The sequence below is a fragment of the Macaca fascicularis genome, chromosome 19 (assembly GCF_037993035.2).
Source record: "Macaca fascicularis isolate 582-1 chromosome 19, T2T-MFA8v1.1".
Lineage (NCBI taxonomy): Eukaryota > Metazoa > Chordata > Mammalia > Primates > Cercopithecidae > Macaca > Macaca fascicularis.
In genome coordinates this window covers 22754256-22890352 of record NC_088393.1, presented here as the reverse complement: position 1 = coordinate 22890352, position 136097 = coordinate 22754256, and the positions used below count along the sequence as shown (strand labels likewise).

At 40.2% G+C, this 136097-nt stretch overlaps 1 protein-coding gene, 1 long non-coding RNA gene and 1 pseudogene across 2 annotated transcripts; 1 reads left to right on the top strand and 2 right to left on the bottom strand.

Moving 5' to 3' along the window:
- Positions 1–53081: 53081 nt before the first annotated feature.
- Positions 53082–99181, bottom strand: LOC135968517 (uncharacterized; annotated as a pseudogene).
- LOC141409166 (uncharacterized) lies at positions 84868–86278 on the bottom strand. The gene is made up of 3 exons (XR_012428101.1): positions 85970–86278; positions 85017–85125; positions 84868–84924 (listed from the first exon to the last, which is right to left on the bottom strand). It is a non-coding gene; the product is annotated as an uncharacterized lncRNA (long non-coding RNA).
- Positions 99182–106986: 7805 nt separating the features above from the next.
- On the top strand, positions 106987–126404 carry LOC107128173 (uncharacterized). The gene is made up of 6 exons (XM_065535106.1): positions 106987–107101; positions 118508–118847; positions 121776–122027; positions 123381–123494; positions 123681–123789; positions 126318–126404. Exons 1-5 carry the CDS (start codon positions 106987–106989, stop codon positions 123682–123684), a joined length of 825 nt encoding a protein of 274 aa, XP_065391178.1. The 3' UTR covers positions 123685–123789; positions 126318–126404.
- The last annotated feature ends 9693 nt before the right edge of the window (positions 126405–136097 follow it).

Sequence of the window (136097 nt, the reverse complement as noted above, 5' to 3'; positions counted from 1 at the left end):
CCAAGCGCTTAGCAGATGTGACCTATTCTCCTGCCTTGGCTCTGCCCATAGAGGGCATTGTGATGCACTGTCAGGCCCTGCACCCAGGTTATGTGATTTCTGCCTGTGCCCTGACCACATTGGTTATTTTGACATATTGCACTGTCCAACATTCAAGTGATGTTACACTTCTGCCTGTGCCGTTCCTACAGGGGACATTATGAAATATCTCTGTGCCCGTCACCCATGTATGTTGACTCTCTTCTTCTGCATGGATTCTGCTCACAGGGGGATTGTGACATATCTGGGCTCAGCACTCAGCTGATGTGATACTTCTCTTTTTTTTTTTTTGAGATGGAGTCTCGCTCTGTCACCCAGGCTAGAGTGCAGTGGCACGATCTTGGCTCACTGCAACCTCCACCTCCTGGGTTCAAGCAATTCTTCTGTCTCAGCTTGCTGAGCAGTTGGGACTACAGGTGCCTGCCACCACACTTGGTATTTTGTATTTTTAGTACAGATGAGGCTTCACCTTGTTGGTCAGGCTGGCTTCGAACTCCTGATCTCAGGTGATCCACCCGCTTCAGCCTCCCAAAGTGCTGGGATTACGAGCATGAGCCACCGTGACCAGCCAATGCTCCCCTTTTTCCTATGATTTGCTCACACAAAAGATAGTGGCCCAGCACAAAGTTGATATGAGTCTCTTGCCTGGACCCTGTTCACAGGGGGCATTGTGAAATATCTCTGGGCCCATCAACTATTTTATGTAAGTCTTCTCTGTTACCTGAGCTTTACCTATGAAAGACATTGTGACATATCACTGGGCCCAGCACCCAGGTGCTATGGCTCTCCTGCCTGGTCCCTGCCCACAAGTGTCATTGATACATATCTTTGGTCCCAACATGTAGATGGTATGACTCTTTATTCTGGGACCTGTAAACAGTGGAGATTGTGACATATCACTAGGCCCAGCATTTACGTGATGTAACTCTCATCTCATGCCTAGGCCCTGCCCACTGGGGTGATTATGACATATATCTTGGTGCAACTCCTAGGTTATGTGATTCTCCCCTTTTCCATGATCCCTACTCATAGCATGCATTGTGACATATGTCAGGTTTTCTCACCTAGGTTATGTGACTTTCTTGTCTTTGCCCGTCCATCAGGGAGCATTGTGAAATATTGCTAGGTCCATTATCTGGGTGATGTGGCTCTCCTCACCTGCCTGTGCGCCACCTAAAGGGGACATAGTGACAAATCTTTGAACCAATTTTCTACATAATGTGCCTCTTCTGTGTCACAAGAGACATGCCTAAAACAGGGATTGTGGCATATCTCTGAACCCAGCACCCAAATGTTGTGACTCTCCTGCCTGAGCTGTGCTAGAGAAAATATTATAATATGTCACTAGGCCCTGCATACAAGTGATCTGATTCTCCAGCCTGGGCCTTGCCCATAGGGGAGATTGAGACATATTCCAGGTAAAAAATTCAGGTGATGTTACTCTCATTTCTTAGCCTTTCCCAGAGGTAACATTGTGAACTATAATGTGGTCCAGGACACAGATGAGATTTTTATTCTTGTATGCAATCCCAGACAACAGTTACTATTGTCACTATAACACATGGACAAAGACCACTGTTCAGGTCCTGAATCTTATATGTGAACACATCAACAGCTGGAATTGTGACTGTCATACGTATTTCTTGTCAGAAGTGGGATGGTGACTCATTTCTGGATTCAGCTCACAGGAATGGTGATGACTCTCATACCTGGACCAAGCCAATAAGAGAATGTTGAGTCTGGTAGCTAGGCTTAGGGGTCTGGGTCTTTTACTTGTAAGAAGGTAACAGATGATTATGACACTTACACATATGGTATAAAGCTCTTGGGGAATACAGAGTGTCATTACAGGTCCCAGTCCACAGGTGAGATTGTAACTCTCCTATACACACCTAGCCAACAGTTTCAATTGCCACCCTCACACATAGACTGAACCCATTGCTGAGGTCCTTCATCCACACATGAACCTATTCCACCATTGAAATTGTACTGTCATATGTGGATTCAGCCACAGGTGGATGGTGACAAATTTCTGAACCCAACTCACTTGCGCAATGAACCCAGCCAATAGAAAATATGTTGGCTCTTCAGTTTATGGCAAGAGGCAAGGCTTTGGGTTTCTAACTTGTATGAAGGTCACACAAAATTATCAAACTCACTCATATTGTATAAGACCCTCAGGTAGTACAAACAGTGTCATTACATAACTCAGCACAAAGTAGAGATTGTGACTCTCAAATGCACGCCCAGCCAAGAATAAGAATTGTGATCCACACACATAGACAGAACCCACTGGTGAAGTCTTGAATCTCACTCTCAGATGAGTCCACAGTTTGAATTTTTAATGTCATGTGTGGATCCAGCCACAGGTAAGAGGGTGACTCATATGTAAACCCAACTAAGAGGCACAGTCATGATTTTCATACTTGGACCCAGCCAATATGAGACATGTTGACTCTCATACCTGGACTTAGGAAAAGAGGTAAGATTGTGAGTTTATATAACACTAGTGTCTCAGAGGGGATTGTGACTCTCACCCAAACAATGTAAAGCCCTATGGAAGTAAAGAGAGTGTCATAAGAGGACCCAGAACACAACTGAACTTGTGATTCTTATATGCACTTCCAGCCCACAGTAAAAAGTGTAACTCTCCCACATGAATACAGACCACTGATGAACTTCTGAATTTTACATCTGGAGGCAGTTGAAAAGTGGAATTGTGATTCTTACTTGTGGATTTTGTCCACAAGTAGATGATCACTCTAGGATCAGGGTTCATCACACCAGTGAGGCTTTGATTCTGACACCAGGACACAGTCTGCAGGTGGGATTGGGACTCTCATGCATGGATTCAGTCCATCATTGAGATTGTGACTCATGTACTTGCATACAACTCACAGAAGGTGTTGACTCTTTTACCTGAAACTGGGACATGTGTGGAATTGTGCACCTTAGCCCTGGACCTTCCCACAGGTGTTGTTGTGACATATACTTTAGCCTAGCACCTGAGTCATTTTACTTCCCTGCCTGGGCCCAGCCTTCAGAGGGGATTGTGACAGATACCTGGGTCAAACACCTAAGTGATATGACTCTCATGCTTGAGCCCTACCCACAGAGGGTGTTGTAAAATGTCCCTGGGCCCAGCACTTAGATCATGTGACTCTTATTTTCTGCCAGAGCCCTGGCCACAGAGCCATTGTGAGATACCATTGAGTCCAGCACCTCAGTGATGTAACCATATGGCCTGGGCCCTCCCCACAGTAGGTATTGTGACATACCTCTGAACTCATTACCTAGGTGATGTAACTCTCCTCTTTTGCCTGCATTCTGTCTCCCCAAAATGGACTGTGACATACCACAGGTCTTAGCACTTAGGTGATATGATCCTCCTCTTCTGCCTGGGCCCTGGCCACAGGGGAAATTGAATCATTTTACTGAGTCCAGACTGCAGGTGATGTGACCCTCTATCCTAGGCCCTGCCCACGGGAGGTATTGTGATATATCTCTGTGGCCGTAATTTAGATGCTCTGACTCTTCCATTCTCTCTAGGTCATGCCAATTGAGGGGGATTGTGATATATTTTTGGACCAGCACAAAGGTAATTTGTGCAATCACAGGGATGACTCTCATACCTGGACCCAGCCAACAGGAGAAATGTTGACTCTCAGGCTTAGGGCAATGGGTAAGATCGTGGGCTTCTATCAGCACTAAGGTCTTACAGGAAATTTCAATTCTTATGCATACTGCATAAAGCCCTGGGGTGGTATGGATTGTGTCATAACAGGGCTCAGCACAAGTGGGATTGAGAGCCTTGTATGCACACGCAGCCAAGAGTAAGAATTGTCACCCTCTCACATAGACACAGCCCACTGTTGAGGCTCTGAATCTCACATTCAGGGGTATTCGGAAGTTGGAATTGTGATTCTCATAGGTGGATCGGATTCACAGGTAGGATGGTGACAGGTAGGATACAGTTGGGATTGTATCCTCAGACCAAAATGTATCACACCTATGAGGCAGTGACTGCCCCACTGAAACACTGTCCAGAGTTGAGGTTGGCTTTCTTAGGCACTGATCTAGTCCATGGTTAAAAATGCGATTCACATTGTTGAACACAACTCACAGGAGTACTTGACTCTCATACCTGAAGCTGGGACAAGTGCGAGATTGTCAATCTTATGTGTGGACCTTCCCGTGGGGTGATTGTTACATATATCTTTGCCAGAGAACTGATGAGTTTCACTCTCCTGCAGAAGCCCATTCTATAGTTGAGATTTTGACATCTATCTTGGCCAAGTACCTAGAGTATGTGATGCTCCTGCCTGGGCTCTGTGCTCAGGGGGGATTGTGACGTATCTCGGGCCATATATGTAGGTTATGTGCCTCTCCAATCCTGCCTAGGCTGTTCCCACAAAAGGCATTATGACATACCTGAACCCATCACCTATGTGATTTGACTCTTTTTTTCCTCTGGGCCTTCGGCCTTCCCCTTAGTGGGAATTGTGACATATCACGGGGTCCATCATTTCAGTGATATGTTTTTTGTGCTCTGCTTTGACCCTGCCTACAGGAGGATTGTGACACAAAAACTAGGCCCAGCATGTGGGTGATGTGATTCTCATTAGGAAATGAGAGTCCTAATGTGTTCTGCCATATAACTGGGTCAACCACCCGGGTGATGTGACTCCTGCCTACAGTAGCCATTTGTGATACATCTTCTTCCTGGGTCCTGTTTATGAGTAGAATTGTGACATATCTTTGGCCAAGCACCAAAGTGATGTGACTCTCCGATTTCTGTTCACAGAAGGTATTGTGGTATATATCTAGGCCGAGTTTAGAGGTGTGTGTAATGATAGCCCTCATACATGGACCCAGTCAATAGGGGAGATTTGGCTTCTGTTTTCTAGGCTTAGGGCAATGGGTAAGTTCTGGGTGAAGAAGCATGAGGTTCAGGGTGAAGAAATGTCACATAAGATTATGACACTCAAGCATATTCTCTAAAGCCCTTGTGTGGCATTTAGAGTTAGTTACAGGATCCAGTATCCACATGAAATTATTACTCTCATAGGCAAACCCAGCTGACAATAGGATTGTCACCCTCACACATGGACAAAGCCCACTGGTGAGGGCTTAAATCTCACAAGCATAGTCCACAATTGGATTTGTGACTTTCGTTTGTGTGCTGGGACAGTTGAAATGGTGACTTCTTTTTGATATGGAGGCAGCTTACAAGCACTGTGATGACTGTCATAAATATACCTGACCAATAAGAGAGATGTTGACACATACCTGGCAATAGAACAATGGGTATGATCATTGTTTCACACCAGCATGAAGATCTCAAAGCAGATTGTGACTATTACTCATACCATATAAAGCCCTTGGTTGGTACAGAGAGTATCATAACAGAACGCGCGACACAGGTGAAATTGTGACTTTCCTATGCACACTCAGCCAACAGTAAACATTGTCACCCTCCCACATGGAAACCATCCACTGTTGAGGCTGTGAACCTCACATGTGCAGGTAGTCGAAAGTTGGAATTGTGACTCATGAATACATCTGGTCTACAGGTAAGGTAGTGACTCAAAGACCAGGATTCAGCATGCTGTGAGGCTGTGACTCATACACTGAGAAACTTGTGTTTAGAATTGTGGCTCTCATGCAGGGATATAGCCCATTATTAAGACTGTGACTCAGGTACTTAGATCCAACTCACAGGAGGTCTTGACTTTCATACCTGGAGCCAGAAAACGTGTGAAAGTTTAAATTTTATTTCTGGACATTTTTGCTGGTGCGATTGTCACATATACCTTTGTCCAGCGCTTGAATTATTTGACCCTCCTGCCAGGGAAAAGCCCACAAATGGAATTGTGACATATACCTGAGCCCACCATGTAAGTTATTTTACTCTCCTGCATAGGTCTTCAGGGGAGATTGTGATATATCACTGGGCCCATCACCAAGGTTAAATGATTCTCTTCTTTTGCCTGGGCCTGCCAACACAGAGATTTATGCATATCAGTGGACCCATCACTTAAGTAATGTGACTCTACTTTTCTACATGGGCCCTGCCTCAGTGTGGGTTGTGACATATCACTGAGCCATGCACTCAAATGATATGATGCTCCTGCCGTGACCCTTCCAATATGAGGCATTGTGACATATCAATGGGCCCATCAACGAAGTATTATGACTTTCCTTTTCTGCTTGGGCCCTGTACACAGGTGGATTGTGACATATTATTGTCATGATACTGTGCCCTGCACACAGGTAATGTAACTATTCTGCCTGAACCCTGCCCACAGGAGGCATTGTGACATAGTGTTAGGCCCAGTTCCCAGGTTATGTGACTTTACTGCCATGACCCTGCCCAGAGAGTGGATATTGACATCTTTTTGGTCCAGCATTCAGGTGATCTGATTATCTTGCCTGTTCCCTTCTCACAGGTTAAATTTCAACCTATGTTTTCTTCCCGGCTCACAGGCATCATGACCATGCTCATATAGAAAACCAGCCACTAGGAGTGATTTTGACTCTGTTAGCTAGACTTTGAGTAGTGTGTAAAGTCTTCATCTCCTGCATTTAGAAGGATAATAGAAGTTGATAAAGTATAAGCATATTCTATAAATACTTTGAGTAATACAGACAGTATAATAAGGGCCAGCATAGAGTGAGATTGTGACACATATAGGCATACCAAGCCAACAATTAGGATCATCACTTCCAAAGAAGAAAGCAGCACATTGGTGAGGTCCTGAACCTCACATGCAGGTGCAGTCCACAGTTAAAATTTTGATTGTCACATGTAGATCTGAGAACAGGTTGAACAGTGACTGATTTCCAGATTCAGCTCAGAGGCATGGTGATGGCTTGCATCCCCGGATCTAGCCATAGGAGATCTGTTGACTCTCGTAGGTAGCCTTAAAGCAATGGGCAAGGTCCTGAGCTTTCTACTTGTATGAAGGTCACAGAAGATTACAAAACTCACGCATATTGTATGACTCCTTGAGTGGTACACAGAGTGTCATAACAGACCCCAGCACAAAGTTAAAATTGTGATTCTTACAGGTATACCCAGCCAACAGTGAGGATTGTCCCTCTCACACATGAACAGAGACCACTGGTGAGGTCCTGCACATGACACATGGATGGGGTTCCCTGTTGAAATTGTGTTGTTCAGACCCATCACTGGGTGCTGGGTTCATGGTATATGCATTTTGTAAAAATTTATAAAGCTGTTATTTTATAATATATGTGTTTTTATGTGTGTAAAATTAAAAACATAATTTTTGATTTTTCTATGTATCTCTTATATTTCTTCCACAATCAATTTTTGTCACATACTTTTCTGGAAAATAGATAATTTCATCTAACTTTTCAAATTTGATGTCAAGACATTTAAAAAATATATTATGTTTTTGAATCTTGAATGTATCTCTAAATATCCTCTTTTGTCTTTTGTAAAATTTTTATTCTCCTTGAAATAGTTTATCTACTTTATTATTACATTCAAAGAACAGCACTAATTTTACTCACATGTTGTTATCCCTCAGTAACAAATGAGTCAGAGAAGTTGAGAAACTTGCCCAAGGTTACACAGGTCTTCTGAGCCTGTTCTTCTAACTATTGAACACACGGTGTCATCCAGGAAGCACACATGCAATACTATTTCTACAGGTCCATAGAATCACATATACACATGCACATTTGTGTAAAGATAAAATGAACTTATACAGTGTTTACCTGCAGAAAAGGCACTGGTTGAAGGTCTAGAAGGTCACCTACAAGAAGCCTTCTCTGTTTTGATTGTTTTGTTGTTTTTGCAGAGATAAGGTCTTGCTATATTTTCTAGGCTGATCTCAGTCTCTTTGGCTCAAGCAATCCTCCTGCTTCAGACTCCCAAAGTGCTCTCTGTCATATTTTTATAAGACTTATTGGGTCAAGTGTGCTGACTCATGCCTGTAATAGCAACATTTTGGGAGGCCAAGGGGAAAAGATTGTTTGAGTTCAGGAGTTTAAGACAAGACTGGGCAACATAATGAGACCTCATCTCAACTAAAAATAGAAAAAAATTGCTGGGCACGATGACTCACGCCTGTAATCTCATCACTTTGGGAGGCTTTTTCTTCAATGATTAAAAACAAATCTTGGTGTCTGGCAGCCAGGCGCAGCCAGGTAAGGTGAGGGCAGGAGGCAGAATCTTGCAATCCATGGGTTGCGTTGGCTTTTTCACTTTTTTCTCCCCAACTACTCAGAAAATTTCTTCAGTGTTTGATCTTATGCATCTTTGAATCCAAACATCTCATTCTTTGCCTTATACATATTAAAAATGTATTCACATTTCATAAAATGTAATATATCAAAAAATATTCTAAACAAAAACATTCTCTTTATAGAACCAAGTAATGCACCATAATTCCTTACAATTTGTGTTAAGAATTACTAGTATAATGAAATCTTCTAACATGTAATAAGTACTTTTAGATGTTTAGCACTTGTGATATATTCAAAAGCCTTCTCAAAATTATCCTGGGACTCTAAAGAGTATGTATGGCCCAAACAGTTGTTTTCTTCCCAACACCAAGGAATGGCATACAAGGCTGTCTTCAAGTTGAGGACTGGTCGTAAAGACAAATTTTAAAAAAGAGAAAAAATGTCTGCAAACTTGTTTCTACACATTGGTCTTATATGCATTTCTCCATCAATTATATTAATTCTGAATGAACCACATTACCTGAAGTGATACAAACAATTGCTTCAAATTGTAGAATCCCCAGGAAACAGAAAGAAGCAAAAGCAAACTCTCCCAAAGAAAGTCATGTCTATTCCAGACCTTGATGTACCTTGCAAATTTTCCATTATGTGCAATGACTAGCAAGCAATCAAACAGGACAAAGTTCACAATAAGAAGATAAAGTGAAAGACACCAGAAAAAACATAACAGAAAAAAATGTGCAAAGACATCCATTATTAGAGTTATTGGACACAAAAAAATCAAAAACAACTATGCTTACCATAGCTAAAAAAGACAAATGAAAGTATCTGCAAGAAAGAAGAAGCTATATAAAGATTCTAAAAATAAGTTGTAAAATGAATAATACCATAACTAAAATAAAAACTAACCACATTTGAACTTATGTGTACAAGACAGAGCCAGTAAACTAGATGCTACAACAGTAGAAATTAAGACATATGCAACAAATATCAGTCTCAGAAAAATGTCTGGTAAGTATTCCAAGCATTCAAAATTTAAAACTGAAAAGCATAAGGTTGATAGTACTTAACCTTTCTCAAAAATAGAGTAGGTAAAAACACTGCACAACTCAATTCCTGAGTTAATATCAAAGCTTGACAGAGACAAAACAAGGACAACTATAAACAATCTCATTCATAAAGACAACTTTTTTTTGAGACTTTGTCTCGCTCTGTTGCCCAGGCTGGAGTGCAGTGGCCCAGTCTTGGATCACTGCAACCTCCACCTCCTGGGTTCAAGCGACTCTCCTGCCTCACCCTCCTGAGTAGCTGGGATTACAGGCACATGCCACCATGCCCAGCTAATTTTTGCATTTTTAGTAGAGACGGAGTTTTACGATGTTGGTCAGGCTGGTCTTGAACTCCTGACCTCATGAGCCGCCATTCTTGGCCTCCCACAGTGCTGAGATTACAAGCATGAATCACCACACCCAGCCAAGACAAAAATTTTTTAAACCAATTACAAATAAAGTGACTCTTTCTTTGTATAAAATGAATAAAACCATCAATAAGTTCATCTCAAGAGTACAGGATTAGTTGAACATTGTATAATCTATAGGTCTACATAAAATAGGCACAGAATAAGAGCTTGGTAATGTAATTAGAAATAAAATAATATTTTATTTTCTAAATATACAAGGTATTTGAAATAAAGTACAGCAAATGTACGTAATAAACTACTGAAAACTTGTCTTTTAATGTCATAAACATAATAATTATGCTGGTGTTCAAGATTTTTATTAAACATTGCATCCATGGTTTCAGCCAACAGGTTAAAATGAGAAATCATTATACAATTATACTGGCAAAGCAGAACTAGTCAATAAACTAATAGCTAAACTATTGGTTCTACCTAAGTAGATGGGATCCTTGCAAAGCAACTAACACAAAAATTGTTCACATATATCGAGGATTTGAAACTTCTAGGAGAGGCCTGGCAGGGTGGTTCATGCCTGTAATCCTAGCATTTTGGGAAGCCGAGGCGGCAGATCACGAGGTGGGGAGTTCGAGAACAGCCTGGCCAATATGGTGAGACCCTGTCTCTACTAATAATACGAAAATTCGCCGGGCATGGTGCCTTGGGAGGCTGAAGCAGAAGAATCGCTTGAACCTGGGAGGCAGAGTTTGAAGTAAGCCGAGATCACTCCACTGCATTCCAGCCTGAGTGACAGAGCAAGACTCTGTCTCAAAAACAGCAAAACAAAACAAAACAAAACTTCTAGGAGAAGATGAAGAATAATATTGTTATATTGTGGGAAAAAACTTCTTAGACATCGCACAATATAAAAATTAGGCATGGACTGGGAGTGGTGGCTTGTACCTGTAATCCTAGCATTCTTTGAGGCCCAGGCAGGCAGATTACTTCAAGTCGGGAGTTCCAGACTAGCCTGACCAACATGGTAAAACCCCCTCTCAATTAAAAACACAAAAATCAGCAGGGTGTGCTGTGCATGTCTGTTGTCCCAGCTATTCGGGAGGCTGAGGCATGAAGAGCGCTTGAACCCAGGAGGCAAAGATTGCAGTGAGCTGAGGTTGCGCCATTGCACTCCGCCCTGGGTGATAGAATGAGACTTTATCTAAAAAAAAAAAAAAAAGCATTAAAATATTTATGAATTAGACTATACCAATTTTAAGAATTTTTGATTATCAAAAACATAAAATATGTTTTAATAAAGATGGTGAAAAGGCAAACCATAACTGAGGGAAAATAGCTTAAAAACACATAGTACAAAAAATTAGTATTTAGAAAATATATATTACAGAATATGTATGAATAAACAATGAATGGAAAACATTAAAAGTAGGACAGATGGCAAGTCTTAAAGCACAAACTTATGAAAAATGCTAACTTCGTTAGTAACTATGAAATAAAACTATAAATAATATGTCTTTCTAATTAACCATTTTGTCAAAAAATTATGTCTAGCAATTCTAAGAGTTGGTAAAAGATAGGCAGTAGTAATAAGTGTAGACACATCAAATGAAAAATGGCAATCGAGAATGTCACTTTCAATGCTTTAGTATTTGGACTTTTGGTTTAAAAAATGTAGTAAAATAGAGCTTTTGGTAAGCTTTCTGTAGCTTAACATTATCATAATTAGGAAAAAACAACTTTAAAAATGTAAATAAACAAAAAGCCTACACCTCCCCACCCCCCCAAAAAAACTAAGATCCAGCAGTGCATACATATTGATCCTTGTTTTGGGAGAGTATGAAACAGACCATTGTGTGAACTTTATACAGTTATTTTGCCACACTGGCATACTAATAAAAACTATCTTTAATTTGAATGAACACGTCCACATCTTATAAATACTGCTTTGTACTACGAATAATAAATGTAAAAGTCCTTATACTCAAGAGGATCCTGATTCTCAACTAAACATATATGGCAACCCATTCCTCTGTTTCTTCCAAAATGAAGCCTGATTAAGGCTTAAATATGGAGTGAGAGGGACTCAATAACAGAACATGTGAAACAAAAAAAAATGAGATAGGGTGGTCATTTCTAAGAATCAGCAGTTGCCTGGGGTACCTCAATATAACGATATCTACTAGGAATCTTGCTGGGTAAAAATGAACATAAAAAGCTGAAAACACCATGACTTTGATTTGGTGGAACAGAGTCTCTGGAATTATACATAGTTGTGCTGAAAGTATTGAGCCAGAATGAAAGGGAATATTTACAAACACATTAGTATTGGTTCCATATCTTGTTACAGTAGCAGTACTCTTGTCTGTAATGTCAGCTTCCCCAAGCTACACATGCCATAGACAAACTAAGCAAGTGTCTAATATGTTGTTTGCAGTTAGTTTCTAAATTTAACAACTTGCAATAATTTTATGAATTTCATTAAACTCTGTTTCATGTATAAATCTCACTAAAAGGCACTATTCAGTAGCTATTTCCCTCAGTCTTTTCTGGGATTTTCTGTTGCTTGTTTCCAAACCAACCTTCTTTGAATCCTAGTCATTTCTAAAGCTCCCTATGTAATAATAGAAAGAGAGCAGAAATGAAGCCAAGTTACCCAAACAGTCCATGCCTAATATATTTGGTTCCCCAAATGAACCAAAAACCACACTAGCTAAACAACAGTGGTTTTAAAATTCAACCTCAATTCAACAGTAGTTGTCAAAACCATGTGCAAAAATTAGCAAAGTCACGATGTAGAAACCCTTAACCTGTTATTCAGAACAAATCATCAAATTCTTATTTTGGCATTTTTAGAAAAAATAAATACATTACATATGACAAAAGATACCCACTTACTTATAATAAAATATTTTGAAATATATATGGTTTTATTCTTATTCTTAAATACATATTATTTAGACAAGACTTTCAGTAAAAAATACTTACAGCTACCGTGTATGAATTAAAACAGTTGTGGGAAAATAGTATTTTTGGTTAATAATGAAGATCGAAGCTCCAATGATGTAAAGAATTTTTTCCTGGGCAAACAGCTAATTACCCAAATCAAGCTCAAATATGATTGATTTAAAAATTTTAATTTTCCCACTGTTGACAATGTTGATATAACAGCTAAATCTTAGTCTCAGAGCTGGTAGTATAGAATAAATCAAGATAAGTACTATTGAGGAAGGATGAGTAGTCAAGAAAGTGACTATGTCTTTGGGATGCAGCAAACATGGCCATTGTACAGTGGTTGCTTATTGCCAACCCAATAAACCCCAGCATTTGCATTGTATTCCAGCTTATTCAAGCAAAGCTCTCTCCAATAGGGAAACTCCCCTGTAAAGAGCATGAACATTTTGATTTTACCTTTCCTCAAACTGACTTTTTACTCGTTATAATAGTAAAAGCAAACCTGTGAATGGAGATTTAAGATGCTAGTGAGATCTGAAATATGAACAAGCATGTACAGCTACTGTGTCTGTGTATCAAGAGGGCCACCCAAAACATGCTTACTAATAACACTACTTTTCACCTCTTTATAAATAATTACATAAGACTCCCATAAAGTCCCTCATTCCAGTCTTCGTTTTCTCATTCCTGTAAACAACCCGCCCTGAATCCCTTCTCTCTCAAGGTGTACTGGGTATTCTGCACCTAACCTTAAAAATAGTCCTACTCCTTTGCAATAAATTACTCTATGCTGCATCTTCTTTTTTGTTTGTCTCTTGTTTAAATTTTTTTCAAACTAAGACAACAACTGAGGTTTCACAGAAGCCATTAACAGTATCAGGCTTTGTTTTGTATTTTTTATTGTTAACATTTTTTCTCTGATATGTCAATATTCACATTTTGAACACAGTCAACACTGCTAAATTGAAAATTTAAATGACCACAAAATAATTTATCATAAAATTTATTTATCTCTTTATTTATCATAATTTATCTCTCGTGTTTCACCTTCACTACACTTTCTATCTAATCAACTTTTAAAAAAATTTGACAGTCAAATACATATATCAAATTTAACATTCTGAACATTCAATTCTGAAATGATTTATATGGAAGAATGTTGTTATATTTACTTTTGACCAAATTTGGCTTTCCAAACTAAGGTAAAACTAAAACATGTTTTCAAAGTTTTAAGGAACTTAACCTTACTAGCACTGAGAGAAGTTAGCTAGTGTGCCTTAGGTAGATAGCAAGGGAAGGGTTTATGGAGAGCCCCCAACCCGCAGGTTAGTGCCTTATCCCCACATAACATAAAAAGCAGCTTGGAAAAAAAATAAGCTCCAGGCACTATTAAGGGAACTAGTACAGGGGGTTGCGCCTGGACTCATGCCCTCGGATGCACAAGTAGGAGAACCTAAAGCCCATTTAGATAAAAATTTGCACACACTTCTGGCTTACTTAGATAAGGGAACAAGGCCTGACATAGAAATGTCTTTGTTCTTTGTATAGTGGGCTCCCAGAAAAAAGTTTTTTTCTTTTTTTGTGGGCATGAACACAGTGGGTTTTGATGGGTTCCAGTGGACATGTTCTTTTCTTTTTTAACTGTGAGGAGTCTGGTCTTTATAAATTATTACTTGAGCCCTTGATTGGTCATGGGCAAAGGTCTTAGGCCAAGCTTTGGCTTCAGCTTCTAACAGGTTCTGGGCCAACCTGAGCAGCCTTTATGAATCGTTACTTCAGCCCCCGATTGGTCCCAGGCCAAGGCCCCAGGCCAAGCTGAGTCACACATTCTCTAAGACAGCCCACAAACTAAGCACAATTTTTTCCCATTCCAGTTTATAAAAACCATGGATCCCAGCCTTATAGTGGGCAAATTGAGGCCTCCCTCCCTCTCTGCTGGAATAGGGCTTTCTTCTCTTTGCATATTAAACTTTTGCTCCAACGTCACCCTTGTGTCCACACTCCTTAATCTTCTTGAATGTAGCACAAAGAATTCTGGGTATTATCTCAAACAACAGAGGTTGTTACATCTTGGTGCACTGGTAAAACTACAACATATTTTGGTGTGTTGGCCAGGGAGAAAGGAATTCATCAAAAGGGTGATAAGGAGTCAGGCTCCTTGTCCTCGATTGCTTTCTGAGGCTTCTTGTCCTAAGTTTTTTTTCTCTCAAAAACAACCTTGGAAACATTGACTCTGTTCTAATTCAGTTCCTTTCACGAAGGGCCTACCCATTGTTTGGAATTGAAAGGAGGTCTTAGGGCAACTGAAGGTTTCTGGCTGAGTCTACACCTCAGTGTTATCTAAAAGCCCTTGGACTGACTCCAGTCCCCAATAGCCAATGAGGGCGTTGGCGCAATAACTTCTAGTCTTTTTTTTCCATTTCATTTTATTCTTCTTTTTTTTTGTGGATATCATTTCTCCTATCCATTCTTTGTATGCAATGTTGTGAGCATTTTTACAGCCTATGGATATAATCAAGCTGACCAAAGTCAGTCAGTGTCTTGGTAATCAGATATGTAACTCAGAGTTATTTTTTGTAATTTCCTAGCAACAGGGAGATTTCAAAATCCCTTTAAATTTTTACTTAATAAGGGCCTTCCTGTCCCCCAGTAATAAACATTCATGCACTGTATGAAATAATATTTCGCCCTGAGTAAATATCTTTCTTTGCATTTGGTTTGTTTTTTCTCTCCATGTGAAAGCTCAGCACTGCCCAATGAATCTAAACAGTTCCTTTATGAGACAAGTTCATTTTTTTGTTCTGGAGCTTATGCTGTAGGAACAGCCTATCAAACCCCAATCCTCATTCTAACTTTTGCCTAAAAATATAAAGTTGGAGTTTTTACCTAGCATTTCTAATTTTACAGCATCCCTAGTGGAATGGGATTATTCTCCATGGGAAGCCTTGTCAATGCTCTGTCCAAAACTTACAGTTCCCCAATTATTTTCCCTTTTACCTCCCTTTATCAGTAATAAGGCCTCATGCCCTATTTGTAAACAGAAAAACTCAACTTTCAACAGATGGAAGAAAGCCATGCTAGCAAAACAAATCTTCAATTTTCGCAGATTTTTAAGGCACCTGTTCCTCATCAAACTACATTCGAATTTAAACAGAAAAGGAATTTTATGTTTGAAAGTAAATCGGTCCCATTCTCTGGGATTCTGATGTCTTCCTGGGGCCATAGCAAGGGAAGCCAAAAATGGTATTAGGGCATTCCCTCTATAAAAGTATAGTGCCCAAATCCAACAACTGCATAATCTCTCCTCAGCCACTGGAGTACCTTGAGAGCCTTTTGGGCTGAGTGGGCCTAGAAAACCAGCAGCATGGAAAGCTAGGTGAGAAGGTGAACATAACGTGTCCTGCCGACGAACTCCTCCGGACCCTTGGGTGAAGGTCATGCTTGCATATGTGGGTAACGTCTATGATGGTTGCTGGGACCCAGAGGAGTAAAAGGAAAGTTGAGAAGTGGTATGCCCTTTTTCTATTTCCTTCCACCATAGGCCACACTGAAAAGAGAAAGGGGACTGAGGAATGCCTTGTCTCCCCTATTTCTCTAGATAGGTAACAAACCATCTACAGTCTGCATTCCCCTCTAGTGCATTCTGAAACACTGGAACTTCTTTAACCCTGAAACTCGAAAGAAAAAATGGCTTATATTCTATTACACAAATCCATGACCATCTTAGAGACAGGAGGCCTGATTTTCTATAGGAAACATTAATTTCAACACTATCCAACAAATAGATCTTTCTTTGCTCAGTGAGAAAACCCAGATCTTTGTAAGCATCGTAAAATTAAATCTGCCCTCTTGGCAGCCATATCAGACAAGCCTACAAAATATAATTCCCAAATGTTGAGGTACAAACCCTTGGGGAACCCTCAAATGCAACTTCTGGGTGCCCTACCAGCCTCCCATATTTTGGACCCTCAATACCCATATATCATCAGCTCCTCTGGTAATGCCACTCAAGAAACCCACAACATCACTGTTTCCCCTACAGAAAAAGCCCAATAGACATGGTGTTACTAGGATTCAAGTTTCCTTCTCATTGCAGGACCTTAAAAAAATAAAATGAGCCCCAGGCAAGTTCTGTGATAACCCCGATACATATATAGAGTCTTTCCAAAATTTAACCGAAGTGTTTAATGTTACGTGGAGAGATGCTATGCTGCTTTTAAGCCAAACCCTAACTGTTAAGAAACAGGCAGGCTTACGGGCAGCAAAAAAAACTGAAAAACAAACAGTAGTTTTCCTATAGCCAGTCAGAAAAGAAACTCAGTCGAAAGGGGAAAATAAAGTGACAGAATCCCCATTTGCAATAAGAATAAAAACAAAGCCCCTTAAATATCCTAATTGGAGCCCTTGTGATCCTATAGAGAAGTGGAAAATAAAAGACTGTCTGATGTGCATATTAGAAAGCTTGCAAAGAACCATAATCAAGCATGTTAATTACTCTAACCTGTCCTTGTTAAATCAGAAACCAGATAAAATCCCAAGGACATTTTGAAAAGACTGAGAAAAACTTTAGGAAAACACACCTCCCTGTGTTCCAATTCAATAAAAAAGGTTTATTACTTAGGCAGACTCTAATATCAGAAGGAAGTTGCTAAAACAGGCCCTGTTCAAACATCTTTCTAGGTTTTCTTATCCTCAAGTTGAAACTTTGCAGTATTTAAATAACACTGTTCTCTGTGCCCCAACTGAGGAGGTCTCAGGAAGGCACTAAGGTTTTCCTCAATTTTTTAGCTGAAAGGAAATATAGGCTCTCAAAATTTAAAGCTCAGCTCTGTCAAAATGCAGTAAAGTAGATAGGTGTAGTCAGAAGGTACCAGAACACCAGGTAAGGAAAGAATTAAACTCACACCAGGTAAGGAAAGAATTAAACTCATTTTCTCCATTGCCTTTCCCAAAACTCTTAAACAGTTGGAGGGGTCTTAGACATTACTGGTTTTTGCAAACTCTGGGCACCTAGGAATGGTGAAATAGCTAATCTTTTCTACCATCATATTAAAAAAACCCTGAAGCACCTAAAACTCACTTGCTAACTTGGGAACCTAATACTAAAAAGCCTTTAACCAACTGAAGCCAGTCTTACTTAAAGCACCAACCCTCAGTTCTTTCATAACAAAGGAATTTAATCTCTATGTATCAAAAATGAAGTGAATGACCATGGGAGTTTTAACTAAGGCTCAAGGTCCAGCTAAACAACCAATGGGTTATCAAAGCAAGAAACTTGACTTGATGGATAGAAGATGGCCAGCCTGCCTCTGAGCAGTTTTAGTGGTGGCTTGTTGGTACCAAAGGCCATGAAGCTAACAATGGGAAATAACTGTTTGCATTCCCACATTGGACTGCTGTCCTCTAAGGGAAGCCTCTGGCTAATAATCACCTCTTCAAATATCAAGCTTTGTTGCTAAAGTTATCTGCATTCCAGTTGAAAACCTGCCCTTGCCTGAACTCAGACACTTTCTCCCAGAGGAAACTAAGAAGCCTAAACAGGATTGTAAACAGGTAGTGGTGTAAACTGGTAAAGGAAATAATAAGAATCACTGTTTATATACTCTGTAAAGTTTTGATTAATTAAAAAAACCTTTTTTCAAGTGCACTTGCCTAAATGAAAAGTGAATATCCAACCTATCAATATATTCAAAAAGCCTTTCTATTTTTATCTTTAAAAAACCTGTTTTCCTGGAAGAGGATTTTTTTTTCTCACTTAATTACTTTTCTCCACTTTTATTTGTCACTGTTGATGCAAGCATAGAAGGCCCTAAAATAACGTCTGGAGGCCTGGGACTCCTCAAGAAAACAAAAAAGCCACCACAAATTACATTTTAAAAGAAATTTGGCTTTTTATTTATTTATTTTTTTTTATGAAAGCCCTAGAATTAAAAGTAAATAAGTCCTCTCAAAATATGTCTTTTTCTTCTAGGTATGCTTGCTTATTAGGCCCTGGAAACCGTATTCCTAGCCCTGTTCTTTTTTTTTTTTTTTTAATTGGGGCAGAGTCTCACTCTGTCACCGAGGCTGGAATGCAATGGTGCAATCTTGGATAACTGCAACCTCTGCCTCCTGGGTTCAAGCAATTCTTCTGCCTCAACCTCCCAAGTAGCTGGGATTACAGGCATCTGCCACCATGCCCAGCTAATTTTTTTTTTTTTTTTGTATTTTTAGTAGAGATGGGGTTTCACCGTGTTTGCCAGGATGGTCTCGATCTCCTGACCTCGTGATCCACCCGCCTCGGCCTCCCAAAGTGCTGGGATTACAGGCAGAGCCACCATACCTGGCTCCTAGCCCTGTTCATAAAGGTCCTCAACCAGAGACCAATAATCCAATTAGAAAATTGGCAAACAAAAAATCTTATAGTTACTGATCTTCTTCTGTCAGTCTAGATGGTTATATACGTGTTTTATGTGATGTCTATAATAAAACCCTCTAATTAATTGGTCTACAAATAAGCACTTAGATAAAATATTAAGACAAAATTAAAGGCTCTAATGCCTCTTGGTTCATGTAACTTTAAGAAATAAAAACATTCTTGTAGAATACAAATATCTTACAAATGTAAATAGGTGGTCTAAATTATGCAGGTCAAATAGTAGGTTTACTAAATGTTTTAATGTTGTAAACTGCTTCTTTAGCCTTTAAGAACTGTCAACCTGCCAGTTTCACAATTAGTAAGGCCTGGTGACATATAAAACTAACCATGCCTCTAACTGTACTGGTAGAAGTCAGACTTTATCTGCTCCTAGCACATAATTAAAACAACTTACCAGATTTTACATTAATGTTAAAATTATGAAAAGCTACCATTATAACATGTAATTGAGACTACTAAAAATGTATTTGCAAGCAATGTGTGTAAAAACAGTAACATTTTTTAATAAAAAATTATAAGGTACAAAATTCTACATTTTTCCCTAGGAATAAAAGATTGTCTTAAATTAAATAAAGTGAAATTTTTAAGCAAATTTTTAAAATACCATATAAATTAATTTTGTGAAAGAAAACACTGTGTAAACATATTAGCTAAATTCAAAGGAATATCATATGATTTTTCTTTAAGGGTTTAAATGAAAGCACAACAAGGTTTTCTTAAGATGCTAATCTGCTCTATATCAAAAATTCTAGAAGATTATAAAAGATTTGTAAAAATCAGAAATCCATTCCAAGATGGCCGAATAGGAAAAACTCTGGTCTGCAGCTCCCAGCGTGATTGAGGCAGAAGACGGGTGATTTCTGCATTTCCAACTGAGGTACCTGGCTGATCTAATTGGGACTTGTTGGACAGTGGGAGCAGCCCATGGAGGGTAAGCCAAAGCAGGGCAGGGTGTCGCTTCACCCAGGAAGCACAAGGGGTTGGGGACTTTCCCTTTCCTAGCCAGGGGAAACCGGGACAGACTGTACATGGAAAAGCAGGACACTCCTGCACAAATACTGTGCTTTTCTCAAGGTCTTAGCAACCAGCAGACAATGAGATTCTCTCCCATGCCTGGCTCGGTGGGTCCCATGCCCACAAAGCCTTGCCCACTGCTAGCACAGGAGTCTGAGATCAAACGGCAAGCTGGCAGCCTGGTTGGGGGAGGTGTGTCCACCATTGCTGAGGCTTGAGTAGCTAAAGAAAGTGGCTGGGAAGCTCGAACCAGGCAGAGCCCACTGTAGCTCAGCAAGACCTACTGCCTCTATAGACTTCACATTTGTGGGCAGGGCATAGATAAACAAAAGGCAGCAGACAACTTCTGCAGACTTAAACATGCCTGCCTGATAGCTATGAAGAGAGCAGTGCTTCTCCAAGGATGGCATTTGAGCTCTGACAATGGACAGACTGCCTCCTCAAGTTGATCCCTGATACCCTTGTAGCCTAACTGGGAGACACTTCCCAGTAGCGGCTGACAGACATCTCATATAGGTGGGTGCTCCTCTGGGATGAAGCTTCCAGAGGAAGGATCGAGCAGCAATATTTGCTGTTCTGCCATAATTGCCATTCTGCAGCTTCCACTGGTGATACCCAGGCAAATAGGGTCTGGAGTGGATCTCCAGCAAATTCCAACAGACCTGCAACTGAAGGACCTGACTGTTAGAAAGAAAACTAACAAACAGAAAGGAATAGAAGAAACATGAACAAAAAGGACATATACACCAAAACCCCTTCTGTAGGTCACCAACATCAAAGACTAAAGGTAGATAAAACCACAAAGATGGGGAGAAACTAGAGCAGAAAAGCTGAAAATTCTAAAAACCAGGGCGCCTCTTCTCCTCCAAAGGATCACAGCTCCTCACCAGCAATGGAACAAAGCTGAATGGAGAATGACTCTGATGAGTTGATAGAAGTAGGCTTCAGAAGGTTGGTAATAACAAAGTTCTCAGAGCTAAAAGAGCATGCTCAAACCCATCACAAAGAAGCTGAAAACCTTGAAAAAAGACCTCAAGTGACCTGACGGAGCTGAAAACCATGGCATGAGAACTTCGTGATGCATGCACAAGCTTCAGTAGCTGATTCGATCAAGTGGAAGAAAGGGTATCACTGATTGAAGATCAAATTAATGAAATAAAGTGAGAAGACAAGGTTAGAGAAAAAAGACTAAAAAGAAACAAATAAAGCCTCCAAGAAATATGGGAGCACACAGATTCATAAAGCAAGTCATCAGAGACCTTCAAAGAGACTTAGACTCCCACACAATAATAATGGGAGACTTTAACACCCCACCGTCAACATCAGACAGATCAATGAGACAGAAAGTTAACAAGGATATCCATGACTTGAACTTAGCTCTGCATCAAGCGGACCTAATAGACATCTACAGAACTCTCCACCCCAAATCAACAGAATATACATTCTTCTCACGTTGCACTTATTCTAAAACTGACCACATAATTGGAAGTAAAGCACTCCTCAGTAAATGTAAAAGAACAGAAATCAAAACAAACTATCTCTCAGACCACAGTGCAATCAAATTAGAATTCAGGATTAAGAAACTCACTCAAAACCACAAGATATGGAAACTGAACAGCCTGCTCCTGAATGACTGCTGGGTAAATAACAAAATGAAGGCAGAAATAAAGATTTTATTTGAAACCAATGAGAACAAAGACACAACATACCAGAATCTCTGGGACATATTTAAAGCAGTATGTAGAGAGAAATTTGTAGCACTATACACCCACGGAGAAAGCAGGAAAGATCTAAAATTGACATCCTACAATCAAAATTAAAAGAACTAGAGAAGCAAGAGCAAGCAAATTCAAAAACTAGCAGAGGTGAGAAATAACTAAGGTCAGAGCAGAGCTGAAAGAGATGGAGACACAAAAAAACCTTCAAAAAATCAGTGAATCCAGGAGCTGTGTTTTGAAAAGATCAATAAAATTTATAGATCTATAAAGAAAAAAAGAGAGAAGAATCAAACAGATGCAATAAAAAATGATAAAGAGGATATCACCACCAATCCCACAGAAATAAAAACTACCATCAGAGAACACTATAAACACTTCTATGCAAATAAACTAGAAATCTAGAAGAAATGGATAAATTCCTGGACATATACACCCTCCCAAGACTAAACCAGGAAGAAGTTGAATCTCTGAGTAGACCAATAACACGTTCTGACTTTGAGGCAATAATAGCCTACCAACCAAAAAAAGTCCAGGACCAGATGGATGCACAGCTGAAATCTACCAGAGATACAAAGAGGAGATGGTACCATTCCTTCTGAAACTATTCCAATCAATAGAAAAAGAGGGAAGCCTCCCTAACTCATTTTATGAGGCCAGTATCATCCTGATACCAAAGCTTGGCAGAGACACACACACACACAAAGAGAATTTTAAAACAATAACCCTGATAAACATTGATGCAAAAATACTCAATAAAACACTGGCAAACCAAATCCAGCAGCACATCAAAAAGCTTATCCACCACAATCAAGCCGGCTTCATCCGTGGGATGCAAGGCTGGTTCAACATATGCAAATCAATAAACGCAATCCATCACATAAACACATAAACCACATGATTATCGACAAAAATGACAAAAACCACATGATTATCTCAATAGATTCAGCAAAGGCCTTCAAAAAAATTCAACACTGCTTCATGCTAAAAACTCTCAGTAAACTAGGTATTGATTGAATGTTTCTCAAAATAATAAGAGCCATTTATGACAAACCCACAGCCAATATCATACTGAATGGGCAAAAACTGGAAGCATTCCCTTTGAAAACTGACACAAGACAGGGATGCCCTCTCTCACCACTCCTATTCAACATAATGTTGAACGTTCTGGCCAGGTCAATCAGGAAAGAGAAAGAAATAAAGTGTATTCAATTAAGAAAAGAGGAAGTCAAATTGTCCCTGTTCACAGATGACACGATTGTATATTTAGAAAACCCCATCGTCCCAGCCCAAAATCTCCTTAAGCTGATAAGCAACTTCAGCAAAGTCTCAGGATACAAAATCAATGTGCAAAATCACAAGCATTCTTATACACCAATAACGAACAAACAGGAACCCAAATCATCAGTAAACTCCCATTCACAATTGCTACAAATAGAATAAAATACCCAGGAATACAACTGCCAAGGAATGTGAAGGACCTCTTCAAGGATAACTACAAACCACTGCTCAACAAAACAAAAGAGGACACAAACAAATGGAAGAACATTCCATGCTCATGGATAGGAAGAATCAATATTGTGAAAATGGCCATACTGCTCAAGGTAATTTATAGATTCAATGCCATCCCAATCAAGCTACCATTGACTTTCTTCAGAGAATTGAAAAAATCTACTTTAAAGTTCATATGGAACCAAAAAAAGAGCCCATATTGCCAAGACAATCCTAACTATTGGGGTCCGTGCCGGGGGTGGTGGAGAATGAACAGACACAAAAGACAAAGACAAACAGAGAACATGGCGGCCGCACTCAGAGCCTCTGCCTCACTTTATTTATATTCCATAAACCTCACGTCAGCAGAAAGAACACAATGCAAAACAAACTTTCTTTACCCAGATGTAACCTTTTACTCAGTTCCTTGTCTTTATGCTCTTCTTTATCTGCCCGCCTTCTTGGCGCCTACGGGAGTTCATTAAAAGTTCAATTGGAGAGACTGTCCTTGAGCCCTATCTATTCTTAGCATACTGTTTTCAAAGGCCCCTGCATTTCCCCCTTTTTGTTTTGCCTCAATCCTAAAATGGTAGCCCATATTTGTTTCTGTGTTTTTTTTGTTTTTGGAGGTGACAGAGGGAGCATCGAATCACCAAGAGAAGTAGACCCAATCCGAGTGTCCAAAGCAATATACTTTCAGAGATTGTAGAAATCCATGTTTTAACTCATTTTATGAGGCCAGTATCATCCTGATACTGGGTTCCATGGGTTAAAGGCAGCAAGGCGTTGACCCAGCTCCTGTAGGGTTGTGGTTCCGGACAACACATGTAATTGTTGTTGAAAAGCTTCGGAAATGTTCTGAGTGAGCTCTTGGATGTCTAAACTAATATTTTTATGGCCTATTAATAATTTTCGGATTTTGGTCCAATTCTGAGAGATATTAAAAGGCACAGGCGTTATACAAAATTGAGTGGAGTTCCAATCACATTGTAATGTTATCCGAGTACTGAGGACAGTGAGCTGATCTCCAAGCCATGTCAATGCTTGCTCCATGTTGTCTAATCTTTCAGCAAGTTGAGAATCAATGTTTCGTTGTTGAAGCCATAACCCGTGAGATTGTTCGTGCCATTGCTGCACAATTTCAGCATTTTGTATGTTTTGATGAAGAGCGAGCCCTGCTACAGCCGCAGTGGAGGCGATGGCGACAAGGCTCATCACCGAGGCAATTATAAGTCCAAGGGCACGGCGGGCTCGCTGGAGAGAAGTCCAAATATAAGTCTCAAGAGGTGATGCCCCCCACGGTCGCATAAGGTTAACAGGTAGCCAAATTTCTTTACGAGCCCTGAGGATATAAATATCTCTAGTAAAGTTGTGTCTCCAGGAATGATTGAGGCAAGACAAAAATGTACACGTATCTGTATAATTAACAATCTCCATATTATTATCTCATGTCAAATTCTCCGCTAATAATAGGTAGGGCTTATGGACACAAGCAATAATATATCAGGAGGTATTCCAATATAACTGAATATGAAAGGAGTTATTTGGGTTAGAAAGATTAAGGGACATATTCCCCACACAAAAGTGCTAATGGCATCGCCTGCAGCTAACAACTTCCAAAGATGACTCTGTACTTGTAAAGAGTGTCTAAGATGAGGCATAGGTGGCGACAGGCCTCCTTCACGCCATACCAAGGTTTCATTACCATCAGCGGCAATACTTTTATTTACCTGGTGCCATTTCAAAGGTATGTGACTAAATTTTGTTTGAAAATCACCGTGCACACTCCAATCAGTTATTTGCATCCCATTGTATTCTAATAAAATCTGGGGTTTAGTTTCCCGACATTGTTGCCACTCCAGCACCTCAATATTAGGGGGAACATCTGGGTTAGGACAAAAAGGTAAAGAACTAGGAATAGTCTCATTACTATATACAGTATGATTATACTGAAAGCTTCTAGTTACAATAATAACAGTATTAGCAGCCACATGACTATGATTATAGCAAACAGCCCAGGCTTCATGCGATTTTCGGAGACAATGAGGACTATTTTCCATGCATATTGCAAGTCCTTCCACTCCAAATTGGTATGTGTTGTTTATGATTCCCGTTTCCCATTCTGTGTTGTCCTTGTCTATATAGGGGGATGGCATCCAAGTAGTGTCATTGGTGAAAACCTTAATTTCCGCCTCTCCCCAGGCGACTCCCTGATACAAGGGTGGAAAGGGAATATAAGTCCAATATTCATACAAAGCCTCACTAAGGGAAATAAGTCCCCCGCCGAGGCACATCCAACAAAGGAAGAAATGCATGCTGAATCCAGCTTTCTTTTCAACAGGGTTTGAATCGTCTTGTAGGAAACCACTCAGGCCCGCTCCCCGTAAGGACAAGAGCATAGCCCCATCCCTGTTTTAGAACTTGCCCTTGAACATACTTACCTTCTTCATTAGGATACCAAACCCTTAAATTGTCAGCGGGGACTATCACCGAGGGAGGTGAGGAAAGATGGGTTACGGCAGCGGAGTTTTGCAATTGTCTCCATTGATTCAAAATATTTAAGGTAAAAAGAACCTTCAGAATCTGGTTTCTGGGGGACTCATTTCCCCCTTTTTGTTTTTGCAGTTGAGTTTTTAAGGTTAAATTTGCGCGCAATGATGGCTTGACCTTGACTGTTGCCCGGGATACCGGTGATATGTTGAATATTGTATTGCTGTAAGAAAACTTGCAATTTATGAGAGACATAGGCAGGGGCATTATCAGTTTTAAGTATAAGAGGAATGCCCAGGATGGCGAAACAAGCTAAGAGATGTGTAATAACAGAATCAGCTTTCTCAGATGGCAACGGAGTGGCCCACTGAAAATGAGAAAAGGTATTAATGGTATGATGAACATACTTTAATTGTCTAAAAGAAGGGACATGTGTGACATCCATTTGCCAAATCTGATTAATTTGAGTATCTCGTGGATTAACCCCAGAATGGAAGGATGGAATGCTCAAAGGAGCACAGGAAAGACAAGCTCGAATAAGAGAACGAGTTTGTTTACGAGTTAAATGAAACCGTCGTTGAAGGCCAGAACTATTAGTGTGATGTAGAGCATGTTCTTGTTCTGCAGCCTGCAGGTGGCCAATTAAAAGCGAATCAATTTGAGTATTACCATGAACTAATGGTCTAGGAAGTTGAGAATGAGAATGAAGATGAGTGATGAATAAAGGAGCTCGACGTTGGCTCAAAGTAGAGGATAACAAAGAAAAGAGTTTTTGAAGAGAAGAAGTATCACAAAGAGGTAAAGTGGCCTGAGAAATATAAGAAGTAACATAAACGGTGTGTTGAGAATCACTAACAATATTACAACTAGTAGTAGGGAAATCAAGTAAGACCATGAGAATAGCAAACAATTCTCCCTGTTGCACTAAGGGATAAGGATAAACTGTAACTCGAGATTGAACACTCCAATATCCAGCCTTACCATTGCTATTAGCATCAGTAAAAAAGGTAGGACCTTGAACAGGATATACAGAAATTGGTGAGAAAGGCAACACAGAATGTTGCCTAAAAAATGAAAAGATCAGAGACTTAGGATATTGGGTAGAAAATTGTCCAACAAAGGAAGCGCAAGCAACTTGCCAAGAATCAGAAGTTGCAAGCAGATAAGTGATCTGACTATGAGTGAATTGAGAAATAATTAAGGAAGGATCTCCTCCCCAAAGTTGTCGACAACGATGTCGTCCTTTGATGATCAGTTCAGCTAAACGTTCGATATAAGTAGTCAAGCCTTTAGATGTTTTATTGGACAAAAAGATCCATTCTAGCGGCCGATTGGTTTGATGAATCATTCCTGTAGGAGAATGTAAAGTATGAAATAAACAAAGGGAAAGGGGAACGTCGGGAAGGATATAATGTAAATGGGCCTTTTGAAGTTGCTCTTCTACAAGCTGGAGTTCCTGTAAAGCCAAAGGAGTTAAATGACGTGAGCTGTCCAAGTGACTGTCTCCTTCTAGAATAGAAAAAAGATGCTGTAACTGATATGTTGGCATTCCTAAAACAGGACACATCCAATTAATGTCTCCTAAAAGCTTTTGAAAATCATTTAATGTTTTTAAATGATCACGTCAAATTTGAACTTTTGGGGGTCGAATATTTCATGCTTTCAAGGTATAACCTAAATATTGAATAGGAAAATCTACTTGAATTTTTTCTGGGGCAATATTAAGTGAGTAGAAAGAAAGCTGAGTTTGTAATGATGCAAAAGCATCTTGCTGCTTTTCTCTGGTGGGTGCAGCAAGAAGAATGTCACCTATATAATGATATAAAAGAACAGAAGGATGACGCTTTTGAACAGGATCCAAGGCCCGATGGACAAATTTTTGACACAAGGTAGGGCTGTTTAACATACCTTGAGGTAAAACTTTCCATTGGTATTGAGAAAGTGGCTGAGAATTATTAAAAACAGGTACAGAGAAGGCAAAACGCTCACAATCCTTTTGATCTAAAGGAATAGAAAAAAAAACAATCCTTTAAATCAATAACCATGAGCCCCCAATCTTGAGGAATTATAGAAGGATTAGGAAGGCCAGGTTGTAAGGATCCCATGGGTTGAATACATGCATTAATAGCACGAAGATCTGTTAATAATCTCCATTTACCGTTCTTTTTCTTTATCACAAAAACAGGGGAGTTCCATGGAGAAGTACTAGGCTCTAGATGACCTAAGGATAATTGTTCCTGAACTAAGTTTTCCAAGGCCTCAAGCTTCTCACGTGTTAAAGGCCACTGTTCAACCCATACAGGAATATTAGTTTTCCACTTTAAGGGAAGGGCTTGAGGCTGCTGAACAGTGGCTACATGTTTAAAGACTTTTTAAGGGGATTGTAGCCCATGTGGAACATCATATTCTTGGCAGAATTAGAAACATGAGGAATAGAAACAAAAGCTCCAAATTGTTGCAATAAATCTCGCCCCCATAAATTTAGGGCAATAGGAACAATATAAAATTGAACTTGGGCCATTTGACCATCCGGCCCTCGACAACTCAAGGATTGAGAACTTTGATACACCTCTGAGGCAGCATTGTAAAGGCCATTGGTCGGAGGCAATAATGGAAACGTTAGCTCCTGTATCAACCAAGCCCTGAAAAATTTGTCCTCTACTTCGAGAGGAAACAAGGGTTTTTGTTGGGTTACTAAAGTTTCCCAAAAAATATGTTTACCCGTGCTTCCAAAACCTCCAGTTCTTTCTTGCCTCCGTGAAGGAAACTGAAAATAGGGTAGTAAAAGGAGTTGTGCAATCCGTTGCCCCTCTTTAAGGGATATGGGTTTATGAGCCTATGCCGTAATTTGAATTTCCCCTTTATAATCAGAATCTATAACACCCAAATGAATTTGTAAACCCTTTAGAATACTACTACTATGTCTTATAAGCAATCCAACAGTATGTGGAGGTAATGGCCCAAAAACACCTGTAGGCAATTTAACAACTCCCATTTCTGGGGTGAGTTCGACGGTCTGCAAAATTGACACATCAGCAGCGGTGCTACCAGAAGTAGCAGAGAAAAGTTGAGTTAGTGAAAATTGGGGGTTAACATTGACTGATTGGCCTGCTGATGCTGGACCCCCGAGCTGATTGGAAATTGCAAATGAAGAGGGCTTGTATTGTTGCTGGGGCCCCAAGCTGAAGGGCCCCTCTGCAAGGTTCCCGATCCGGAGGTTAGAGGGTTACCATATTTGTCCACTTTAGAGTGACATTGATTAGTCCAGTGTCGCCCTTTGCCGCAACAACGACAGGGCTCAGTGGGAAGCCTTTTAGATCCTATTTTGGGGGAGTCATTCTTACTAGATAACTTACGACAATCCTTTTTAAAATGACCAGTCTTTCCACATTGAAAGCAAACCCCCTTTTTTCCCATGAGTGCCTTAGATAGAGCTCCAGCAAACAATTGTGTGTTATAGGCAGCCCCTCCCACTCCGGCACAGGCTCTAATAAAATCTTCTATTTGTAAGTTTCCAGCAGCCTTTAGAGGGCGCAACAACCTTTGACATTCTTGATTAGCATTCTCGAAAGCTAATGTGGTTATCAGGATTTTGCCTGCTGCCCCATTACCCACAGTCTTCATTACAGCATCTTGGAGCCGAGCAACAAAATCAGGATAAGGTTCATTAGCACCCTGCAAAATCTTAACGAAAGACAAAGCAGTTTTTCCCAATGGTTCTACTTTACACCAAGCTTTTAAAAAAAAGTCCTTTAACTTGTGATAATGCTATGTCATCGAGCCCAGATTGAGCCGCTACGGTAGCAAACTGACCAGTACCTGTTCATTGCTCCTCTGTTGGTCCTGGAGGATTTTTAGCGGCATTGCAGCGGGCCTGTTCTTTGGCATCTTCCAGCCACCAACTGCGTAACTGGAGCCACTGAGAGCGGTCCAAAACAGCCTTCCCCAAAGTCTCCCAATCAAGAGGCAAAAACAAATTCTCAGAGGAGAAAGAATCTAAAAGCCCCATGACAAAAGGAGATTGAGGGCCATAATTAGCAACAGCTGCCTTCATTTCTTTAAGGAACTTAAATTGAAGGACATTATACTGCACATTCACACCTCCTTGAGGAAATTGATCATTAAGGCCAAAAGGTTGCCTAGTAATGGGAAACAATTGTAGTGGACCCTCATCCTCTTGAGAATCCAATACCTCAATTACAGCTTTAGCAGTAGAAGCAGGGACACTAAAAACTGTGCCTGAACGAGGCAGCATTTCCACCGGCGGTGGTGGTGGTGGAAAACTATCCTCCTCCTCTGCCTTGGGTGCTGATGGGGGTGGATGAGCCATGGGAAAAGTAAAAACAGGAGTGGGTGGAGGAGAAGGGTAAGGGGGAGATAACTGCAATTTTAAAATTTGTTGTAACAATTGAACAACGGGCTGAAGCTCCTTTTGAATTCCTGATTCCCTTTCCTGAGACACATCATTATACAAAGAACCTTCCCCATCAGTTACAGGATTATCTAAAGGAGAGGAAATGGCTATTGGAGACTTCAAAGATTCCTCATCTCCACCTTCCCGTTTTTCAGAGTCTGTCTCTAAGAGCTCCAAAGCCTGAGTAATAGAGGCACAGAGGGCCCACAAAGGTGCCGACATTACATCGCCACGCTGATGCGCTTGACGAAGGGTCTTAACAACCTGTTGCCAAACTCGTTTATTTAATTGCACTTTAGTTTGATATTGAAACCAATAGCAATGTTGTTCCACATGAGCAAAAAATTTCCATAAAGTTCTCTCTTTGGTATCAACTCCAATTGAAAGGAAAAGCCCTTGTAATAATCTTAAATATTCTGAGGCCAAGGAACTGGAATTCCCCATAATGAAAGCTTAAGAAGGTTCCCCTTAACAATATCCGGGCTTTACCCGGTCCTAGGGGGTTCCCCTTCTTGTTCTCCCCTACTCACCCGTGCGAACCCTGCTCGCTGCGCCACTTATTGGGGTCTGTGCCGGGGGTGGTGGAGAATGAACAGACACAAAAGACAAAGACAAACAGAGAACATGGCGGCCGCACTCAGAGCCTCTGCCTCACTTTATTTATATTCCATAAACCTCACGTCAGCAGAAAGAACACAATGCAAAACAAACTTTCTTTACCCAGATGTAACCTTTTACTCAGTTCCTTGTCTTTATGCTCTTCTTTATCTGCCCGCCTTCTTGGCGCCTATGGGAGTTCATTAAAAGTTCAATTGGAGAGACTGTCCTTGAGCCCTATCTATTCTTAGCATACTGTTTTCAAAGGCCCCTGCACCTAACCAAAAAGAAGAAAGCTGGAGGTATCACGCTACCTGACTTCAAACTATACTACAAGGCTACAATAACCGAAACAGCATGGCACTGGTACCAAACAGATATATAGACCAATGGAGCAGAACAGAGGCCTCAGAAATAACACCACACATCTACAATCATCTGATCTTTGACAAACCTGACAAAAACAAGAAATGGGGAAAGGATTCCTTCTTTAATAAATTGTGTTGGGAAAACTGGCTAGCCACATGTAGAAAGCTGAAAGCAGATCCCTTCCTTACACCTTACATAAAAATTAACTCAAGGTGAATTAAGGACTTAAATGTTAGACCTAAAACCATAAAAACCCTAGAAGAAAACCTTGGCAATACCATTCAGGACATAGGCATGGTCAAGGACTTCATGACTAAAACACCAAAAGCAATGGCAGCAAAAGCCAAAATGGAAAAATGGGATCTAATAAACTAAAGAGCTTCTGCATGGCAAAAGAAACTATCATCAGAGTGAAAAGGCAACCTACAGAATGGGAGAAAATGTTGGCAATCTACCCATCTGACAAAGGGCTAATATCCAGAATCTTCAAAGAACTCTAACAAATTTACAAGAAAAAAAACAACCCCATCAAAAAGTGAGCAGAGGATATGAACAGACATTTCTCAAAAGAAGATATTTATGCAGCCAACAGACACATGAAAAAATGCTCATCATCACTTGTCATCAAAGAAATGCAAATCAAAACCACAATGAGATACCATCTCATGCCAACTAGAATGGTGATCATTAAAAAGTCAGGAAACAACAAATGCTGCAGAGGATGTGGAGAAATAGAAATACTTTTACACTGTTGGTGGGAGTGTAAATTAGTTCAACCATTGTGGAAGACATTGTGGTGTTTCCCCAAGGATCTAGAACTAGAAATACCATTTGACCCAGCAATCCCATTACTGGGTTTGTACTCAAAGGATTATAAATCATGCTAATATAAAGACACACGCACACACATGTTTATTGTGGCATTATTCACAATAACAAAGACTGGGAACCAACCTAAATGTCCATCAATGATAGACTGGATTAATAAAATATGGCACATATATACCATGGAATACTATCCAGCCATAAAAAAGGATGAGTTCATGTTCTTTGCAGGGACATGGATGAAGCTGGAAACTATCATTCTCAGCAAACTAGCACAAACACAGAAAACCAAACTCCACATGTTCTCACTCATAGGTGGGACCTGAACAATGAGAACACTTGGACACAGGGTGGGGAACATCACACACTGAGGCCTGTTGGGGGGTGGGGCCCTGGGGAAGAGAGAGCATTAGGAGAAATACCTAATGTAAATGACGAGTTGGCAGGTGCAGCAAACCAACATGTCACATGTACACCTATGTATCAAACCTGCATGTTGTGCACATGTACCCTAAAGTATAATAATAATAATAATAATAAAGATGTGTAAAAATCTCACTTCGTGGTCAAACTGGTTAAGATTAAATATAATTGTCTATAATTTCATTAAAATTGGGGTTAACATTAATAGTAAACTAATACAAGGGTAAAATTTGGCTTTCTCTTTTTAACAGGATTTTTATGTAATAGTAAGGGCTAATAAAAGGTTTTTGCTTTTTCAAATTTTTAATTCTTCATGTTGGAAAAACAAATAACTTGTGGTAATCTGAAATTCTATTCCATAAGATTAACTGTTTTAGACCTCTAACATCTTTAACAAGCTCCCCAAAGTCAAACTTCAGTCTCAAGGTTGTCTTTTCTGATTACTGACTTTTTGCTGCTACAAAGAGTCCCTAAAGCATTAAAAAGAAAGGCAAACAGAATTACTTAATATGTTTAGGAACATGGGATTGTCAAAATGATGTCTTTTTTTTTTCAGTTTATATTTGAGTGTATAATATTAACATTTGTTCCAAAACCATAGGGGTGTCCAAGGTTCTAATGTCTAAATATGTGCTTCAATCAAAATTAACGTTGTTATGTTGGGTCATTGTAAACTGCAGATAACCAAATTTTTTTGTCAATCATGTTTCTCACTGTAACCCTGGACATTTTGTCATTGGCAGACAATTTTCTTGTTTTAATCCTCTTAAGAAATGGCTTCTAATCAGCTGTGGAACTTTAACAGGTGCTCTCAAATGCGGGCTTCTGATAAGAGATAAAAGTACAGAACTCATAAAAAGCGAAAATGTTTATGGATATCAAGCAGAACAAAGTTAATAGAATAGATTTAGTTAATAGAAAACTAAAGCAATGTTTTTAACTGTCACTTAAAACATTGCTAATTCTAATTTTGTTTTTCAGAGTCAGAACTCTCTCAAAAGTTTTAAACAATTGAGCAAGGTGTACTGCTGTAAACATACTTTGGACCCTGTCTGTTTCTCTTTGCCTGGTTCTGCTAAAAATCAAAAACTAGTTCTAAGTATTCTTAACTTACAATATAGTTATTTGCAGCAGTGAAACAAAAATCAATTTTCTTTTCTTTCCTTTTTTTTTTTTTTTTTTTTGAGACATAGTCTCGCTCTGTCTGTGGCTGGCATGCAGTGGCAAAATCTCAGCTCACTGCAACCTTGTCTCCTGGGTTCAAGTGAGTCTCCTGCTTCAGTCTTCTGAGTAGCTGGGACTACAGGCGTGCAACACCACGGCCAGCTAATTGTTATATTTTTAGTATAGATGGTGTTTCACCATGTTGGCCAGGATGGTCTGAATCTCTTGACTTCCTGATTATCCCACCTCAGTCTCCGAGAGTGCTGGGATGACAGGCATGAGCCACCACGCCCAGCTAAAAAATCCATTTTCTTACACAATGAAACACAATAGAAAAATGCTAGTTGTTTTACCAAGGCTTTAACTGGAAGGGTGTGTTTTCCTTTAAGAAATCAAGTTTAAGTTGCAAAGCCAGTAACAGTCTCTTGGGAAAGCTGGTCTCATACCTTGTCTACACAGTCCTCATACAGAGTTCCTGGCCTGTGGTGAGTAAAACATGTCACTTTCTAACAGACTCAGAAACACTATGCTCTTGGAACCTCAAAAAATACAGAAGGTTACCCAACTCAGGTATTTATCCATGGCTTGGCCCAGGTTTAAAAAGTCCTATCTAAGATTTCTTTTGGAACAGAGTTTCACCAAAGCCTATCAAAAAGGCCTATGTAGAGGTAGTTATTCTTGCTGTACTATGATCAAATAGTCAGGCCAAGTATAATGCTAAAGTCTATTTTGCAAACAATTCAGTCTATTCTGAGTTGTTTTTAACAAAACAAAATCTTAAAAAAAAAAAAATTATCTTTCAAATCTTACCATACATTTCTTATGAACTTCTAGTCTCATTCATTGTTTTAAAGTTTTTGATGATATTTTAAACTAACCCTGCTTATTTCTATAAGCCAACCAGTGATCTCTGCCTGCAACTCAGAAAAAATAGAAAGGGATGGGTAATGTGAAAATCTAAATCAATATTCTAGTTCTAATCAATTATTCTGCAAATCCTGCTGGGTGATGAAAATAAATAAGGTGCCAATAACCCAGAGGCTTCTTTTATCAGAAAGTAAGATAAAAGGAGCTAACCAAAGCCAAGCCTTATGCACCCAAATCTTAGCAAACATAAGTATAGCTACCAGTTATCGGGGTGTGTCAGCAGTCTCAACATTTTTAGGCTTTTCCTACCCTCCTTGTTTCATTTCAATGTATGTCCTCTGGTAAATCAGATTGTTTCTTTTTCCCTAAAAACTACCAAGCTCCAAGTGGTAATGCAAATGGAATGACGCATAAACACATGTTTCTTCTGAGACACTTAAACCAGCCCTAGAAGAAATTCTAACTGTTGTTTTCTACACAGCACCACTCTCCACCGAGGCATAGCCAAAGATATCAATGCCTATTCTCCCTAACAGCAGTTAGGGTCTCCACTCCTGAGAGGGGACTGAGAGGGATTAGCTAGCTAGCCTAAGGTAGACAGCAAGGGAAGGGTCCCTGGAGAACCCCTAACCCATGAGTCAGTGCCTCATAATCACATACCCACCAAGTCAGGCATAATGGCACACACCTGCAATCCCAGTGACTCAGGAAGCATGAGAATTGCTTGACCCTCGGAGGTGGAGGTTGCAGTGAACTGAGATCACACCATTGCACTCCACCCTGGGTAACAGAGTGAAAGTCAGTCTCAAGAAAAAAAAATCACCTTTTATCAATATTTTAATTGTTTTATGTCTGAATACTTAAGCATCAAGGACAGGACATTGAATGATGATAAGGGATATTTAAATTTATAAAGTAAAAAATGATCATCAGAGTCTAATAATTGATGAATACAACAAATAATTCTTCATAGAATTATTCTGGGTATGTTTGACAAACAAGAAGGTGGCATAGGACCTTCTTGTCCTACTCATGTGAAGAGTTCTTCTCTCTCACTTTAGTCTCAATTCCCTACCTTAGAGCTAGCACATACTCACATACAAAGAATAAGAAAAGTTAACTTATTTTCTTAGAAGGTTGTGATTCACATTTTATTCTATTACATCTTTTCTGCATTGCTGTTATAATACTGTTGAAATGCACCCTCTTTCACCAGAATACTTTTCTGAATCTGAATAGACTGACACTGGAGAAGATTAGCTCAACACACTCACTTGAACGATCCCTTTGCTTTTCAGGCAGTAAAAATGCCTTCGAGGAGTGAAAATAAAGTGACTGCGGATTAAGCAGAGAGTCATAAACGGAAAAACATTTGTCAATTGTTTGAAGATTACATTGCATGGTCTACAACTTAAAATATAAAATGGGGTTCCAAGATGGCCGAATAGGAACAGCTCCAGCCTCCAGCTCCTAGCGTGAGTGACACAGAAGACAGGTGATTTCTGCATTTCCAACTGAGGTACTGGGTTCATCTCACTGGGGCGTGTTGGACAGTGGGTGCAGGACAGTGGGTGCAGCCCACCAAGCGAGAGCCAAAGCAGGGTGAGGCATCGTCTCACCCAGGAAGGGCAAGGGGGAAGGGAATTTCCTTCCTGGCCAAAGGAAACTGTGACACACAACACCTGGAAAATCAGGTCACTCCCACCCTAATACTACACTTTACCAAGAGTCTTAGCAAATGGCACACCAGGAGATTATATCCTGTGCTTGGTTCAGAGGGTCCCACGCCCACAGAACCTCCCTCATTGCTAGCACAGCAGTCTGAGATCTAACTGCAAAGTGGCAGCGAGGCTGGGGGAGGGGTACCCGCCATTGCTGAGGCTTGCGTAGGTAAACAAAGCAGCCTGGGAGCTCGAACTGGGTGGAGCCCACTGCATCTCAAGGAGACCTGCCTGCCTCTGTAGACTCTACCTCTGGGGACAGGTCATAGCCAAACAAAAGGCAGCAGAAACATCTGAAGATTTAAATGTCCCTGTCTGACAGCTTTGAAGAGAGTAGTGGTTCTCCCAGCATGGAGTATGAGATCTGAGAACAGACAGACTGCCTCCTCAAGTGGGTCCCTGACCCCCAAGTAGCCTAATTGGGAGACAACCCCCACCACAGGCAGACAGACACCTGACACCTCACATGGCCAGGTACCCCCTAAGATGAAGCTTCCAGAGGAACAATCAGGCAGCAACATTTACTGCTCAGCAATATTCACTCTTCTGCAGTCTCCGCTGCTGATACCCAGGCAAACAGGGTCTGGAGTGGAGCTCCACCAAACTCCAAGAGACCTGCAGCTGAGGGTCCTGAATGTTAGAAGGAAAACTAACAAACAGAAAGGACATCCACACCAAAACCCCATCTGCACATCACCATCATCAAAGACCAAAGGTAGATAAAACCACAAAGATGGGGAAAAAACAGAGCAGAAAAGCTGGAAACTCTGAAAATCATGAGTGCTTCTCCCCCTCCAAAGGAATGCAGCTCCTCGCCAGCAACAGAACAAAGCTGGATGGAGAATGACTTTGACGAGTTGAGAGAAGAAGGCTTCAGACAATCAAACTTCTCCGAGCTACAGGACGAAGTTTCAACCCATCTGAAAGAAGCTAAAAACCTGGAAAAAAGATTTGATGAATGGCTAACTAGAATAACCAATGTAGAGAACTCCTTAAATGATCAGATAGAGCTAAAAGCCATGTCACAAATGCACAAGCTTCAGTATGTGACAAATGCACAAGCTTCAGTAACCGATTCTATTGACTGGAAGAAATGGTATCGGTGATTGAGGATCAAATGAATGAAATGAAACGAGAAGTGTAGAGAAAAAAGAGTAAAAGGAAATGAGCAAAGCCTCCAAGAAATATGAGACTATGTGAAAAGACCAAATCTACGTCTGATTGGTGTACCTGAAAGTGACGGGGAGAATGGAACCAAGTTGGAAAACACTGCAGGATATTATCCACGAGAACTTCCCCAACCTAGTAAAGCAGGCCAACATTCAAATTCAGGAAATACAGAGAACACCACAAAGATACTCCTCGAGAAGAGCAACTCCAGACACATAATTGTCAGATTCACCAAAGTCTAAATGAAGGAAAAAATGTTAAGAGCAGCCAGAGAGAAAGGTCAGGTTACCCACAAAGGGAAGCCCATCAGACTAACAGCAGATCTCTCAGCAGAAACTCTCCAAGCCAGAAGAGAGTGGGGGCCAATATTCAACATTCTTAAAGAAAAGAATTTTCAACCCAGAATTTCATAACCAGCCAAACTAAGTTTCATAAGTGAAGGAGAAATAAAATCCTTTACAGACAAGCAAATGCTGAGAGATTTTGTCACCACCAGGCCTGCCCTACAAGAGATCCTGAAGGAAGCACTAAACATGGAAAAGAACAACAGGTACCAACCACTGCAAAAACATGCCAAAATGTAAAGACCATTGATGCTAGGAAGAAACTGCATCACCTAATGAGCAAAATAACCAGCTAATATCATAATGACAGGATCAAGTTAACACATAACAATATTAACATTAAATGTAAATGGGATAAATGCTTCAATTAAAATACACAGACTGGCAAATTAGATAAAGAGTCAAGACCCTCAGTTTGCTGTACTCAGGAACCCATGTCACCTGCAGAGACACACATAGGTTCAAAATAAAGGGATAGAGGAAGATCTACCAAGCAAATGGAAAACAAAAAAAAGGCAGGGGTTGCAATCCTAGTCTCTGATAAAACAGACTTTAAACCAACAAAGATCAAAAGAGACAAAGAAGGCCATTACATAATGGTAAAGGGATCAATTCAACAAGAAGAGCGAATTATCCTAAATATATATGCACCCAATACAGGAGCACCCAGATTCATAAAGCAAGTCCTTAGAGACTTACAAAGAGACTTAGACTCCCACACAATAATAATGGGAGAATTTAACATCCCACTGTCAACATTAGACAGATCAATGAGACAGAAAGTTAACAAGGATATCCAAGAATTGAACTCAGCTCTGCACCAAGTGGACCTAATAGACATCTACAGAACTCTCCACCCCAAATCAACAGAATATACACTCTTCTCAGCACCATATCACACTTATTCCAAAATTGACCACATAGTTGGAAGTAAAGCACTCCTCAGCAAATGGAAAAGAACAGAAATTATAACAAACTGTCTCTCAGACCACAGTGCAATCAAACTAGAACTCAGGATTAAGAAATTCAAAAAAAACCACTCAACTACATGGAAACTGAACAACCTGCTCCTGAATGACTACTGGGTACATAACGAAATGAAGGCAGAAATAAAGATGTTCTTTGAAACCAATGAGAACAAAGATACAACATACCAGAATCTCTGGGACACATTTAAAGCAGTGTGTAGAGGGAAATTTATAGCACAAATTCCCATAAGAGAAAGCTGGAAAGATCTAAAATTGACACACTAACACCACAATTAAAAGAATTAGAGAAGCAAGAGCAAACACATTCCAAAGCTAGCAGAAGGCAAGAAATAACTAAGATCAGAGCAGAACTGAAGGAGATAGAGACATAAAAATCCTTCAAAAAAAATCATTGAATCCAGGAGCTGGTTTTTTGAAAAGATCAACAAAATTGATAGACCACTAGCAAGACTAATAAGAAAGAAAAGAGAGAAGAATCAAATAGATGCAATAAAAAATGATAAAGGGGATATCACCACCAATCCCATGGAAATACAAACTACCATCAGACAATACTATAAACACGCCTAAGCAAACAAACTAGAAAACCTAGAAGAAATGGATAAATTCCTGGACACATACACTCTCCCAAGACTAAACCAGGAAGAAGTTGAATCCCTGAAAAGACCAATAACAGGCTCTGAAATTGAGGCAGTAATTAATAGCCTACCAATCAAAAAAAGTCCAGGACCAGACGGATTCACAGCCAAATTCTACCAGAGGTACAAAATGGTACCATTCCTTCTGAAACTATTCCAATCAATAGAAAAAGAGGGAATCCTCCCTAACTCATTTTATGAGGCCAACATCATCCTGATACCAAAGCCTGGCAGAGGCACAACAAAAAAAGAGAATTTTAGACCAATACCCCTGATGAACATCGATACAAAAATCCTCAATAAAATACTGGCAAACCGAACCCAGCAGCACATCAGAAGTCTTATCCACCATGATCAAGTGGGCTTCATCCATCCCTGAAATGTAAGGCTAGTTCAATATATGCAAATCAGTAAACGTAATCCAGCATATAAACAGAACCAAAGACAAAAACCACATGATTATCTCAATAGATGCAGAAAAGGCCTTTGACAAAATTCAACAGCCCTTCATGCTAAAAACTCTCAATAAATTTGACATTGATGTAACGTATTTCAAAATAATAAGAGCTATTTATGACAAACCTACAGCCAATATCATACTCAATGGGCAAAAACTGGAAGCATTCCCTTTGAAAACTGGCACAAGACAGGGATGCCCTCTCAGCACTCCTATTCAACATAGTGTTGGAAGTTCTGGCCAGGGCAATCAGCCAGGAGAAAAAAAAAAGGAGTATTCAGTTAGGAAAAGAGGAAGTCAAATTGTCCCTGTTTGCAGATGACATGATCGTATATTTAGAAAACCCCATCGTCTCAGCCCAAAATCTCCTTAAGCTGATAAGCAACTTCAGCAGAGTATCAGGATACAAAATCAATGTGCAAAAATTGCAAGCTTTCTTACAGACTAGTATCAGAGAAACAGAGCCAAGTCATGAGTGAACTCCCATTCACAATTGCTTCAAATAGAATAAAATACCTACGAATCCAATTTACAAGGGATGTGAAAGACCTCTTCAAGGAGAACTACAAACCACTGCTCAATGAAATAAAAGAAGACACAAACAAATGGAAGAATATTCCATGCTCATGTATCAATATCATGAAAATGGCCATACTGCCCAAGGTAATTTATAGATTCAATGCCATCCCCATTAAGCTACAAATGATTTTCTTCACAGAATTGGAAAAAACTACTTTAAAGTTCATATGGAACCAAAAAAGAGCCCGTATTGCCAAGACAATCCTAAGCCAACAGAACAAAGCTGGAAGCATCACAATACCTAACTTCAAACTATACTACAAGGCTACAGTAACCAAAACAGCATGGTGCTGCTACCAAAACAGAGACATAGAACAGTGGAACAGAACAGAACCCTCAGAAATAATACCACACATCTACAACCATCTGATCTTTGACAAACCTGACAAAAACAAGAAATAGGGAAAGGATTCCCTATTTAATAAATGGTGCTGGGAAAACTGGCTAGCCATAAGTAGAAAGCTGATACTGGATCCCTTCCTTATGCCTTATACAAAAATTAATTCAAGATGGACTGGAGACTTAAATGTTAGACCTAAAACCATAAAAAGCCTAGAAGAAAACCTAGGTAATACCATTCAGGACATAGGCATGGGCAAGGACTTCATGTCTAAAACACCAAAAGCAATGGCAACAAAAGCCACAATTGACAAATGGGATCTAATTAAAGAGCTTCTGCACAGCAAAAAAAAAAAAAAAAAAAAAAAAACAAAAAAAACAAAAAAAAAAACAACTACCATCAGAGTGAACAGGCAACCTACAGAATAGGAGAAAAATTTTGCAATCTACTCATCTGACAAAGGGATAATATCCAGAACCTACAAAGAATTCAAACAAATTTACAAGAAAAAAACAAACAACCCCATAAAAAAGTGGGCAAAGGATATGAGCAGACACTTCTCAAAAGAAGACATTTATGCAGCCAACAGACACATGAAAAAATGCTCATCATCCCTAGCCGTCAGAGAAAAGGAAATCAAAATCACAAAGAGATACCATCTCACACCAGTTAGAATGACAATCATTAAAAAGTCAGGAAACAACAGGTGCTGGAGAGGATGTGGAGAAATAGGAACACTTTTTCACTGTCGGTGGGACTGTAAACTAGTTCAACCATTGGGGAAGACAGTGTGGTGATTCCTCAAGGATCTAGAACTAGAAATACCATTTGACCCAGCCATCCCATTACTGGGTATATACACAAAGGATTATAAATCATGCTGCTATAAAGACACCTGCACACGTATGTTTATTGCAGCACTATTCACAATGGCAAGACATGGAACCAACACAAATGTCCATCAATGACAGACTGGATTAAGAAAATGTGGCACATATACACTATGGAATACTATGTAGCCATAAAAAAGAATGAGTTCATTCATTTGTAGAGACATGGATGCAGTTGGAAACCATCATTCTCAGCAAACTATCACAAGAACAGAAAACCAAACACTGCATGTTCTCACTCATAGATGGGAATTGAACAATGAGAACATTTGGACACAGGAAGGGGAACATCACACACCAGGGCCTGTCGTGGGGTGGGGAGAGGGGGGAGGGATAGCATTAGGAGACATACCTAATGTAAATGATGAGTTAATGGGTGCAGCACACCAACATGGCACATGTATACATATATAACAAATCTGCACGTTGTGCACATGTACCCTAGAACATAAAGTATAATTAAAAAAGAAAAAATAATAAAATATAAAATGCATAACATAAATACTGCGCAATAGAATAAAAATGATGGAGTTGACCACAAAGGACAGCCAATGCTGTATTATAGCAATACAGAAAAATATATATCTACTGTCAGAAGAAGGTAACTTGAAGGATTTGAGAGATGTTCTCTAAGAATCTAAAAATATTTTCAGTTTTAGATTCTGTAATAAACGTTTCTTAAGCATTTTTAATTTTCAAAAAAATCTGAGTGCATTCCTTGTCAGCTTAGTTTTCCTGAAGAATTTAAATATAAGAGAGTAAAATAATACCTATTAAAAATAACTTTTCTGGTAATAGAGAAGTTTAATTTTTAGATTAAAAAAGTAAAATTTTACAAAATTATATGCAGACCAATTTAATCAGAAGCTACTTTGTTACAACTGTGAGAAATGACACAAAGATTCAACTTTTATGTCAGCTGGGAGAGAAAATGATTACTAAGGGCTAGAAAATTGGTTTCACTAATCAATGTTGATTTTTATTGTTATTTTGTCTCAAATTATGTTAATAACAAAGTAATGGCCTTGATCCAAAACAATTTTTAAAAACTTATATAGTATAAAATTAAAATGTTTCTAGAAATAAAAAAAGAGATATATAAATAAATAAGAAAAGAAAAAAAGTGGATTACTCACAATAGCTAAGGTATGAAATCAACCTAAGTGTCCATCAACAGGTGAATGAATTTTAAAAAGTGATATATTTACACAAGGGAATGCTATTTATTTCTTAAAAAGAAAGAAGTCTTGGAGGTGGGCTCAGCAGTCTGTGCCTTAGCAAGCCTTGCAGATATTCTGATGCAACCAAAGTTTGAGGGACACTGCAAAGGATAGTGTCCATATGATTGCTGGGTCACCCCACCTATCCTGAAAGTGAGGAACATCCCGAGTGAGACCAGTTAGCATATTGTAGCTCTTTCTCCAGCCACAACCAGAAAGTCTTTGCTTCCCCTTTGCCTTCCACCACGATGGGAAGTTTCCTGAAGCCTCTGTAGCTGTGCAAAACTAGAAAAAGATGCACACCCAAAAGCCTCATTTGAAACTTCCAGACAGAAACCAAGCATTTGGAAAGTCTCTTTGGACAGTTTTAAACACAATTGCAGAAAAGAAAGCAACCTTACTCAGTGAGATGATGATGAGAATGAAGACTTTTATGATGATCTACTTCCACTTAATAGTGACTTTACAATCCTTAACACTGCACTCAGCTACCAAGCCAATGAATAAGATTGTGCATCACAGTTGAAATCTGTTCTCCACTCCTTTTGTAGTTGTTCTGAATTGGGTACCAGAAGTCAATTGTCTCATTATTAACATAGCTTCTAAACTGATTCATTTTTGTGACACATAATGACTGTTAGTTGAGTTCTAGTTGTATGTTAAAAAATGCTGATAAAAAATATTTCTACAGAGACGACAGTCAATTAAAATTAACTGTGAGTTATGCTAGGAGCTATACTTAATTCACTTAGACTATTTGGTCATTTTAAAAATATATTTCAAAGAAGAAAAATTGTTTTAAAAAGTCTTTTTATTTTCAACAACATTGATGAACCTGGAAGACATTAGGTTAAGTGAAATAAGCCAGCACACACACAAAATAATAAAAAATTATCTCATTTCTATGTAGAGTATTAAAAAATTCAAACTCACTCCAGGTGTGAAGTGGCGGCCTTGTGTGTGATCTTTCTGCCCTCCCCAAGTTTGTATTTTCGACATTAAAGTCTACTTCTTAACTAAAAGTTTTAAATTGGAAAATAAAAAAAACTCAAACTCATAAAAGCAAAGAGTAGAATGATGATTGCCTGAAGCTGGAGGTGGAGGAGATGTTGGTCAAAAGTAATGAGTCTTTGCTACATCTCTTACCTTAACAAATAAGTTATTCTTCTCTTTTTTTAAATCACCAGGGAATTGAATTATTTCCTGAAGAATTACAACTGAAAGAATAACATATTTATTAAAGCAATGAAGGTTGTATACTGAAATTTCAGAGGCTTTGCAAAATAATATATATTCTGCTCAAATCACCATTTCCTTTTTTTTTTTTTTCTGATTAAGAGGACTTTTTCATGGTCTTTCAGGGATTATATTTTCGTTCACCTTCTATCTGCCTTCTCTTTCTTCAGCCAATTGATTAAAAAAGAGATGCAGAGAAGACACATTTTCTTCTCATCCACACATCACTTTCACTTGCTATTAGTCAAGGTGATTTGAGCTGAGAATAGCAGTTTTCTATCATGAAAGCAACTTCTCAGAAATAAACAACACTCGGAAACAAAACTATAAATCTTTCAACAAAAGCTAACGTATTTTAAGCAAAATAAGCATATGCAGCAATAATAAAATGCTTGTGGTAGAATGGATTTATTTTATTTCTATTGAGTTCAGATAAGATTTTACCAAAAGCTAGCAAATATAGAGCAGAAAAAAGAATACTTCTGAAACAAGAATATTGTAAATGAAGGTAATTTGTCAATAGAAATAAGAATATGACCTCATGTTAATAGTCTCATCTACAGTTGTACAACACCAAATGCTATTTTTTATTATAAACTGTATTTCATATAAGTATTCAATTTATATCATCCTCTTTCACTATTTCAATGCCTTCTCCACTTTTTATCAGTAGAAAACAGGTCAGCTGCTTCCAAGAAAGCAGGCAATGCTCTTCTTACTTTTATGATGACGAAGAGCACTTGTTTCGGTGATAAACCTGGTTGATTTTTTGTATTTAGTAGACAATGGTTTCACCTTGTTGGCCAGGTTGGTCTCAAACTCCTGGATCCATCCTCTTCAGCCTCCCAAAGGACTGAGATGACAGGCGTGAGCCACCACACTTGGCCCAGATTTATTCTTTTAGTCTGAAGTTGTCTTGGCTATTTGAACTCTTTAATTCTTTTGTATATATATATTTAGAATAGTTTTTCTAATTCTATAAAAAAGCGTCATGGATAGTCTTGATAAAAACAGCACTTAATCTGTAGGTTGCTTTAGGCAGAATGACCATTTTAACTATATTATTTGAATCCATGAGCATCCAGTATTTTTCTATTTATTTGCATTCTCTCTCATTTCTTTCAGCATTGCAGTTCTTTGTAGAGATATTTTACCCCCTTGACTTAATGTATTTCTAGGTAATTTTTTTGTGTGTGGCTATTGTAAATAGAGCTCTTTTTTTAATGTTGTTCTCAGTTTATTATTGGCGTATAAAATTCTATGTATTTGTGTTGATTTTGTATTCTGAGATTTTTTTGAAGTCTTTAGGCTTAGGAGTCTTTTGGTGAAATCCTTAAAGTATTCTAGGTAGAGAAATATATCATCAATAAAGATAATTTGACTTCCTTTGCTATTTGGATTCCTTTTATTTTTCTGGCTAGGACTCCATTACTATGTTCAGTAGGACTGTTTAGGATGGATATTCTCATCTTATTTTTATTCTTATGGAGAATGCATCTACTTTTTGCTTTTTTAGTATGTTTGCTAAGGATTTGTCATAGATGACTCTCATTCTTTTGAGGTATGTCTCATCAATCTCTAGTGTGTTGAGAATATTTTTGAGTCAATATTGGATTTTCTTGAATGCTTTCTCTGCCCCTACTGTGTTAATTAAATATTTTTTCTTTTAATTATCTTTACATGGTGAATCACACTTACTGACTTGCATATGATGAAACATCTTTGTATTTATGGAATAAAGCTCACATGATAGTAGCAAAATAACTTTGATTTGCTTTTGAATTCAGTTTGCTAGTATTTCATGGAGGATTATTGTTCCAATGTTCACCCAGAATATTGACCTGTAGTTTCCTTCGTTATGTTTTCACTAGATTTTAGTTTCACATAATTCATTGATTTCATGCCATTAGGTTGAAAGGCCACCTTGATTTTTTGGAATACTCAGTAGGATTAGGACCAGCTTATCTTTGTATATGTAGTAAAATATGGCTGTGGTTTCATATGATCCAGGGCTTTTTATGGTTAGTAGTTTTATTATTACTTATTCAACGTCATTACACATTTTACATTTTTGCTCTGTTAAAGACTTCTGTTATTTTCTGTCAATATTGGGAAGTTTTGTATATCCAGGAGTTTATCTATTTTCTCTAAATTTTCTACTTTGCATGCATGTTCACAGAAGTCTCTGAAGATATTTTTAAATCTATGTATAATCAGATGTGATTTCTCATCTCTAACATTTAAATAAATGCCGAATAAGAGTTTAACAAAATTCGACATTTCTTCATAAATTTCTGAAAAAAGGAGGTATAGGACAAATGAACCTCAAGCCAATAATTGCCACATATAACACACACATACACACAAAAAGCACAGCTAATAACATACTAAACAGGGAAATCTTGTAAGCTTTTACTCTAAGAGCAGACAAAAATGCCCACTTTCTTCAGTCTTATTAAACATAGTACTAACTATCCAAGAAAGAAAAATTAGAAAATAAAAATCAAAGCACTGAGATTAGAAAAATGTTAAATTATTCCGGTGTAATTTTTATTTCTATATATAATTTTAAGTAAATGAAAGCCTAAGACATTACTAAAAATTAGTAGGACTAATAAATGTATTAAACTTGCAGAATACAAAAGCAACATACAAGTGTCAGTAGAATTTCTATACATTGACAACTATCATTAAATGAAATTAAAGAAATTAAACACAATTGGAAAAATATTAATCATAAAATGGCGTTACTAATATTGTTAAACATCTGTATTATACAAAATGATGTACGGCTATAATGCAACCTCTACCGAAATACCAGTGACATAATTAACAAATTTTTAAAAATACATCTAAAATTTATAGGGTACCACAAAAGGCCCTGAATAGCCAAAGTAATCAAGCAATAGAAAAAGTGAAGGTATCTGACTTTGAGATATACTAAAAAGCTATAGTAAAAAAAAAAAAAAAAAAAAAAAGTGTGTGGTACCTGAATTAAAACACACAAGCGAGTAGAGAAGAAAAAGGAAACCAGAAATATATTGATGTATTTACAGCCATCTGATTTTTAAATAATGGTGGCAATTTCTTAGGGAAAAGGCAGCATGTTCAATAAATGGTGTTGAGAAACTTTATATCCACATATACAAGAATATAATAAGACCCTCAACTAATACCATATATAAATAAATTAGATACTTAAATAAAATAAAAACACAAAATAAATCAGATACTTAAAATAAAAACACAAAATAAATTAGATACTTAAATATAAGATCTAAAACTCTGAAACTACTATAAACAACATAGATTGAAAGCCCTGTAACACTGGTTGGGCAGTGACTTTTAAAATTTGACTTCAAATCCCAAGGAGCAAATTGAAAACATAGATGAATCAGATTATTTTAAATTTAAAAACTGCTGCACGGAATATAATACAATCAACAGGATGAGGAAACCAAAAAATGGAAGAAAATGTTTGCAAATCATAAATGTGATAAGGGATTAATATCAAAACTATATAACAAAATCAAATGACTATACAACAAAAAACAAATAACTATTAAAAATGAGAAAAAGGCTTAAATATTTTTCAGAAAAAGACACACATATGGCCAACAGATATATTAAAAACATGCTCAACGTCAATTATTATCAGGGAAAGGCAAGCAAAAAAAAGAACTATGAGATACCAACTCACTTCTGTTAGAAGGACTCTAAGAAGAAAAAGTGTTGGTAGAATTCTGAAGAGAAGAAAATGCTTGCACACTATTTGTTTGAATGTAAGTGAGGACAGCCATTATGAAAAACAAAATAGTTTTCTTAAAAAACTTAAAAATCAAACTACCATATAACAATTGCACCACTGTATATCCAAAACAAATGAAATTAGAATGAAGAAACATTTGCACTTCTAGGTTGTTTGCAGCACTCTTCACGTGTAAAATATATAAAATCAACAGTTCAACATCTAATGAGTAAATAAAGGCAATGTGGTAGATATACACAATGGAATAATATTCATCTTTAAACAACAAAAATTCTATTATTTTCAATCACATGGATTACCCTGGAGGACATTATATTAGTTGAAATAAGGGAAGCACAGAAAGATTAATGTCTCATGATTTCACTTACACATGGATTCTAAAAAAGTTAATCTCATCGATGTAGAGTAAACTGGTGACCACCAAATGCCAAGGTATTTAGAAGAAATGGGGGGATTGAAAGATGCCTGTCAAATAATACATAATTATACTTGGATAAAAGAAATAATTTCAAGAGACTTATTGTACAGCATGATGACTATAGTTCATAATGTATTTGTATTTTTGAAAAATGTTTAAAATTTCATGTTGTCTAACCATAAAAATGTTAACAATATAAGATAAAGTATTAATTACCTAGTTCTAAGCATTTGACAATGTATATATATACTTCAAAATGTTGTTTAATGAAATACACATTTTATTTGTCAAGTTAAGAATAACAATGTTTCAAATACTGTCTGTCTCTTTGCTGTTTTCTCATTTGTCAGTCATAACCACAGGAACTTTGATGTTTAACAGTATGTTCTGAACCCAGCACAGTACATGGGAGAAGTCAAAGACTTTAGGACTTTTATTTTAAGCTTGGGGCACCTGAAGTTATTGGTGCTTATGGGAATAGTATGAAAGACACGAAAACGGCAGGCTTGCTTATGCTCACATGATTGGCCACTGTGTGATCACAGTAAACTGGTTTGCATGCAAACTAACAGGAAATGTTTTAATCCAAAAGCTGCCATTATCTCCAAACGTTTTCAGAGAAAATCATCTAGGAGATCACTACAGTTAGGTGACTAAGAATATAAACTGTAGACTAAACTTCAACCACTAAAACATTTCTTTAAAAAATGAGTGATAAATTTCTCCAAATTGTAGTATCAATATAGAAAATAAGTATTATTCCAAATTTACAGCAGTTATTTTATTGTTTTGCAGTCTTTAACATTCACACTTTAAATAGAGGATTTTGCACGGAAATGTAAGTTGTTCTGTAAGTACATCCTAAATAACTAAATTTAAAATTGCTCACTATTAATTCTCTTAAAAATTTAATTTTTATATGTATGTTCTAGCAAATTACATATTTGCCACACTTTGTATAAAAGCCTGACATTTTTCTTTTAGAAAGAAACACCATGATGATTTAATCCTCTCTTCGGAAGACAATGTATGTCTTTTATGTTAATTAGCCAATCTTAAAGTTATATTTATAAGCAAACTTTCCAGTCAAAACCAATTTTTCAGTGCATTAAAAAATACCAATGTCCTCCTTAAAACCTACAACATACCGTGTGAAACCACATGGCAGGAAAACAACAGTGAGAAAACTGTAGTCGTAACACAGAAAAAGAAGGTCTGTGATGCATATACGTTTTGAATGCACATAAAAGGATAAAACTTAGATAATTAGGACATGAATGAAGCATTTCTCTTTAAATTCAGCAAGATTCAGCTTTGCAGCCTGGAAAAAATGTTCTCACATGAAGAATAAATGTTATTTCTTTGCAATTGGTATCTTCCATCTCTGACTTGAAGTTACAAACTAACTTTAGCAGGAATATTTATGACTGATTATGGAGCATCTGTTATACACTGAACACCATCATGTTTGTTTACTACATTTATATATAAAAGCATCCACATGACTTATGAAGCTTCCCTAGTACTTACTGAAACAAATTGACTCAATAAATAAAATTTACTTATGTCACTTATAAAAAGTTAAGGGAATAATTAAAGAAAAGTAAGCTTATATAGGGTTCTAGAAGCTAATGGAATGTTTTAACTAAATAAAATGTAATAATACACAAATTGTGGAATTACTTCTAAAAATAATTTTGTGTGCATGATGAAATTTTATAAAAATTATTCTTATAACTACAAATGAGCTCAGATAATAAATACTTCATAAACTATAAAAAAAAAAAAAACAGGAAACAAACAGATTATGGGTCTAGGCCGGGCATGGTGGCTCACACCTGTAATCCCAGCACTTTGGGAGGCTGAGATGGCTGGATCACCTGAGGTCAGGAGTTCAAGACAAACCTGGCCAACATGGTGAAACCCCATCTCTATGCAAAATGCAAAAATTAGCCAGGCGTGGTGGCACATGCCTGTAATCCAAGTTAGTCGGGAGGCTGAGGCAGGAGAATCATTTGATCCCAGGAGGCGGAGGTTGCAGTGAGCCAAGACCATGCTATCGCACTCGAGCCTGGGCAACAAGAAGGAAACTTGGTCTCAGAAAAAAAAAAAAAAAAAAAGATTATGGGTCTAGAATGAGTATCATGCAAGTAAAAACAGAAAATTTGCATGGAAAGATTCTAAATCATAAGCTATAAGATAGTGTAATAAACTGAATACAAAGCAGAGTATACATTTGCTTTTAGCATTTTTGAGGATTTTTGTTTTCTAGTAAATTAGACATCTTGTTAAAATGCTTTGCTTTGTTTCAATATTGCCCTTTTCTTCTGAAAACAGTTACAAACTTAAACACCCTTGCTCCTTAAACCTAAGTTATATCTTTAGACTAATAGATGTGTATGTTTAACTGTATGTAAGTCAAAACTAAAACTCCATTATGTGCTCTCAGGCAGAGGCCACATGTTCAAAAAATACATAATAAAGTTTCGAAAATTATTCAGGACTCAGAAATATATTGATTTTATTTATGTTTATATATAATTTTTATGATACCATAAAAACAACCATGTAGTCAATAACAATTTAACTGTACAATTTAGAGTAACTAAGACTGTAGAATTGAATTGTTTGTAATACAAAGCATAAAAGCCAGAGGTTATAGGTACCTTATCACAATGTGATTATTATACATTGTATGACTGTACCAAAATATACCATATATGACATAAATATATACACATATTATGTACACACAAAAACTAAGAAAAATAAATTTAAATATAAAAAAAATTAACCCACAGGAACCATATTCTTTCACTTATTTGCAGTTTAAAGCCACTGAAAAAGAAGAATACTAGAAATGTTAGTCTATTATGTTACCAAATAGTGTATTGTTACCATCTTTTAAATACACCCTTGAGTAAGGTGGAATAGGTTAAAATTAGTGGCATAATAACACTTTGCTGAATGTATAACAGTGTTTAACATGTCATCAATGTTCAATTAAAAAATTAACACACAATTTAAAACTTTAAAACTGTAGTTTTATCACATAAAAGTACAATTAGTAAAATGACATACTAATTATTTTGATTTAATTTTAACTATAAGTAATGGCCGGGTGCGGTGGCTCAAGCCTGTAATCCCAGCACTTTGGGAGGCCGAGACGGGCGGATCACGAGGTCAGGAGATCGAGACCATCCTGGCTAACCCGGTGAAACCCCGTCTCTACTAAAAAATACAAAAAACTAGCCGGGCGAGGTGGCGGGCGCCTGTAGTCTCAGCTACTCGGGAGGCTGAGGCAGGAGAATGGCGTAAACCCGGGAGGCGGAGCTTGCAGTGAGCTGAGATCCGGCCACTGCACTCCAGCCTGGTCCACAGAGTGAGACTCCGTCTCAAAAAAAAAAAAAAAAAAAAAACTATAGGAACGATTTTCTCTCATAATAATGTATTAGAATATTACTTAGGGCTGGGTGCAGTGGCTAACACCTATAATCACAGCACTTTGGGAAGCCAAAGCAGGCAGATCACTTGAGGTCAAAAGTTCAAGACCAGCCTGGTCAACATGGTGAAACCTTCCTTTACTAAAACACAAAAATTAGTTGGATGTGGTCATGGGCACGTGTAATCTCAGCTACTTGGGAGGCAGAGACAGGAGCATAGCTTGAACCTGGGAGGAGGAGCTTATAATGAGCCGAGATTATGCCACTGCACTCCAGCCTGGGCCAACAGAACGAGATTCCCTCTCAAAAAAAAAAAAAAAAAAGAATATTACTCTGAACGCCTACCTCATACATCACTCAATTCTATAAGTTAACCACAAATAGCTTTTCAACGTAGATTTTCATCATGAATCTTACATTTTAATGTCCTCAGCCATCCATAAGAAAGGTAATAAATAATGACCACCTAATAAAAGTCTCCCAAATCTTTCATGCAGAAAGAATTGATCAGAGGCTTTTACATGTGAAAACAACAGAAACGAAGAAATAGCATGAAGTAATTAAAGAGTTGAATTCCATCAGTATTCAGTTTCCAAATAAGCTTTTTTTTTTTTTTTTTTTTTTGTCTTTTGAGACAGAGTCTCGCTCTGTCACCCAGGCTGCAATGCAGTGGCAACATCTCAGCTCACTGCAACTTCTGGCTCCCAGGTTCAAGTGATTCTCATGCCTCAGCCTCCCAAGTAGCTGGGACTACAGGTGTGCACTACCATGCTTCGCTAATATTTGTATTTCTTTTTAGTAGACATGGGATTTCACCATGTTGGCCAGGCTGGTCTTCAACTCAGGTGATCTGCCCACCTCAGCATCCCAAAGTGTTGGCCTTACAGGTGTAAGCCACTGTGTCTGGCAAAAAAAAAATCTACAGTTTCAGGACAAAAGTATACTTTAAATGAGATTATAACTCTTCAAAGATCTACTTCTTTTAAAGTTACTTACAAATAATTTTTCTTTTCACCAACTTTAGTTTTGAATTTTTTCCTATACTCAGCAATCTGAGTAAGTGTAATGTCTGTAGTTTGAGAGACAGGTATTTCTACTGTGGATTCTCTTTACTTAATTTTGGATTAAATTTTTAAAATATTTACTGTATCTGCAAAAATATATTTTAGTATAAACTTTTGTGTTTTATAATCTGTAGTTTTTTTAAAAATGTTTTTCCAAATTCATTAAATTTGCAGGGTTATTCTTCAATATAAATTCCCTGATGTTGAGCAAAGTTGGAACAACTACCTCAGGGTTTTCCTGTAGTACAAAATGTGTACAATAAAACCTGTGATACAAGTAAAGGTACTACAATCCTCTTTATATTTGTAATGTGTTTCCTCAAAATAAATATTCTTCTGTAATTTAAGGGCTTATATTTTCTGAAAGATCTATTGACACCAATTGCATTTTTAACGCTTTTATTTAGTATGAACTCTCTGATATTGACTAAGATGTGAGAAGATATTAATGATTTTTTTTTTCCAGACAGAGTTTCCCTCTGTTGCCCAGGCTAGTATAAATGCTTTCCTTTGCAAAAAGGCATGAGCATTGGTTAAATGTTTTGCCACATTGTTCACACTAGTTTTCTCCAATATGAGTTATCTTACCTACAATCAAGTGTGACAGCCATTTAAAGGCTTTGTCACATTCTTCACATTTCTAGGATTTCTCACCAGTATGATTTCTTTTATACTCAGAAAAGTTTCAGGTGTTGCCAAAAGCATTGTCACATCTTTCAGGTTTGTAGTTTCTCTCTAGTATGAATTAGCCTGTGTCTGTTAAGAATTGAGGATCTGTTAGAGGCTTTCCCGCATTCTTCACATGTGTATGGTTTCTGTCCAGTATGAGTTGTCTTATATGTGGTAAGCCTTAAGGACTGGTTAAAGGCTTTGCCACATTCCACACAATTGTAGGAATTCCCTCCAGTATGAATTACCTTATGTTTAGTAAGGATTGAGGAAGAGTTAAAAAATCTGCCACGTTCTTCACATTTGTAGGGTTTCCCTTCTGTATAAATTCCCTTATGTTCAGTAAGGGTTGAGAACTAATTGAAAGCTTTGCCACATTTTTCACATTTGTAGGGTTTTTCCTCCCGTATGAATTCTCTTATGAGTAGTAAGGTGTGAGGATTGGTTGAACTCTTTACCACATTCTTCACATTTGTAGAATTTCTTTCCAGTATGAATTTTGTTATGTTTATTGAAGACTGAGACCCAGCTAAAGGCTTTGCCACATTCTTCACATTTGTAGGGTTTCTCTCCAGCATGAATTCTCTTGTGTTCACTAAGGCTTGAGGGCCAGCTGAAGGCTTTTCCACATTCTTCACATTTGTAGGGTTTCTCTCCAGTATGAATTACCTTATGTTTAGTAAGGGTTGAGAAATTACCATAGGCTTTGCCACATTCTTCACATTTGTAGGGTTTCTCTCCAGTATGAATTGTCTTGTGTGCAGTAAGGGTTGAGGCCTTACTAAAGGCTTTGCCACATTCTTCACATTTGTAGGGTTTCTCTCCAGTATGAATTATCTTATGTTTAGTAAGGGCTGAGAAGTTAACATAGGCTGTGCCACATTCTTCACATTTGTAGGGTTTCTCTCCAGTATGAATTCTCTTATATTCACTAAGTCTTCAGGACCAGATGAAGGCTTTGCCACATTCTTCACATTTGTAGGGTTTCTCTCCAGCATGAATTCTCTTATGTTCAATAAGGCTTGAGGGACAGCTGAAGGCTTTTCCACATTCTTCACATTTGTAGGGTTTCTCTCTAGTATGAATTCTCTTATGTTCCGTAAGGTTTGAGCACCGGTAGAAAGCTTTGCCACATTCTGCACATTTGTAGGGTTTCTCTCCAGTATGAATTCTCTTATGTTCACTAAGTCTTGAGGACCGGTTGAAACCTTTGCCACATTCTTCACATTTGTAGGGTTTCTCTGCAGCATGAATTCTCTTATGTTCAATAAGGTTTGAGGGCCAGCTGAAGGCTTTTCCACATTCTTCACATTTGTAGGGTTTCTCTCCAGTATGAATTCTCTTATGTACCGTCAGGTTTGCGGACCGGTTGAAAGCTTTGCCACATTCTTCACATTTGTAGGGTTTCTCTCCAGCATGAATTCTCTTATGTTCAATAAGGCTTGAGGGACAGCTGAAGGCTTTTCTACATTCTTCACATTTGTAGGGTTTCTCTCCAGTATGAATTACCTTATGTTTAGTAAGGGTTGAGAAGTTACCATAGGCTTTGCCACATTCTTCACATTTGTAGGGTTTCTCTCCAGTATGAATTCTCTTATGTTCCGTAAGTTTTGAGGACCCGTAGAAAGCTTTGCCACATTCTTCACATTTGTAGGGTTTCTCTCCAGTATGAATTCTCTTATGTTCACTAAGTTTTGAGGACCGGTTGAAACCTTTGCCACATTCTTCACATTTGTAGGGTTTCTCTCCAGCATGACTTCTCTTATGTTCAATAAGGCTTGAGGGCCAGCTGAAGGCTTTTCCACATTCTTCACATTTGTAGGGTTTCTCTCCAGTATGAATTACCTTATGTTTAGTAAGGGTTGAGAAGTTACCATAGGCTTTGCCACATTCTTCACATTTGTAGGGTTTCTCTCCAGTATGAATTCTCTTATGTACCGTAAGACTTGAGGACCGGTTGAAAGCTTTACCACATTCTTCACATTTGTAGGGTTTCTCTCCAGTATGAATTCTCTTATGTGTCACAAGATCTGAGGACCAGTTGAAAGCTTTGCCACATTGTTCACATTTGTAGGGTTTCTCTCCAGCATGAATTACCTTATGCTTGGTAAGGGTAGAGGCCTTACTAAAGGCTTTGCCACATTCTTCACATTTGTAAGGTTTCTCTCCAGTATGAATTCTCTTATAATAAGCAAGGGTTGAGGAGCAGTTAAAGGCTTTGCCATCTTCTTCACATTTGTAGGAATTTTCTCTGGTATAAATTCTTTTATGTCGACATAGGTGTGAACGCATGCAAAATGATCTGACATATTCCTTACATTTCAAAAGCTTCTTTCTAGTATGCCTTATCTTATGTCTTTTTGAATTTGAACATCTATGAAAGACGTTTACATATTTGCCACATTGAAATACTTTGCTCTGTGTAGTTGTCAAACTCTGGTTAAGCTTATTATAACCTTTTTTGTGCACCTTACACTCATCCACATTGGTACAACCAATTTTTAACTGTAAATTCTCAGGTCCACATTTTTCACATCTTCTCAATATCACTTTTCGGAGAGAATCTTCTATGCCCTGCTCTGGACAAAGGTGTTGAGCAAAATGAGAACATATAACTGAAAAGAAATAAAAATAACAAATTAGTCCACTTATTAGACTCAGATAAATACAGTTTCCAAATCTAACCTATAAAATTATTCAAACTACATAAGTAAGATTACATTGCAATATGACACAGGCCCTAATTCTTCACAGACATATAAATGTAATGAAAACATACAGACCAAAATACATATGTGGATAATTTATACATGAGTTAAGTGTGTACAGTGTCTGAATTAAACCCAATGCAAAGAACCACATAGAAAAAAAGAAAAGTTTGTTACATTTACCCATTACAACTCTTTCTGCTCCTCAGTATTACGTAGTCCCTTCAGAAGTAAATTGTAACTTCTGGCTTTTCTTTAAAGGAAAGTAAAATATTGGCATGTACAATTTAATTTCTGTCTTCTACTGGCCTTTCCACACACTGGTTTCTGTCTCCCATGACATAAATTGCTGAAATAAATGATGGTATACTTTCATTTTGAGTCTGCTGAGACCAAAGGTAAATACACTGCAGCAGAGCACTGCAGTGCTGCAGAGACAGAACAGGTGTACCAGGTAATTACTTTTCAGGAGAAACATAATCTCTTTAAACTAAAAGCATAAAATTTCAGACAACACAAATCTGAAGAACATGTTTGACAGACCCACACTATCTCTAGTCAAGACCATTGCTTTCTGACTATGCCAGGACAAAGCTACATTAATAAATTTTGTGACAGGTAACCTTTCTAAATGTCCAAATCTCAAAGATTACATAAAATCTATACAAAATTGGGCAACATAATCCCACCAAAAATATTATTAAAATTTCAGAAAGAAACCACTAAAAATTTATATACTAATTTTAAAAATGGAATAATAATGCGTGAAACAGGAACACAAAAGACTATAAAAAGTTAGAAAAATGAGCATAAGAACAAAAATATCTAAATTGTGGTGATAAAAATACAAAAATAAATTATTGAAAGATTCTAAAATCAAGAAAAACTATGTAAAAATAAAAAAGCTCAAAAAGCAAATTACGATACACACAAATACATTTATAACAAAAACGTATTTATAATCACAATTTCAATAGTTACAGACAAAAAGAGAATTTTGGGAGCTGCAAGATAAAAGTGATTTGCAAACAGTCTTATGACATGGTTAGACGAATTGCTAACAGGAGGAACCAGTTTAGAGAAGAACATAAATGACCTGATGGAGATGAAAAACACAGCATGAGAACTTCGTGAAGCATGCACAAGTATCAATAGCTGAATCGATAAAGCAGAAGAAAGGAGATCAGAGATTGAAGATCAACTGAATGAAATAAAGCAAGAAGACAAGATTAGAGAAAAAAGAATAAAAAGAAATGAACAAAGCCTCCAAGAAATATGGGACTATGTGAAAAGACCAAATCTACGTTTGATTAGGGTACCTGAAAGTGACAGGGAGAATGGAATCAAGTTGGAAAACACTCTTCAAAATATCATCCAGGAGAATGTCCCCAACCTAGCAAGACAGGCCAACATTCAAATTCAGGAAATACAGAGAACACCACAAAGATACTCCTTGAGAAGAGCAACCCCAAGGCACATAATTGCCAGATTCACCAAGGTTGAAATGAAAAAAATGTTGAGGGCAGCCAGAGAGAAAGGTCGGGTTATCCACAAATGGAAGCCCATCAGACTAACAGTGGATCTCTCTGTAGAAACCCTACAAGCCAGAAGAGAGTGGGGAGCCAATATTCAGCATTCTTAAAGAAAGGAATTTTCAACCCAGAATTTCATATCCAGTCAAACTAAGTTTCATAAGTGAAGGAGAAATAAAATCCTTTACAGACAAGCAAAGGCTGAGAGACTTTGTCACCACCAGGCCTGCCTTACAACAACTCCTGAAGGAAGCACTAAACACACAAAGGAACAACTGGTACCAGCCCCTGCAAAAACATACCAAATTGTAAAGACCATCGATACTATGAAGAAACTGCATCAACTAATGGGCAAAATAACCAGCTAGCATCATAATGACATAACAATATTAACCTTAAATACAAGGGCTAAATGCTCCAATTAAAAGACACAGACTGGCAAATTGAATAAAGAGTCAAGATCCATCTAAGTGCTGTATTTCAGTCTATATGTGCAAAGACACATATAGACTCAAAAGAAATGGATGGAGGAATATTTACCAAGCAAATGGAAAGAAAAAAAAGAAAAAAATCTGGGGTTGCAATCCCAGTCTCTGATAAAACAGACGTTAAACCAATAAAGATCAAAAGAGACAAAGATGGGCATTACATAATGGTAAAGGGGTCAATGCAACAACAAGAGATAACTATCCTAAATATATATGCACCCAATACAGGAGCACCTAGAATCATAAAGCAAGTTCTTAGGGACCTACAAAGAGACATAGATTCCCACACTATAACAGTGGGAGACTTTAACATCCCACTGTCAATATTAGCCTGATCAATGAGACAGAAAACTAACAAGGATATTCAGGAGGTGAACTCAACTCTGGACCAAGCAGACCTAATAGACATCTACAGAACTCTTTGCCACAAATCAACAGAATACACATTCTTCTCAGCACCACATCGCACTTATTCTAAAACTGACCACATAATTGGAAGCAAAACACTCCTCAGCAAATGTAAAAGAATGGAAATCATAACAGTCTCTCAGACCACTGCAATCAAATTAGAACTCAGGATTAAGAAACTCACTAAAAATCGCACAACTACATGGAAACTGAACAACCTGCTCCTGAATGACTACAGGGTCAATAATTAAATGAAAGTAGAACTTAAAAAGTTCTTTGAAACCAATGAGAACAAAGACACAAAATACCAGAATCTCTGGGACTATGACAAAGCAATGTCTAGAGGAAAATTTACAGCACTAAATGCCCACAAGAGAAAGCAAGAAAGATCTAAAATAGACATGCTAAAATCACAATTAAAAGAACTAGAGAAGCAAGAACAAACAAATTCAAACCCTAGCAGAAGATAACAAATAACTAAGAGCAGAACAGAAGGAGAGAGCGACAAAAAAAAAAAAAAAAAAAAACCCTCAAAAAATAAAAATAAAATAAATCCTGAAGAGGCCAATAACAAGTTCTGAAACTGAGGCAGTAATTATTAGCCTACCAATAGAAAATGTCCAGAACCTGATGGATTCACAGCTGAACTCTGCCAGAGGTACAAAGACGAGCTGACCTATTCTTTCTGAAACTATTCCAAACAATAGAAAAAGAGGGAAGCCTCCCTAACTCATTTTATGAGGCCAGCATCATCCTGATACAAAAACCTGGCAGAGACACAACAACAGCAAAAAAATTTCAAGCCAATATCCCTGATGAACATGGATGTAAAAATCCTCAATAAAATACTGGCAAACTGAATACAGCAGCACATCAAAAAGCTTATCTACCATGATCAAGTTGGCTTCATCCCTGAGATGCAAGGGTGGTTCAACATAGGCAAATCAATAAACATAATCCATCACATAAACAGAACCAATGACAAAAACCACATGATTATCTCAATAGATGCAGAAAAGGCCTTCGATAAATTTCAACACCCCATTCGTCCTAAAAACTCAATAAACTAGGTATTGATGGAACGTATCTCAAAATAATAAGGGCTATTTATGACAAACCCACAGACAATATCATACCGAATGGGCAAAAACCAGAAGCATTCCCTTTGAAAACCTGCACAAGACAAGGAGGTGAGGAGGATTAATTTAACTTGGAAGTGCTATGTCCGGTGAACGATTTAATGTACTATGTACTGTAAATGAACAATAGGTTAGTTGATATTCGGGTTGTGATGCTTGAGCTTTCAGTCTTGTTGTTATGTGTTACAGTTGATTGATCTATTAGAGTGCTTGCTTGTAAGCATGTTGTGGGACTGTGTTTAGTAAGTATGTAAGAATATGTGCTATGTACAGTTAAACATATATAGTACTATATAGTATTCATGTTGGCTAACAGTAATGCACGATTTACATAAAAGTTTATTGAAATGTTTAATACTTAAGTTGCATTTAAAGCTTGCATACCATAAAAGACAGAAAGTAGTTCAAGTTAGAATGCCAGTTTTGGGTGTTGGTGGTGAAGTTAAGTACTTTCTTTCTGAGTTGCCCTAGGGAGAAGTTTTCCATTTTCAGTTTACAAGACTGGTGTATTTATTTATACTACGGGGGCAGGTTCATTTGAGCAGGTTGTTTTCAATTAGGGAGGCAAGTGGTATTAAGACTAGAATTGTGGTGAAATGTATTACGGATGCTACTTGTCCAATAGTCATAAAGGGTTGGCTTATTGGTTGACTTCCGATTCAGGTAAGAGTTAGAATTGTGATTAGGAGGCAAAACAGGAACTGGCTGAGTGGGCAGAATGCCATACTTTGTTGTTTGGATTTGTGGAGAGTGGGTATGAATAATAAGATAAGGATTGATAGGAGAAGTGCTAACACCCCTCCTAGTTTATTAGGAATGGATCGTAGAATTGCATATGCGAATAAGAAGTATCATTCTGGTTTAATGTGTGGAGGCGTGCTTAGGGGGTTGGCGGGGATGTAGTTGTTTGGATCGCTTAGAAGGTCAGGCGTGAATAATACTAATGTTATTAAGGTTGTGAAAAAGAGGGCTAGGCCTAGGATGTCCTTAATTGTGTAGTAGGGGTGGAAGTCGATTTTATCGGAGTGAGAGGAAATTCCGCAGGGATTATTTGATTCTGTTTCGTGTAGAAATAATAGGTGTAGAGTAGTCAAGGCTGTGATAATGAAAGGTAGGATAAAGTGAAGGGTAAAGAATCGTGTGAGGGTGGGGTTTTCAATAGAATATCCACCTCAAACTCATTGGACGAGATTGGTTCCAATGTATGGGATTGCTGATAGTAGGTTTGTAATTACGGTGGTGCCTCAGAATGATATTTGGCCTCATGGGAGTACATAGCCCACGAAGGCTGTTGCTATGGTTATGAGTAGAAGTGTGATGCCAGTGTTTCAAGTTTCTGTGAGAAGAAAGGAGCCGTAGTAGAGGCCTCGGCCTACATGTAGAAAAAGGCAGATGAAGAGTATGGAGGTACAGTTGGCGTGTGGAGGTAGCGAAGGATTCAGCCGTTATTTACCTCTCGGACGATGTGTGCGACTGAGGAGAAGGCGGAGGAAGTGTCTGGTGAGTAGTGTATTGCTAGGAATAGTCCTGTAATAATTTGTAGAATTAGGCCGGTTGCAAGAAGTGAGCCGAAGTTTCATCATATAGAAATGTTAGGTGGGGTGGGTAGGTCAATGAAGGTGTGGTTAATTATTTTTAGGATTGGGTGGGATTTGCGTATTGGGGTCATTAATGTTTTTGTAGTTGAAGTACAACGATGGTTTTTCATATCATTGGTCATGGTTGGAGTCCACGTGAGAACAATGACATATATTTTATTTTTGTTAAACGTATCATTAGTTATGGGGTTTGTGGGGTTTTCTTCTAAACCCTCTCCTATTTATGGAGGGTTGGCATTAATCGTTAGTGGTATAGTTGGTTGTGTGATTATTTTGAATTGTGGGGGAGCGTATATGGGTTTAATGATGTTTTTAGTTTATTTGGGGGGTATGATAGTTGTTTTTGCGTATACTATGGCGATGGCTATTAAGGAGTATCCTGAAACATGGGGATCGGGGCTTGAGGTTTTTGTGAGTTTTCTGGTAGGATTAGCGATGGAGGTGGGTTTAATTTTATGAGTTAGAGATTTTGATGATTTAGTGGTGGTGGTTAACTTTAATAGTATGGAGGATTGGGTGATTTTTGAGGGTGAGGGGTCGGGGTTAGTTCGAGGGGATTCTATTGGTGCAGGTGCTTTGTATGACTATGGACGTTGATTGGTAGTGGTTACTGGTTGAACGTTGTTTGTTGGTGTATACATTATTATTGAGATTACTCGGGGTAATAGATTATGTTATTAGGAATAAAGTTAGAATGAGGGGAATAAGAAAGGAGAGGGAGTAAAGTTTGATTATGCCTTTTTGGGTGGTTGTGATGGTGGAGATGGTAGTGTGGATATGTGAAATTGTTTTGGTTATAGATTTTTCCAGTCAGGTTAAGTCTAGTAAGAGGAAGGATAGGTTTTGGCTTTTAAGTAGATTTTGGTAGGAGGTTATATGGTGAATTGTGATAGGGTAATATCCTAATATGTTGGAGAATTTAAATGTGTGTGATGGCATGTTTATTTTAAGTTTGTTGGTTATAAGGGCAAGGTCTAGGGCTACTAGAAAGCCCAGGGTGGTTAGATACAGGGCTGAGAGTTTTAGATGGTGAGGTATTGTTGGTTGGGGGAGTGAAGTAGGGGAGATATTGTTGGTGATAAGAAATCCTGCTAGTATATTGCCAATAGTGAGGCGTTTGATTGGTTTTAATAAGGTGGGGTCGTTGTCGTTAATATAGATTGAGGTTGGGAAGCGGGGTTGTCCTGTTAGGGTTATAAAGATAGTTCGGGTGCTGTAAGCTAGTTAGGGATGGGCAATGAGAGTGATAGATAGGGCTCAGGCGTTGGTATACGACATGTTTGCGGTTTTGATGATGAGGTCTTTGGAGTAGAAGCCTGTGAGGTAGGGTATGCCTGCAAGTGCTAAGTTGCCAATAAATAGGGAGGTTGAAGTAAGGGGTATTGTTTTAAATAACCCTCCTATTTTTCGAATGTCTTGTTCATTGTTTAGGTTATGAATAATGGATCCAGAGCAGATGAATAATATAGCTTTGAAGAAGGCATGGGTGCAGATATGTAGAAACGCTAGGTATGGTTGGTTGATGCCGATAGTAACTATTATGAGGCCCAGTTGGCTTGAGGTGGAAAAGGCTACGATTTTTTTAATATCGTTTTGTGTTAGGGCGCAAACTGCTATGAATATGGTGGTAATGGCTCCTAGGCACAATGTAAGGCTTTGGATTAATGTATTATTTTCTATTAGAGGGTGGAACGGATGAGCAGGAATACTCCGGCGACAACTATCGTGCTGGAGTGGAGTAGAGCTGAGACTGGTGTTGGGCCTTCTATGGTGGAAGGTAGTCAAGAGTGAAGACCAAATTGGGCTGATTTTCCTGTTGCTGCCAGGAGAATACCTATTAGTGGGAGAAGACTTGGGTTGGGGTTTAGGATAAACATTTGTTGAAAGTCTCATGAGTTGTAATGTAGGATGAACCATGTTATGCTTAGGATAAAGCCGATATCGCCAATACGGTTGTATAACATTGCCTGAGTGGCTGCTGTTTTGGTTTCTATTCGAGCGTACCATCAGCTAATTAATAAGAAGGATATAATTCCTATGCCTTCTCAGCCAATGAAAAGTTGAAAGAGGTTGTTGGCAGTGATTAAAATTAGTATGGTGATGAGAAATGTGAGAAGGTACTTAAAGAATTGATTAATGTTTGGGTCTGAACTTATATATCATAGTGAGAATTCTATAATAGATCAAGTAATGAATAGTGCAATTGGGATAAATATTATGGAGAAGTAATCAGATTTGAAGCTTAATGTTAATTCTAATGTTTGGATTGTTATTCAATGTCAGTTTGAGATAATTGCTTCTTGGTCCAGGAGAATATACAAGATTATGGGGAGATGGCTAATGGTGAAAGAATATATCATAGTTGTTTTTACGTAGTATGGGTATAGGTGCTTTTTGTTGGGATTAATAAAGGTAATAGCAATTGGTAGAATTAGAGTGGTTAGGATTGTTATGGTAATGGAGGTGTACATGGTTGTTACTTTTATTTGGAGTTGCACCGATGTTTTTGGTTCCTAAGGCCAATGGATAACTGTAATCCTTTAAAAGTTGGGAAAGCCGTATTTATTAAAAACGGAGACATGGGTTAGCAGCCCTTGCTAGCTTTCTCGGTAAATAAGAAGTGGCAGGCCTCTATGGTTAGATCCACAATCTAATGTTTTGGCTAAACTATATTTACAGGAGGTGAAAACTAGAATAACATTAGGGTTAAGGGACAGGAGTATAATAGGGGAAAGGTGTATGAATATTAGTATGTTTTCTCGTGTAAAGGAAGGTTTTATATTAGTAGTGTGATATGTAAGTATTCCTCGTTGTGTTGTGGTAAATATATAGAGGGAGTAGAGGGCTGTAATTAGCATATTAAGTCCTGTAAGCGTAATGGTGATGTATGATCAGGAGAATGAGGTTATTATTACAAGGAGTTCTCCTACTAGGTTAATAGTAGGGGGTAGGGCGATGTTGGTAAGGTTTGCTGCAAATCATCAAAACGTTATTAATGGAAATAGTATTTGGAGTCCTCGGGAAAGTAGTAAAATGCGGCTGTGGGTTCGTTCATAGTTGAGTTTGCTAGGCAAAATAATATGGATGAGGTGAGTCCGTGGGTGATTATAAGAACAGTTGCACCAATGAAGCTTCAGGGGGTTTGAATGAGGGAGGCTATGATTACTAGGGCTATGTGGCTTATGGAGGAGTATGCGATGAGTGATTTTAGGTCTGTCTGTCAAAGACGGGTAGAGCTTGTTATGATTATGCCCCATAGGGATAGTATAAGGAAGGGGTAGGTTATATGTTCTGTTGTAGGGTTAAGGATAGAGATGAGTCGTATCATGCCGTAGCCACCTAGTTTTAGGAGTACTGCAGCAAGGACTATTGATCCAGCAATGGGGGCTTCAACATGGGCTTTGGGGAGTCATAAGTGTAAGCCGTACAGGGGTATTTTTACTATGAAGGCTATTATGCATGCTAGTCAGGTAAGATTGTGGGATCAAGTGGTTGTTAGTTTTTGAGCCATGAGCGTGAGTAGCATGATGTTTAGTGAACCCAAACTATTATAGGTATAGATTAACATAATGAGTAGGGGGAGAGAGCCAGTTAGTGTATAGAATAGGAAATATGTGCCTGCGTTAAGGCGTTCTGCTTGGCTGCCTCATCGGATGATGATGATTAGGGTAGGAATGAGACTGGTTTCGAAAGGAATATAAAATATGAATAGTTCTGTGGCTATGAATGTTAGAATTAGAGAGATTTGTAGGAAAATTAACATGGAGAGAGAGAATTTTTTCGTGAGGGGGATTCATTATGTAAGTGATATTGGCTTGCTGTAATCATAAGGGGCAGGAGTCAGGCAGTTAATATTAGGAGAGGTGTCGTTAGAGGGTCGGAAGATAAATGGATTGAGTAGTTGAGGAGATTGTTGCTGGTTTGGTTGAAAAATAATAAGGGGATAATACTGATAGTTAGGCTATGTACGGTAAGGTTAATTCAGATTATGCTATTTTTGGAAAATCACGTTGTTGGTAGTAGTATAATTGTGGGGATAACTATTTTTAACAATGAAGTAAATTTAGGTTGTGGATATAGTCTAGACCATATGTGTTAGAGATTGAGATTAGTAGGGCAAGACCGACTGCTGCTTCGCAAGCAGCAAATACTAGTAAGGCGATGGGTATAATGTTAGCTAGTAAGGAGTGCATGTTTAAAGCTATAAGAGTACTTATAATAAACAGTGATGATAATATTCCTTCTAGGCATAATAGGGAGGATATTAGATGTGAGCGATAGGTTAACATACCTAGGAGTGAGATTATAAATGCTAGTGTAACACTTATATAGATGAAAGGCATTTGGTTAGTATGGTTATCATAATCTAATGAGTCGAAATCATTTGTTTTGTTTAAACTACTTACCAATTCAGTTCAATCCAGTCCTTTTTGAGTTCATTCGTAGGCTAGGCTTAGGGTTAGGACAATAATTAGTGTAACTGATGATTTAAGCATGGTTGGAAGATCTGTTGTTTGGAGAGCTCATGGTAGGGGTAGGAGTAGGGCAATTTCTAGGTCAAATAGTAGGAAGGTAATGGCGACTAAGAAAAATTTTATGGAGAAGGGAATGCGGGCAGGGTTTAGTAGGTCAAAGCCACATTCGTAAGGATCAGTTTTTACTGCATAAGAGTTCAGCTGGGGTAGTCAGAATATGATAATTATTAGTAGGAGGGTCAGAAGGGTATTAATTGTCAGTGCTAATGCTAGGTTAATTACTCTTTTTCGAATAGTATCGAAACTAGTTGATTGGAAGTCAACTGTACTAATTATACTAAAAGAGTAGGATCCTCATCAGTAGATAGAGATATAAAGGAATAATCAGACCACATCTACAAAGTGTCAATATCAAGCAGCGGCTTCGAATCCAAAATGGTGGTTTGATGTGAAGTGGTATAATAGTTGACAGATAAGGCAGGTAATAAGGAATGTAGATCCGATGATGACGTGAAGTCCATGGAAGCCTGTGGTGATAAAGAATGCTGAGCCATAGATACCATCGGAAATAGTGAAGGGCGCTTCAAAGTACTCTGAAATTTGTAGTAGGGTGAAGTAGATGCCTAGTAGGATTGTAATGAGTAAAGCTTGGATTGTTTGTTTTCGATTACTTTCTATTAGGCTGTGGTGGGCCCAGGTAATTGTAACTCCTGATGCAAGTAGTACAGAGGTGTTTAAAAGGGGCATTTCTAGGGGATTTAGGGGAGTAATTCCTGTTGGTGGTCAGCGTCCTCCTAGGTGTGGGGTGGGAGCAAGGCTCGAGTGGTAGAATGCTCAGAAGAAACCGGTGAAGAAGAGGATTTCTGAGATGATAAAAAGGACTATTCCATAACGAAGGCTTTTTTGGACAGGTATTGTATGGTGGCCTTGGTAGGTGCTTTCTCGAATAATGTCACGCCATCATTGGTATATGGTTAACACGTTGGTTAGTAGGCCTAGCATTTGTAGAGTGGTGGAGTAAAAGTGAAATCATATAATTAAGCCTGATGTTGTTAACAGGGCTGAGAGCGCCCCTGTTAGTGGTCAGGGGCTAGGTTTAACTATGTGATAGGCATGAGATTGGTGGGTCATTAAGTGTTATCACGTAGATAAAGGATGATTAATAGTGTGAAGACATAGGCTTGGATTAGGGCCACTGCGATTTCTAGAATGGTCAATAGTACTAGAAGTGCATAGATTAGTGAGGTGATAGGGAGGTTGATGGTTGATAATGTTAGTGCAGCACTTCCTATTAGGTGCATTAGTAGATGGCCAGCTGTGATACTGGCAGTTAAGCGTACGGCTAGGGCAACTGGTTGCATAAATAGACTGATTGTTTCAATAATTACTAGTATAGGAATAAGGGGAGTGGGTGTGCCTTGTGGTAGGAAGTGGGCCAGAGAGCATTTACTTTTGAAGTGAAGGCCTATGATTACTGTCCCTGCTCATAGGGGAATTGCTATGGCTAGGTTTATAGATAGTTGGGTGGTAAGTGTAAATGAGTAGGGTAGAAGTCCGAGAAGATTGGTTATTGAGATAAAAATAATTAAAGATGTTAGTATTAGGGACCAGGTTTGTCCTTTGGTATTATGGGATATTATTATTTGTTTTAGGGTTAGTTGGATTAGGTTTTGTTGGATGGTAATTAGTCGATTATTAATAAGGTGTTTGGAGGTTGGAAATAGTAGCACGGGGAGTAAAATGATGAGTACTGCATCAGGTTGGCCTAGGATTGTTGGAGAGGTAAATGGGGCAAATAGATTTTCGTTCATTTCAATTGTCAGGGGTTATTGTAGGTTTGTGTATTGGGATTCTTTTGTAGGGGAGGTGGGTAGTAGTTTGTGTTTAGTAGTTTTAATTGTAAAATAAGAAATAGTGTGGGGAGTATAGTTATGATGATAGTAAACCATATGGATGTATCTAGTTGAGGCATTTCACTGCAGACAGGGTATTTCTCTCGATCTTTAACTTAAAAGGTTAATGCTAGGATAGCTGTACAGTGTATTATAAGAATATTTTGCAGAGAGTTATGGAGTGAGATGTGGGGGGGGGGTCTATAGGGTAAATACAGGCCCTATCTCAAAAATTTTTAGTGGAATCAATTCTGTGACAATGGGTATGAAGCTGTGGTTAGCACCGCAGATTTCTGAGCATTGTCCGTAGTATACACCTGGTCGTGTAGCGGTGAATGTGGTTTGATTCAGGCGTCCAGGAACTGCATCTGTTTTTAGGCCTAGAGTAGGAATTGTTCATGAGTGTAGGACGTCTTGAGATGTGATTATTATTCAGACAGGGGCTTCAATTGGGAGAACTACTACTCGGTTATCAACTTCTAGAAGTCGAAGGTCTCTTGGGTTTAAGAACAATGGGGGGAGAATATAAGAGTTAAAGATTAATCCTCCGTAATCTGTGTATTCGTAGGTTCAGTATCATTGGTGTCCAATTGATTTAATAGTAAAAGAGGGGTTGTTGATCTCGTCTGTTAGATATAGGATGTGCAGGGATGGAAGAGCAATTAAGATTAAAATGATTGCGGGTAAGATGGTTCAAATGGTTTCTATTTCTTGGGCGTCCGTGATATTGGTGTTGGTTAGTTTTGTTGTGAGAGCTGAAGACAGGGCATATAGGACGAGAAAGCTAATTAAGGATATAATTATAAAAGTGTGGTCATAAAAAGCAATTAATTCTTCTATGATAGGGGATATAGCATCTTGTAGGCCTAGTTGAACTGAGTGAGCCATATAAGATATATAGGGTTTAACCTATGATTTAGCTTTGACAAAGCTATGAAATAGTTTTTCTAATGTCTTATTGAAAAAGTTGTGGAGGTCACAGGGCTGGCTTGAAACCAGTTTAGGAGGTTCAATTCTTTCCTTTTTTGTTTAGTTTAATGTAGGTTGGTTCTTCAAATGTATGGTAGGGTGGAGGGCAACCATGCAGTCACTCTAGGTTGGTAGAGGGCTCTTCAATTAATGAGACTTTACGTTTTGAGGCGAAGGCTTCTCAGGTTATGTAGATTATTAGTATTACTGCTACTAGGGAAATGAAGGAGCCTATGGATGAGATATTTCATCTGGTATAGGCATTGGGGTAGTCAGAGTAGCGTCAGGGTATTCCGGATAAGGCGAGGAAATATTGTGGGAAGAAGGTTAAATTTACACCTACAAATATGATGGTGAAGTGGGCTTTGGCATAAGTTTGGTCTAGAGTATAGCCTGAAAATAAGGGGAATCAATGAATGAAGCCTCCTATGATAGCAAATACAGCTCCTATTGATAGTACATAGTGAAAGTGTGCAACAACATAGTACGTATCGTGTAGTACAATGTCTAATGATGAGTTTGCTAACACGATACCGGTTAAGCCCCCTATGGTAAAGAGAAAAATAAAGCCTAGAGCTCAAAGTATTGCAGGAGATCATTTGATATTGCCTCCGTGAAGCGTGGCAAGTCAGCTGAAGACTTTAATGCCAGTGGGAATTGCAATAATTATAGTGGCGGAAGTGAAGTAGGCTCGTGTGTCTACCTATTCCTACTGCAAATATATGATGGGCTCATACAATAAAGCCTAAAAACCCGATTGACATTATAACTCAAACTATACCTATGTAGCCAAATGGCTCTTTTTTTCTGGAGTAATATGTCACAATATGAGAGATTATCCCAAATCCAGGTAGAATGAGGATATAGACTTCGGGGTGGCCGAAAAATCAGAATAGATGTTGATACAAGATAGGATCCCCCCCTCCGGCAGGATCAAAGAAAGTGGTATTTAGATTACGGTCTGTTAGTAATATAGTAATGCCGGCAGCTAGTACTGGTAGAGAGAGGAGTAAAAGGATGGCTGTGATTAACACTGACCAGATGAATAAGGGGGTTTGATATTGAGATATTGCAGGGGCTTTTATGTTGATAATAGTGGTAATGAAGTTTATAGCCCCTAGGATGGAGGAGATGCCTGCTAGGTGAAGTGAGAAGATAGTTAGATCTACGGAAGCTCCTGGGTGGGAGAAATTTCCTGCTAAAGGAGGATAAACTCTTCAACCTGTCCCAGCACTGGCTTCTACTGCCGCAGATGCCAGTAACAGTAGAAAGGAAGGGGGGAGAAGTCAAAAACTCATATTGTTTAGGCGGAGGAAAGCCATGTCAGGGGCACCAATTATTAGTGGTACTAATCAGTTTCCGAAACCTCCGATTATGATGGGTATAACTATAAAGAAAATTATGACAAACGCATGGGCTGTAACGATAACATTGTAGATATGGTCGTTGCCTAATAGGCTGCCTGGTTGACCCAGTTCAGCTCGAACAAGAAGGCTTCGAGCTGTGCCTATGATCCCAGCCCATGTGCCGAACAGTAGGTAAAGGGTTCCAATATCTTTGTGGTTTGTTGAGAACAGCCAACGGTAGGCGAACATAGGTGGGGGAGGGGGTTAGAATGCCTGAGTAAGCATTAGGCTGTAAACCTAAAGACAGAGATTACAGTTCTCTTTTTACCAGCTCCGAGGTGATTTTCATGTTGAATTGCAAATTCAAGGGAGCAGTTAATTTCTGCCGGGGCTTCTCCCACCTTTTTTCCCTGCGGCGGGAGAAGTAGATTAAAGCCAGTGGTTAGAGTATTTAGCTGTTAACTAAAATTTTATGGATTTGAGTCCCATTAATCTAGTAAGGGCTTAGCTTAATTAAAGTAATTGATTTGCATTCATTTGATGTGGAATAGAATCTGCAGTCCTTATATATTTCAGAAATTAAGCGTGGTTAAATTTACTGAGGGCTTTGAAGGTCCTTGGTCTTACTTCACCTAAATTTCTAGAGGATGACTAGGGTTAGTGGAGAAATTGGTAAGAGGAGGGTGGTGAGGATAATGAGTAGGGGGATGAGGAGTATGGGTTTTGTATTTTTGAATTGTCATTTTATTTTTGTATTGTTGGATGTAGGGAGTATTGTTATGGAGGTGGTATAAATTAGGCGTATATAAAAGTATAAGTTGAGTAGGGTTATGGTAATTATAATGGAGGGGATGATGAAGTTATTGCTTTTTGTAAGTTCTTGAATGGTAATTCATTTGGGTAGGAAACAGATTAGTGGGGGTAAGCCTCCCATGGATAGGAGGGTGGTTGATATTAATGGTATTAGTCAGGTTAGTTTGTTTCAAGTGCAGGATAGTATAAGAGTTGTGGTATTTGAGTTTAGGTTGAGAGTTAGGAATGCGGTAGTTGTCATAATAGTGTATATGGTTAGGTAATAGATTGTGATATTTGGGTTGTAGGTTAGTGTTATTATTCAGCCTGTGTGAGTAATTGAAGAATATGCCATGATTTTGCGTAGTTGTGTTTGGTTAAGGCCTCCTCAGCTGCCTATTATAACAGATAGAGTAGAGAGGGTCAGGAGAATATCTGTATTGGTTGAAGAATGTATTTGGTATATAATTGAGATGGGAGCTAGTTTTTGTCATGTGAGGAGGAGCAGGCCAGAAATTAAAGATGTCCCTTGGGTGACTTCTGGGATTCAAAAGTGGAAGGGGGCTATTCCTAATTTTATGGCTAGGGCTGTTGTTATGGCTAGAGATGAAAGTTGGTTGATGTTGTCTGTTGTGGTTCAGCATCTGGAGAGTAGGTTGTTGGAGATAATTGCTATTATGAGGATTATAGATGCGGTGGATTGTATTAGGAAATATTTAATAGCGGCTTCTGTAGAACGGGGGTTTGTTTTTTTGATTAGAATTGGGATGAAAGCTAGTATATTTATTTCTAGGCCTGCTCAGGCGAGGAATCAGTGTGAGCTTAGCGTTGTAATGAGAGTGCCTGTGATTATGGTGAGGTAGACAATAAGTTGGGCTAGTGGGTTAATTAGTAAGGGAAGGGTATAACCAACATTTTCGGGGTATGGGCCCAATAGCTTATTTAGCTGACCTTACTTAGGATGGAGTGTGGTAGGTAGCATGGAGAAAGTTGGGTTCTCAGGGGTAGGTTCGATACCTATAATCCTAGAAATAAGAGGATTAGGGCCTCTATCATTTACTCTGTCAAAGTAACTCTTTTGTCAGACATATTTCTAGGTTTGCGGAGGAATACTGGAGATTGCAACAGGTGTTGAGATATGTCATATGAGAAGAGCTAGTGTAAGTGGGAGGAAATTTTTTTCATAGTAAGTGTATAAGTTGATCATGGCGGAATCGAGGATATGCTGTTCGGATTCATAAAAATAATGAGGTTAGGGCCGGGCGCGGTGGCTCAAGCCTGTAATCCCAGCACTTTGGGAGGCCGAGATGGGCGGATCACGAGGTCAGGAGATCGAGACCATCCTGGCTAACACGGTGAAACCCCGTCTCTACTAAGAAATACAAAAAATAGCCGGGCGAGGTGGCAGCGCCTGTAGTCCCAGCTACTCGGGAGGCTGAGGCCGGAGAATGGCGTGAACCCGGGAGGCGGAGCTTGCAGTGAGCTGAGATCCGGCCACTGCACTCCAGCCTGGGCTACAGAGCAAGACTCCGTCTCAAAAAAAAAATAATAATAATGAGGTTAGAAGAAGTGTTTTGGTGGTAAAGCACGTTGTAAATAGTTCTGGGGAATTAATAGAGTATAATGTGCCTAGAAAGATTGTGGTTATTAGGGCATTTATTATAATGATATTTATGTACTCAGCCATGAAGAACAGGGTAAATGGGCCTGTGGCATATTCAATGTTAAAGCCTGAGACTAGTTCCGATTTGCCTTCTATGAGGTCGAAAGGAGCTCGGTTTGTTTCAGCTAATGTGGAGGTGAATCATTTTATGGCTAGGGGTCATGATGGTAGGAGGAGTCAGAGGTGTTCTTGTGTTGTGATAAGTATGAGAAGATTAAATGAGCCGCTTATTAGTAAGACTGATAAGAGAATAATAGCAAGAGTGACTTCATATGAGATTGTTTGGGCGACAACTCATAGTGCTCCGATTAGTGCATAGTTTGAGTTTGATGCCCATAAAATGGAGTAGACAGTTAGACTAGATGTGGCTAGAATAAATAAAAGTCCTAGATTGAAGTTAATTAGTGGATGGGGTATGGGAAGGGGAGTTCATAGGAGAAGAGCAATGGAAAAGGCCAAGGCTGGTGCGGTAATGTAGAGAATGGTGGTAGATGTTGAAGGTTTTAAGGGTTCTTCCATGAATAGTTTTATGGCGTCAGCGAAAGGTTGTAGCAACCCGTAGGGGCCAATGGTGTTTGGTCCTTTGCGTAGTTGTATGTGGCCCAGTAATTTTCGTTCAATGAGTGTGAGGAATGCTATGGCGGCCACTACGGATATAATAAGGAGTAGGAGATTTGTTGTTGACATGGTGTTAAGAAGAGGAGTTGAACCTCTGATTGTAAAGTTTTAAGTTTTATGCAATTGCCGGGCTCTGCCATCTTAACAAACCGTGTTTTGGGGTTGGGTTGGTGTTATTTTGTTAGATTGAGATTAGGTCATCTATGGAATGAGGGCACTTTATGAAGTGGGCCTTATTTCTCTTGTCCTTTCGTACAGGGAGAAATATAGAATAGATAGAAACCAACCTGGATTACTCCGGTCTGAACTCAGATCACGTAGGACTTTAATCGTTGAACAAACAAACCCTTGATAGCTGCTGCACCATTAGGATGTCCTGATCCAAAATCGAGGTCGTAAACCCTATTGTCGATATGGACTCTGGAATAGGATTGTGCTGTTTTCCCTAGGGTAACTTGTTCCGTTGGTCAAGTCATTGGGTCAATTACAGGTGCTGGTTTGCTTTGGCTTGTGTAGCCTTAGCGTAGGCTGTTCGGAGGTTTAGTTATGCTCCGAGGTCACCCCAACCAAAATTTTTAATGCAGGTGTGGTGGTGTAAGGGTCCATGGATTTGTATAGTTTTGATTGCATTAATAAATTAAAGCTCCATAGGGTCTTCTCGTCTTATTGTTTCATGTCCGCCTCTGCACGGACAGGTCAATTTCACTGGTTGAAAGTAAGAGACAGTTGAACCCTCGTGATGCCATTCATGCGAGTCCCCATTTAAGGAACAAGTGATTATGCTACCTTTGCACGGTCAGGGTACCACGGCCGTTGAGTACGTGTCACCGGGCAGGCAGTGCCTCTAATACTGGTAATGCTAGAGGTGATGTTTTTGGTAAACAGGCGGGGTTAAGTTTGCTGAGTTCCTTTTACTTTTTTTAACCTTTCCTTAAAGCATGCCTGTGTCGGGTTAACAGTGTAATACTGACTTGTTTCTGTTTGTTAGTGTTAGGCTGTTAAGCATCGGTGAAGTTTTTCAGTCTGATTTAGGCTTATGCGGCGGAGAAAATGTTCATGTTACTTATATTAGCATTGTTGCTTCTATGAAATGATAGATTAATCCAATGTGGAATAAGGAGTTTAGTGGTGTGTTTGGAATTTTTATATAATTGATGTTGAGCTTGAACGCTTTCTTAATTGATGGCTGCTTTTGGGCCAACTATGGAGGTCAGATTTTTTACTCTCTATACAAGGTTTTTTCCTGATGTCTGAAGAGCTGTCCCTCTTTAGACTAACAATTAAGTTTACAGGGGGATTGGGTAGTTCTACAGGTAAACTTAAGGTTGAACTAAAATTCTATCTTGGATAACCAGCTATCACCAGGCTTGGTAGGCTTGTCACCTCTACCCATAAATCTTTTGTTGTTCTAACTATTGAAGTTTAGGGCTAAGCATAGTGGGGTCTCTAATCCCAGTTTGAGTCTTAGCTATTGTGTGTTCAGAAATTTTAAAGCCACTTTCGTAGTTTATTTTACATCAGCTAAGGTTTTACAATTTAGATGGAGTTTAGCTTTATTTGACTAGATCTAAAACACCCTTTACGCCAGTTTTTATTAGCTTGGGTTAATCATATGGCCCTGGTGGCTGGCACGAAATTGACCAACCCTAGATTGTAGCATAACTTAGTTAAACTTTCATTTATTGCTAAAGGTTTGTCACTGCTGTCTCCCGTGGGGGTGTGGCTGAGCAAAGTGTCTTGAGCTGCATTGTGCGTGCTTGATACTTACTCCATATGATCGTAGTGATTTATCGGGTGTCTTCACTGGGGCAGGGATGCTTGCATGTGTAATCTTGCTAAGAGCTAATAGAAAGGCCAAGACCAAACCTATTTGCTCATGGGGTGTGCAAGTCCGTCTAGACATTTTCAGTGTCTTGCTTTAGGTGAATTAAGCTACATAAGCACGGAGAGAAGTATAGTTGTGAGGTGCTGTCTTTCGGGTTGTGACACTGAGGGCCCATATTTAGTAGTGAACAAGTGCATGAGAGCAAGGAAGTAGGAAAGAGAAGGAGTGGGATGAAGTTAAGAGGGGTAAAGTGAAGTAATTTTGTGTTAGTTGAGGAAATGGCAGTTGAAGTTGTGCACACCTAAAAGATGAAAACGCGATCTCTGGCTAGGTGTGTGAAAGCTTTTGTTTTTGGGGTTTGGCAAGAGTAAATTTTTGGAGAAGAAGTCAGAGATGGGGGTGGGGGGCTTTGTTGATAGTTTCCTGCGTTATTTGCAGTGTGATTGAAAATGGATTACATGGTAATTATTGGTATGTCCTACAAGCATGAATTAAATAACACCTTGTAAAACTTATGTGGGGCTAGGATATTGAACGTAGGTGCGATTAATAATGGCATGGACTAGGAATCAAAGACAGGTTCTGCGGGACGTGTTGTGGTGGGACCAGCTTTCTGCGATGGGGTCGCGTGCAGAGCAGAGATAAAAGATACCAAATGCATGGAGAGCTCCCGTGACTGGTTAATAGGGTGATAGACCCATGATCCATCGAGATGTCTTATTTAAGGGGAACGTGTGGGCGATCTTAGTTATATGGCACTGAGGTAAAGAACCAGATGCCGGATACAGTTCATTATAGCTACCCCCACGATTTATGGGCCCGGAGCGAGGAGAGTAGCACTCTTGTGCGGGATATTGATTTCATGGAGGATGGTGAACAAGGGACACCTAAGTGAGGGGGGTATCCGTGGTGAGGAGGATTAATTTAACTTGGATGTTAAATTAAATCTCACCACTCCCATTCAGCATAGTATTAGAAGTTCTCATGAGGGCAATCAGGCAAGAAAAAGAAATAATGGGTATTCAAATAGGAAAAGAGGAAGCCAAATTCTCTCTGTTTGCAAATGACATGATTGTATATTTAGAAAACCCCATTGTCTCAGCCCAAAATCTCTTTAAGCTGATAAGCAACTTCAGCAAACTCTCAGGATATAAAATCAATGTGCAAAAATCACAAGCATTCCTATACACCAATAATAGAGAGAGAGCCTGAGTCAAATAGAGAGTCAAATCATGACTGAGCTCCCATTCACAATTGCTACAAAGAGAATAAAATACCTAGAAATACAACCACCAAGGGATGTGAGGGACCTCTTCAGGGACAACTACAAACCACTGCTCAAGAAAGTAAGAGAGGACACAAACAAATGGAAGACCATTCCGTGCTCATGGATAGGAAGAACTGATATCGTGAAAATGGCCATACTGCCCAAAGTGATTTCTAGATTCAATGCTATCCCCATCAAGCTACCACTAACTTTCTTCACAGATTTTGAAAAAACTGAATTTAATATGGAACCAGAAAAAAAGTTCATATAGCCAAGACAATCCTAAACAAAAAGAACAAAGCTGGAGGCATCATGCTACCTGACTTCAAACTATATTACAAGGCTACAGTAACCAAAACAGTATGGTACTGGTATCAAAACAGATATACAGATCAATGGAACAGAACAGAGGCCTCAGAAATAACATCACACATCTACAACCATCTGATCTTTGACAAACCTGAAAAAAACAAGCAATGGGGAAAGAATTCCCTATTTAATAAATCGTGTTGAAAAAACTGGCTAGCCATATTCAGAAACCTGAAACTGGACCCCTTCCTTATACCTTATAGAAAAATTAACTCAAGATGGATTACAGACTTAAATGTAACACCTCAAACCATAAAAACCCTAAAAGAAAACCTAGACAACGCCATTCAGGACACAGGCATGGGCAAAGACTTCATAACTAAAACACCAAAAGCAATGGCAACAAAAGCCAAATTGACAAATGGGACCTAATTAAACTAAAGAGCTTCTGCACAGCAAAAGAAACTATCAGAGTGAACAGGCAACCTACAGAATGGGAGAAAAATTTTCCAATATATCCATCTGACAAAGGGCTAATATCCAGGATCTATAAAGAACTTAAACAAATTTACAAGGAAAAAAAAAAAGGCTGGGCGCGGTGGCTCAAGCCTGTAATCCCAGCACTTTGGGAGGCCGAGACGGGTGGATCACGAGGTCAGGAGATCGAGACCATCCTGGATAACACGGTGAAACCCCGTCTCTACTAAGAAATACAAAAAAAAAAAAAAAAACTAGCCGGGCGAGGTGGCGGGCGCCTGTAGTCCCAGCTACTCGGGAGGCTGAGGCCGGAGAATGGCGTGAACCCGGGAGGCGGAGCTTGAAGTGAGCTGAGATCCGGCCACTGCACTCCAGCCTGGGCTACAGAGCGAGACTCCGTCTCAAAAAAAAAAAAAAAAAAAAATCAAAAAGTGGGCAAAGGATATGAACAGATACTTCTCAAAAAAAGATATTTATGTGGCCAACAAACATATGAAAAAAAGCTCATCATCACGGGTCATTAGAGAAATGCAAATGAAAACCACAATGAGATACCATTTCATCCCAGTTAGAATGGTGATCATTAAAAAGTCAGGAAATAACAGATGCTCGAGAAGTTGTGGAGAAGTACGAATGCTTTTACACTGTTGGTTGGAGTGTAAATTAGTTCAGCGATTGTGGAAGACAATGTGGCAATTCCTCAAGGATCCAGAACTAGAAATACCATTTGACTCAGCAATTCTATTACTGGGTACCCAAAAAATTATAAATCATTCTACTATAAAGACACATGCACACATACGTTTATTGCAGCACTATTCACAATAGCAAAGATTTGGAACCCACCCAAATGCCCATTAGTAATAGACTGGATAAAGAAAATGTGGCACATACACACCACGTAACAGTATGCAGCCATAAAAAAGGATGAGTTCATGTCCTTTGCAGAGACATGGATAAAGCTGGAAACCATCATTCTCAGCAAACTAACACAAGAACAGAAAACCAAACACAGCATGTTCTCACTCATAAGTGGGAGTTGAACAACGACAACACAGGGACACAGGAAGGGGAACATCACACACCGGGGCCTGTGGTGCGGTGGGAGGCTAGTGGATGAATAACATTAGGAAAAATACCTAATGTAGATAACAGGTTGATAGGTACAGCAAACCACCAGAGCACGTGCATACCTATGTAACAAACCTGTACGCTCTGCACATGTACCCCAGAATTTAAAGTATAATTTTAAAAAAATCAAAACAGAATATTAATAAGGAAACAGACTACTTAAAGGTGGTATAAAACAAATATTTCTGACAGAGGTATAGAGAGCACTCCTCAACATCAGGTTACACACCCTTCTCAATAGCTCATACAACATATTTCTTGATAGACAACCTCTTAGGCCAAAAAAGAAGTCTTACCAAATTTTTTAAAACTGAAATTTTATGAATTATTTTCTATGACTAAACTCAAATGCAAGTATACAACAATAATAGACAGAAACTGGAAAAAAAAAAAAAAAACAAATGTGAGGCATGGTGGCTCACGTCTGTTATCCCAGCACTTTGGGAGGCCGAGGCAGGTGGATCATGAGGTCAGGAGATCAAGACCATTCTGACCAACATAGTGAAACCCTGTCTCTACTAAAATGTGAAAAACTAGCCAGGCTTGGTGGCACACACCTGTAGTTCCAGCTACTCAGGAGGCTGAGGCAAAGGAATCGCTTGAACCCAGGAGGCAGAGGTTGCAGTGAGCCGAGATCGTGCCACTGCACTCCAGCCTGGAGATAGAGCAAGACTCCGTCTCAAAAAAAAAAAAAAAAAAAAAACCATATATATATATATATACACACACACATGGGAATTTAACAAAACACTCGAGCACGCTCTTATGTAAAGGTTGTAATAGTTAATATTGTAAAGATGTTCATCCTGGTCAATCCTGGTCAATGTAATCTACAAATTTAATGAAATGTTTTTCAAATTTCTCATTGTATTTTTGAAGAAACAGAAACAGCAACCCAAAACTATATCGAACCCCAAAGGCAATAAAGTTCCCATCAATCTTAAAATAATAATAATAATAAAGGAATGCTGCAGGCATTAAAGTTCCTGATTTCAAAAGACATTACAAAGCTACATAATTAAAACAATCTGGTATAAGGATGAAAATTAAACTAATGAAATAGAATGCAACCCATATATATATATACTTTAACATGTATGGTCATATGAGGAGTCATTTACATAGCAATAATTATTACTGTAAGCTAACAGGTAAAGGCAATGCAAATTTCCGTCACCAAATCATTCAGTAAATACAATTTGAAATATAAAAATACTGGAATATCACTCAGTTTTCAAAAAGCAGAAAACAGTCTACCAATTATAAAGATAAATCTTGATAACGTTATGCAAAATGAAATGTCAGCCACAAAAAGACAAAGATTGTAAGAGATAGACAGATAGAAAGCATTTACACTCTTAGAAGCAGACAAAAAGAAAAAGGTGCCCTATTTGCTTAACCCCCAACAGCAAGAAAGTTTGTCAGTCATCCATGACAAAAATGTCTTAATGAGAGAACCAGGCATCATGGTTAGTATCTGTAATGACAGCTACATGGTACAGTAAGGTTGGAGAATTGCTTCAGGCCAAAATATTACGACCAACCTGGGTTATGCAGTGAGACCCCATCTCGGAAATAAGTGCCTTTAAGAGAGCTTTGAGATCCAGGGAGGGAATTGTGAAACTTTGCTGAGCCCAAGATTGAGGAGCACCCTTTTCAGAAGGCAAGCTTTCATTTAGGTGGCAAACTACAGGACCCCTGCTCTTGACTACAGACCAGAAAATGTCCCACCCAACTCCATCCCACTGAGAATTTTGAACTTACTCTGTAAGCATCCCAAACTTCTCCCAGCCACAGTCTGTGAGAGGTCTTGGTCTTCCAGAAGCCTGGAGAGATACCCATTTAGAGCCAAGCTGGCAGGCCTGCAGACCTTGGTCCCAATAACAGTTCCATGACTCAGTTCCAGCTTCCTAAGCCACAGTTCATCGCCAGTTCTGCCTATGTAGAAACCCACAGTGACCTCAGAAATCCTCTCTGGTACTCAGTACAAGCCATACTAATCCACATCCTAATATAAAGCCCACCATATGCAGACCTGACTGCAGAAACCTGCCCTAGCATCTATCCTACTGAGCAAAGTCCTGAAGGATATTTACTGTGTCCAAAAGTAAAATGGGAATTACAACTACCCAAGTCCTTTATGATAAGCCGACCCTAGTGCAGAGCCAGCAGCCTTGTGACCAAGCTACAACCCCGCTCTACTACAAACGCAGAGGGCATTCTATCACCCTGGGGGCCCAAGAAAGGAAGATTTTTACCCTCTGAAACCAGTTTATCAAAACTTTGAGGTGTTTGCTCCTTCAAATTGAGACACCAACGCAAAAGTATATTGTGCCCATCGTCAAAGCTTCTATTTTAACACAGCACTTGATGTATGTGGAAGAAAAATTAGTCAAAAAATTTTTAAAGTCAATGAAATTGAAGGCAAGTAAAACATTGCTGCTTGTAGATCATGCAATGTTCTCTATAAAAAAACCATAAACAGTACATTAAAACCTTTTAAAACAAATAAATACACTCAGTAAATTAGCAAAATATAAAATTAACATACAAGTTATGATTCCATACACTTAAACTATCTGATAAAATAGAGGAAGAAAACAATCTTATTTAAAATAGCACTAAAATAATAAATATCTGAGGACAAATTTAACCGAGGAACTGAAAAACTTTTCAAGTGAAAGATTTATCAATGAAAAATAAGAAAACACAAATAAATTTAAATACATTTTCTCTATCGATTCAAAGAATAAACGCTAAAACACCATATTATCCAAAGTGATCTCTAGATTCAATACACTTTCTATCAATATTCCAGTGGTTTTTTTTCACAGTAATGAAAAATACAATCATAAAATTTACATGAAACTACAAGAAACTGTGAATAGCCAAAGCAATCTTGAAGAAAAAGAAAAAAGCAGAAGGACATCATACTTTATAATTTCAAACTATATTTCAAGACTATAATAAAAACAGGATGAAATGTGCAGAAAAATGAACAAAAAACACCCAATAATACAGAAATCACTACTCTCACACATTTCAGAGATGATGGAAAAAGAGAACTTAAAAGATAGTCTAACGTGGAGTGTCTTAAAATTATGCAAACATCTGTGTGTCCACAAAAACAAAAACGAAAAAACTCAGATTGCACACTCTCTTGTATGCCATGAACAGTACTTTGGCTGTCACTGTAAACTTGAAGGAAGATTACTGAAGGGAAAGAAGAATTCTTAGATATTTTAAAAGCAAAAGAGAGAAGATGCCCCTGTGTGAGAGAAAATTTAAAAATAAAAATAAAAATTAGGCTTTCCAGAAACTATTTCTTTTGGAACACTGCTTCCCATATCACTTTAGGGACTTGCTTTCTTCTTCACTTTGGACCTATCATCCACATTGTCTGTTGTATTCACTCTCACCTACCTGAGGGTTCTCCTGCCATCTCATGTCTCTTCATATTCCAGGGCTCTTTTCCTTGCTCCAGAAAAATGATCAGGTCTGGCTTAGGGACAGCAATACCTGTTTTATTAAAAATAAGTAACATGCCTCTTGCTCATATTCTCCAATTAACAACTTAATAATGTGCTCAGTAAAGAGGATTTAACACAATATTCTAATACATTTATCCCAAAATACTAAATTACAACAGAAATTTCTAAATATTTAGAAAATACTCTAATTTTGTGGGTTCTTACTTTTATCACCTGGTACTACTGAATTAAAAATTGGTGGTGGTAATTAGATTTTAAAGTGTGAGCAATAATATTTTATGCCAGTAAAATTTTGAAATTACCATTAATCTAAAGTGAAGGACAGAGAGGAGCTCAAGAATGTGGTAAGTTCAGGTCAAGATGAAACATCTTGAAATTTTTTTCTCGGCCGGGCGCGGTGGCTCAAACCTGTAATCCCAGCACTTTGGAGGCCGAGGCGGGCGGATCACAAGGTCAGGAGATCGAGACCACAGTGAAACCCCGTCTCTACTAAAAATACAAAAAAAATTAGCCGGGCGCGGTGGCGGGCGCCTGTAGTCCCAGCTACTCGGGAGGCTGAGGCAGGAGAATGGCGTAAACCCGGGAAGCGGAGCTTGCAGTGAGCTGAGATCCAGCCACTGCACTCCAGCCTGGTCGACAGAGCGAGACTCCGTCTCAAAAAAAAAAAAAAAAAAAAAAAAAAAAAAAAAGAAATTTTTTTCTCTATGGAAAACTCCCTGTGATTTTCTTAAAAACAGAAATCTGAAGCATAAATTACCAAAAAGAAATTATACAAAAGAGCAATACTGTTGGGAGCCGAAAGCCTGAGGGCTGTGACCAACTCAGCATTCCACTGGACTTGAATGAATCAAAAGGCAAATTGTTTGTCATGAATGCAGAATGTGGGCAAACTTGCTTCTGCTCATGCCGCCAGAAGGTACACTGAGGACAGTCACTCCCTGGTGCCATGCTCCTTGAGGTTAACTACTGGAACATCTGGAGAGTACTGTTCAAAGAATACAGTCACTAAGTCAAGCAGCTGACCACAACCTCCCCCTTCTCCCTATCTCCTTTACTCAATAAATATGAAGAGCTATAGTAGTTCATGGCCCTTGTTCACTAGAGGCAAGGAGTCCCCTGGTGCCGTCTTTGTCTTTATTCCTGCATTCAACCTCCTTTGTTCAGGCCAGTAAAGTCAGCAGCAAAATGAAACCTATAGCGTATACTAGGAATTGCGTATTAAAGTTATTCTCACCCAGGAAGACCAGGTTTCTGTAGTTCTCTAACATCACATTCCTATATAAATTCTGCTGTGCAGTGTCCAGGCATTGCCACTCCTCCACAGAGAATTCTATGGCCACATCCCGAAATGTCAATGATCCCTGGAAAACACACACAAACACACTTATTTACCAAGTGGTCATGGGCATAATTTTTAATTTGACTCAACGTAAAATGGAGAGAGTAAACAGAGCTGGTTCTGACTTCTAAGAGTGACTGAAATAATTCAATAAAATAGTTTTCCACTAGAAATATTCTCTAATGTATTCTCTAACTCTGAGAAAACAAAGTGTTATAAGATCCATAACACCAGTGTATATAGTGTATTTTTCTGGACAATAAAGTATAAAATTGAGGGCATAAACACTAACATGTACAATTTTGAGTGCTACATTTACATCATACAGAATTAATCGTGTGCCGGGCATGGTAGCTCATGCCTGTAATCCCAGCACTTTGGGAGGCAGAGGCGGGCAGATCACCTGAGGTCGGGAGTTTGAGACCAGTCTGACCAACATGGAGAAACCCCGTCCCTACTAAAAACACAAAATTAGCTGGGCATGGTGCTTTGTGCTTGTAATTCTAGCTACTTGGGAGGCTGAGGCAGGAAAATCGTTAGAATCCAGGAGGCGGAGGTTGCGGTGAGCTGAGATCGCACCATTGCCCTCCAGCCTGGACAACAAGAGTGAAACACTATCTCAAAAAAAAAAAAAAAAAGAATTAATTGTGTGTATTTTTCAGATGGACATACTTTTGTATATTATTCAGATGGAATAGACATGTTGAGTTAGAAGCTATCACTCAAATTTTTATGTGTACAATAAGCTGGAGATCCTGTTATTGCAGATTTTTTTTTTTTTTTTTTTCAGAAGATCAGGGATAAAGTCTGAGTTGCTGAATTTTTAACAAGCTCATCAGTATGCCAATGTTTTTGGCCCAAAAAGACTATTTTGTCAAATATCCAGTAATTGAATGACCCTGGGTTTTTCTGGTTTGTAAATAAAGATGAGAGCCTTCATTTTCCAAAAACAGACAAATGCAAAGGAAACCTAAGAAAGAAGGGCAGCTGCCAGATTAAATGTGGTGGTTTGTTCACATCAGCTGCATAAAGATACTTAACAATGAAGAGAAAAATAATTAATTCTATAGTAAAACATGTATCAGAGAGCTTATCAACTAAGTGATTTATTAACATCAACTACACTAGAACAAACTTTTATAATGTCCTGATGCACCCAGAAGGACACAGCATTACTGCTGAGATACTGCCCCCTGAAAGGTAAATTATAGTCTGAATTTAACCATAGGGAAACATTAGTTTTATGGAAAGTTCAAGATACAGGTATCTCCCATGTTCTGTAATTTTTAATAGTGATTTTAAATAGTCTTTCTTTAGCACTGTAAAGAGCAGTTATCTCCTATCAAATTTTTTATAATTTTCTGGGTAATAAATACCATACTGCTTCAATGGGTATTTTCTTTTTTTTTTTTTTTTTTGAGACGGAGTCTCGCTCTGTCGCCGAGGCTGGAGTGCAGTGGCGCGATCTCGGCTCACTGCAAGCTCCGCCTCCTGGGTTTACGCCATTCTCCTGCCTCAGCCTCCTGAGTAGCTGGGACTACAGGCGCCCGCCACCGCGCCCGGCTAGTTTTTTGTATTTTTAGTAGAGACGGGGTTTCACCGTGGTCTTGATCTCCTGACCTTGTGATCCACCCGCCTCGGCCTCCCAAAGTGCTGGGATTACAGGCGTGAGCCACCGCGCCCGGCAATGGGTATTTTCTTAATCCTATACTGCATAGACATAATAAAGAACACAGATGAAACCTCAACATTACATGTTCTCTGTCTTCACTAAAAACCCCAGGTTTTCCCCAACAGGAATTTGGAGTATCTACACCTTCCCATGTTCAACAGCCACAAAGGGACACTTTTAATATTGCAGATTATAAATTCATAGTGAGATTTCTGCATGGCATATAAGAAGCCATAATGTAGAGAAGGCTCTGGTATATAGAAAAATATATTTTCAGAGACTTTGATTATTGTAAGAATTTTTTAAAGTAGTTAAGACAAACTCATTAGGGAGGAAAAACACAAGTAGAGAAGTACAGGTTTGCAAGTAATGAACTTGTTTCCTGGAGGAAGCAGAGTGGACACAGATCTTGATCTGAGACATATTTAGCTGAAAAAAAAAAAAAAAAAAGGCCATTTTTTCCTCTTTCTCCTCCTTCTCTAGGATTATTTCTCAGATAAAATTCTCTGGGCAAATTATACCTGCATCTTGAGAACATGCCTTTAAAAGTGTCAGCACCACAGGTCTACCTGCTGTCACCACATCCACAGGCAGAAGAACCAAGACAGAGAAACTCCACCCATTTCTGTCCTTTATAGGAGAAGAGATTGAGAAACAATGAGTAGCTCCACAGAGATAAAAATACACTTTTATTTTGTCCTCAGGAGCCATCCCCTGACACAGGCACCAGCAATTTCCACTACAGTACTGGAAATATGGGCCACGCTGTCCTGTCCCTACCAAATCCAAACAGAACGGGTTCTTGAACCCCCTTTAATGCAAAGATGGAACTTAACTCTCATGAATGTATTTTGAATTCCTCATACTTGATTCTGACCTCACCTTTGAGTCACATGAACCACTTAATTAAAATAACATGGTGGCTTCCACCAGAACAATAAACAGAATCCATGGACAGGGCACAAGTAAAGAGAGTTCTGCAAAATGGCCAGGTGACACTCATTAGAAGCCTGGGCTGATAACCCAGCACTCTTGTCACAACACAAATACTTCTGGTACAAATGAAGACAATCATTCTTCATTCTAAAGTATTACACTCTTTGCTGACTCTAAAGTTTACAGAGAAAACAGAAGGTAGCAATTTCTGAGTAAGTCTGCATTTGGAAAACAACATGTGCACATGTACTAATGCAATGTTTATTCAGCAGGTACTATGTGCTCAATAGGATGTTACAGAGCACTGTGATAGCACATTATGTGGTTTAATCCTAATAACACCCTGTGAGTCGATACTACGTGTTCAATAATTCCAAGGCTTTAAAGGACCCAGCATTATTATGTCTATTTCTGTTGATCTGTCATTGATTTTTTCAAAAAATGCAAAGAATAAAAGGTAAATATAGACAGATGAAAGAGATACAGATGGAAAGAGTTTAATGCAATTTAGATAAATTTTTATTGTGTTTATACTTACTTTCTTGGGACTTGTGAATCAACTACTAGATCTGCAAGAACAGAAAACAAGTTGCTAAATAATGTTTCTGCAAGCACTGGTTTTAATAAAAAATTTGAAAAGTAAGATCCTATAATACATATTTTATGTTTCCCATTTATCTGTTGGGTTGCAGAAAATGTTGAGCAGCAGCTCTAAAAAGGCAACAGGATTCATGACCCAAAACTCTGATCTCTTCTAATCAGTTCTGTGAGGCAAGACGCCAGGGTAGAGCCAAACATAAATAAGGACTCTAAAAAGGGTGAATATGCACAGGGCTGGGGCAGAGTGTACAGCCGATGTACAATTAAGTTCTCTGTGCCACTGGGGGGTATTGTCAGTTCATTTTTTTAAAGCTTACTTAAGTAAACCTAAGTCTGAGTTTGTATAATTTTAATCTTTTTTGCCACTGCCCTGCAAATTTTATATTATATGCTAATAAGCAATTTTTAAAAATCCCTTAAGGTTATCTAGAATAACTTTTTTAGAAGAAAAGTAAGTATTCTGGCCAGGTGCGGTGGCTCACGCCTAGAATCCCAGCACTTTGGGAGGCTGAGGTGGGTGGACCACAAGGTCAGGAAATCGAGACCATCCTGACTAACACGGTGAAACCTGTCTCTACTAAAAATACAAAAAAAAAAAAAAAAAATTAGCTGGGCGTGGTGGCAGGCGCCTGTGGTCCCAGCGACTCAGAAACCTGAGGCAGGAGAATAGCATGAACCCGGGAGGAGGAGCTTGCCGTGAGCCAATATCGCGCCACTGGACTCCAGCCTGGGTGACAGAGCGAGACTCTGTCTCAAATAAAAAAAAAGTAAAGTATTCTTAGCAGGCTAAAATAAATACAAATAATAATGACGACTCTTCTAAGTTCAGGTGTAGACATCAGAAGCCACAGTATAAAGAAAGTGGCCCAAATAAAGCCCCAATTTTTTGCTATTTAAATTTTAAAGTAATAGCTCTCTACTTCCCGAGCATTGGGCTTGAGCACTCCTGTTTCCCTCTCCTGGTGGCTAGTGTATTCTCTTGACCCCTACCATCTGCCACTGAGGCACGGCCCACAGCACAGGGCTCACAGTTGGAAACTCACATCTTAGTTGAATCCCAATTGCCACAGCAGCACTCTGGTGCCACATCAGAGAGTGAAGCCTGAGCAGCAGGAGGAGAGTCTGCAGACCTCCTGGGTAGAATTGCACCTTCACAATAATAGAAAAAGGAGCAGTGTTTCAGCCTGAGTTTTTATTTATAATGGTGACATGAAAAAATACTGCTGGGTTTTAGCATGACTCCAGATAGAGATAGCTCTCAGAGTTCTCACTGTGACAGCCCACATCTTTCACAGATACCATTGGATACTAATAGGGTTTCTGAAACAGACACGCAATGCATTCGAGAGAAAAACAGCTCTTGTTCTGAGAAAAATTATATTGAGAGAAAAAAGTTAAAATGTCTTAAGAAAAAACTGAGATTGGATATAAAATTGATCAAGTCAGCCAGAAAACACCTCCCTAAGAAGAATTTCTCTCCAAACACCCGAAGTGCATAGCTACTCTCAGCAAGAGAAACATGAGCATTATTGAATAAAGGGGGCATATTCTCAGCAGAATTTTTTTTTTTTTTTTTTTTGAGATGGAGTTTCATTCTTGTTGCCCAGGTTGGAGTGCAATGGTGTGATCTTGGCTCACCTCAACCTTTGCCTCCTGGGTTCAAGTGATTCTCCTGTCTGAGCCTCACAAATAGCTGGGACTACAGGCATGTGCCACCACACCCAGCTAATTTTTTATTTTTGGTAGAGACAAGTTTTCACTATGTTGTCCAGGCTGGTCTCAAACTCCTGACCTCAGGTGATTCACCCACCTTGGCCTCCCAAAGTCCTGGGATTAGAGGCATGAGCCACCATGCCCAGTTCTCAGCAGAATTTTAAAAGATTTATCTTCCATCTCTGCTGCTCTCTTATTTCCTAACCATTGAATGTGAGATCTATATTGGAATATATCTGACAGCTTCCACCAGCACTATTTTATAAAACATTGAAATCTGTGTTAATATAGTAGAATATATTAGAGCTTGCAACATAGCTAACTGGAGAGCTATTATGGTTTTTGGGTAGCCATATCACCTGTGTTTATTTGTTCCGTAATAGCAGCATACTAATTCGGTAAAATATGACACTAAAATTATGCTTACCTATAATTATTACTATTGGATAAATTAATAAGCATGTCAGACTAATATCTACTGTAACAATTTAATGGTAAATTTCTTTGGATATCAGATATACATATATGACTAATTTTATGTACTTGTCATAAGGTATGTACGATTTTAAAAAATTATCTGAACTATAATTCAGTTAAAACACTGTATTTCAAAAGTATGAATAACAATATTAAAATAACTAAGGAATTCAAAGTAAACATTGTGGCCTTATATTCATACTATTGTAGAAAATACTGTTTAATTTACATGAATGCAAGTTGTCTACAAACACTACACATAACTGCACTAACTGTACTGAAGTAACCCAAGTACAACAGACTCCACTGTTCAGTTTATACACTGAACTCTTCTGGCTTTTGCAGTGTAAGTATGTCAGCCTGCAAATAATCATCTTGGATAATCAGGTTTCTGCCAAAGAACTTACTCAGTATCTTTTAGTCTATATTATTCTGTATTGCTAAATTTATTCTGATCTTCGTGCTCAACTTTTTAATGCTCTTGAAATGAAGTTTACTCTGAACAAATCTGTGTCTAGTTTAAAGACTAAAGATAAAAAAAAAATAATCTTTTGCCAAGACAAAAAGAAAGCAATGAATCTCAGGTCCCAAATAAAGACAATTCTGAGTCAAAAAGAATGACAAAAGGTTTGTTTCATTGTTAATATGATTTACATATATTTCAAAAAGCAGAAGAAATATATACACATAATCTAAACCTTTTTTTAAAAATCAGCAAGTTATCCTCCCTTATTTTCACATATGAGAATAAAGCCTCTTGTTGCAAATTTATATTTTCTCTTAAAACAGCCAGGTCTCTGGACAAGTTCTTGAACTCTTGGACATCTGAATTTTGCACACTGTGTGCACTTGAAAGGACGTTTATGGGGGGGAAAGCAGAAGAGAGAAAGGTGTTATAAAAAAATCCATGGGTCCACATGAATAAAGCAAGTTCTTAGAGACCTATGAAGAGACTTAGAATCTGACACAGTAATAATCAGAGACTACATCTCACAGGCACTAACGGACAGATCACTGAAGAAAAAAATTAACAACAATATTAGGACCTGAACTCAACACTTGACCAAATAGTCCTAATAGACATCTACAGAACTCTTCATCTAAAAATACCATAATACACATTCTTCTCATTACCACGTGCCACATACTCTAAAATTGACCACACAATCAGAAATAAAACCATTCTCAGCAAATTCAAAAATCCCAAAATGATGCAAACCACACACAGACTAGAGCTTAAGAAAAATATAATTCAATACCAATAAAACAACTGGAAACCATACAATTAAATAAAAATTAAATGGCCTACACTTGAATAACCTTTTGGTAAATAATGAAATTAAAGCAGAAACCAAGAAGTCTTTTGAAACAAATAAGAACAAAAATACAACATACCAGAATCCCTGCAATACAGCTAAGGCAGTATTACAAGAAAAATTTATAGCATTAAATCCTCACATCAAAAAGTTAGATCTCAGTTTAACAACCTGACAACATAAAAAAAAGACTGAGAGCAACAAAAGCAAATCAGCCGCTAAGCTAGCAAAAGACAAGAAATAACCAAAATCAGATCTGAACTGAAGGAGATTTAGACATGAAAAACTACAAAATATCAAGAAATCCAGGCATTCAATCTATTTTTTTAAAAAAAGGTAAATAAACTACTAGCTAGATTAATGAAGATACAAATAAACACAATCAGAAATGAGAAAAAGATACATTACCACTGACCCCACAAAAATATACTGAAGTCTATGAATATACTATGCACGTAAGCAAATATAAATTAAAAAATATATATATATACTGAAGTCTGTATGAACATACTATGCACATAAAAAAACAAAACAAAACTCTAGAAGAAATGAAAAAATTCTGGAACAAATACATCCTCCCAAGACTGAATACACACAAAAACATCAAAGCCCTAAATAGATAGATAAGCTCAAAAAACTGAAAGAGTAATAAATAACCTACCGATCAAATGAAGCTCAGGACCAGACATATTCACAGCTGAATTCTACCAGATGTACAAATAGAAGCTGATATTATTTCTACTAAAACAATTTCAAAAGATTAAATTATTTCTACTAAAACAAAATCAAAAAATTAAAAAGAAGAAACTCCTCTCCAACTCATTGTGTAAGAACAGCATCATTCTGATACCAAAACCTAACAGAAAAAACAAAAACAAAAAAAAAGGCAACTTCAGGCCAATATCCTTGATGAACATTGATGCCAAAATCTTCAACAAACGGCTGGGCCTGGTGGCTCACACCTGTAATCCCAGCACTTTGGGAGGCCAAGATGGGCTGATTACCTGAGGTCAATAGTTCAAGACCAGCCTGGCCAACACGATTAAACCCCATCACTTCTAAAAACACAAAAAAATTAGCCGCGTATGGTACCACACGACTGTAAGCCCAGCTACTCAAGAGGCTGAGACAGGGGAATCACTTGAACCTGGGAGGCAGAAGTTGCAGTGAGCCAAGATCACACCACTGCACTCCAGCCTGGGTGACACAGCAAGACTCCATCTCAAAAAAAGAAAAAAAAAAAGAAATCGTCAACAAACTACTGGCAAACCAAATCCAGCAGCTTATCAAAAAGCTAACCCGCTGTGATAAACTACGGTTTATTTTGGGGATTCAAGGTTTGTTCAACATACACAAATCAATAAATGTGATTCATCACATAAACAGAATTAAAGAGAGAAACCACAAGACTATCTCAATAGATGCACAAAAGGCTTTCAATAAAATTTAACATTTTTCACGTTAAAAACCCTCAACAAACTAGGCATTGAAGGTACATACGTCAAAATAGTAAGTTATCTATGACAAACTCACAGCCAACATACTGAATGGACAAAACCTGGAAGCATTCCTTTTTGATAACTGGCACAAGACAAGGACGTCTTCTCTCAACACTCCTATTCAACATAAAATTGGAAGTCTTAGCCACAGCAATCAGGAAAAAGATAAAAATAAAAGGCATCCAAACAAAAAGAGAGAAAGTCAAACTATCCCTATTTGCAAACAACATGATTCTACATCTGGAAACCCATATACTCTAAGCAGAAAAGCTCTTTAAACTCACAACTTGAGTAAAGTCTCAGGATACAAAAGAAATGTACAAAAATTAGTAGCAACCCTATATATCAAAAACATCTAGGCCAAATCTGAATGGAAAACACAACCCCATTCACAACTGCCACAGAAAAGAATAACATATCTAGAAATACAGATAACCAGAAAGGGAAAAGATCTCTATGACAAGAATTACAAAACAATGCTTAAAGAAGCCAGAGATGATACAAACAAATGGAAAACCACTTTATGCTCATGAATAAAAAAGATCACTATCATAAAACGGTCATACTGCTGAAATACATTTACAGATGTAATGCTAATTTAATCAAACCACCAAAATATTTTTTAACAGAACTAAAAAAACAATTTTAAAATTCACACGGAACCAAAAAAGAGCCTGAATAGCCAAGGCAATCGTAAGCAAAAACCACAAAGTTGGAGGCATTACATTACCTGACTTCAAACTATACAACAGGGCTACAGTAAACCAAGCAACATGGTACTGGTACAAAAACAAACTCATAGACCAATGCAACAGAATAGGGAGCCCAGAAATAATGACACACACCTAAAACCATCTGATCTTCAACAAAGGTGACAACAGGAATGTGGGAAGAACTTCCTATTTAATAAATGGTACTGGAACAACTAGCTACCACTATGTAGCAGATTGAAATTGGATCCTTTTATAACACCATATAAAAAAATCAACTCAAGGTAAATGAAAGACTTAAATGTTAATCTGAAAAATTATGTATATAAAAAAAGAAACCCTGGAAGGTAAGAAGTGCCATTCTAGACATAGAAACTGGCAAAGATAATGAAGATATCAAAAGTAATTGCAACAAAAGCAAAAATTGACAAATGGGACCTAATTAAACTAATGATCTTTTTCACAGCGAAGGAAAGTATCAACACAGTAAAGTGACAACCTACAGAATAATAGAAAATACTTGCAAACTATGCTTCTGACAAAGGTCTGCTATCCAGAATTCATTAGGAACTAAAACAAGTTTACAAGAAAAACCTCACTTAAAAGATAAAAACATTAAGAAGATGCTTGTCTTCAAAAGAAGACAAACATGTGGCTAACAAGCATATAAAAAAATGCTCATCACTAATCATTACAGAAATGCAAAAGAAAACCACAACAAGAAATCATCTCAAACCAGTGAGAATGGCCATTATCATAATTCAACCATTGTGAAAAGCAGTGTGGTGATTCCTCACTAAACTAAAAACAAAATTACCATTTGACCCAGTAACCTCACAATTGGGTATATACCTAAAAATATACAGATTATTCTATCACAAAGACACATGCACAATCACGTTCATTGCAGCACTATTCACAATAGCAAAGACATGGAATCAGCCTAAATGCCTATCACTGGTAGACTGGATAAACAAAATATGGTATGGTTATATGATGGCACATGCCTGTAATCCAGCACTTTGGGGGCCGAGCCAGGTGGATTGCCTGAGCTCAGGAGTTTGAGACCAGCATGGACAACATGGCAAAATTCCATCTATAAAAAAAAAAAAAAAAAAAAAAAAAAAAATACAAAAAGAAAAATTAGCTAGGCATGGTGGCACAAGCCTTTATTCTTAGCTACTTGGGGAGCTTAGGTAGAAGCGGATAGCTTGAGCCTGAGAAGTTGAGGTTTTAGTGAGCCAAGACCACACCACTGCACTCCAGCCTGAGAAAAAGAGTGAGACCCTGTCTCCAAATATAACAAAACACAAAAAACTTAATAAAAACAAAATATGGGCCAGGTGCAATGGCTCACACTTGTAATCCCAACACTTTGGGAGGCCAAGGCGACGGATCATCGGAAGTCAGGAGTTTGAGACCAGCCTGGCCTACATGGTAAAAACCCATCTATACTAAAAATACAAAAATTAGCTGGGTGTTGTGGCACACACCTGTAATCCTTGTTACTCGGGAGGCAGTGGCAGAAGAACTGCTTGAACCTGGGAGGTGGAGGTTGCAGTGAACTGAGATCATGCCACTGTACTCCAGCATGAGTGACATAGCGAGACTCCATCTCAAAACAAACAAACAAATAATGGTACATAAACATCATGAAATCATGAAATCCTGTGTGGCCATAAAACAAAACAAAAAAACAAAACAAAAAAAAAAGATTATGTCCTTTGCAGCAACATGGAATGAAGCTGGAGATCACTATTCTTAGAAAACTGATGCAGAAACAGAAAACCAAATGCATGCTATTATTTATAAGTAAGAGCTAAATAACAAGAACAAATGAACACAGAGGGGAAAAAAAGACACTGAGGCCTAGTTGAGGATGGAGGGTGGCAGAACTAAAAGGGTCAGAAAAAGTACCTTTTTAGTGCTATGATTAGTACTGCAGTGACAAAATAATCTGCACACCAAACTTCCATGACACAATTTTAGCTGTACAACAAACCTGCATGTGTACCCCTGAACCAACCAAAAATAAAAGTTAAAAGCAAAAAAAGTCCCTGGGTTAGAGAGACTGCAATGCAGGTGGACAGACTGGTCTGCGCAATAGATAGTGGCTCAGGTGGGGCTGTGCAGGGAGATAAGATCATGAACACGTGGTCGACAACCCTAGGCTGGTGGAGAAACAGGTCACTACTGCAGATTCAGTGTCTGAAAACAGAGATATGCCAGGAGACTTGTAGATACTTTTGTAGGTTTTTGGCCAAAAAAACCACTAGGGTCAAAAATGCTGTGGTAAAATTCCTGAGGGTGGTGCCTTGTCCTGAGAGGGGTGTGGACACATCAATGTCTAGTGTTTGTGAGTGGGTGGAAATCCTCTGCTGGCAGCTTTCGCAAAAAGGGGTTTGTCATCAGATCTCTAAGTTTTCAGTCCTCTGTCACCCTGGGAGGAGATCTGAAATCAAAGAACAAGGGGCAGTGTCACAGCCTGTGTAGAGGAGAGCAGAGCCTCCCATTCCCAGACACCTAGAGTTTCATTCCAGGCCAGAAGTCTGTGCTATTTTTCTTCTGGCACCAAATCTGCAGAGTTTGATGAACACCAACAATTCTCCAACATCACCTCATTGTCTAACACTTGAATTCTGACACCACCCAGAGTCAGCATAGATCCTGATTCAGGGCTCAGTCCCAAAACACTGTCCTCACTGCAGATGCCAGTCACAAACTCCATGGGCTCATCTATGCTTCTGACCTACTGTTTAAAAGTTGGGGACTCCCATAACCTTTTTGAAATTCAGTAACCCGATAGAGTTACTCACAGAACTCAGCAGAACACTGTAGTTATATTTACTGGTTTCAAATAAAATATACAACTCCCAAAAAGCCAAATGGAAGTATAGAACCAAGAAAAGAGGTGGGAAAAGATGAAGCACATAGACAATAAACAGCTGTGATTAATAAAATTCTCTATCCTCTGTGTTCTCCAGGAACACTTTATGAAAAGACTCACCCTTCCCATTATGACTTAGATGGTGCTCTCTTTACTTACCTAATACACAGCCAGGAAAACACTCGCATATTTTCTTCTTTTTCTCATTAAAAAAGCAGCTGAATTTGTCTTCAGTGATCAACATAAAATATTTCTTAATCAAAATTCACTTAAGTTTATTTTCTTCCCACAGACTCCTGAACTCTGAGCTATGCTCAGTCTAAGCCACCATACAACCTCATTTTATATCCCTCCTAAGAACACACTGACTTCAGGGTAAAACATTCTCTGATCTAAAACCTGATTATTTCAACCTTCATTTAAACATTCCCCTCACCTTTTTACTAAACTTATTTTCTTATCCTTAGGAAAAAAAGCCCTTTTCTGCCTAATCTTTGCAATCCTTAAAGATCTTATAGTTGGTACTTCCTCCTGTTGCCATACTCCTTTGGAATTCAATTTTTTTTTTTTATTAACATACATGTAACTGGTTTAAAACCTCTCAAAACTGCCTCAAAACAGTAACAATTTTATCTTCAGTAAGACACTCCCAAACCCTTTCTATCTTAACCTTAACTGCATCTGCCTGTGGGGCCCCAGCTTTGCAGGGCTCTGTAGCTTCTCTCACTATGGAGGCTTCTTCCACCGCTGGGGTAAGCAGGCTGGGACATCTGCAGGAAAGGCTTTCCAGAAGGAACTAACTGGGCCTTTAATAACCTCCTTTTGCTCGCTCAAAATTAACCTCAGTTTGCAGTCATTCGGCTCAAGCTTTAATTACCATGTCAGAGTCATTCACTTAGTTTTTGAAACTAAGTGTTTGAAAAAATCCAGCAAAATGATCCAAAAACATATAAGAAAATTTTAAGGTGCTTGTATTTTGTACCTCAGTAAGAGAAAGAAAGGTATTTATTTCTTTTGGACAATAAAGTATTATTTTACTTTTTGTATTAAAAATCATGTGGTAAACAGTTATATGGGAACACTTCTAGGAGGTACCAAGTTTCATCACATAAAATTTAGCATTAAACTCAGAAATCGAAATAACAGGATATAGAACAAAGATATTTACTTTAGGAAATTCACCCTGTAAAAAAAGAAACTGATGTTTTCACGAATCTATGTAACTCCCCAATTATCTACCACATTTGCTTGTGGAAATATATTAATTCTCTACAGCCGAAATGGAAGAACAATTTTTCTTAATTTTTTTCTCAGTAGCTAACATTCTAAAAGCTAGATGGAATTCTGTTTGAAATCATTCAGCCATAAACAACACACCAGAAGGCTGGGCACAGTGGCTTACACCCGTAATCCCAGCACTTTGGGGGGCCAAGGCAGGCGGATCATGAGGTCAGGAGATCGAGAGCACCCTGGCTAACAAGGTGAAAACCCGTCTCTGCTAAAAATACAAAAAAATTAGCTGGGCATGATGGTGGGCACATGTAGTCCCAGCAACTCGGGAGAGTGAAGCAGGAGAACGGCATGAACCTGGGAGGCAGAGTTTGCAGTGAGCTGAGATCCCACCACTGCACTCCAGCCTGGGTGACAGAGTGAGACTCTGTCTCAACAAAAAACAAAACAAAACAAAACAAACCTGAGAAAACTTCTAAATTCACTCTGAGAAAAAGGTGAATGAGAATTTTCAACAAATATATAATTAGGTATTATTTTCTGAAACTCACCTTTTTTATGCCCTTTGTAAATATTTTCTTACCTTTCAAGCCCTACTAATAAAATGCAATTTACAGTTAAAAAACTGAGGTCAGCCGGGCACAGTGGCTCACACCTGCAATCCCAGCACTTTGGGAGGCCAAGGTGGGCAGATTACTTGAGGTCAGAATTTTGAGCTCAAACAGCCTGGCCAACATGGCAAACCCCCATCTCTACTAAAAATACAAAAAGTAGCACTGCAGAGATTGCACCACTGCACTACAGCCTGGGCGACAGAGGAAAACACTGTCAAAAAAAAAAAAAAAAAAAAAAAACACACACACACACACACACACACACACAAAAACCTGGTCAAAATAAGTGAAGAAATCACTTAATCATTTCAAGGTACAGATATGTCTGACTCGTGTGTCAAGTCAGGCCATTCAATTACTTTAGAGATTCTCCCACCCCATCCTGTTCACTTAAGTGCTCAATAATCATTCTCTCAGGAGACTCTGAACAAACTCTGCCCCAGTGAGTGCCCCAGGTATATTTCACTTTGCAACTTCTTGCACCATCTCACTGGGATCAGTTTTTTTTCTTTGTCTTTGGAGTGCTATTTTGTTTCACAAACTTTTTACCATTTTTCTATCACTATTTTTCTGTCCCCTAAGAGAATCCAGGGGCAAAAATTATTTTGGTTTCCCCTTCACTACCAGCATCTGATTGTCTGAACAGCAACGCGTCTCCAAGAAATGGAAGCTGGGTTGGGTAAAGACAATATTAGTATCTCAAGGGGGTAGCTTTCCAAAAAAAACAGCGCACCAGAAGATGCCTCTCAGTCAAAGGGCATTCACCTGCTCTCTTCAGAGGCTCCACTCCATACCTCAGGTTGTCTTAGGGGAGAAAATGACCCAGGAACTGATATTCACTAGACACTCTCGCAGACATAGCCATGGCGGGTATCCTGGTTTTTCCCCAGACAGTACTGAATCTCAGGTCCAAGAAAAAATTGAAGGGTAGCTGAGGACACGTCTCCCTATAAAGTTTCCAAAGGGAAACCTTGACCCAAAAACATTCTGGTATCTGTGTCTAGAAAAAATATTTACAAACAGAAAACAAATTTTTTTAAATGTGCCATCAAATGCTTTGTCAAAAAAATGATTAAAACAGGTATCAAAATGTACACTAAAGGACAAATAGTTGATAATATGAATAAGGGAGGGGAAATTGGCATTTGGGAATGTCACAAGGAAGTGGAAATTAAGTATTTTACTGCAAGCCAGAGTCAGGCTGGAGAAATAGGGGATGGGGGATAGACTTGAGGCCCTGCTTGGGACACATGTGAAAAATGCAATGAAACAGCAGTTCCTTGTGGGGTGTGCAAATAATTAAGTGGCTGGCAGTTAGATTGAAGAGGCTCTAGTTCCTAAATTCTACTTTTAAAAAACCTAATCCGGCCAGGCGCGGTGGCTTACACCTGTAATCCCAGCACTTTGGGAGGCCGAGGCGGGTGAAACACGAGGTCAGGAGATCGAGACCATCCTGGCTAACACCGCGAAACCCCATCTCTACTAAAAATAGAAAAATTAGCCGGGCGTGATGGCGGGTGCCTGTAGTCCCAGCTACTCGGGAGGCTCTGAGTCCGGAGACTGGCGTGAATCCGGGAGTCGGAGCTTGCAGTGAGCCTAGATCGCGCCACCGCCCTCCAGCCTGGGCCACAGGGCCAGACTCCGTCTCAAAAAAAAAAAAAAAAAAAAAGTTAAGGGGGCGTGGTGGCGCATGCCTGTAATCCCAGCTACTTGGGAGGCTAAGTCAGGAGAATCACTTGAACCTGGTAGGCGGAGATTGCAGTGAGCCCAGACGGTGCCACTGAGCTCCAGCCTAGGCGACAGAGTGAGACTTTGTCTCAAAAAAACAAACTAATTCAAATGCACTTTTTGTAAATTACTATATTGGGGAAAAAAATTCAGGCTTAAGAAACTATAAACTGCCAATTAATCTCTGACTACATAATCAAGAAATTTCCATCTTGATAGTACAAACTAAGAAACTACCTAACTGTACCTAACCAATTACTGAATTTGGTTTTCTTCATTATGCGCCTTATAAAACTCTTCCGTCAAATCCCTTCAATAGACCATAAACTACAACCCATAGCTGGGTGCTCTACAATTTTGGAATCACTCTTTGGATAAATTCTTTAATATTTGTGCGCTGACTTCCGCAAATTTTTAATAGGAAGAAACAGGAGCTGGGAACCTCAGGGACCAAAGCTCTTTCCATTCATGAACCCACACGCGGAGTCAGGATTCTCCTCTGACGACCCTACCATGGTCCCTGCACATATGGGAGAGACTCCGCGCTGCGGGTGCAGAGCTGCCCCAAGAGGTCTCCAGGCCAGGGCACAGTTATAGCGCAGGTTAGAGACAGGACGCCCGGGGGCCGGGTGTCAGCGCAGCCGCCATCTTATGGCTGAAGCGGACTGAGGTGGAGCTAGGCAAGGAGAACTTCGGGCACAGATTGTGGAGCTGACTGCGGGGAGGCCTGAGTCCCGCCACAGCCGGTTCCAACCAGCCCCGGCCACTCTCTCCGGATGTCGGACCCGGCACACTCACCATGTCTAGGCTTCCAGGGGGTCCTGGCGACTTAGCTGTGGATCTCCCAATACCTGCAGGTCACAGGACCACAGGAGCTGGGCCTCTAGGAGGAGAGGACACACAGCAGCAAGCACCACACCTTGACCTCCGGCTGCGGCGAGAGCCAAAGGTCCGACCACATCCCGGAAGTCGCCCTGTCCGCTCCAGCTGAATGCCTGATTGGACGGTCCCAGCCCAGAGTCCCTGATTGGATGATGTTTAAGGCCCCGCCCCTTCGGGCCCTGAGTGACAGAAGATGTTATCAGATGCTTCTGATGACAAAAGGCTGCAGCCTTTCCAGGCAGGGCTTCCTCCCTGAGCTGAGCCAGGCCCACCCCAGAGCACGGGAAAATTCTTTCTCTTCTTTACTCTCTTTTTAAATGTATTCCAGCCGGGCGCGGTGGCTCAAGCCTGTAATCCCAGCACTTTGGGAGGCCGAGATGGGCGGATCACGAGGTCAGGAGATCGAGACCATCCTGGCTAACACGGTGAAACCCCGTCTCTACTAAGAAATACAAAAAATAGCCGGGCGAGGTGGCAGCGCCTGTAGTCCCAGCTACTCGGGAGGCTGAGGCCGGAGAATGGCGTGAACCCGGGAGGCGGAGCTTGCAGTGAGCTGAGATCTGGCCACTGTACTCCAGCCTGGGCTACAGAGCGAGACTCCGTCTCAAAAAAAAAAAAAAATAAAAAAAATAAATGTATTCGAAATGTGAACAAATATAGTTTACTGCCATGTTAATAATACATAAAACTTTTGTTCAACAGTAAATCATTTTTTACTTTAGTAATAGTGTATTATCAATACTGAAGGCCGGGCGTGATGGCTTACTCCTTTAATGGCGTCAGTTTGGGTGGCCGAGGCGGGCGGATCACCTGAGGTCAGAAGTTCAAGACCAGCCTAGTTGACCTGGTGAAACCCCTTCTCCGCTAAAAATACAAAAATTAGTCAGGTGTGGTGATGGGTGCCTGTAATCCCAGCTACTCAGGAAGCTGAGGCAGGAGAATCATTTGAACCCAGGAGGTGGAGGTTGTAGTGAGCCGAGATTGGGCCATTGCACTCCAGCCTGGGCAACAAGAGTGAAACGCCATCTCAAAAAAACAAAACAAAAAAAAACTAAACCTAATTTTAGTAAAATCTTATAAATAAATCCATCAAATTTGTCATTTTTGAACACTCTAGATTTTCACATAAATTTTATACTCTCTTTTTTGTTTGTTTGTTTGTTTGTTTGTTTGTGACAGTCTCCCTCTGCCGCCCAGGCTGGAGTGCAGTGGCGCGATCTCAGCTCACCGAAAGCTCCACCTCCCGGGTGCAAGTAATTCTCCTGCCCCAGCCTCCCCAGAAGCTGGGATTACAGGCGCTTGCCACCACGCCTGGCTAATTTTTGTCTTTTTAGTAGAGACAGGGTTTCACCATGTTGAGGTCAGGTCTCAAACTCCTGACCTCAGGCAATCCGCCCACCTCAGCCTCCCAAAGTGCTGGGATTACAGGCATGAGCCATGGCGCCTGGCCTTATAATCTCTTATAATTTTTTAACTTTTTCTATTTTATTTTATTAGACTTTTTTTTTTTTTAACTTGAAACCACCTTTATTTTTATCTTTTTTTGTTTTTAGACAAATGTTGCTCTGCCAGCCAGGCCAGAATGCAATGGCATGATCTCAGCTCACAGCAACCTCCCCCTTCCTGGGTTCAAGCGATTCTTCTGCCTCAGCCTCCCAAGTAGCTGGGATTACAATCGCCCACCACCACACCCAGCTAATTTAGCATGATGGCCTGAACCTGTAGTACCAGTTATTCAGGGACTGAAGTAGGAGGACTGCCTGAGCCCAGGAGGTTGTGGCTGCAGTGAGCCCTGATCAAGCCACTGCTCTCCATTCTGGGTGACAGAGTGAGACCATTTCTGGGAAAAAAAAGCCAAAGCATATAAACTTCAACTTATGGGGTTTTGGGGGTTTTATTTTTGTCTTAAATTGTTATATTTCGTAGTTTTGGGGTACAGGTAGTATTTGGTTACATGGATAAGTTCTTTTGTGGTGATTTCTGAGATTTAGGTGCACCAATCGCCCAAGCAGTGTGCACTGTATCCAACATGTAGTCTCTCATCCCTCACTCCCTCTCCCACCCTTCCCGCTGTGTGCCCAGAGTCCATTATATAATTCTTTTTAATTTTTAATTTTTTAATTTTTTTTTTTTTTTTTTTTTTTTGAGACGGAGTTTTGCTCTTGTTGCCCAGGCTAGAGTACAATGGTGCGATCTCGGCTCACCGCCACCTCCGCCTCCCAGGTTCTAGCGATTCTCCTGCCTCAGTCTTCCCGAGTAGCTGGGATTACAGGCATGCGCCACCATGCCCGGCTAATTTTGTATTTTTAGTAGAGACAGGGTTTCTCCATGTTGGTCAGGCTGGTCTTGAACTCCCAACCTCAGGTGATCGCCTGCCTCGGCCTCCCAGAGTGCTGGGATTACAAGCGTGAGCCACCGCGCCTGGCCCCATTATATAACTTTTATGCCTTTGCATCTTCATAGCTTAGCTCCCACTCATAAGTGAGGACACACAATATTTGGGGTTTTATCCCTTCTTTTCTTTACTTTTCTTCTTTTTTTTTTTTTCCGAGAGGGAGTTTGCTGTGATTACAGGCATGAGCCACCCGTGCCTGGTCCATTTTTTGATGTTTTAATTATGGTCTTTTCTGTTTGTATGTTTGTTTGTTTTTGAGATGGAGTCTCGCTCTCTGGCCCAGACTGGAGTGCAGTGGTGAAATCTCGGCTCACTGCAACCTCCGCCTCCCGGGTTCAAGCGATTCTCCAGCCTCAGCCTCCGGAGCAGCAGGGATTACAGACATAAGCCATCGCACCCTGCTAATTTTTGTGTTTTTAGTAGAGGCGGGGTTTTACCATGTTGGCCAGGCTCCTCTGGAACTCCTGACCTCAGGTGATCCACCAGTCTTGGTCTCCCAAAGTGCTGGGATTACAGGCATCAGCCAAAATGACCAGTCAATTATGGTCATTCTTGCAAGAGTAAGGTGGTATCACATTGTGGTTTTGATTTGCATTTCCCTGATCATTAATCATCAGTGATGTTCAGTATTTTTTTTTGTTCTTGGCCATTTGTATATTTTCTTTTGAGAATTGTTTAAGTCACATCTGTCTTTGTTTTTGTTGCATTTGCTTTGGGGTTCTTGGTCATGCACTCTTTGCCCACGTCAATGTCTAGAAGAGTTTTTCCAATGCTTTAGAATTCGGGTAGTTTCAGGTCTTAGATTAAAGTATTTGATCCATCTTGAGTTAATTTTTTTATAAGGTGAGAGATGAAGATCCATTTTTTTTTTTTTTTTTGAGACGGAGTCTCGCTGTGTCGCCCAGGCTGGAGTGCAGTGGCGTGATCTCAGCTCTGCCCCCCAGGTTCAAGCAATTCTCTGCCTCAGCCTCCTGAGTAGCTGGAATTACAGGCACCCGCCACCATACCCAGCTAAATTTTTTTTTGTATTTTTAGTAGAGACGGGGTTTCACCATCTTGTCCAGGCTGGTCTTGAACTCCTGACCTCGTGATCCACCCACCTCAACCTCCCTAAAGTCTGGGATAACAGGTATGACCCTCTGTGCCCAGCCGAAGACCCAGTTTTATTCTTCAATATGTGGCTTCCCAATTATGCCAGCACCATTTATTGAATAGGGTGTTCTTTCCACACTTTATATCTTTGTTTACTTTGTCAAACATCAGTTGGCTGTAAGTATTTGGGTTTATTTCTGGTTTCGCTATTGTGTTTCATTGGTCTAAATGTCTATTTTTATACCCATACAATGCTGTTTTGGTAACTATACCCTTGTAGTATAGTTCGAAGTCAGATAATGTGATGCCTTCAGATTTGTGTGTGTGTGTGTTTTTGGTTTTGTTGGTTTTTTTTTTCTTCTTGCTTTAACTATGGAGGCTCTCTTTTTATTTTATATAAATTTTAGGATTTTTTTTAGTTCTGTGAAGAAGAATAATGCTATTTTGATGGAAATTACATTGAATTTGCAGATTGCTTTTGGTTGGTTTATCATTGTTGCAATAGGATTGCTACCCATCCATAAGCATGAAATATGTTTCCATTTGTTTCCACTGTCTGTGATTTCTTTTAGCAACATTTTGTAATTTTTCTTGTAGAGATCTTTCACCACCTTGGTTAGACATATTCCTAATTATTATTTTTTTTGCAGCTATTTTTAAATGAGTTGAGTTCTTAATTTAATTCCTAGTTTGGTCACTGTTAGTGTACACCAGTGCCACTAATCTGTGCACATTGATTTTGTATCCTGAAATTTTACTGAATTTACGTATCAGATCGAAAAGCTTTTTTTTCTTTTCTTTTTTTTTTTTTGAGACAAGTCTTAGTCTGTCGCCCAGGCTGGAGTGCAGTAGCATGATCTCAGCTCACTGCAACCTCTGCCTCCTGGGTTCAAGTGATTCTCCTGTCTCAGCCTCCCTAGTAGCTGGGATTACACCCACTTGCCACCGCGCCTGGCTAATTTTTGTATTATTGGTAGAGACGGGGTTTTACCACGTTGGCCAGGCTGGTCTTGGACTCCTGACCTCAGGTGATCCACCTGCCTCCACCTCCCCAATTGCTGGGATTACAGGCTTGAGTCGCTGCACCCAGCCCTAAAAGCTTTTTAGATGAGTGTTTAGGGTTTCCCAGCTATACAATTATACCATTGATAAGCAGTGACAGTTTGACTTCCTTTTTACCAATTTAGATGCTGTTTATTTTTTGCTTTACTCTGATTGCTCTGGCTAAGACTTCCATTACTATGTTGAATAGAAGTGGTGAGAGTGGGCATTATTGTCTTGTGTTCTCAGAAAAAATCCTTCCAACTTTTTCCCGTTCAGTGTAATGTTGGCTGTTTATCATAGATAGTTTTTGTTTTGTTTTGTTTTGTTTTGTTTTGTTTTTCCCGTACGGAGTCTTGTTCTGTCACCCAGGCTGGAGTGCAATGGCACAATCTCCGCTCACTGCAATTTCCACCTCTGGGACTCAGCCTCCCCAGTAGCTGGGACCACAGGCACCCGCCATCATTCCTGGCTAATTTTTGTATTTTTGTACAGATGAGGTTTCACTATGTTGACCAGGCTGATCTCAAACTCCTGACCTCAGGTGATCCGCCCACCTCTGCCTCTCAAAGTATTGGAATTACAGGCGAGAGCCACCACACCTGGCCTGTCATAGATGGCTTTTATGACCTTACAATATGTTCCCTCTATCCCAATTTTGCTGAGGATTTTAATCATAAAGGGATGCTGGATTTTGCCAAATGATTTTTCTGTGTATTTTGAGATAATCATATAATTTTTGGTTTTAATTCTGTTTATTTGGTGGATAACATGTATTGACTTACCTATGTTAAATCATCTCTGCATCCCTAGCAGACTGACTTCAAGTGATCCACCCGCCTCATCCTACCAAAGTGCTAGGATTACAGGCATGAGCCACTGCACCCAGCGGCAATTTTTTATTACTAGTTTAATCTTGCTACTTATTATTGGTCTGTTCAGAGTTTTTATTTCTTCCTGGTTTAATTTAGGAGGGTTGTACATTTCCAGGAATTTATGGAATTCCTCTAGGTTTTCTAGTTTGAGCATGTAAAGGTATTCATACTAGCTTTGAATTATCTTTTATTTCTTTCTTTTTATTTTTTTTTTTGAGATGGAGTCTCGCTCTCTCGCCCAGGCTGCAATGCAGTGCCCGGATCTTGGCTCACTGCAAGCTCCGCCTCCCAGGTTTACACCATTCTCCTGCCTCAGCCTCCTGAGTAGCTGGGACTAGAGGCGCTGGTCACCACACCTGGCTAGTTTTTTGTATATTTTAGTAGAGATGGGGTTTCACCGTGTTAGCCAGGATGGTCTCAATCTTCTGACCTCGTGATCTGCCCGTCTCGGCCTCCCAAAGTGCTGGGATTACAGGCTTGAGCCATCGCGCCTGGCCAAAAACTCAGAATGATCTTTTATTTCTTATTGAGCATATTTGGATCTTCCTTCTGCTTTTCTGGGTTAATCACACCAATAGTCTATCAATTTGGTTTATCTTTTCAAATAACTAGTTTATTGTTTTATTTACCTTTTATATTTTTTAAGTTTCAATTTTATTTAGTTCTGCTCTGATTTTTTTTTTTTTTTTTCTGCTGGGTTTGGTTTGTTCTTATTTCTCTTGTTCCTTGAGGTGTAATCTTAGGTTGTTTATTGTGGTGTTTTGAACTTTTTGATGTGTGTATTTAATGCTATGAACTTTCCTCTTAGCACTGCTTTTGCTGTATCCCAGAGGTTTTAATATGTTGTGACACTATTATTCAGTTTAAAGAGTTCTTTAATTTCCATCTTGATTTCATTGTGGATGCAACAGTCATTCAGGAGCAGGTTATTTAATTTTCATGTATTTGTATGGTTTTGAGTGTTCCTATTGGAATTGATTTCTAATTTTATTCCACTGCGGTCTAAGACAGTACTTGATAAAATTTTGATATTGTTAAATTTATTCAGGGGCTGGGCATGGTGGCTCACGCTTTAATCCCAGTACTTTGGGAGGCCAAGGCAGGCAGATAACCTGAGGTCAGAAGTTCAAAACCAGCCTGGCCAATATGGTGAAACCCCATCTCTACTAAAAATACAAAGCAGGCACGCATGGCGGCATGTGCCTGTAATCCCAGCTACTTGGAAGGCTGAGGCAGCAGAATCCCTTGAACCTGGGAGGCAGAGGTTGCTGTGAGCTAAAATTGCACCATTGCACTCCAGCCTTAGTGACGGAGTGAGACGCTGTTACAAAAAAAAAAAAAAAAATTCAGACTTGTGTTGTGACCTATTGTATGGTCTATCTTGAAGAATGTTTTATGTGCTGATGAAAAAAATATATATTCTGCAGTTGCTGGGTAGAATATTCTGTAAAGATCTGTTAAGTCCATTTGTTCTAAGTTATAGTTTAAGCCCATTGATTTTTGTTTGTTTGTTTGTTTGACTTTCTGTCATGATGACCTGTGTAATGCTGTAAGTAACGTATAAAAGTCCCCCACTATTTTTATGTTGTTGTCTATCTCACTGCATTTCTTAAGGTACAACTTAGGTGAAACAAGAAAATTTATCTTTCTGAAGCATGGAGTTAATATTTTAGGCTAAAATATATTCTTTTTCTTTGAGATGGAGTCTTACTCTGTTGCCCAAGCTGGAGTGCAGTGGCGTGATCTTGGCTCACTGCAACCTCTGCCTCCCTGCAACCTCTGCCTCCCAGGTTCATGTGATTCTCCTGCCTCAGACTCTTGAGTAGCTGGAACTGTAGGCGCCCGCCACCAGGCATGGCTAATTTTTCTGTTTTCAGTAGAAACAAAGTTTTACCATATTGGCCAGGCTGGTTCCGAATTCCTAACCTCTGGTGATCTGCCTGCCTTGGCCTCCCCAAGTGTTGGGATTACGGACATGAGCCACCATGCCTGGCCTTAAATTTACCGTTTATGGTTTTTTAAAAATATATAATATTATATGATCTGCAAACAGCAACTCTTTACTTACTTGTCTTCAATTTCCATGGCTTTAAACAATGTATTTTTGCCTAACTCTTCTGCTACATACTTCCAGGGTTATGTTAAAATGGAAACATTGACAATGGGCACAATATAGTTTTGCTTTGCATTGGTTTTTGAAAATTTCATTGAACGAAAACCTCTGCAAGTTTATATAAACTGGTAACAAGAGGCAAAGATCCCATATTTATAGGATGACCTCTTCATTTGTAATAGGCAGAGGGGGTAGATTGGTCACAAGGCTGCTGCGCCTACAGAGGATTTACCTTTAGTTGGCTTGTTACAAAAGGCTTGGGTAGTTGTAATTCCCATTTTATTATTGGACAGACTGAATATCCTTCAGGACATTCATCTGCAGAGCAGACACTAGGGGAAGTTGTTGCAGTCAGGTCTGCATATGGTGGGCCTTATGTCACGATGTGGATGAGGATGCCTTTCACTGAGTACCAGAGAGCATCTTCCCAGGTCACTGTGTGGGATTCTACTTCAGCAAAATCGGCCATGAACTGTGGCTTGGAGCTAGAAGTAAAATGTTAAACTGTATGGCTACAAATGGGTGTTTTCCTCCAGGCCTCTGGAAGAGCAGAAGCTCTCCCAGGTTTTGACTGGGAGGAGTTTGGAATGGTTATAGGGTAAGTTCAGAATTCTCAGTGGGAGCAAGTTGGGTTGGTTATTTTTTGGTCTATAGCCAAGAACAGAGGTTCTGTAGTTTGCCACCTTAATAGAAGCCTGTCTCCTAAAAAGAACGTTCCAGGCCGGGCGCAGTGGCTCAAGCCTGTAATCCCAGCACTTTGGGAGGCCGAGGCGGGCGGATCACAAGGTCAGGAGATCGAGACCACAGTGAAACCCCGTCTCTACTAAAAATACAAAAAATTAGCCGGGCGCGGTGGCGGGCGCCTGTAGTCCCGGCTACTCGGGAGGCTGAGGCAGGAGAATGGCGTGAACCCGGGAGGCGGAGCTTATAGTGAGCTGAGATCCGGCCACTGCACTCCAGCCTGGGCGACAGAGCGAGACTCCGTCTCAAAAAAATAAATAAATAAATAAATAAATAATAAATAATAAAAAATAAAAAGAACGTTCCTCAATCTTGGGCTTTAGGAGGGTTTGACAACTCCATCCCTGTATCTCAAAGCTCTTTTGAAGGTACTTGTTTGAGACATGAAGTCTTTTTACATAATACAGGCTGGTCTTGAAATTCTGGCCTGAAGAAATTCTTCAACCTCAATGTATTATGTAGCTATCATTACAGGTATGAGCCAGGTTGCCTGGATCTTTCATAAAGACATTTTTGTCAGGGATGGCTCACAAGTTTTTTGCTATCAGGGGATAAAAAAATAGGTCACCTGGCCGGGCATGGTGGCTCACACCTATAATCCCAGCACTTTGGGAGGCCAAGGTGGGTGGATCACAAGGTCAGGAGATCGAGACCATCCTGGCCAACATGGTGAAACCCCGTCTCTGCTAAAAATACAAAAATTAGCTGGACATGGTGGTGGACACCTGTAATCCCAGCTACTCGGGAGGCTGAGGCAGAAGAATTGCTTGAACCCAGGAGGCGGAGGTTATAGTGAGCCAAGATTGAGCCACTGCACTCCAGCCTGGGCGACAGAGAGAGACTCCATCTCAGAAATAAAAAAAGAAAATAGGTCACCTTTTTTATTATTATTATTATTATTATTATTTTACTGATGTTGCTCTCCCTATACATTTTTACTTTCTATTTTCTATTTCAAATTTCTCTGTTATTTTAGATTCAGACATTTAGGACATGTTAGAATTTACGTGTTATGCCTGAAGTAAATTAGATAATTAGTAGGCATTCCATATTTACTAAAATATTTAGTTATACATTTAAGTTTGCTGCAGACAGAAAGGAATTATATGATTTCCATTCACTTTCTTCAGCTTATATTTAAATAATAAAGTAAGTTCTTCCCAGATATTTGTTTTATATATCAGAGGCTTTAATTATATTCTGCAAGATTTTTTTTTATTTATTTAGCAAGGTAAGACTATTCTTTTTTTTTTTCTTCTCTTTTTTTTTGACACGGAGTCTGGCTCTGTTGCCCAGGCTGGAGTTCACTGGCGGGATCTCAGCTCACTGCAAGCTCCACCTCCCGGGTTTACGCCATTCTCCTGGCTCAGCCTTCCAAGTAGCTGGGACTACAGGCGCCCGCCACTTTGTCCGGCTAGTTTTTTGTACTTTTTAGTAAAGACCGGGTTTCACCGTGTTAGCCAGGATGGTCTCAATCTCCTGACCTCGTGATCCGCCCGTCTCGGACTCCCAAAGTGCTGGGATTATAGGCTTGAGCCACCGCGCCCAGCCCCGGTAAGACTATTCTTTGCTTCTAAAGTTAAATTACAGCAGTTTCATTTTGTGTAAGAATAGCATAGATTCTTTAAGAATATATGTAGCATATATTGTGTAAGAATAGCATATATAAACATGACATTTATGAAATTTACCTCTAGTTTTCTTTAATGCTTATTTATTAAAAGCTTATCATTAGAATCTTCTATTTATGATTATATTGCAATTTCTCTTAAATTTTACTGCCATGCAGTGCATGTCGATGATTCAAAATACCTGCCTTCCATGAGTACACAGATACAGTCAAATATTGTAGTTATCTAGGCAGTCTTTTTAATGGTACATCAATGTTGCATACCAGATCTTATGAGTAAACATTACTTTTATTATTATTTTGCAGTTCTATAGGTGTGCTTTTTAGTGTCAGTTTCTTAATATCAGTGTATTGTGTTTTCTTGTTTTACTTACATATTGTAATTCTAGACAATTTGCAATTCTGTTTGTGCACTTTAAGTCATTGTAGGGTTTAGTTAAGAAATAAATTAGCCATATGTCTATCACCATCAGATTATATGTTTCTGTTTTTATCTATAAATATGACCCCAATTATGATTATGGCTTATCTCGTATATATTCTTTCTTAGTTGATTTTCAGTGGTGGTTTTATCTTGTCTGAGCAGTTGTGGAAATAATCTTTTTTTTTTTTTTTTTTTTTTTTTTTTGAGACGGAGTCTCGCTGTGTCTCCCAGGCTGGAGTGCAGTGGCGTGATCTCGGCTCACTGCAAGCTCCGCCTCCCGGGTTCACGCCATTCTCCCGCCTCAGCCTCCCAAGTAGCTGAGACTACAGGCGCCTGCCACCACGCCCGGCTAGTTTTTTGTATTTTTAGTAGAGACGGGGTTTCACCATGTTAGCCAGGATAGTCTCGATCTCCTGACCTCGTGATCCACCCGCCTCGGCCTCCCAAAGTGCTGGGATTACAGGCTTGAGCCACCGCGCCCGGCCGGAAATAATCTTATTTTCACCCTGTGTTTAATAATGAATATATATTTCCTTTGTGTGAGAGAAACACTTTTGTGATTTGAAGGTAATTTTAGAAAATATTTATAATTCTGCATTTAGTTTTCCTTCTAAAATAATTTTTTTAAAAACAGATAACATAAAATTGATTATTTAAAAATCTATTTAAGTGTACATTTTATGGCCAGGCATGGTAGTGGCTCACCTCTGTAATCCCAGAAACTTAAGAGGTCAAAACAGGAGGATCACTTGAGCCCAAACATTTGAGACAAGCTGAGGAAACATGCAAAGACCTGCTCTACACAAAAAACTTTAAAATAACAAGCCATGGTGGTGTGCACCTGTGGTTCCAGCAACCTGCGAGATCAAGGGACAAGGAGCACTTTATCCTGGGAGTTTGAGGCTGAAGTGAGCCATAATTTTGCCACTGCACACCAGCTTGGGTGACAAAGTGAGACCCTCTGTCAAACAAAAAGCTGTGGATTTCAGGCATGTTAAAGTATATTCACCTGGTTATGCGAAAGGCTTCTAGAGGTTCTACATCGTTTAAAACTAAAACTCAATACCCACTAAGTAACAACTGCCCATTTTACCCTCTCTCCAGCCCTTGGCAAACACCTTTCCAGTTTCTGTTTTTATGAGTCTGACTATTTAACTTGTCTCATGTAAATGGAATCATGTAGTATCTATCATTTTGTTACTGGTTTATTTCACGTTACATAATATTTTCAAAATTTACCTTAAAATGTGACAAGATTTTCTTTTTTAAGCCTGAATAGGCCGGGCGCGGTGGCTCAAGCCTGTAATCCCAGCACTTTGGGAGGCCGAGACGGGTGGATCACGAGGTCAGGAGATCGAGACCATCCTGGCTAACACGGTGAAACCCCGTCTCTACTAAAAAATACAAAAAACTAGCCGGGTGAGGTGGCAGGTGCCTGTAGTCCCAGCTACTGGGGAGGCTGAAGCAGGAGAAAGGCGTAAACCCGGGAGGCAGATCCATCAGTGAGCTGAGATCCGGCCACTGCACTCCAGCCTGGGAGACAGAGCGAGACTCCGTCTCAAAAAAAAAAAAAAAAGCCTGAATAATATTCCATGTCTATATATGTTAAATTTTTTTTTGATGTATTTATAAATCAAGGGACATCTAAGTTGTTTCAGCCTTTTGACTTTTGTGAATTCTGGTACAATAAGCATAAACGTTTAAATATCTCTTCCAGGTTCTGTGTTGCATACTTTGGAAATAAATTTATAAGTAAGATTGCTATAATTGGTTATAATTTTATGTTTAATTATCTGAGGAACATTTGTAACATTTTAAAATAATGCCTGCATCTTTGTTTTCCACCAACAATTAACATAGGTTTCATTTTCATAGCATCATCAACAGATTTGGTTTTCTTAAAAAATCGTTAGTGGCTATTCTAATGGGTGTGAAGTTATTTTGTCTTTCATTGTAATTTTTATGCATTCCTCTACAAAATAGTAATTTTGTGTGTCTGTTCAAATACTCTTCCTGTTTATACTTTTGATAAAAATTTAGTTTAATTAGTTTTCCATTTCTAAATCCCATTATTCAACTTTATTGTTCAGTTTTAAGAGTTGCTTATATATTCTGAATATTAACTTCTATCACATGTGATTTGCAAATATTTTCACTGATTTCCTAGGAGGCATTGTCACTCTCTTGAATTTGTTTTTGATGTTCAAAAATTTCTAAGTATATTTCAGTTAAATTTTTCTGTTCTTTTCTTTGTTACTTATGCATTTAATGTCATTAAAGAAAATGATTCCAAGGCCAATGTCACGTCTTTTCTCCACATTTTTTTAAAGAGATTTGTTAGCTATTTTTTATATCTAAGTATTTTATTTAAATTTTTTTTGCATATGGTTCAAGGAAAAAATCCAGCTTTATCAGTGCAGATATTCAGTTTTCAGCATTAATTTTTGAAGATATTATCTTTTCTTTCTTGTGTGCTCATGGTAGCTTTGTGGAAGATCGCTTATTTACAGAAGGATTCATTTCTGGGCTCCCTATTCTGATTTATCATCTGTTTATCCATCTTTGTGTCAGTACTACATTGTTTTGTTATAGCTTTTAACATGTTTTGAAATGAGAAAGTATATTGGCTCCTCTTTTTCATGGGCGTTTGGCTATAGTTCATAATCAAATTTAAAAACTTTAAAGAATATTTCTGTTTAAACAACCTGTGCTATTAGTATTTTTATAGAAATTACGTCGAATTTGTTTACCACTATAGGTTGTATTGACATCTTAACAAAATTAAATATTTGAGCAAGAACATGTTAGTGATTGATTGATTGATTGATTGATTGATTTTGAGATGGAGTCTCACTCTTGACACCCAGGCTGGAGTGCACTGGCAAGTTCTTGGCTCACTGCAACCTCCGCCTCCCGGGTTCAAGCAATTCTCCTGCCTCAGCCTCCCGAGTAGCTGGGATTACAGGCGCCTGCCACCACTCCCAGCTAATTTTTTGTAGTTTTAGTAGAGACAGGGTTTTGCCATGTTGGGAAGGCTGGTCTTGAACTCCTGACTTCAAGTGATCCACCCACCTCGGCCTCCCAAAGGATCTTGCTATATTTTTGGGGTTATTTTTGAGATAGAGCCTCACTGTGTCATCCAGGCAGGAGTGCAGTGGCATGATCTCGGCTCAACACAACCTCTACCTTCTGGGTTCAAGTGATTCTCCTGATTCAGTCTCCTGAATAGTTGGGATTACAGGCACCCTCCATCATGTCTGGCTAATTTTTTTTGTATTTTTAGTAGACACGGGGTTTCATCATGTTGGTCAGTCTGGTCTCAAACTCTTGACATTAGGTATTCCAGCCACCTCGGCCTCCAGCAAAGTGCTGGAATTACAGGCGTGAGCCACGGTGCCCAGTTCTTGTGTTTAATTTTTATATACTTTTGGGTTTTCCTGTTTTACATTTACTTTTAAGTTAGAATAATACCATCAGCAAATCTGTCCTGCCAAATAAAAAGAGAAAAACCTTTCAAAATAACCACATTTTGAAAAAGCACACTGGCACTGCATAAGCCCTACATACAAAGAATGCTGAAAAGCATCCCACTTATTCTAAAATTGACCACATAATTGGAAGTAAAACACTCCTCAGCAAATGCAAAAGAACAGAAATCATAACAAACAGTCTCTCAGACCACAGTGCAATCAAATTAAAACTCTGGATTAAGAAACTCACTCAAAACCACACAATTACATAGAAACTGAACAACCTGCTCCAGAATGACTACTGAGTAAATAACAAAATGAAGGCAGAAATAAATAAGTTCTTTGAAACCAATGAGAACAAAGACACAACATACCAGAATCTCTGGAACACAGACAAAGCAGTGTCTAGAGGAAAATTTATAGCACTAAATGCTCACAAGAGAAAGCAGAAAAGATCTAAAATCAATGCCCTAAAATCACAATTAAAAGAACTAGAGAAGCAAGAATAAACAAATTCAAAACCTAGCAGAAGACAAGAAATAACTAAGATCAGAGTGTTATGCCCAGACCGTTTATTCCCCGAAGAAGACCACCAGAGTCCGGAGTCAAAGCTAAGCAGCAAGAATCTTTATTACAGGTTCGAACCTGGAACTCTCCCTCGCTCGCAAAACGAGACGGGCAGGACAGCTCCCCCACTGAGCTCCGAGCAGTGTTATGTAGTCTAAGAAAAGTGGGCATAGAGTTATTATACAAATCAGATATATGATTGGCTAGTGTTTGAACAAGGCGATTTGGCTAACTATGATTGGTTCCCGCCATTTCTGATATTTCGGTTCAACCTTTGAGGCGGGAGAGCAGGTTTATGGCAGCAAGAGTTTATCTTACTTAAACACGTCTTGTGACCTTGCCTCAGAACTTACAAAATCTCTGGTATGTGCAAAACAAAATCTCTGGTACGTGCAGAAAACCAGGTACTCACAGAACTTACGAAATCTCTGGTATGTGCAAAGATTAGAGAGCAGAACAAGGGTGTAGCGGGTGGGGGGCGGGTACACATCTATCTTTGTGTCCTTTCACTCCCAGTTGGATTTGTTAGAGTTTCTGCAGACTCCCCACTCAGTGAGAAGGGATGGATCGAGGTCTGGCCTAAAGAGGGAATCAGGCCATTGTCTGCAACAGCTGGTGTGCTGTGCTATAGGGAATACCTCTTAGGACCAAGCTATCTAACCTCCCTGGATCCAACAGGGGAATAGCATGGCCTGGAGCTATAGTGATGACTGCCACCCTCCCCTGGACCCAGGGGCTTAGTGTCTTTGGTAGCTAGCAGCTGCAGTGATGGCTGTTGCCCCTCCCCCAGGGAGTTCAGATGGCTTAGACAGCAGGCAGCCACATTATGTAACCCAGTCTGATCTCAAACTCCTGGGTTTAAGTAATCCTCCCACCTCAGCCTCCCAAAGTGCTGAAATTACAGGTGTGAGCCATCACATCCACACTGAGGTTTTATTTTTTATATCAAAATACAAAAAACAGCACTGACGTTCATTAATGGAATCCAAGGGAATATTATGCCATTTTAAAAAGTAATTTCAAGAGCAAATACTAAAATTGAAAGCAAATGAAAATAAATAATAATAACTAAACATTCTGTAGATAATATGACCAGAAGAGAAACATTTAGTTTTCCTGACTTTAAAGTGCTGTAGCCAGGCACGGTGGCTCACGTCTCTAATCCAAGCACTTTGGGAGGCCGAGGCAGGCAAATTACAAGGGCAGGAGTTGGAGACCAGCCTGGCCAACACAGTGATACCCCATCTCTACTAAAAATTTAAAAATTAGCTGGGCATGGTGGCAGGCACCTGTAAACCCAGCTATTTGGGAGGCTGAGGCAGGAGAATTGCTTAAACCCAGGAGGCGGAGGTTGCAGTGAGCCAAGATCACACCATTGCACTCCAGCCTGGGCAACAGAGCTAGACTCTGTCTTGGAAAAAATAATAATAATAATGTGCAGTATACTAATGGGGTTTTTTAGTGGAGAAGATTCTATTTCCATAAGAAATTCAAAATGAGATAATTTACAGGTTTTAGAAACTGATGCAAAACATATAAATATAGAAAGCCTCTAAGGTGATCCCATGATGTAGTATTACTTCGAATAAAAACTGGGCAAACTCAGCAAAAGGAAAGTTAAAGTTCATCTCAAGTGTCAGAATAGATACAGAAGTTCTAGTAATATAATATTAAATGGAATCCAGAATTTTATTAAAAATATGCTGTATATTTATGTATTGTATTATTAAAATGTAAATGTAATTAAAAATAGAAAATCTTTTGTTTAATTACATAAAAGGTTAAAATGTGATCATTCTCTGTGATTTTGAAAACAGCATTGTCTAAACAGATGTATATTTGCATCTACATTTATCTATACATACATTTATATAGTATCTGTCAACATATTCTACATCCATCCATTCATAAAATGTATAAAAAGATGAATGTAATAGAGTGATTAAAAATCGAGTGATTAAGAAAAGCATTTGAAATGTATTATCAGTTTTTCAGTGTCCAGATATTTATATGTTCACACACAAAATATAAAATATTTTTATATATTCACACACAAAAATATAAAATATATTTATATGTTCATACACAAAATATAAGATTATCTTATCAACTCTTCCAGATAATGTAATAAAATATTTTAAAACTATGTGGCCACGGTTATTAGCTGAAAATAGAAAAGAATATATTTATTTATACAAATAATAGAAACGCTATTTAAACTGAATATAAAATACCAAAATATCACTGAAAAAGGCAAATAATGTACATTATCTAAAAAATAAATAACTGTGTAATATACATTATCTAAAAAATAAACAGCTCTATGCTACAACAGTTATGCAGCATACAGGAATCATATATAAATATCAACTATTTATATATATCTTTTTTTTTTTTTTTTTTTTGACACGGAGTCTCACTCTGTCTCCCAGGCTGGAGTGCAGTGGTGCGATCTCGACTCACTGCAAGCTCAACCTCCCAGGTTCGCCATTCTCCTGCCTCAGCCTCCGGAGTAGCTGGGACTGCAGGCGCCGGCCACCACACCCGGCTATTTTTTTAAAGTTTGTTTTTAGTTTAAATAATTTCAGTGTGAAATGCTAAACATAATTCAAAATGTATTTTCCTTACATGCAATGAGGTAAACAGAGTTTCAAGTTCTAAATGATGAGTGAAAAAGAATTCCAACAACCTGCGGCATGATAATGCAAACAACTCACATGTGTGCTGCACTCTCACTGTGCCTGTCATGCGCGTCCGTGTGAAGAGACCACCAAACAGACAGGCTTTGTGTGAGCAATAAAGCTTTTTAATCACCTGGGTGCAGGCAGGCTGAGTCCGAAAAGAGTGTCAGCAAAGGGAGATAAGGGTGGCGCCACTTTATAGGGTTTGGGTAGGTAAAGGAAAATTACAGTCAAAGGGGGGTTGTTCTCTGGTGGGCAGGAGTGAGGGTCACAAGGTGCTCAGTGGGGGAGCTTGTTGAGCCAGGATGAGCCAGGAAAAGGAATTTCACAAGATAATGTCATCGCTTAAGGCAAGGACCGACCATTTTCACTTCTTTTGTGGTGGAATGTCATCAGTTAAGGCGGGGCAGGGCATTTTCACTTCTTTTGTGATTCTTCGGTTACTTCAGGCCAGCTGGGCGTATACATGCAAGTCACAGGGGATGCGATGGCTTGGCTTGGGCTCAGAGGCCTGACAGTGCCAGTCTGTGTTTAGAAGCATTTTAGATACTTTTGTGCATTAAATTCTCATCAGAAATAACTCAGGTAAGTTTAATTAATCTCCATGTCACAGATGAGGTGACTGAAAGGAAAAAAATTCGGGACTTATCCAAGGTCACCCAGGTAGGGAATGGGTGAGCTAAGGTGTGCTCTGACCTACTCCTTCTGCTTCCCTAGCACAGAGACAGCCATTGTTCATGGATTAAACAACTGCTCATTGAGCACCTCCCATGGGCCGAGTACTGTGCCTGGTATTGGGAACATAGCGGTGAACTAGACACAGCTCCAAGGAGCAAACACTAAAGAAGTAAACAACAAACAGCAAGATTATTGCAGAGAATGCTGAGTTGCCAAGACAGGCTGCTGCTATAAAAGATGGGTGTGCACGGGGCTATTGGGGCTGGGTTCTAGTTGGAAGGAGGAGGGTGGAGTGAACGTCCCCAGGAGGAGTCAGAGCTGAGCCCGGACTGGAGGCTCCTGTCAGTGTGAGGATGTGGTTAGAATCTCAGTTTCTTTCTATGCATCCCCTAAAATCTTTGGAATGTCTGAAATGAGAAAGTGTCTACTGCATGTAGGCACTGGTCCTCACATATATTAGAGAACAGGGCCGGGCGCGGTGGCTCAAGCCTGTAATCCCAGCACTTTGGGAGGCCGAGACAGGAGGATCACGAGGTCAGGAAATTGGGACCATCCTGGCTAACACGGTGAAACCCCGTCTCTACTAAAAATACAAAAAACTAGCCGGGCGAGGTGGTGGGCGCCTATAGTCCCAGCTACTCGGGAGGCTGAGGCAGGAGAATGGCGTAAACCCGGGAGGCGGAGCTTGCAGTGAGCTGAGATCCGGCCACTGCACTCCAGCCTGGAGGACAGAGCAAGACTCCGTCTCAAAAAAAAAAAAAAAAAGAGAACAGAACTCAGAACTCTTGCCGTGCCCACAGCCAGGGAAAGGGGGGCAATGTCTATCTACCTCGTGGGTCCTAGAGCACCTTGTCCTGCCAGGACACTCACCCTCACCCCTACAAGGTACAGATGGTAACCAGGGTGCTGCATACCACCCACTGGTGCACCCCAAAGGATGCTGAGTCCTGTAGGGGCCGTGGGCCTGAATAGTGTTTCCTAGTCACAGAGTCTTTCTGATTTTCTCACTCACTAGCCCTGTGCCTCCGTTCCCTCACTGTGGCATGAAGTCAACATCCCATTCTGCAGGCTAGGTGACCCAGAGAGGTCACCACAGTCCATTAAATGGCTATAGCATATGAAAGTGGGAAGTGAGAGTCCCTCCCTGCTTTAGGTCTTTTGCCCCAGGACAGGTGTTTATCAGGCCAGCTACCTGGGGAGGGCCACATCTCCTGCCTTGGGAACATTGTTTCCAAATTGAGGTCAATACAGTTAAGGACTCCCAGTGCACTGGGGGAAGCACGGGGGTGGGATGGGGTAGAGCAACATCGCATCACAAGAGCCTTGGATTGACCCTGGAGAGTGAGAATCAAATTCAGACTCCTGTCTGAAGCTAACCCCCCTCCCCACCCCGAGGAATTAGGATTTGGCAATAAGAAAACAAGATCTTCTGGTTCCAGACTCTGTCGCTGTACTGGGTAGGGGACTTGTTTCCAACTATGTGCTTTAATTGAACCTAAGGGACAGGGCACCCATAAGGGACTCTGAAGCCAAGGGTGAGAGTCCTGCCTTCTGCCTCCCAAACTCTTTCCCCCATAGTAGATATTGGGCGGCAAAGTTTCTTTACCAAGAAAAAATATATATATCCAGAGCCCAGGCAGGCTAATAAATGCTTACCAGTATTATCCAGCCTCATCATCACAACAGTCCTGCTATATTCGTCCTGTGGGACAGGTGAGGAAACTGAGGTTGGCGGAGGACACCGGGAGCCTGGTCGGGCCACTGGCAGCCCGGAGCCCCAGAGGTACAGGCATTCATTGCCCTCCCACCTGGTCTCTCTCTCCTGGCCCCAGGAGGCTTCATTCCCAGCTCATTCACTTGTTGGTCACTCAGACTCACTGGGCCTCCAGCCCTACCTGAAGCTGAGAGTGGCCTGTTCCCAGGGGGCTGGCTTCCTCTTTGTTTGGCAGCCAGGAGTGTGGAGCGCAGGTGCCGGCAGCAGCACTGGGAGCGCACAGAGACTTGTCTGGAGGCCGAAGGTGCAGCCCCTCGGGGACGAGAACGCCTTTGCAAGGTGGGCTTCGCGCACACTCCCCTCCCCTTCTGTGGCCCCGGGGCTCCTCCTAGAAGACCCTCATCATCTCCGGGGACCTTGACCGCCAGCAGCCCCACACTTGCTCCCTCTGCCTGGCGTTGGGTACGCACCTCTAGGAGCAGAGGGATCCCTTAGCCCAGCGGGCTTGACAGCAGGTTGGGGACAGTGGGGACTCCAGAGAGTCTTACTGCGTTATGCTGGCCACCGCCGGGCAAGAGCTGGGCTCAACTGATACCCTACATCCGCCCGCCAGATTCCAGCCTCTGACTTTGGCGAATATGGCCAGGACCTGGGGTCTGGGGCCGGGACTGTGGACGCCCCTGGGCAGGGCTGCCTCCGGGGGTCTCGTACTTGGGTGGGGACCCTGCGGTTCCAGGCGCCACACACACTAGTGCGCCCGCTCTGGCTGTGAATTTCGGGAAGTGTCGGCAGCAAAGCCTGGGGGCTGGCCCGTGGGGCACAATCACCCGCCAGTGCCTGCTCCCACCCAGGCGCCCTTTCCAGTCCACGCGTCACCTGCAGGGCCGTCCCTTCTCCGCCCGCTGGTCCCTCCCCACCCGCAGCTCTTCCGTCCGGCGCAGCTCCGTAGCCGAGGCTCCAAGGCGGGGCTACCCACGACAGCCACTGGCAGGGAGGGCGGGGGCAAATTTCCCAGAGCGGGAAGCCGGCCCCAGCCCGCCCCACGGCAGGGGTGGCTAGAAGTCCGAGCCCCCGACACCCTGGCCCTGCCCGCCCCGCCCGCACTCGCTCGGTCCCTCGGGCTGGGGGACCCGGCAGGCCGGGCGCGACCCAAGGCCACCGCGCGGGGCCTGAGCCCAAACCCCAACCCCAGATCGCAGGAACCCTGCCCTCCAGGCACCAGGATGGGCCCTCCTGGCGGGTGGTTGGGGACCGGGTGTGTATCTGTGGGAATAATTGGTCAAAAGTAGCTTTTTGTTTTCCCAAAGGTAAAGCCTCCTTTGTAATTATGTATTTTCTTCTTACTTACTTAAAACGGATAGAATCTCATTATTTAGGTATACCCATGATTGTGTCAGTGAATTTGAGTACACTTTTTAAAGTGTTTCTCAGTTTAGTCCTTATGTTTGTTTCTATTTTAAGAAGAATTTTAAATTCTACCTAAAATTAGTAAAGTGAACCCCAAAGTATCTGAGACAGGTCTCAATTTAGAAAGTTTATTTTGCCAAGATTAAAGACACACCCGTGACACACCCTCAGGAGGTCGTGACAACGCGGGCCTAAGGTGGTTGGGTCACAGCTTGATTTTATACATTTATACATTTTAGGATTTTATACATTTTAACTCTTAGGCAAATGGAAAAGTTTTTGGTTCTTCTCTTTATGAAGATCATAAAGAATTGACACCGTCTTGCGTATTTTGTAAAGCTCGCAGGTGACAGAGAGTGTCATCACAGAGCCTAGCACACAGGTAAGGTTGTGTTTCTCAGAGGCACAACACAACAGCCCTTAGGATTGTTACTCTCCCACATGAACAGAGCTAACTGGTGAGGTCCTCAATTTCACAAGTGGATACGGTCCACAGCTGCAATTTTGAATGTCATATGTGAACATCAGGCCAGAGTTGAAATGGCAAAACATTTCTTTTGTTTTGTTTTGTTTTGTTTGTTTTTGAGATGGAGTTTCACTCTTGTTGCCCAGGCTGGAGTGCAATGGCGCGATCTTGGCTCATGACAACCTTCGCCTCCTGGGTTCAAGCGATTCTCCCGCCTCAACCTCCCGAGTAGCTGGGATCACAGGCATGCACCACCGCACCCGGCTAATTTTGAATTTTTAGTAGATGTGGGGTTTCTCCATGTTGGTCAGGCTGGTCACAAACTCCCAACCTTAGTTGACCCGCCTGCCTCAGCCTCCCAAAGTGCTGGGATTATAGGCATGAGCCACCACACCCGGCCGAAATGGCAAAACATTTCTAAACCCAGCTCATAGGCAGTTAAGTAATCTGTTATCTGGACTAAGCCAACTGGAGACATGTTGACTCCCATACCTGGACTTAGGGCCACAGGTACAATTATGGGTCCATGTGGGCATAAAGGTCTCAGGCCGGATCATGACTCTTATGTATGCAGTATAAGGCCTTGAAGTAGTACAGAGAATGTCCTAATAGACCTCAGCATACAGGTGAGATTGTGATATCATATCCACACCCAGCCAACACTCATGATTGCCATCATTCCACATGAACACAGCACACTGTTGAGATTCTGAATTTCCACACCAAAAAAACATTTCAAAAGTTGGAAAATTGACTTTCATCATTGAATCTAGTTCACAGGTGAGTTGGTGACTCTCAGACCAAGATTCAGGACACCTGAAACCTAAGAGACTTTGACTCCACTAAGGAGACCCAGTGTGCAGGACAGATAGAAGCTCTCATGCAGAAATAGAGTCCACGGTTGAGACTGTGACTCCTGGACATGTGCAGGATTGTTCATCTCATTCATGGACCTTCCTGCAGCTGTGCTTGTGACATACGCCTTTGTCCAGCACTTGAGTGATTTGACTCTCCTGCCTGGGCTCAGGCCACAGATAGGATTGTGACACATCGCTGAACCCAGGACCTAGGTGATGGGAATCTATTCTCCTGACTTGGCGCTGCCCATAGGGAGCACTATGACATGTCACTGCACCCAATATCCAGGTTATGTGGCTCTCCTGCTTGTGCCTTACATGGGCCATTGTGGCATATTGTTGAGTGTAACACCCAGGTGATGTAACCCTCTTGCCTAGGCCTTGCCTACAGACAGTATTCTGACATATCACTGTGCCCATTACATCGGTGATGTGACTCTCCTTTCCTGCCTAGTCTCTGCTTACAGAGGGTATTGAATTGAAGCAGACTGCCAGGTCCAGCACCTAGATAATGTGATTCCTCTCTTTTGCCCACAGGGGACATTGTGATGTATCATTGGGCCCAACACCGAGGTTATGTTACTCTCTTTCCTTGGTCCTGCTCTCAAAAACATTGGAAACACTGCTGATCCCAGCACGAAGAAGATGTGAGTCTTCTGCCTGGACCCTGTTAGCAAGGGGCATTGTGACATATCTCTGGGCCCATCAACTATTTGACGTGACTCTTCTCTTTTTCCTGGGCTTTCTCCATAGAAGAGATTGTGGCATCACTCTGGGCCCAGCACCTAGGTAATGTGACTTTTTTCTTTTGCCTGAACCATGCCCAAAGAGGAGAGAGTGACTTATTACTAAGCCCAGCACACATGATGTAATCCTTCTGCCTGGTCTTTGCTCACAGGAATAATTTTGACATATTTCTGAGTTCATTACATGGTTGACGACTGATGTGGTCATTCTTTTTTTCAGCCCTGTCCACACTGGAGATTGCTACATATTGCTAGAGCCAGCTCCTACGTGATGTGACTCTTTTGTCATGCCTGGGTGCTCCCCACTGGGGTTATCGTTACATATGGCTGGGCCCTGGACCTAGTTTATGTAATTTTTCTTTTCTTCCCGAGCCCTACTCACCTGAAGGCATTGTGACATATCTCTGAGCTCATCACCTAGGTGATGTGACTCTCCTGCCTGAGCCCGCTCCTCAGGGGGTATTGTTACATATTTTCAGACCAAGCAACTAGGAGATATGACTCTTCTCTACCACTTGCGCTCTGCCCAGTAAGAAACTGATTTATCACTGGGCCCAGCACCTAGGTTATGTGACTCTCCTCTTCTGCCTTGGCTATACATACATTGCTATTGTGACGTGTGTCTGGGTGCAATGTCTGAGTTATGTGATTCTCCTGTATGGGCTCCGCCCCCAGGGACATTATTACCTATCATGTCGTTAGTCACCTAAGTGATGTGACTCACATTTTCTGCCCGGTCCCTGCCAGAAAGAGTAATAGTGACTTATCACTGGACCCAGCACCTCACTGATGTGACTCTCCACTTTTACCTGGACCTTGCATATTTTTGGTATTGTGACATATTACTGGGTCCAACACCTAGAAGATAAGAGACTTTTACCTTGACCCTGATTAGAAGGGGTTTATTGTGTTTTCCCTGCATCTATCATGTAGGGGTTGTGTCTTTTTTCTGCCTGTTCCCTGACCTCAGGGGAGATTGTGACTGGGTCTGGCAACCAGGTCATGTGTCTCTCCAGCTTGGGCCTACTCCATTGGGAAGCACTGTGACATATTGCTGGTCCCAGAAACTAGATCATGTGATTCTCCTGCCTAGTCTTTGTTTTCAAGGAAGATTGCAATATATTCCTGCCCCAGCACCCAGGTGATGTAACAATACTCCTTGGACTCTTCCCTCAGGAGTTATTGTGACACATTGCTGGACTCAGCACATAGGTGATATGACTCTCCTTCACTGTTTAGACTCTGCCCAAGGAAGGATTGTGAAGTATTACCAGTCCTAGCACCTAGATGATGTGACTCTCCTCTTATGTTTGGGCCCTGCCTACATTGGGTATTGTGACATGTCTGCGTCCACCACATAGTTGATGTGACTCTTCTGCATGGGTTCTATTTACAGGGGTATTATGAAATATTTTTTCATTCATCCCCTCGGTGATGTGCCTCTTCTCTTCTGCCCGGGCCCTGCCAAAAAAAAGGGGGATTGTAACAAATCACTGGACCCAGAACCTAGGTGAGGTGACACTCCTATTTTGCCTGGGCCCTGAATATTTGGGTATTGTGTCATATCACTGGACTCAACACACAGGGGATGGGAGGCACATGCATGGGCCCTGCTCACAGAAGGCCTTGTGACGTATCTCCGCATCCATTACCTGAGAGATGTGACTGTCTTCTTTTACCTGCATTCTGTTTATAGATAGAAGATTGTAACATATTGCTGGGCCTACCGAACAGACGATGTGTTTCTTTTGCCTGAACCTTGCCCACACGGAGCATCGTGACATATCACTGGACTCAGCACCCAGGTGATGTTCCTCTCCTGCCTAGTCCCTTCCATCAGGGAATATTGTACAAATCTCTGGCCAAGCACCCAGGTGATGTGACTCTCCTGCTCACTACCTACTCCCAAGTTACATGTCCCATCTCACAGGTGAGATGATGACTCTCGTATCTTAAACCAGACAGTAGTTGATATGCTGTCTCTCATAGCTTGGCTTAGGAAAATGGATGAGATTCTAGGTCTCCTATTTTTATGAAGGTCAGAGTGGATTACCACACTCTCACCTATGGTATAAAGTCTTTGGATTGTACACAGTGTGCCATCACAGAGCCCAGCACACAGGTGAGATTGACTTGCATGTATGGACAACCAAGCACCTGTTAAAATTGTGACCCTCACAGATGGACAGACCCCAGTTGTGAATCTCACACATGGATGCAGTCCACAGTTGGAATTGTGACTGTCATAAGTGACCATCCATCCAGATTTGGGATTGTAAAACTGGTTGGTCTTTTTTTTTTTTTTTTGAGATGGAGTCTTGCTCTGTCACCCAGGCTGGAGTGCAGGAGTGCAGTGGCACTATCTCTGCTCACTGCAAGCTCTGCCTCCCAGGTACTGCCATTCTCCTGCCTCAGCCTCTTGAGTAGCTGAGACTACAGGTGCCCGCCACCGTGCCTGGCTAATTTTTTGTATTTTTGGTAAGACGTGGTTTCACTGTATTAGCCAGGATGGTCTCCATCTCCTGACCTTGTGATCCGCCCACCTCAGTCTCCCAAAGTGCTGGGATTACGGACATGAGCCACCGCATCTGGCGATAGCAAAACTTTTTTTTTTTTTTTTTTTTGAGATGGAGTCTCAGTCTGTCGCCCAGGCTGGAGTGCAGTGGCACTATCTGGGCTCACTGCAAGCTCCGCCTCCCAGGTTCACGCCATTCTTCTGCCTCAGCCTCCGGAGCAGCTGGGACTACAGGCGCCCGCCACCTCGCCTGGCTAATTTTTTTGTATTTTTTAGTAGAGACGGGGTTTCACTGTGTTAGCCAGGATGGTATTGATCTGACCTCGTGATCTGCCTGTCTCGGCCTCTCAAAGTGCTGGGATTACAGGCTTGAGCCACTGCGCCCGGCCAGCAAAACATTTTTAAATGCAGCTCATAGGAAAATGAGGGCTCTCCTATCTGAACCCAGAAAATCGGAGAGATGTTGACTGTCATAACTGGGCTTAGGGACACGGATACAATCACAGGTTTATACCAGCATGAAGATCTCAGGCTGGATTGCGACTCTCATGCAAACCATATAAAGCCCTAGGATAGTACAGAGAGTGTCCTAAAAGGGCCACGCACACAGGTGAGATTATGCCACTCCTGTGCACACCCTGACTACAGTGAACATTGTCATTTTACCACGTGAACCCAGTCAACTTTTGAGACTCTGAACCTCACACCCAAAGGCAGCTGAAAGTTGAAAAATTGAATCACATACAAGGATCTGGTCCACAGGCGGGTTGGTGACTCTCAGACCAAGATTCAGCACACCTGTGAGCCTCTGACTCCACTAAGGGAACACAGTTCATGGGAGGGATTGAGGATTTAATCCACAGATCCAGTTCACCTTTGAGATGGTGACTCGTGTAATTAGACACAACATACAGTAGGTATTGACTCTCGTACCTTGAACCAGGACATGTGTGGGATCGTTAATCTCATTCTTAGACCTTCTTGCATATGTGATTGTATCATACAGCTCTTTCCAGCACCTGAGTGATCTGATCCTTCTGCCTAGGTCCTACAGGTGAAATTGTGGCATATCACTGAACCCAGCATCTAGGTGATGTGAGCCGATACTTTTCCCTTAGCACTTTTCACAGAGGGCATTGTGACATTTCGCTGGCCCTAGAACCCAGGGGAAGTGACTTTCCTTTTCTTGGTCTCTGCCCAAGAACAGATTGTGATATGGCACTGGGCTCAACACCTAGGTGATGTGACTTTCCATTCCTGCCTGGACCAAACACTTTTGTGATGCAAATCTGTTTGGGCCCTGCCTACAGAGGTATTATAACGTATCTGCTCATTCATCACCTAGGTGGCATGACTCTTGTCTTCTGCTTGGGCCCTGACAAAATGGGGGAATTTGACACATCACTAAACCCAGCACCTAAGCGATGCTACTCTTCTGTTTTCCCTGGGCCCTGCATATCTTGGGTATTGTTACATATAGCTGGGCATCATTCCTTGAGGATGGGAGGCTCCTGCATGTGCCCTGCCCATGAGGAGCCTTGTAAAATGTCTCTTCCTCCATCACCTAAGAGATGTGACTCTCCTCTTTTGCCTGCATCCTGCCCGCAGAAAATACTGTAATATATTGCCGGACCCAGACACCAGATGATGTGTCTCTCCTGCCAAGGCTGTGCCCACAGAGAGCATTTTGACATATCACTGGGCTCAGCACCCAGGTGAAATGACTCCGCTGCCTGTGCTCTGCTTTCAGAGGGGATTGTAATATATCTGTGACTGAGCACCTGGGTGATATGACTTCTGTCTGGTTTCTGACCTCAGGAAACATTGTGACATATCTTTGCCAAAAACCTACGTGATGTGAATCTGCTGCTCACTTCCTACCCACAGGTAAAATTGTGACATATATTTTGCCCAGCTCACAGGTTCATTAATTGCTCTTATACCTCAAACCATCCAATAGAAGAGATACTGTCTCCCATAACTAGACTTAGGAAAATGAGAGAGATTGTGGGTCTTCTCTATGTATTAAGGTCGTAAAGGACTACTATTCTTTTACATATTATATAAAGCCCTTGAGTGGTACAGAAAGTGTCATTACAGGGCACACTAAACAACCACCAACTGTTAAGACTGTCATCCTCACAGATGGACAGAGCCCATTGGGGAGGTCCTGAATTTCATACATTGACACAGCCCACAGTTTGGATTGTGACTGTCATATGTGAACATCCAGCTACAGTTGGGATGGTGACTCATTTCTAATTCTGGCAAGTTAGATCCTTTCTACCTGGACATGTTCAATGGAGAGATGTTGACTCTTATTCCTGGGTTTGGGGCCACGGGTAGGATCATGAGTCTGTAAATGCACAAAGGTCTCAGAGCATACTGTGACTTTAATGTGTGTATATATGTGTGTATATATACACACACACGTTATATATATAAAATATATGTATATATAATGTATACACACACACACACACACACACACACACGGGGTGTCCTAGCAGAGCATGGCACAGAGGTGAGATTATGACACTCATGTGTATATACCCAGCTGGCAGTAAGTATTGTCATTCTTCCACACGAACACAGCTGACTGTTGAGGTTCTGAATATTACATCCAAAGAACGTTGAAGTTGGAAAATTGATTCATATATGGATTTGGTTTGCAGGTGGGTTGGTGACTCTAAGACCAAGATCCAGCATATCTGTAAGGCTTTGACTCCACTAAAGGGACACAGTCTGTGGCTCTTACGGATGGATTCAGCAAACTGTTGAGATTGTGAGTTATATACTTAGACCCAACATACAGGAGGTGGTGCCTCTCATACCTCGAACCAAGACATGTTCAGGATGGTTAATCTCATCTCTGGACTTTCCTGCAGCTGTGATTGTGACATATACCTCAGCCTAGCACTTGAGAAGTTTTATGCTCCTGCCTGGGCTCAGCCCACAGACCGGGTAGTGACATCTTGCTGCACCCAGCACCTAGTCAATGTCTTGGTTCTGCCCATAGAGACAACTTTGACATATTGTGGCTCCTCGCACTTAGGTTATGTGACTCTCCTGCCTGTGTTTTGCCCACATGGGCCGTTTTGACATATTGCTGAGTTCAGCATACAAGTGATGTAATCCTCCACCCTGTCCTCTGCCTACAGAAGACATTGTAACATACCGTTTGGTCCCTCACATGGGTGATATTACTCTCTGGCTCGCCCTTCTTTCAAGGGATATTGGGACATACTGCCGTACCCAGCACCTAGGTTAGGTAACTTTTTCTACTGCTTTGGCTGTGCCCAGTGAGGGGTTATGAAGTACCTCTGGGCCCAGCACCGAGGTGATTTGACTCTTCTTTTTCTTTCTTTCTTTCTTTCTTTCTTTCTTTCTTTCTTTCTTTCTTTCTTTCTTTCTTTCTTTCTTTCTTTCTTTCTCTTTCTTTCTTTCTTTCTTTCTTTTTTTTTTTTTTTTTTTTTTTTTTTTTTTGAGACGGAGTCTCGCTCTGCCGCCCAGGCTGGAGTGCAGTGGCCGGATCTCAGCTCACTGCAAGCTCCGCCTCCCGGGTTCACACCATTCTCCTGCCTCAGCCTCCCGAGTAGTTGGGACTACAGGCGCCCACCACCGCGCCCGGCTAGTTTTTTGTATTTTTTAGTAGAGACGGGGTTTCACCGTGTTAGCCAGGTTGGTCTCGATCTCCTGACCTCGTGATCCGCCCGTCTCGGCCTCCCAAAGTGCTGGGATTACAGGCTTGAGCCACCGCGCCCGGCCTCTTTCTTTCTTTTTTTAAGACAGAGTCTCACTCTAGGCCGGAATGCAGTGGCATGATCTTGGCTCACCGCTGCTTCTGCTTCCCGGATTCAAGCGATTCTCTTGCCTCTAGCCTTGTGAGAAGCTGGGATTACAGGTACCTGCCACCATGCCTGGCTAATGTTTGTATTTTTAGTAGAGACAAGGTTTCACCATGTTGGCCAAGCTTGAACTCCTGACCTCAGGTGATCCACTTGTCTTGGCCTCCCAAAGTGCTAGGATTACAAGCGTGAGTCACCATGCCCGGCCAGGTGAGAAAGCATCAGTATGACAAGGGCCATTTATAACTCTTGAGTTCTTAACAAAAGATGATATCTGCAAAATTGTTCTATTTAAGAAAACATTGAGCAAGCTTATGCTGCATTTCGACACAAAGAGCACAACAACAATATAATCCACAACAGTAAAGCAAAGTAAGTAAAATTATCCCACGTAAACTAAATAAGGGCAAGTGTTGGAACGAAGCTGTTATGGGTTTGCTACCTGATTCCAATATGTGTTCAGAATTAGAATACTGATCCGGAGTTTTGTTTTTTTTGTTTTTTTTGGTTTTTTTGAGATGGAGTCTCACTCTGTTGGCCAGGCTGGAGTGCAGTGGTGCAATCTCGGTTCACTACAAGTCCGCCTTCTGGGTTCAAGCGATTCTCCTGCCTCAGCCTCCCGAGTAGCTGGGATTACAGTCATGTGCCACCACGCCCGACTAATTTTTGTAGTTTTAGTAGAGACAGAGTTTCACCATGTTGGCCAGGCTGGTCTCGGACTCCTGACCTTGTGACCACCCACCTTGGCCTACCAAAGTGCTGGGATTACAGGCATGAGCACCTGGCCCCGATCCAGATTTGTAGATTACCTATCTCTCTTGGTTCTTTCCAGCTGCAGTCAGAGATCAGTGGTGTGTTCACAGGAATAAGCAGAATTAGTCTAAATAGCAGGGAAAATACTCAAAAACAACAAATGAGACTAGTGTCTAATAACAGGTGTACCATAGTTCTTGAAACATAATTTTTTTCTCTCTCCAGTTTTCCATTTCTACTAAAGACAAATCATGGTAAAACTGATTTTCTTGCATAAAAAGCTTTAGTATTATATTTGGCCTGATTAGATGTATAAAATGCAGCAAAAGTAATTATTTTTCACATAGGTTTTAAAAATTGGCTTTGATGTAACTACGTTCCATTAAAGGACTATCAGAAAAGACTTTTTAAAAGCCAAGCCCAGCCATGGGTCTGTACCATCAAATACCTATGAGTTGGGTGAATTTCTCTCTTCTTGGGGTCCCAAGATAACTTCGGGCTCCTGGTTCTGTCAGAAAGAGACATTCCTGGCCAGGCATGGTGGCTCACACTTGTAATCCCAAGCACTATGGGAGACCAAGGTGAGTGGATCACCTGAGGTCAGGAGTTCGAGACCAGCCTGGTTAACGTGGTGAAAACTCATCTTGACATGAAATACTAATATTAGCTGAGTGTGCTGGCGTGCACCTGTAGTTTCAGTTACTCAGGCAGCTGGGGTGGGAGGATCACTGGAACCTGGGAAGCAGAGGTTGCAGTGAGTTGAAATCACACCATTGTCCCCAGGCTGGGTGATGGAAACTCTGTTTGATAAAGAAAGAAAGAAAGAAAGAGAGAGAGAGAGAGAGGGAGGGAGGGAGGGAGGGAGGGAGGGAGGGAGGAAGGAAGGAAGGAAGGAAGGAAGGAAGGAAGGAAGGAAGGAAGGAAGGAAGGAAGGGAAAAGAAAGAAAAGAAAGAAAGAAAAAACATTTCTTATACTTACCACGGGTCAGGAACCCTGCATAGGGACTGCGCAAAGTCGGAGGCCAGCTTTCCCAAAAGGCTTATATTGACTCTACAAATTCAGTAGGATTTCTTCAAGGAAAGCACTCCATTCCAGTCAAAGTCTTCATGAAATTACCAGTGTCTCCAATCGTGCCCTGTTGCAAAAGAAAACATGCTTATGGCACATATGCAAATAACTATATTTCCATAAATAAAAAAAAATAATAGATTTCCACATTCTGGAGAAATCAGGTGGAGAAAAACAAATATGCTCCGAATTTTTTTTACAGAAGTATACATTCCTCAGTTGTTAAAAACTGTAAATAGCTAAAAATATTTTGACTCTGAAAAACAAAAAAAAGGATTTGCAGCATTTTAAGAAAAAGTTCAAAAAATATTACTTTTGTCTTCTATTAATTCAGTTCATGCCATAAACTCCTTTTCTGCTTGATATTCATTAACATTTCAGCTCTCTGTGACAGTCCTGAAAATTTTTCCTCTGTTCTAATGTTGCAGTCTCCAAAGTTATCAGAAACCTGCATTTAAAAGCACCTGGCAAATTTCTATAGCAGACTATAAATCATCTCTTGAAGAGGATCAAATCAAGACAGCAATCGTTTATGGGTGACAAAAAGTCTTAGGACAGCTGTTATTTATTTATTTACTTATTTATTTATTTATTTATTTAGAGATGGAGCCTCACCTTGCTCTGTCCCCAGGCTGGAGTGCAATTGCACAATCTCGGCTCACTGAAAGTTCTGTCTCCTGGGTTCAAGCAATTCTCCTGCCTCAGCCTCGGGAGTAGCTGGGATTACAGGCGTCTGCTACCAGGCCAGGCTAACTTTTTTTTTTTTTTTTTTTTTTTTTTTTTTTTTTTTTTCCCAGTAGACACAGGGTTGCACCATGTTGGCCAGGCTGGTCTCGAACTCCTGACCTCAGGTGATCCATCCACCTGGGCCTCCCAAAGTGCTGGGATTATAGGCGTGAGCCACCATGCCCAACTAGAGAGCCATTATTAAAGCCACAATTGACTAGAAATTTTGCTTACTCCTGTGGGATACAACTATTTGACATAAAAATTATAATTATTAATAACACACTAAATCACATCAGATTTACAGTTTTCCATAATTTTGGGACACTCACCAACAACATATTTATACTGATATAACCTAAAGAAAGCCAACCACCATTTCATATTTGACAATACATCCTGCATGATTTTAATACCAAATAAGCTGAATATGTCACTTGGGGACTTTAGGTAACCTAATATTTAAAAGATTAACTAGGTCAGAAAAAGACAAAATTTGTAATTTAATATTGAAAAGTTTGTCAACTATCAAAGGTTTAAAACACTTGATAGTATGAAATCAAATTCCAGGTCACCATATGTCATTCTTTTAGCCAAGATGAGGTCAGGTGTGGTGGCTCATGCATGTAATCTCAGCACTTTGGAAGGTCCAGTTGGTTGGACTGCTTGAGGCCGGGAATTTAAGACCAGCCTGGCCAACATAGGGAAACTCCATCTCTACTAGAAATACAAAGGCAGATCACTTGAGGCCAGGAATTTAAGACCAGCCTGGCCAACATGATGAAACCCTGTCCCTTTCCCTTCCCTTCACCTCCCCTCCCCTCCCCTCCCCTTCCCTTTTTTTTTCCTTTTTTTTTTTTTTGAGATGGAATCTTGCTTTGTCACCCAGACTGGAGTGTAATGGCTCGATCTTGTCTCACTGCAACCTCTGCCTCCCAGGATCAAGCGATTCTCCTGCCTCAACCTCCCGAGTAGCTGATATTACAGATGCATGCCACCACACCCAGCTAATTTTTGTATTGTTAGTAGAGACGGGGTTTCTCCATGTTGGTCAGGCTGGTCTTGAACTCCTGACCTCATGATTTGCCCACCTCGGCCTCCCAAAGTGCTGGGATTATAAGCGTGGGCCACCCCCCTGGCCCCAAACTTTGTTTCTACTAAAAATAGAAAAATTAGCTGTGTGTGGTGGTACTTGCCTGTAATCCCAGCTACTCAGGAGGCTGAGGCAGGAGAATTGCTTTAACCCAGGAGGCAGACATTGCAGTGAGCCAAGATCAGAACTTCAGCCTGGGCGATGGAGCTACAGTCCATCTCAAAAACAAACAAACAATGACAAAAACAAACGAAAAACAAACAAACAAAAACCCCACCAACAAAAAGAAAAACCATTTGTCTCCTGTCTTATTTTTCTTGTAGTTTATTCAAAAGGCACACAAAATTGTTCATTTTTCAAAATGTAATATAAAAATCTTGTTTAAAAGAGAAAGCCTACATTTCACTTTCGAATGAGTGTACTATTGGGGTTAAACCCACTTTTTTTTTTTTTTTCTTTTTGAGATGGAGTTTTGCTTTTGTCACCCAGGCTGGGAGTGCAGTGGCTAGATCTCGGCTCACTGAAACCTCCACTTCCAGGGCTCAAGCAATTCTCCTGCCTCAGCCTCCCGAGTCTCCCTCCTGAGTTTCCCTCTACCACTGCACCCAGCCAAAACAAGTTTTTCATAAAATCTTGGCCGGGTGCAGTGGCTCACGCCTGTAATCCCAGCACTTTGGGAGGCCGAGACGGGCGGATCACGAGGTCAGGAGATCGAGACCATCCTGGCTAACATGGTGAAACCCCGTCTCTACTAAAAATACAAAAAATTAGCTGGGCATGGTGGCAGGCACCTGTAGTCCCATCTACTCGGGAGGCTGAGGCAGGAGAATGGTGTGAACCTGTGAGGCAGAGCTTGCAGTGAGCGGAGATAAAGCCACTGCACTCCAGCCTGGGCAGCAGAACGAGACTCCGTCTCAAAAAATAAATAAAAAATAAAAAAAAATTCTTATATACAGATTTATCCAATCTTAATCAGTTTGACCGTAAGGCAAGATTCTCGTAAACTTTTAATAACTCTCTACAATTTTTGTTAAGGAACAGATCTGTGCTTTAAAAACAAAACAAAACAAAACACCTGTTGTACTTAAATTCCAATGTTTAATTTATTTAAAAAAAAAAAAACTGAATACAGGCCAGGTGCGGTGGCTCAGGCCTATAAGCCCAGCACTTTGGGAGGCTGAGGCAGGTGGATCACGTGAGGTTGGGAGTTCGAGACCAGGCTGACCAATATGGAGAAACCCCATCGCTACTAAAAATACAAAATTAGCCCGGCGTGGTGGCCCATGCCTGTAATCCCAGCTACTAGGGAGGCTGAGGCAGGAGAATTACTTGAACCTGGGAGGCGGAGGTTGTGGTGAGCTGAGATTGCACCACTGCACTCCAGCCTGGGAAACAAGAACGAAACTCTGTCTCAAACAACAACAAAAAGAACTGCATAATATCTCTTTAACTTTAGCCAATATGTTCACACACAGAATTTTTTTTTTTTTTTTTTTTTTTTTTTTTTTTTTTTTTTTTGAGACGGAGTCTCGCTCTGTCGCCCAGGCTGGAGTGCAGTGGCCGGATCTCAGCTCACTGCAAGCTCCGCCTCCCGGGTTTAGGCCATTCTCCTGCCTCAGCCTCCCGAGTAGCTGGGACTACAGGCGCCCGCCACCTCGCCCGGCTAAGTTTTTGTATTTTTTAGTGGAGACGGGGTTTCACCATGTTAGCCAGGATAGTCTCGATCTCCTGACCTCGTGATCCACACATCTTGGCCTCCCAAAGTGCTGGGATTACAGGCTTGAGCCACCGTGCCCGGCCCCAGAATTTTTTTTACAAGATTAATTTTTTACAAACCTTCCACAACTTGCTCAAACCTTCAGCTCAATCCTAACTTAACTTAAAACAACTCTTCAGTCCTCTAAACTAGGCCAAAAAAATTAACATTTTTATGCCATCTTATAATCATTTACCAAAAGCACATTCTACTTTTCTTTTTTTTTTTTTTTTTTTTTTGAGACGGAGTATTGCTCTGTGCCCCAGGCTGGAGTGCAGTGGCGCGATCTCGGCTCACTGCAAGCTCCGCACCCCCGGGTTCACGCCATTCTCCTGCCTCAGCCTCCCGAGTAGCTGGGACTACAGGCGCCCACCTCCTCGCTCGGCTAATTTTCTTGTATTTTTAGTAGTGACGGGGTTTCACCGTGTTAGCCAGGATGGTCTCAATCTCCTGACCTCGTGATTCGCCCGTCTCGGCCTCCCAAAGTGCTGGGATTACAGGCTTGAGCCACCTTGCCAGGCCACATTCTACTTTTCTTACACACCTTGCATGTAAAACTGCTTTTATTTCCCAAAGATTACTTATGTGACATGAACTAAAAGGCATTACGTTTGTTCCTTTTCTGAAAAAAAGTTAGACTTAAGCATTTATTATTCTTTTTTTTTTTTTTTTTTTTTTTTTTGAGACGGAGTCTCGCTCTGTCGCCCAGGCTGGAGTGCAGTGGCGCGATCTCGGCTCACTGCAAGCTCCGCCTCCCGGGTTCACGCCATTCTCCTGCCTCAGCCTCCCGAGTAGCTGGGACTACAGGCGCCCACAACCGCGCCTGGCTAATTTTTTGTATTTTTAGTAGAGACGGGGTTTCACCGTGGTCTCGATCTCCTGACCTTGTGATCCACCCGTCTCGGCCTCCCAAAGCGCTGGGATTACAGGCGTGAGCCACCGCGCCCGGCCAAGCATTTATTATTCTTAAGTCAATTAATCAGAACTCTTTCATATACAAATATCACACATGACCTGGGTCGATGGCTCACGCCTGTAATCCCAGCACTTTGGGAGGCCAAGATGGGCAGATCACTTGAGGTCAGGAGTTCGAGACCAGCCTGGCTAACATGGTGAAACCCTGTCTTTACTAAAAAATACAAAAATTAGGCCGGGCGCAGTGGCTCATGCCTGTAATCCCAGCACTTTGGGAGGCCGAGGCGGGTGGATCACTTGAGGTCGGGAGTTCCAGACCAGCCTGACCCCAACATGGAGAAACCCCGTCTGTACTAAAAATACAAAATTAGCTGGGCCTGGTGGCACATGCCTATAATCCCAGCTACTAGGGAGGCTGAAGCAGGAGAATTGCTTGAACCTGGGAGGCGGAGGTTGTGGTGAGCCGAGATCGTGCCATTGCACTGCAGCCTGGGCAACAAGAGTGAAACTCCACCTCAAAAAAAAAAAAAAAAACAAAAAAACAAAAACAAAAATTAGCCGGGCGTGGTGGCAAATTCCTGTAGTCCCAGCTACTTGGGAGGCTAAGTCAGGAGAATCGCTTGAACCCGGTAGGCGGAGGTTGTGGTGAGCTAAGATTGCCCCATTGCACTTCAGCCTGGGCAATAACAGGCAAACTCCATTTCAAAACAAACAAAAAAACAAAGGACAGTTGCCCTGAATAACCGAAAAGATAAGAAAGAAAGAGGATAGAAGGAAAGAAAAGCATTGCCTGAGGCAGGTTGGGGAAAGGGAGGCTCTCAGGGGTGCCAGTGAAAGACCCACCCATTGCAGCGACACTGAGAAATTCAGGCGGCGACTTCTCAGTCGCAAATTTCTCAGGAAATTTCCAGCAATTTCACTAGCTCTCAAGTTTCCCCTTTTGAGAGTAGAAGCTCCCCATGTCTCATGATCCTGTACGTGCCTAAGCCTGTCACGCACAACTGTCAGCAAAGAGCACAGGGAAAATTAATCTACAGAGTGTAGTGGCACGAGCTTGGCTCACTGCAACCTCTGCCTCCCGGGTTCAAGACATTCTCCTGCCTCAGCCTCCTGAGTAACTGGGATTACAGGCATGAGCCACAGCGCCTGGCCTGCTTCATCTATTTTTAACCAAGAGTGACATTACTGAGAGGGGCCTCTAACCGCCTAAATTTTTTTTTTTTTTTTTTTTTTGAGCCAGAGTTTCCCTGTTGTTGCCCAGACTGGAGTGCAATGGCACGACCTTGGTTAACTGCATTTAAGTGATCTCCGCTTCCCATGTTCAAGTGATTCTCCCACCTCAGCCTCCCGAGTAGCTAGGATTACAGGTATGTGTCACCACGCCTAGCTAGTTTTTGTATTTTTAGTAGAGATGGGTTTCTACATGTTGTTCAGGTGG

Coding starts and splice junctions, on each gene's coding strand:
- LOC107128173 (XM_065535106.1), top strand. CDS start 106,987: ATGTGGATGAGGATGCCTTTCACTGAGTACCAGAGAGCATCTTCCCAG. Junction 118,848..121,775: donor GACGAGAACGCCTTTGCAAG/GTGGGCTTCGCG, acceptor TTTTGCCCACAG/GGGACATTGTGATGTATCAT. Junction 122,028..123,380: donor ACTCTGGGCCCAGCACCTAG/GTAATGTGACTT, acceptor TTCTATTTACAG/GGGTATTATGAAATATTTTT.